The sequence below is a fragment of the Seriola lalandi genome, unplaced genomic scaffold (assembly GCF_002814215.2).
Source record: "Seriola lalandi dorsalis isolate HSWRI2012SDOR001 ecotype SW California unplaced genomic scaffold, Sedor1 jcf7180002054256, whole genome shotgun sequence".
Lineage (NCBI taxonomy): Eukaryota > Metazoa > Chordata > Actinopteri > Carangiformes > Carangidae > Seriola > Seriola lalandi.
The window spans coordinates 1,666,871-1,788,932 of record NW_019524809.1 but is presented as its reverse complement, the minus strand read 5'-3'; the positions used below and the strand labels follow the sequence as shown (position 1 = coordinate 1,788,932).

At 39.7% G+C, this 122,062-nt stretch overlaps 14 protein-coding genes across 31 annotated transcripts; 5 read left to right on the top strand and 9 right to left on the bottom strand.

The window, feature by feature from the left end:
• Positions 1-1,178: 1,178 nt before the first annotated feature.
• On the bottom strand, positions 1,179-20,890 carry rb1 (retinoblastoma 1). Its single transcript, XM_023404780.2, has 27 exons — positions 20,617-20,890; positions 20,122-20,242; positions 19,096-19,199; positions 18,650-18,784; positions 18,517-18,555; positions 18,316-18,365; positions 17,976-18,086; positions 17,482-17,627; positions 17,295-17,372; positions 16,074-16,183; positions 15,899-15,976; positions 15,619-15,706; positions 15,407-15,523; positions 15,242-15,298; positions 14,849-14,880; positions 14,591-14,667; positions 14,208-14,428; positions 5,464-5,579; positions 4,924-5,078; positions 4,399-4,544; positions 4,179-4,283; positions 3,936-4,049; positions 3,675-3,823; positions 3,463-3,493; positions 3,200-3,342; positions 2,911-2,957; positions 1,179-2,770 (listed from the first exon to the last, which is right to left on the bottom strand). Exons 1-27 carry the CDS (start codon positions 20,724-20,726, stop codon positions 2,706-2,708), a joined length of 2,745 nt encoding a protein of 914 aa, XP_023260548.1. The 5' UTR covers positions 20,727-20,890; the 3' UTR covers positions 1,179-2,705.
• Positions 7,269-10,677, top strand: LOC111653980 (lysophosphatidic acid receptor 6-like). The gene has a single exon (XM_023404781.2). The coding sequence runs from the start codon at positions 7,793-7,795 to the stop codon at positions 8,897-8,899; it is 1,107 nt and encodes a 368-aa protein (XP_023260549.1). The 5' UTR covers positions 7,269-7,792; the 3' UTR covers positions 8,900-10,677.
• Positions 12,592-13,584, top strand: LOC147819191 (lysophosphatidic acid receptor 6). The gene has a single exon (XM_087173582.1). The coding sequence runs from the start codon at positions 12,592-12,594 to the stop codon at positions 13,582-13,584; it is 993 nt and encodes a 330-aa protein (XP_087029708.1).
• A 1,090-nt stretch (positions 20,891-21,980) lies between the features above and the next one.
• On the bottom strand, positions 21,981-32,462 carry slc6a7 (solute carrier family 6 member 7). Its single transcript, XM_023404897.2, has 14 exons — positions 32,225-32,462; positions 30,558-30,795; positions 29,921-30,052; positions 28,988-29,192; positions 27,371-27,509; positions 27,124-27,258; positions 26,882-26,985; positions 26,668-26,792; positions 26,323-26,435; positions 26,088-26,225; positions 25,886-25,985; positions 25,467-25,585; positions 24,012-24,185; positions 21,981-23,855 (listed from the first exon to the last, which is right to left on the bottom strand). The coding sequence occupies exons 1-14, from the start codon at positions 32,288-32,290 to the stop codon at positions 23,685-23,687; spliced, it is 1,959 nt and encodes a 652-aa protein (XP_023260665.1). The 5' UTR covers positions 32,291-32,462; the 3' UTR covers positions 21,981-23,684.
• A 717-nt stretch (positions 32,463-33,179) lies between these two features.
• LOC111653947 (SLAIN motif-containing protein-like) lies at positions 33,180-38,223 on the top strand. Its single transcript, XM_023404701.2, has 7 exons — positions 33,180-34,567; positions 34,831-34,967; positions 35,095-35,208; positions 35,337-35,435; positions 35,524-35,820; positions 36,333-36,461; positions 36,610-38,223. Exons 1-7 carry the CDS (start codon positions 34,158-34,160, stop codon positions 36,870-36,872), a joined length of 1,449 nt encoding a protein of 482 aa, XP_023260469.1. The 5' UTR covers positions 33,180-34,157; the 3' UTR covers positions 36,873-38,223.
• Positions 38,224-38,630: 407 nt separating this feature from the next.
• On the bottom strand, positions 38,631-54,461 carry taf1 (TAF1 RNA polymerase II, TATA box binding protein (TBP)-associated factor). Of its 10 annotated transcripts, XM_087173581.1 has the most exons (42): positions 54,164-54,461; positions 51,707-51,821; positions 51,358-51,481; positions 51,165-51,281; positions 50,827-50,949; positions 50,278-50,519; positions 49,944-50,159; positions 49,599-49,841; positions 49,273-49,516; positions 49,039-49,146; positions 48,761-48,928; positions 48,490-48,617; positions 48,070-48,177; positions 47,769-47,942; positions 47,488-47,661; positions 47,228-47,332; positions 46,939-47,139; positions 46,715-46,856; positions 46,476-46,532; positions 46,165-46,295; positions 45,986-46,066; positions 45,733-45,882; positions 45,522-45,641; positions 45,086-45,261; positions 44,764-44,996; positions 44,447-44,654; positions 43,918-44,089; positions 43,511-43,722; positions 43,235-43,343; positions 43,051-43,149; positions 42,777-42,954; positions 42,580-42,647; positions 42,352-42,474; positions 42,114-42,206; positions 41,902-41,986; positions 41,713-41,780; positions 41,316-41,432; positions 40,848-40,955; positions 40,536-40,631; positions 39,938-40,160; positions 39,547-39,718; positions 38,631-39,366 (listed from the first exon to the last, which is right to left on the bottom strand). In XM_087173581.1, exons 2-42 carry the CDS (start codon positions 51,818-51,820, stop codon positions 39,144-39,146), a joined length of 6,033 nt encoding a protein of 2,010 aa, XP_087029707.1. In that variant the 5' UTR covers position 51,821; positions 54,164-54,461; the 3' UTR covers positions 38,631-39,143. The 10 variants fall into 10 exon arrangements, with proteins under 10 accessions (XP_087029707.1, XP_023260507.1, XP_023260510.1 ...); XM_023404739.2 differs by lacking the exon at positions 46,476-46,532 and having other exon boundaries at positions 49,015-49,146; positions 50,278-50,522; XM_023404742.2 differs by lacking the exon at positions 46,476-46,532 and having other exon boundaries at positions 43,924-44,089; positions 49,015-49,146; positions 50,278-50,522.
• Positions 54,462-55,569: 1,108 nt separating this feature from the next.
• Positions 55,570-60,606, bottom strand: fam76b (family with sequence similarity 76 member B). Of its 2 annotated transcripts, none has more exons than XM_023404882.2 (10): positions 60,088-60,606; positions 59,065-59,129; positions 58,921-58,975; positions 58,610-58,765; positions 58,345-58,529; positions 58,144-58,194; positions 57,967-58,044; positions 57,699-57,831; positions 57,489-57,590; positions 55,570-56,707 (listed from the first exon to the last, which is right to left on the bottom strand). In XM_023404882.2, the coding sequence occupies exons 1-10, from the start codon at positions 60,172-60,174 to the stop codon at positions 56,618-56,620; spliced, it is 1,002 nt and encodes a 333-aa protein (XP_023260650.1). In that variant the 5' UTR covers positions 60,175-60,606; the 3' UTR covers positions 55,570-56,617. The 2 variants fall into 2 exon arrangements, with proteins under 2 accessions (XP_023260650.1, XP_023260649.1); XM_023404881.2 differs by having other exon boundaries at positions 57,699-57,834; positions 60,088-60,605.
• Positions 60,607-62,087: 1,481 nt separating this feature from the next.
• mtmr2 (myotubularin related protein 2) lies at positions 62,088-67,553 on the bottom strand. The gene is made up of 16 exons (XM_023404880.2): positions 67,317-67,553; positions 66,781-66,883; positions 66,667-66,690; positions 66,465-66,531; positions 66,211-66,305; positions 66,023-66,127; positions 65,638-65,742; positions 65,469-65,552; positions 65,240-65,389; positions 64,960-65,148; positions 64,568-64,753; positions 64,286-64,492; positions 64,087-64,179; positions 63,888-64,001; positions 63,593-63,769; positions 62,088-63,480 (listed from the first exon to the last, which is right to left on the bottom strand). The coding sequence occupies exons 1-16, from the start codon at positions 67,394-67,396 to the stop codon at positions 63,316-63,318; spliced, it is 1,944 nt and encodes a 647-aa protein (XP_023260648.1). The 5' UTR covers positions 67,397-67,553; the 3' UTR covers positions 62,088-63,315.
• A 1,168-nt stretch (positions 67,554-68,721) lies between these two features.
• cwc15 (CWC15 spliceosome associated protein) lies at positions 68,722-71,988 on the bottom strand. The gene is made up of 7 exons (XM_023404667.2): positions 71,902-71,988; positions 70,651-70,795; positions 70,337-70,449; positions 70,101-70,201; positions 69,902-70,012; positions 69,582-69,745; positions 68,722-69,113 (listed from the first exon to the last, which is right to left on the bottom strand). Exons 2-7 carry the CDS (start codon positions 70,779-70,781, stop codon positions 68,984-68,986), a joined length of 750 nt encoding a protein of 249 aa, XP_023260435.1. The 5' UTR covers positions 70,782-70,795; positions 71,902-71,988; the 3' UTR covers positions 68,722-68,983.
• A 2,457-nt stretch (positions 71,989-74,445) lies between these two features.
• LOC111653967 (uncharacterized) lies at positions 74,446-84,740 on the top strand. 2 transcript variants are annotated; one of them, XM_087173577.1, is made up of 11 exons: positions 74,447-74,580; positions 75,272-75,309; positions 75,415-75,526; positions 75,804-75,881; positions 82,300-82,359; positions 82,552-82,644; positions 82,757-82,797; positions 83,146-83,773; positions 83,892-83,963; positions 84,132-84,234; positions 84,334-84,740. In XM_087173577.1, exons 1-11 carry the CDS (start codon positions 74,465-74,467, stop codon positions 84,436-84,438), a joined length of 1,446 nt encoding a protein of 481 aa, XP_087029703.1. In that variant the 5' UTR covers positions 74,447-74,464; the 3' UTR covers positions 84,439-84,740. The 2 variants fall into 2 exon arrangements, with proteins under 2 accessions (XP_023260528.1, XP_087029703.1); XM_023404760.2 differs by having other exon boundaries at positions 74,446-74,580; positions 82,757-83,773.
• On the bottom strand, positions 78,207-81,151 carry LOC111653968 (uncharacterized). Of its 5 annotated transcripts, XM_087173578.1 has the most exons (3): positions 80,857-81,151; positions 80,174-80,291; positions 78,207-79,765 (listed from the first exon to the last, which is right to left on the bottom strand). In XM_087173578.1, the coding sequence occupies exon 3, from the start codon at positions 79,758-79,760 to the stop codon at positions 78,462-78,464; it is 1,299 nt and encodes a 432-aa protein (XP_087029704.1). In that variant the 5' UTR covers positions 79,761-79,765; positions 80,174-80,291; positions 80,857-81,151; the 3' UTR covers positions 78,207-78,461. The 5 variants fall into 5 exon arrangements, with proteins under 5 accessions (XP_087029704.1, XP_023260533.1, XP_023260531.1 ...); XM_023404765.2 differs by having other exon boundaries at positions 80,174-81,151; XM_023404763.2 differs by lacking the exon at positions 80,174-80,291 and having other exon boundaries at positions 80,849-81,151.
• Positions 84,729-89,810, bottom strand: plp1b (proteolipid protein 1b). Of its 2 annotated transcripts, none has more exons than XM_023404767.2 (7): positions 89,704-89,810; positions 87,547-87,733; positions 87,288-87,444; positions 86,855-87,032; positions 86,511-86,584; positions 86,243-86,308; positions 84,729-85,629 (listed from the first exon to the last, which is right to left on the bottom strand). In XM_023404767.2, the coding sequence occupies exons 1-7, from the start codon at positions 89,705-89,707 to the stop codon at positions 85,558-85,560; spliced, it is 738 nt and encodes a 245-aa protein (XP_023260535.1). In that variant the 5' UTR covers positions 89,708-89,810; the 3' UTR covers positions 84,729-85,557. The 2 variants fall into 2 exon arrangements, with proteins under 2 accessions (XP_023260535.1, XP_023260534.1); XM_023404766.2 differs by lacking the exon at positions 89,704-89,810 and adding an exon at positions 88,107-88,312.
• Positions 89,811-93,833: 4,023 nt separating this feature from the next.
• On the bottom strand, positions 93,834-108,906 carry nlgn3b (neuroligin 3b). 2 transcript variants are annotated; one of them, XM_023404883.2, is made up of 7 exons: positions 108,687-108,906; positions 104,686-105,357; positions 102,688-102,747; positions 101,641-101,790; positions 100,586-100,771; positions 97,767-98,556; positions 93,834-95,603 (listed from the first exon to the last, which is right to left on the bottom strand). In XM_023404883.2, exons 2-7 carry the CDS (start codon positions 105,164-105,166, stop codon positions 94,805-94,807), a joined length of 2,466 nt encoding a protein of 821 aa, XP_023260651.1. In that variant the 5' UTR covers positions 105,167-105,357; positions 108,687-108,906; the 3' UTR covers positions 93,834-94,804. The 2 variants fall into 2 exon arrangements, with proteins under 2 accessions (XP_023260651.1, XP_023260652.1); XM_023404884.2 differs by lacking the exon at positions 102,688-102,747.
• A 3,947-nt stretch (positions 108,907-112,853) lies between these two features.
• Positions 112,854-121,116, top strand: cchcr1 (coiled-coil alpha-helical rod protein 1). Its single transcript, XM_023404656.2, has 19 exons — positions 112,854-113,218; positions 113,516-113,810; positions 113,902-114,069; positions 114,207-114,324; positions 114,546-114,740; positions 115,018-115,181; positions 115,282-115,396; positions 115,566-115,676; positions 116,325-116,468; positions 116,547-116,657; positions 116,915-117,021; positions 117,124-117,236; positions 117,342-117,414; positions 118,275-118,393; positions 118,500-118,688; positions 119,711-119,812; positions 119,977-120,119; positions 120,210-120,351; positions 120,465-121,116. The coding sequence occupies exons 1-19, from the start codon at positions 113,149-113,151 to the stop codon at positions 120,593-120,595; spliced, it is 2,610 nt and encodes an 869-aa protein (XP_023260424.1). The 5' UTR covers positions 112,854-113,148; the 3' UTR covers positions 120,596-121,116.
• The last annotated feature ends 946 nt before the right edge of the window (positions 121,117-122,062 follow it).

The window sequence follows — 122,062 nt, the reverse complement described above, 5'->3', positions numbered from 1 at the left end:
GAAACAGCACCATGGTACAATTAAAGTAGCTGTTACCGAACAGGCAGCAGCTGTCACCACTTTCCCCCAGAGGACCTGTGAGTTCACAGCAGTGGGAAAAACAAGGAGCTGCAAGTAAAGGATTTACCGATTATTTTCACCCGCTTTTTTCATGCTGTTTGCTTTGTGGAAGCATTCCGGTCTAGTTACTAAAATTAGTTTTATTTTTGTCTTTTGTGCTTTCATCTTGTCTTGAATATTTCAGACACTGAGTTTAACCCTTAGTCTGGATTACTTGCTTTTCTGATATATTTATTGGCTCCTTATCAGTGTAGAATGAGTCACATGTCATTTCAGCTGTACTGTCTAACTGCACTGATGGATTTGGGACAAATTCCTATTGACACCACACAACTTATATTTACTTCACCACAGAAAGAGTCATCATCACTTGTAAGTTGTGAATTACAAACGTATATCTTTCAGTGTTGAATGCATGCCTACGAGACACCTGATGATACCAGACCAACTAAATTAATGGCCAAATACATTTTTACTAATTTACTGTACTCAAGAATGAATCCATGAATCAATGAACCCATTCAATCATCAGTCATCTTACTGAGCTGCCATCTTGTTTAGTAGTGAACCCTGACTGGCTGCTGCTTCTTGTGAACATAATGTTGCACAGCAGAGGGAGGGAAAGGACCGCTGTGGACCTAAAGATCAGGTCTTGGTTGTCACTACAATTCTTTTGGCGCCATGGGAGGTAATAAAATACGACACTTTAAAATCAATTCCAAAGTCTATTTTCTGCAAAAGTCCTGTTCCTTTATTGGTTTCTAATCACTGCTGAAATACTTGATGATGAAAAATATAATTGTTCTGGTTTTAAAAACAATGAGGAGCTGGTCTAAACTGTCATTTATTTGGCTTCAGTTTCCTGGTAATGGATGATTCTAAAGGTCAAAGTACTGGTGTCTTAAGTTAGGGTTCCTGAGATGGATGTTACATACATTTTAGCTGTGGTGTGGTTTTGTGAAATGGGGTCCTGGACAATAAAACTTGACAACAAGGAGTGACAGATGTGGCAGAGTTCATCCTATTTTCTCCAGTTTCTTTTTCATAGCTGACACTCAAATGGTCTTTTCTCAAAGGTTAGCCAACACAAGAGGAAAAAAAAACATCAAAACAGAGGATGTAGAACAAAGCTTTAAAATGTGTCCTTTGAGAAACTGGAAAGAAATTTACAAGACTTTCTGACAGACAATAAACAGAGGAAACTAACAACACTGTCAGTGTATCAATAGAAAAACACAAACCAAAAAAAAGAAAAAAGAAAAGATCTTTCACCCCAAACAGGTTTCAGCTACTGTTGGCTGCAGTTAATCAACACTGGAGTCATGGCAACTGATTAGCAAAAAAGAAAATACCTGCATGTAATGAATTCTACAGAAGCGTAATGCATTCATTCAAAAAAAGAAAATCTGCTCTGTTTTTCTGAATTAATGAGATTATTATCACAAATTCTGAGATATGACCTTTAAACTCAGAAAAACAGAGTGGATTTTCTTTCTTAAGTGAATACATCGCTTCCGTATACCTCAATGCAAAGAAGTACAAAAACCAAATTATATTTTTAGAAGAAATATTTACTGTGTAAAGGAACTACTTCAATAAAGTACAATATAAACACATTTTAATTTAAAAACTCTGGTAATTGACATTTCTAGCAATATTTTACTGTGGTATACAGAGTCCACATTGCTATATGTGGAATATATTCATCGTTGTAATGTTTTTCTCCTCCTTCTCAAAATCCTCCTACTCCAAAAATTAGAATGAACCTACTGATGTGTAGAAAACTGAGTGCAAACATAAAAAAAATATTCCTTTAATTGAAACACATTAGGTTTGCATTGGATGTATGATGTAGTTTTACAAAGCAAAAGTAAAGCAAGTTACTATAAAACTATATGTTACAAAGAGAGACATTACCTGTAACCACATCCTTTGAAACTATTCTATAATAATGAATTTTGGTTGAGTGCAAATTATGTATGATTTCCCTTTAAGTGATATTTGATTGTTTTAAAGTTCTCACTTTATGATACAAACTATACTTTCCCAAGTTGGAGTAAAATATCACATTAAAAGTAAAACTGCAGCAGGGAAAGACGTACTGATACTGACACTTACTCCTTTTTTGCGGAGATTAATCATGATTTAACACTTGAAATGTTGCATCATGATTGAAACATTTGAAATATAAAAATTTGAAATTTGTCAAAAAGAAAAAGGTCAGACTCAACCAATTATTTAACAACTAGAAAACCAGCAATGTGTCCTTTATAACGCTCTTGACAACTGAGAACACTCAGTTCTCACTCAGTGAAAACAATGATTTCTAATACCATCCACAAATTAATACCACTCTTACAAGCAAACACACTTCATCTCCAACAAGTCAAATTCAAATTAAATTCAATGATGTCAATCATTATTCAGTTAAAACAGTTCAGTTAAAGCATCAACAACAACAACAACAAAAAAAAGAGAGGAGAATGTCCCCTATATTCACATATCACTCCTCAAACACAAAGTTAAATACTAAAACTAAAATTCATTACTAAATGTACAGGAACTCATGTTTCACTTTAAGTGTGAACTAAAGGTAGTGTTCACGTTGTGACAAACAGTGCAGGTCAGTTCAGTAGGTTTTAGAGTTACTCCTTCCTTGCTTCTGCGTCCTCCTTCATCTTCTGCTCCTGCATGCGACTCCGAGTGGAGCCTGGAAGAAGAAGATGGTCAACAGAGGAACATACATCCATAAGCTGTACAACTGACAAAAAAAAACACATGAAGAAGAGGAACTGAAAATATCAAAAGAAAAAAATGGAACTGAATATTTAAGAAACAGTTTTCACTTACTCATCTCTGCAAGCTTCTGTATCAGTGTAGAATCTCCTCCAGATTTGCTGTAAATTGAAATATATAAAGTGCTTAATTGAAAAAAAAGGTAGAATACATTTTTATTACTTTATTCACCAAATTAATATAATAATTCAGATAACCTGTAATAAGATGAATGTAATTTCTATGTATAATGTAATATTTCTTTATACTTTTACATTGCCAGTACTTAAACTGTTTTAATGTGTTGAATGACTTTGATGTAAAATTTGTAAATCTGGCGAATATAACTCCATTTGTGACCAACCTGCCATCGGCTTCATCCTGTCCGTCCACATCGAACCGTAACCTCTTCAGAGGCTTTGGAGCAGAGCCGAGATCCAGAGTCCTCTTAAAGGACCGATCGCTGCTGTTGACCATCTGGTTGATCTTTTGGAAGCGACTGGACAGCTGCAGATGAAAACAAAACGGAAACAACAGGGCCGGTGAGGAAAAGATCATTAACCACTGCAGCTGTTAGATTGAGATTTTCCTTCAATATTCTACAGAGCAAACAAAACAGGCACATACCCCAAAAGATTCACCGATCGATACCAACATTCTGCAAAAGGTAAAAAAAACAAACATGAGAAAAATCATGTGCAAAGAATTTTTTTTTCAAAATAATTTTTAAGGATAATGCTAATTCACAAGTGTAGTTGAATGGCCTTTTCTCTTTTTACCAAAAATCCTTCAAGTTGACTTAAGAGAACATCAAACTTCCGTGAATGTAAAGAACTGACCTGGAGCGAGGAGTCATGATACCCGGGGACATGCGTGGGCTTTTCAGAGGGGAGATGTACACATTATTGCTGCCAGGCACACGCAGAGGTGAATTTGGAAACTTGTAGGGGCTGCGTGGTATTTGTGGGATTGGAGAGAGGGTAGGCGGCTAGAAAGAAAAAAAGAGAGCAACAATGAGAGGGTATAGTAAGTATATACATTCATCTGATTGAACATGTATTAAAATCAAACTATAGCCCCTGACAGGGAAGGTGTCTCACCCGGGTAGAAGCATACTGCAGGATGTTGGTTTTCAGCTTCTGCATGAACACTTGATTGTAAAAGACAATTATGGAGTCATAGTGGCCTTCAGTGATTAACACATGCTTAAAAGTCTGCAACACACAGAGTGACATGAAGAGAAACAAAGTTAAAAAACATTTTATATCATAATTCAACATGATGTTTGAAAGCAAAGAAACAGCCTGAAGGATAACAAAGTTATTAATGAAAGGTCAGGTCACCTCTTGGTTGGTGTTGGCCATGTTCTTGTATGCCGTGACGATGGTCTTGAAGCGCAGATCAACACTCTTCACTTTACATATGGCATACATGGCTGACATCATCAACTATGCCAAGAGAACAAGAGAATAAGAGACTGAGTCAAAGTGAGTAAAAAAGACAAAGAGCAAGAGAAATGATACAAAGAAGAGAAAAAGAGGAAGCAGCATCTTGTCAGGTTACCTGGTCGAGGTGACGGTCTCTCATCAGCTCATACTCGTACTGCAGTGTGTGCTGGAATAGTGTCCATATGATGGGCTCCAGTTCAGGGTGGGAGGACAACAGGTAGGAGCAGAGTATCTTTAGTCTTGTATAAGCCAGGCGATACACTACAGAGAGAGGAAATCACAGACGCAGTTGGACACAAACAGCAACAGCAGTACACTGTAACATAAATGGAGAAAAAACCTGAGGGATAACTGTACTGAACAAAACAAACAGAAAAAAAATATTTGTTGTAATTTTCTAATACTTTCTTCAGTCTTATGATTTCCAGTTTATTATAGAGAAATCCATCACTGAGAAAAAAGTGGCGATGACTGAATCTTTGTGAAATTGAAGGAGGCCGTGTCTAGATTCTGTTTGTCTTCATTATATAGAATTTACCCGAGAGAGCCAGAGACACTTAATGTGTTGTGGGAAATATAACTTAAAAAGGAATCTGCGCTCATCAAAAACAAGTGAGGGAGAGCTTGAACCTCATCTTACACTTTTTATAGAAGAGGCTGAGAGAGTTGGACTTTGGGTGTCGTGGAGTCTGACCAGCGGGCTGGGTCAGAACCTGAGAGGAAGCTTGAGAGCTGGCAGTGGCTGGGGACTCAGGAGGTAAGGCACGATGGCCCGGGCGCATGGGGGACAGATATCTGTAAGATCAATGGAAAAACCAATGGGCCCAGTCAGTTACACCATCAATACTAAAGAAAATATTCAATTAAAATTTTCATTAAATGTAAACCACAATTCACAGATAATTAGAGGGTTCAGAATAAGGTAGTAGAGGCTAAAAGCTACAAATAGGAAGACTCATGGTGAGTATAAGTCATGAAATTTAACAGATATGTTTTTTTTTTTTTAAATACCATGATACTTATCTATGACTTAAAGGTGAAAAACTGTTGTACTTATGACTTACAGTGGTTTTACAACAGCTAAAAGGGTTTGCTGGTATGCAGCAGCTGCAAGACCTCCCTAGACCAGCATGCATACCAGCAGCTGAAAAACAGAGTGATTGTGGTGTAAGAGACTCACAGGTCTGCTGCGGTGTGGTTGTGCTGCAGTGGTTGGCTGAAACTGGCTGGGGTCTCAACCTGCTCTGCTGCTCCGCCCTCATGCTCCTGTTTCAGCAGCTCAAACAGCGGGGAGGCCTGCGGAGACACAAACATGATAATGATTGATACATATTACCACATGTGCATCTAAATCATGTTAAAAAATTACTGCATATCGTTTACCAGAAAACAGAATTCAAGAAGTAAAATTTGGACAAAAGAGAAAAACCTACTGAAAGCCAACGTGAGGGGAGTTTTTCAACCTCTGTCAAGACTAATTAAGCACACATCAACTTTTACTGATGCAAATTACAACTTCACCTACAGTACGCCTGAGAAATTAATACCTCAAAGCTTTGCAAATAAACACCAAAGCAGAATTCGAATGAGCTTTGGCTACTCTAAATCACATTTAACATTTTATATGACTTGGAAAAAAAGATACAATCACACTGTTATCTTAATCACAACACTACCCCTGGTGTCACAGCTTATGTTTTCTATATTTCAATTCTTTTCTCAATTAATAAAATTGTCGCTTTGTCTGTAAAATGTCAGGATATGATGAAAAATGCCCATCACAGTTTCCATGACAACATCTTTTAATGTTTGACCAACAGTCAAAAACCCTAAAAAGTCCAATTTACAGTGATAGAAAACAAAGACAAACAGCAAATCCTCACAATGGGGGAGCTGAGACAAGTGAAAGTACAGCATTTTCACTTGAAAAGTGACCCAAACTATTATCAACTAATTGGTAATACACACAATTGATACAATTAATTGGTATCAGCTCTAGCAGTCTCTGTGACATGAGGAAACCACAGAAAGAGAATCAGGGATGTTAACCTACTGACATGGAATTAAGATAATATCAAATATGAATTATCATTGATATTGATCAATTATCAAAAATAGTAATGGACTGATAATATATCTGTTCCTCAATTTTATCTTGATCTGAGGACACTCCCTATAGTGCCCTATCTGGTTTTAGTGTTAGATGGAAATCCCTACAAAATTAACCCAAACAATCGTTCTATTTAAAACAATGTTTGAATTTCATCTTAGAAATATATATAAATATATATAGACTGAAGGACATGTAGGCAAGTGGTGAATGTGAATATTGATATATCATACACTGAGAAGAAATCAGAGATTAAATCATACAGAGAAGTGGGTGTGGTAATAACTCAGCAACTTACACTATGACTTCAGGTACAGACCTGCTATTACTACATTCTTCATGTCATACTCGCCACGCCCGGCTGACGACACTGTCACATTTCAAAAGAACAGTTGGTATCTCATTGCTTAAACAGCATTCAGTGACGTATAGCGGATACAACACTGCAACATTTTTTTAGGTTGAAATCATTGCACTAATAAGAGTCTTGTGTTCTTTGTCTAATGTAGACTTGTGATTAAAGTCTCTACTTTTACCTGATTATTTGTTTGAAAATTGAAAGTGAAATACCAAAAGTCATAGTCATAAAGTCATAAAGTGTTAGTGGGCAGACAGTAAAATCGCCTGGTGACAAAATCATGTGATATTTTCAGTGGCTGATTTAAAAGAAGAAAGAAGAATCACCTAATTTAAGTTTGTAATTAAAAAGGAAATTGTGTGAATCATGAACCACAACCATTTCTGACAGATTCTCGGTACTCAAATTTCAGGTGAATGCATAAACAAAGAAGAGATGGGAGGACTTTGTCCCCAGTGGAGGCTCCTCCCTCTTTGTTTCAACAGCCCACTGTGTTTTTTGTGTTAGAGCCTCTGACTTGCAGCCTGCTATGAGGTTGCTGATATATGGTAAGGCAGGAGCAGAGTAACAATCAGCATGTCCCCTGCCCCAGGGCTACTACAGGAACAGACAGGAGAGGAAGAGAAGAACAACTCGACTGTTCACAGAGTTGAGGAGAGACACATGATTGTTCTCTCAAAGGGGATAAACATTTCAACTGCGGAAGACAACTGAAAAGACCGGAAACTCCAATTAAATGAGGAATATTGGACGTGCAGGACAGCTTTCAAATAAGGAAAACTGATGTAAAGAACTGTGGATACCAATACAGGTATTTTGTGGAGTCGCTCTATGCTTTCCTTCTAAGTATTTCATAACATAAAACCACACAAACTGAGCATTCTTCAGTAATTCAGGACTGTTTTTCTATACAAATGAAATTTTTCCTGCCTGTTGCACATGGATGGATTAACAAGGTGAACTTGGATTTTTATGGACACACAAACACACGACTGACAAGTTTTCACTCGGTAAATACAAATTTACCAGCCTGGTCTAAAGATGTATAACAACACCCTTCAGACTCTCAACACCACTGCACTGGGTGTCACTCAAAATTACATGAACTGCAATAAGAGTGATGACTTCAAATACCCTCTGTACAGCTCGGTTTTCAGCCTGGTGTTTGTGGTTGGACTTTTCTTCAACATGGTGGCTGTTTACATTTTTGGCTGTACACTGAAGCTGCGAAATGAGACCACGACATACATGATGAACCTTGTTGTCTCCGACTCTCTCTTTGTTCTCAGCTTGCCTTTTCGGATTGTTTACTTCATTAAACGTGACTGGCTATTTGGAAGTGTGCTCTGCAAGATCTCTGTGGCGCTTTTCTACACCAACATGTACGGCAGCATCCTCTTCCTCACCTGCATCAGCGTCGACCGTTTCCTGGCCATTGTGTACCCGTTTCGTTCCCAGAATATTCGTACTAGGAGGAATGCCAAACTGGCCTGCTGTACAGTGTGGGTGATGGTTCTTTCAGGAAGTATACCCACAGGGTTTCTCTTGGACACCACTTCACCCAGAAATGCCAACTCCTCCTCAAACTTCTGCTTTGAAAACTACTCCAAAAAACAGTGGAAGTCTGAGCTGTCCAAGGTGGTGGTGTTTATTGAGACTGTGGGCTTCATCATCCCGTTATTGGTCAATGTGTTCTGCTCGGTCACGGTTCTACGGACACTGAGGAAACCACAAACCATTAGCCGTGGAGGGAACCTCAACAAGGTAAAAATCTTGAGGATGATCCTTGTGCATCTGCTCATCTTCTGCTTCTGTTTTATTCCCTACAATGTCAATCTCATCTTCTACGCCCTGGTCCGCTCCAACGTCCTGAAGGGATGCTACGCAGAATATGTGGTCAGAACCATCTACCCCATTGCTCTGTGCATAGCAGTAACCAACTGTTGCTTTGATCCAGTCATTTACTACTTCACGTCAGAGGCCATTCAGAGCTCCATCAAACGCAAGTCCACAGTATGGCACAATGGTGCCAAGCTATTCGACAGACTTAATATGGACAGCACACAAAGTAGTCCAAATACAACACCAAAAAGCCTGACCCTGAGGTCTCTGAGATCCAAAATGTTTGTCAATGAGTCAACAGTCTAATAACAACTCTATTGTGACTCTATTATGTGACATGATAATTCAGTGTGTATTGCTGGTGAAACTCCATTTGGATCTGGCGGCAGCAGCGTGGTCTAGAGGATCATAACAACACATAAGCACAATGGTTGCTAAGGAGTTACTCTCTCAGTGTCTACTGGACACAACAGACAGTTTGGACTGGGACTTATGACACTGATCTCTAGTCAGTCAATAAACGAGTGTAGCAACTTTGAAAATAATAAAGTGTGTTGCAGCATAAATACCCTTTATCAAAGTGACAATTCACAATGCGCAAGTTGGAAAACTCTATTAAAGAATGAGTTATGAGTTCATAATGTGCATTAGTGGAAATGACAGGTGTGTGTGCCTAGTCGTGGATGGTGCTGCAAGTTTTAGCTTTTGCACATGACATTTAATTATAGTGTTATTCCTCAGCACAGATTCTCCTATAGGAAAGTTCTTCTTTAGCAACTGTGAACCAGTATTACAGTTTTTTTATGTACTGTGCAGTTTCTAAGTATTTGTGGCCTCAGTAAGGCTTTTAAGCACTTTATAGAGCAGCATGTTCTATAACTGTATTCACCCCTTATACTGAAAACAAATACATTTTTTTTTAATTTTAATTTCACTACTGGTTTGACAGAGTGGCGTGTTGTGAAATGTTTGACGTTATCAGGGTATCAATTGTCTCTGTGGGTGCCACCAAATCATTTGTCTAGACTGATGAGTCATACAGTTAGTAGCAACACAGGTACAGGTGCTGTGGTTGGCCAATGCCATGAATGCACAATGACTCAATAAATTTCAAATACAGATTAAAGGTTTGGTCAATAATTGAAAGCTGAACGAGGCAACACTGCATTTCCACTGCCAATGGCCTTGTCTACATTACTGGTCACTTCTGTAGAAAATAGCGAGGGTCAAAACATAAAGACATGAAAACATGTCAAAAATTCAGAATCTGCTCTGCTGAAATTCTGCATTAAGAACAAAACTGGAGTATATTGAAATTAAATTCAATGCGAGTTACAACATGAGGAATTTTCAATCAATTCTTTTTCACTGTCATGATTTTGCTAGTTTACGAAGAAGTAAATGTGAAAACACAGCGCACAGTGCAAATGGAATATGGCGCAGCTTGAATGCATGTGAAATATTTGTCCCTTCTTGTAAAAGCTGTGTGCTGCAAGACCGAGCACTGCTGCATTCCTGTTGAGAGGCGTTGCCTGAGGGTCTGCACTGACTAGGGTAGCCTCATCATCACCATGCACGGATGAAAGATTGCGAAACTGAAGCAGGCGAGCGACAACATGCCTCCTAAGGGAGAAGAACATTTACAAAGTAGAAGACAGGCCACAATGATCCAGTGAATCCAGATTCTGTGAATATTGCAGAACGTAAACTTAAACTGGCGTCTGAGATAAACAGAATAGGCAATTTCTGAAGACTTATTTTTCCATGTTTGGACTCCTGACATTACTACATCCACACCTTCACCCAGCACAACTGAAATATTTGTACTGGATAAATGGTTTTGTGTGGAAAAAGTCCGTCTAACTCAAGGTTGACATGATAAATCACACAGACTTGTGATGCTCTGATAATAGTATATTATAAAAAGAAGTAATTATAATGATGATTGATACATTTTACTGTATGTGAAGAGTTTTTGTGGAATTGAATAGTAAAAACACACCATCCCATTTCTGTTTGTATTGATAATTGTAACATGAAGGTAAGGTTTACTTTTTGTGCACAGAATAAATCTTAACCAGTTATTTTGGAGTTGTGTCTGTCATTTGTTTTATATATTTTGAATTCAGATCTATGTAAAAAGGGTGTGTAGCTAAGTCATCATCTGTGCCATAGTAGCCTAATATTCTACAAATTAAGATTATTTAAACAGAGACTTTTTTAGTTCAACGCTGCTTCATTTACATCCCAATTTAACTGGTGAAGTAAATTTGTATAGTTTGCACCTATTACCTACATCAGATTCTTCAATACACAAACACTCAAATTTTGAGTCACAAGAGTTCTGACTAATTAAGACATATATGGCATCAAACTATTTGTCTCTGGTTCTCTTTGGCTCTACTAACCATGGACACAGATCTTCTCTGAGTTCTTCTTCAATTGTCTGAAAGGTGATTGTAGTTAACAGTTAATGATTAACTCCTTTTATACAAGCAGCCATAAACATGACTGTAATGAAACTATGCGTGCTTAATTGTATGGCTTATCACAAAACTCAGTTCTATGAGAAAACTAGTTAATATCTGTCAATTCTCAATCCAAACTAGTGATAAAGTTCAAATCTCTCTAACCAATTTGACCTAAAAAAACAGAATAAACCACGTGTGTGGGAGAGGAGAGAGGGGGAGATAAAGTGAGATAAAGTGAGAGAGAGATCCTGGCCTGCGTGTGGGTGTCGGCGTGAACTGCTCCAATCAGAAGCATCATGGCAAGTTATCCTGCTGCTGTTATCCTTATCACACTGTCACTGCACTGATGAGACCCTGATACTGGTGAGTGATGAAGTTTTATTGGTTTCATCTGAATTCTCCTCAGTGAGGTTTATATGCAAAATATATAATGGATTAAGATGTGTTTTTTTTTTAATAAAAAGAAGACAGAAAGTTAACTGAATCAGCTTATTAGGGTTGAGTAGAAACTTTAAATGAAGGAGGTCCACAAAGCTTAAGATAAGAATCTATTTTTTCTATGTGATATTCTATCATTTCTATGGTTTTTACAGTGACAGGAGGGTGACAAGAGTCACAAAACAGCTACATGATTTGCAATTCTTGGTCACATTAAGCTTACTTTGTAAGGGTGATAACAGTTACGGTAAAATAATTCAGTTTAAAATTTTAAAAACTATGAATGTCTTATCAAATAATGTTGAAAAATATATAAAAAATGTCAATTGCAATGCTGCATGAAAGCTGACTGATAGATATAATTAATGAATTGATCTGTATAAAAAAAATTATTTAACAATTACATTTTTGAAATCAGCATTCAGATATAATGAATCATGGTATAATTAGGGTTAAGATAATAGTGGGAGCTCCCTTGTGTCCTCGGTCAGTGGTATTGATTTAACTCAATGGTCATTTGATGACTGGAGTGTGTGGAGTTGTTCAATAGCCTAAATTTCTGGTAATTTCCTAACAAAAAAGCAAAAGAGAGAAAAGATTTAACTAATGCATTAGTAAAGTGCACTTACAATCAAACCGTCCCAATCTTGACTGACAGATGCATAACTGGATACTTGCTTATACACTAAAACCTACAGCCTAAATTAACACCTCTGACGATCAACTTTATGAGCGTCACTAAATGTTTATTTACAGCAGGGAAGCAGTATTACATGAGCCATTTCTTTTTTCCCCACTCTGCCTGTAATCAAACCAAATGTTTGCTTGTTTTACAGGTGCAGTTAAAACTTTATTGACAGAATCCTTCCAACCGTCGTTGTGCATATCAAACATTAATTCAGGTGTGCCAGCTGCAGTAGTGTATTTACCTCAGCAAATTTACATTCCATAAAACAGGAGACATTTTGAGTTTATTAAGTCTTTAGTTGCCACAGGTTTAACTGCTCTAGCAGAAGCTACTTAACCGTCCTTCAGATATGAGAGTGACACAGTGATTTTAAGTGTTGGAGCAGCAAATCATTTTGGGACATGGAGCTGTGGAATATGACTGACGAACCAGCGAAGCCATTCTCACCTCTGTCTAACTGCACTGTGGACACCAGCTACCGCTTTACTTTTTATCAAGTGTCTTACAGTGTCATCTTCCTGCTGGGTTTGGCCACCAATGGCCTGGCTCTGCACAGACTGTGTCGGTTTCCTTACACTGTTAACAGTACAGCCATCTACATGGTCAGCCTGTCAGCTGCTGACTTGTTTTTTGTGATCTCCCTTCCTCTGAGAATCTACTACTACAACCAAAAGGCTCAAGCCTTGTCCTCCAACACAGGAGAGCCGTCCAGTTGGACTCCTGGGGTGGCTTACTGCCACCTCACTTTCACACTCAAATACATCAGCCTGTATGGGGGCATCTTTTTCCTGGTGTGCATCGCTGTGGACCGTTATTTTGCTGTTGTGCACCCACTGGCATCAACGCTCCGCAGGCTGCGTGTTGCACAGCTGGTAAGTGGGGTGATCTGGTTCCTGGTGTTGGGGCTGAGTGTGGGTCTGCCTCTGCTGCGCTCTGCAGCCGCTCGCCAACACCAGCCCTGTCTGTTGGACCCGTCCTTGCAACGCCATCGAACCATCATACTGGCAACCCTGGGCTTAGTGCTGGGGTCATTTCTGTTGCCCACTGTGCTACTTCTCTACAGTTACTGCAGAGTGCTGAGTGTGCTTCGCCAGCCTAGACATCGCTCTCGCAGCCAGCTCCGCAGCCGCCAGCACACTCTCACAGTCATTTACTGGGTGCTGGGCATCTTCCTATTGTGCTTCCTCCCTTATCACATCAACCTGCTGGGATACACCCTCACACATGTGGGACTGCTGCCCCATTGTGGCCTAGCCAAGATGACCAAGGCTGTACACCCCGTGGTGCTGTCACTCGCCAGCTCCAATTGCTGCCTGAACCCACTCCTTTACTATTTCTCCAGCAGCCTGGTGCACAGGGAGGCACCTGGTGGTGGAGGCAGTGGCAGCCAGTGACACAAATCATCCCCTACAACTACGGAAAACAACCCGTTTTTTAAGAGCACTATTATAATCACTACTGCTTTAGTGATTATACAATTAACCAGGACTTTTTCTATTCACATACAGTATTCAGTAACCTATACTGTGTGCACTGCTTTGTACGTGGTACTGCAGGTAACTCTGTATGTGTTAAATATGTAATCTGCATTTTAGGTTTAACTGGTTTTGTGAGTGTTCACTTTACTGCAGAGTTGTGTCTCTGGAGTAGTTTGAGGTTCAGTGTCATGTTAACAAGCACTTTGCCAGCTATGGTTGGCTTGGTTATTTGGTTCAGTGCAACTATATGTTTGTGAGATAGGGACATGCAATGAGATTTTTCATATGCAGTGAATACGTGGAAATGCTGCTCCAACATTATGGAGCAGTTTACACAGAATGTTGATCTTATATGTAATTTATGTTATTCCTAAAGTGTTGTAATTTTTTTCAAATGTGCAGTTTGAGAATTGACTGATTGTATAAGGTGGCCATATTAGCAGTAGCTATGTTTTAATGTTGTGTTATTTGTGAATCTTATCAAAATACTGTGACATTATTAAATGTATACTGCAGTCGTAATGAGACATAAAACTGACCGTCCTCCATGCAATCCTCTCCATGATGAGGTTCTCACACGTCTCCAAATGTTTGACGATATCTTTGCTCAGTGTAGGGTCAGCCTTGATGAAGCTCTCGATGACTTTGTAGAAGTCAAAGGCGGAGAGTTTGAACACATCCAGTATCCAGGGGAAACACACATCTGTATCAGCTTGGTCACCACCTCCATGGTTGTATCCTCCAGTCTTAAAACTGCTCTCTAATCATAAGGAGCAAGCAATATAATTATAACGTGTCACACATGTAGAAGAAGTTTAAACATTGATCGGTATTATTGAACCGTAAGATACAACACAGTTATTTAAGAGGTGGTATGCAATGGCATCTGTTGTTAATTTTTTAAGCAAATTACGTGACACACCTCCATATGTTGCCATGACTACCTCCAAAGCGCAGGCCAAGAGTGATGTGTGGAATGTGGAGTCATTGAGGAGTTTACTGAAATGGAAATCATATGACTCAGCTCAAGTCAAATAATGCTTCATTACACATCAAAACAACAAAAATCTTCAATGCATTTCCAAAGTTCAGCTAAAGGTTAAGTGAATAGCCACTTACACTAACTGGCTTCATAATTCTCTAGTGATTTGATAAAAAAAATAAAAAAATAAAAACATACCTGAAATTTTGCACAGACAGTCGCTTCTCTTCCTACAAAGTGAAAAAGTATGAATGAGTATGAACAATATGAATGCAAGTTATTTCAGACACTGAAGTATGTTGAGTCAAAAAGTGTGGGAACCTCTGCTGTATAGTCTACACTTCCAGTGAGTTGCTTCCTGTTGACAGACTTAATTTGCTCTCCACTATGTTGCTATGAAAACAGAAGTCATAAGGGCATAGACAGGTAGATTGAGCTTTTCTGAGATACTTTTTTGGGTAAACCTGAAAATTGCTAAATTTGAATTCACCTGAGCCTCTGAATAAATAGATAAATAATAAAAATACAAAATTGTTGAATAAAACAGTTGAAAAAATAAATTAATGACATAAATTCAAACGAGTCACTCACCGATTTCAGCATTTCCTCCATGACTTTGTAATACAGTCTGACTCCGAGGGTAAATCTCTGAAGGACAACACAAACATGTACTGTAAGTTGGACATTTCAGTAATTTCAGAATGACATGTCTTGCCACTTTTTGTCATTTTTTTTTTTTTGACTGTTAGTTCATACCTGCTTGCCAAGTATGACACAGCGCGGACCGACTGCCTGACCAAATCTTTGGCTGAACGCCTGTTCAAGTGTCTCCAAACGCTTCAGCACGTCCTGCGTCGGGTCCACAGTGCAATTCTGACCAGGCAATAAGAAAACAGGAAATATCTCAAATTAAAGTGGCAAGATGCAGATTCATCGGACATTTAGTGGCAACACTACTAGGGACCCACTTTGAAATATGTATCCAGGTTAGTTGATGGTTGGTCCCCACTGGAGATGAGATCACCCCTCAACTGCTGAATGGAGGTCATGGCAGCTCTGATGAGACAAAACCAAAATCAGACGATCATGACGGACAAACTCAAAACATTTTGTACAATGAAATATGTCCAATAAATTCCACACAGTATAATTAATCCCTTACTAATCTCGAAAGTTTGGTTTTCCATTCGGTCCACTGGGTGAACAATAAACACAATGAAGAACAGGAGAGTGACTACAACTGCTTACCTGATTGGAGTCTGTGGAGGGATGAGTACAGCATCTTCATCTTGCAGGTTCTTCTTTGGCGTTCTCTCCCCCTGTAATCTGAATGCAGGAGGAGATTATTCAACACTTTTCTCTACATTATATTAGCTGATCTACAAGAAAATTAAAACACTGAATAGTGAAGATAACTAATTACATTTCGACTTTAGGCACAAGAACAGTCTCATCTCCATCAAAAAACAGCCGTCCATCAATGTCTCTACTTTTGAGGTAGTGTTCTTCATATTGTTGGTCGAGGTCATTCACCTAGGATGACAATTAAATGTTGAGGTTACTTGCACTTAAATGGTTCCACACATACAAAGATAAACACCATCACTGTGTCCCAGTTGTGCTCAACAGTTTGAATTTTCTCAGTCAAATCCTTTGTTTTCAATTGACCCTAATGCAAATGTGTTAAATGCTAACATGTACAAAAGTATCAAAAATGTAAGTGGTTCCATTTAACTAGTTAAATAATTGTTGCATTGTAGTCTTTTAGATTACCAGCACAAAATAATATGTAATTACACCCTTGACCTACTGTGTAAGAATTATTTCACTGTTGTAAGGAGGTTAACTGCTAATTATCTTGAGCTCTAACAATGCATCAAATTTCATTAGTTAAATGCATATTTTAGATGAAAGATTGTGTTCTGTTAACTACCTCTGCAATCAAAGATATCAGAAAATGATAAGGAATCAGACACTAAAGAATTAACAGGGGTTTCTCAACACATGTACAAGACTTGTCTAGAGATTGTACAATTACAACCATGCCAGAATCTATCTGTATCTGATCAGATCTCATAAAACATCTCTGAAATAAGGCAAGTACTCGACTTGTCTGCACAGTCACAGACACATCTGTGAAATAAAATAATCTGGGCCAAAATCACACTTCATTCTTCAAATTTCATGTTTTTTTCCAATTTATGCAAGCCCCTCATAGGCCAGATCAACATGGTCAGACCTACACATTATTTATATAAGACACTTGTGTAAATAATATGCACCACTCGTTCGTTACTGGGGTAACGTAACAGCAAAAAAAATATGTCCAGTACCCGTTTTCAGAAGAGTTTCAGTGTCAGCAAACAGTAGCATCCTGTCTCTGTTGTTGTCATACCTGCCTTTGCAATATAACACCTACACACAATGAAGGATCCCCTGCTTGAGTACACATTTTCCTGACACCATGTATGTGAAAACAAACATGTAAGAGCAGCAAAGAGAACAACCAACAGCTGTCAGACACTCAAACATTCAACAATGGCAACAGCAAGCAGGAAAAGGTAACTAATGGAAACACTAAGTGCAGAGGAGACAAGGTGAAATCAAACAGTGGAGCAGGTGTTGTGACAATCACAACCCTTACCTGAGGAAAATCTGGGGATCTTGAAAGATCTAGTGAGTCCAGGAAAGCAGAGAAACTGGTCTGGTATACATTCTTCACCTGCAAAAAGAATTGGTATAAAGGACAAATGAGGCCAAAAACACATGGATGGCATAGAAATGTGTTTAGATGATGACTGTAAGAACTATAACAAGAGAAGTGCTCAGACCTCTTCTGCATTGCATTCATTCTCTTTGCACAAGGTTTCGAGAAGCTGCACATCCATCTCTGGCTCTGGAGGTCGGGATTTGGCTTTGCTCTGGTTTCGTCGAGATGTTCGTGTTGGGGGGCTCTGGACTTTACTGATGGATGATTCTGAGAGAAAAACATTTAAGAAGTTAGAAAATCTGTGGGAGGCATGAACTATAGATCTTTTCATGACACAGAATCTCTGATGTTGTGATTACATTTTACATTTTTCATGGCTGGGAAGATCTACTATTATACAACATAAACACAATACTGTGCATATGCTTTTTAAGCAAATAACGTGAAATCACATTAGGTCTAAATGTGCAGTTATGCCTACATCAAAATGTTTCTCTAGTCGCTTTTAAATAAATTCTTCAACTTTTCAGACTTTCAAATTTAGTTGTTCAGTAAGAGGCCATAAAAGTTTATCAAATAAAGACAGATGTCTCAGTAAATGACCCTGAAGCTTACTGTAAAGAGGCTGCAGAAGGTCTGGAGGGCAGCGCTTGATGAATAACTCCAGCGTACAAAGCAGCAGCTGGAATGATATGACCAGGTCATCATCCATCTGTAAGACCCTTCCTGCAGACAGCAAAGATGTAACACATGAGAAGCACCATCACAATACTACTGCTGCAGGCTACAGAGAACAGAACTTTCCAATTCATTTGAGCTCTACAGCTGAGAACAGAGAAGGAAGGAAGGATGGAAAGAAGAAGATGGAGCAACATGAAAACTATTCCATCACGTGTGTTAACAGCTTGATCCTACTTGTTTTTGTTGTTGGTAATGTGTTAAAGGCTAAACCTACCTTTGGCCAAAAGAAACATTGTCCAGCAGCTCCGCATGGTCTCTCTCTCCCTTGAAAATGAGACACTGAACTATTAACCTAGCAACTGGCATCACATCTTTATAACAAACATGCAATTATCAAGCACAAGGCAATAAAGATACTAAAAAATGAGTATGACAAATACATTTCACTCATGTGACAGATAAGTCTCCAACTTACTTGCCATCAGCAACCAAAGCAAAGATCTTCTTGCAAGTCCTGAAGCAAAACAAATATTAAGTTCAGTTACAATTTTGCCACAATTAGTTCTCTATGAATCAAGCACCTGTACTGTACTAATGTGCTCACTCACTTCTCAAACCTCTGGTACAGAGCCAGTGTCACATCATACTTCTTCTCCAGTCGTGTCAGTGCTGAATTCACCTTGGTGCTAATTGTATCCAAGTTCACATCCAACTTCCTCACCAGAGACATAAACTGCTTTACACTACAAAAGTAAGGATGAATGTAGGTGAGAGGACACTTCATTTGAATGAAAACTCAACAAGCAAACTGAAAGAATAAAACTTTAAAACCAGCCCATAAATGCAGGCCGAATTTAAAATTATACTAATAAAATTTTTAAGACTGGTACAGTAATTGTCAAAATGACAAATGCTCCTCAACAGGAATATTCTTCATATTACATCACAGTAATGTGAAGAATATTAAGAGGTAGATTTTTACTTGAAGCTAAAAACAGCAATTCAGCAGCATATGCTATAAATTCAAGCACTGTGAAAGCTGCTGATTACTTACTTTAGACTGACTGCTTTCAGAACCTGAGTTAAAGTGAAACAGGCAACATCCATGTCTGTCACAGTCACAAAGAGACAAGCACCCCACAGCCTTTTCTGATTGTCCTGAAATAAAATGTAAAAAGAGAAATGTTTAAAAAAGTGAGGTATTTTTCTAATCACTGACATCAATGAATATGAAGACCTGGTGGAGAATGTTGAGTAGGACTGAAACATAAATATAATAGATCTGTTACAACAAAGCAATATAATACAAATACATATTTTATCAAAGACATGTTAGTCCACCTTTGTTATAAGATGTTAAAATTTCCTTTAACAGATTAGCAAAAGGTTAACCTTTCATCAACACTTCAGAAAAACCACCTCAACATGACAAGAGCATCACACATAGACACTGTGCCACACTGTCGGATTAGATTGATATGTAGGGTACAATTTAAGGTGACACTAATGTCAAACTTTACACCTAATCTCACAGATAATACCCACATAAGACCTGTGACAGTGTGATATGAGACACATGCCTGCTCATTACGTGCAGTGCATCCTCGTCTGCGATCCTTTAACCAGCAGTGAAAAGGTTACCATTCGGTTGATATTTGTGCAGCTTTTACATGTACTTGCACTACTTGAATGCCATCCAAAATCAGTGACTATGTTTTCCTGTGAGTCAATTTCTGATACTGTACTGTTAGACTGACAAAAACTACAAAGCTGTCTACAGTTTTTGTGTTGTGCTACAATTACTGCAGGAGGATAATCCTTGTAGGGCAAATTGGAGAAAGCTGTTTGAAAAGCTTTGGAGGGGGTTTGGTTGTTAAGCCATGTTCATTTGAATTGTTAGGGTCTGGATGCCTTAGTGGCCATTTAATTCTGACCAAACTGTATAAACAGTAAGTGAGCTGTCTCCAAATGGGATTCTTGTGTTCTATTATAGGGTGGCTTTGAAACAGACTAATACAATTTCCAGGCAGGATCACAACATTGCAGATCTACTGTCACATTACTGCATATAAATACATACAGCGACTTCATCCATGGACTCTTGAATGGTTTTCCACAGGGTCCAGGCACGGTCACAAACCAGGTCTGTGACGTGAAGGCTCTTGCACAGGGTCACAAACTCGGCATCCTTGTCTCTGTGTCTAGTGGATGAAGACCATAAACCAACGTTATGGAGTTTCGGGACATCAAAACAAGCCTCCCGGCACAGGTGTATTTATGTGTTATAACAGCGCCACATCACATGCTATATATGATACTGAATATTAACACCCTGTGGTGAGTTGTGCAGGACTGAGAGACGTTAAAACTCATAGGTTTTACCTCTAAATACAGGCCTGGCTTCGTTTAAAGTAGCTAGCTAGTCAGCTTCACGGTTAGTCACAGCTAACAAGAGTGAAATACCAGCACAAACTAACGTTAGCTAAACATTTAGGCTACGGTGTAAATACATTTTACAGAGGAGCTAAGTAATTCTCTGCTGAGACCTGGATGAGGCACAAAAAACGTCTCTTACTTTTTAAGAGATAACTCTGGACTCTCCCTCTTGTCTGGAGAGGCACTTTCAGCACTGGGCTTCAGCCCCTTGCTCTGTGTCGTCCCAGAGTTGCGCTTTTTAGGTGGCATCTTGGTTTACGGTTAGCTAACAGACAAATATAAAACTTAGAAATAGAAATGTGATTTGAAGTCGACAAATAATGTTTACTAAGTTTAAATCCCACTGCACGAGTTCCGTAGCAACAATACAACAAAACCTCACTGACTTCCTGAAAGCGTGTGTGCTCGATTTGTAACACGGAAGTGCGCTGCGGGTTCCGGTGTCGCCGGTGTCTCAGCAGCTGTTAGCCGCCCTCCACGCTAAGTGCTCAAAATCCCGTGTATATTAACGTCTTCGCTGAGTTTAGTGGTCGTTTATCTCTATTTAAACCCAGTACTGCCGACAGTACCATTAAATGTAGTAGTATATACATATAATGTAGTCTTAGGCTCTCTGTGATGATAAACAGAGAGCAGTGTGCGTTCCCAGGGATCACGTGACCAAACGAAATCGAACTAACCCAAACCCACGAGATGAAAACGCGGGAAAATATATACGCAACATCCGCTCATTTGCATGTATCCCGCCATCCAAACGAGTCACAAAGGATTTCAGGGTTTTTCTACTGCACTGGACAGCTGGTAGAAAAGTAGACGACTCATCATTTCAGCCGATGTGATGTAATTATATAGTTATTACGGTGATGTAGATCGTGCATATGTTCACTTTGTTCACCTTGTTTCACAAATTACTACGCACTGACGTCTTTACCTTTTAACCTACCAGAGAAACACGCATTTCACTATAGTTATAAAAGCTATAATCTATTCTCTTTGGTCACTAAAAGTTTCTTTAATACGTTTTATTATGTGATCATGGATTAAATATGCGTAACCAGCACCCTTTTATATGTGCAACCATTGCCCTCTTGAGGTAAGATTCACGTACTGTCATTTAAAATTAGTAGAAAGCTTGAGGAAACTTTGGGTCATGGTCAGATATTTAGAGAACAACCCTTCTGTTGCCTCCATTAAACTATTTAAAATGCAATGTCATATTTTTTGTGTGTATTGGATGAGTTTAACCTCACTGAGGCTACTCACAGACTGACTGCCACATCAATGACAACTATGGTCAACAGAAGTTCATTTTACAAAACTAATTTTCCAGAGGAAACTCTTCAAACAAGTAGTTACTGTAAATAAAACGGATGGCTTGGCTGTATATACTCACCCGCAGTTTTAATTGTTTTCCAAAAGATATCTTTGAAAGAAAAATCACCAATAAATGTAATCGCAAATAATAATAATGATCACAACAAAAGCAATGAATAGATAAAGATGTGAAGACATTGATAATATTTAATCATTATGCACAGCAATACATAAGAGAATGGCAACAAGGTTTACAAAGGCAAAAAAGATGAGGTTTATGACATGACATACACTCCTAAAACAAACGATAATAAAATGTTTTTACTCAATGGTTTCAAAGTGATCCTACTTGAAAGATGCTTTGAGCACCCCTCAATATTAAAACACAAAATGTAATGTTTCATGTGACTGAAAGGATTTAACAATTCAAACACTGCAGATTTGGTAGATCTCCAATTTACATATTTGCAACATGTACTCAAGAGTGAGCACATATGCCCTTGAAAACGATGGGGAATTTTTATCAGTTACTCCAAATTAAATCTTTGGGAATAGATGACAGTATCAAAACTTCAGGCCTCTGTGAGAGAAGTGCAACTAGTCTTATTAACAAATATTATTAATCTGGGACAGTCTATCTCACACAGCTCTAACACATTAAACAGTGACCGGTGTGTCCAGGTGAACTGTCTCATCTGTGGGAGAAATTTTTGTAATTCTTTTATGTTCCAGGTTTAATACCATTGAAATGATCTTACAAAGGGTCTTTTAAAAATGTATTGATCTTATTGTCACAAATTAAGCAGTGTGGCCAATTCACTAATAACTAATATCTTATCACACCGATTTTGATGTTTTCTTTAAGCAGGCCCATAAAATCAGAGTAACGAGAAATGCTAGGAAGATTGATTTGATAATAATCATGTCCTCAAGCGGACAATACCTTTAACTGATAAGACCTTACATTTAACCAATGATATATAATGACTTAAGGAGGGATTTCTGCAATTAAATAGCAGGGTGGAAACTTGACATTGAAGGACTGGAAAAGCAAAGTTCCAGTAAACATACAAAACTAGAAACCTACCTGTGTGTAGATACCCACTGATTCCTGTCTATTTTTTTTCTAAAAACAAGAAATGTTAGTCAGAAACATATACATCCCACGTTAAAGCCTGTCTACGACATTAATGTGGAATGTAGTTGTAAATGTGACATTACCAGTGTGAGCAACAAAGGAGTGAATTGATCGCTACATTTTTCGCAGATATCTGCAGGAACTGTTCATTTGACATGTAGACAATCACACATTAAATCTTAGACATGGACAGTACCTTGAAAAATCGTTCATTTGGCAAGCTATTTTTAAATGTATTTATTTATTCTCGCAATAATTATTTTTTTCCCGCAAACATTCATGTTAAAAAGTAAAATGAATTAAAAGTATTCCTGACTCTGTGAGGCTGTGTCATCAGCACCTTGTACACTGGTGGGCTGATGAATCGTGGTCACCTCTCCAGGTCAGTGGTGTGGTGCGGAACAGTTAAGAGTCAAGACATAAACAAAATGTAGTGCCCCAGCCGCTGTTGACCGCTGGAAGAGGAAAATTCATTGTTCTGCACTACTATGACAGTAAATATCATCAGAATTACGCTCATCCAAAAGTAAGACGAGGATAATCCAAACTTTCCTTATATTCTACATAATGTAAAAAAAAGTTAAAAAACACTATTCAATCATACATAATAGTATAAATAAAGCAATTCATCCACACTGCCCTGCAGGACACACAGACACGGCCACCAGAGCCTAGCTGGGGCAAATAACATAATGATAAATTCCTCTTTCTCTTGACAACATATCACTGTGCGTTCATCACTGCTCTCCATGCTGTCACGCCTGGCTTCCCGCCTCCCACGTCATTGCAGTGAAGTCCATGTCTGTGAGCGTGACAGTGAACGGAGCCTCCACTCTCTCCGGCTCCACGCGCTCCTGTACTCTCCCCGTGCTGTTCAAATTGTTCACTCTCCAGGAATTCAGAGGTCGAATCGCTTTCTGAAAGCGCTGCGAAAAAGAAGCAAGAGACAGTCATAAAGCTTCCAACAGATATCTAAACAGGCGCAGCAGTGACAGTCGGTTGGAGCTATACTATTTAGTGTGACAGCGGCAGAGGTGTAACCAGACCTCACAGTGACAAAATGACAAAGTGGTGGTACTGACGTCTTTCAGTGTTCCAGTTTCCTTGCAGATGGCCACAATGGCCCAGATGAGAATCTGCAGACAGCAGGTCGCACCCATGCACACGCCCAGCGCTTTACCCCACCGTGGGTACACATAGGACCCGTAGTGGAGCGATGTGTTGTACATCTCGATGAAGATGTACGTCAGGATGAACTACAGCAGCAAGAGGAGAGGCGAAGAGTGAACAGAGGAATGTTTCATCTTCACAAAAAGCCACAGTTGCAACAGAAAGAGAGAGACTGAGAAGGCCAGCAGAGACATGCTGCAGGGGGAACTCAGATTGAATGTCAGTTTCTCCTTTTGAATTATTCACTGCTGTTGTGAACATTTTTTCAGCACAGCAGGCTACATTTCAAATGAATGATGTTATTTTAGTTTCTTTGACCTTTTTGTAACAGTTGGTAATTTGATTGATCATACTTTCGTCTCCTTCCATTTCTGATAAACTATTCAGCCATTTACGGGGGTATTTTTATCTCTCTGGGACAGCTCAATGTCTCACCCCTCATCAAATTACCCTTTGAAAGTACAACAATACATGACAATAAACACACCATCGACCTTATTGTAGATGGTAATTCTGCTTAAGGCAACATACAGAAAAGAGTGGCAGAAATAAGAGAGGAAGTGGTGTAACATGGATTGTGCAATATATGCATAATATTATATGTAGTGTATATGATATGTGCTTTAGTTAACGGTGCTGGTAGAGAAGGTCATAGCTGGACATTATGTACTTAGTAATAGTGATAATTCTTAATTTGTCAAAATAATCTTAATAAAAAAAATCTATATTTTGTTTCTAACATAACATAATAAATTATTGATAAATTAATCTCAAAATAAATGTTCCTTATCCCCTCCTAAGCAAACAAGCTCAGTAGTTTTTTTTGCGATGCTTCATAGAGGCTGTACTGATTTGTATCCAGTACTCACATCATGTGATGTGAGGCAGTTTGAAATATTAAAAGAATCAGTAACATAATGGATCAAATAAGTGTGAGAATTGCTAAGAACCAAAAGGAGGGGATTTGCCATTAACCAGTGACCGCTTAAGGAATTTCAGCCACAGCAACAGATGAACCAAACTGTCAGACCATATTAAAATCTACACTTGACAAAATATGCTGTCCTACTCTTTCATTGTGGCAACAAAGTAAAAATTTTCATTGCTTCTGTGTAAGGTGCTATAAGAGAAGACAAACCCATTTTTTTTCACTTTTTAAATGGCTCTAACGGCCAACAGCGTCCACCAGGTGCCTTATTTCACCACCATAAAACCTATAAATGTCAGTGCATTTACACTTTAGAAAAGATCAACTAACACGATAGGCCAGTTAATTCAGATAATACTAATAACAGATGACCGATGCTGATGTCAGATTGTAGCTGCATCTACCAGTAACAGATGTCAAAACTACCATGTCTACTCACCAGCAGAAGAAACGGAGTGAAGAAAACCCAGCACGCTTTGAAGTAGAGCAGAACTTTGCTGCACCAGGGAGGGCAGTGGCGGATCATATCAATAATGTCTTGACAAAACTGGTTGACCCCTAATAAGAAAGGTTCATTAAGAGATGCATTTTAGTAACCCTGGAAAAGATACTGGGACAGGATAACATAACAGAAAATGTGTTCAATTTATCATTAAGAACATAATGGAGACATGATGTGAAATACAGCAGCTAAAAAAACTGCTTGATGTCAGTGCAGTTTTAAAATAGAAACTGGATTTGCTTTGTAGCCTTCACAACACAGCAAGTCAAGTTTCTCCTCTTTCACAACTAAACATCATGTGTCCTGGATGACTCAGACTCATATAGAGGAGTGATGTTGTGTTAGAGATGGGCTACCATAGAAGAAGGAGATGCCAATGCACATGAAGAGGGTGATGATGATGAGGCCGAAACTAGTGCTGAAGGAGTCAATGAGAGTGAACCAGTAAATCCCTCCCTATGAAGACATAGACAGCATGGGAAATGTGAGTCTGATGACAGAGAAGATGCATTTGCTACACTTTTTCACTTACTACAGTTCAATCAAAAACGCACTCACATCACTCACTAACAAGAGACCCAAAAGGTAGAAGCAAAAACACAGCGTGCCCAGGAACAAGGACTTGTGCAGCGTGTTTTGTCTGAGCTGTGGAAACTCGTCCAGCACAGCAGTGGTGATGCCCTCCATGTTTCCAAACTGTGAGGCAGCAGAGCAGAAGATGTACTGTACATGCAGAGGGGGATTGTATTTTTGTCAGTATCAAACATACAGTTGATAAAGTCTGCAGCCTTACCAGTGTATCAATCCCCAGCATAAAGAGCATGAGGAAGAACAGGATGGACCAGAACACTGAGCCTGGCAGTAGAGCAAGGGCTTCTGGGTAAGCAACAAAGGCCAAACCAGGACCTGAAGCAAAAAAAAAAAAAAAGAAATACATGTAGGTCACTTAGTATAACATGCAAGTTTAAAGTTTAGTAGTAGTAGTAGTCAGTGAGAAAGACTAGAATAAATTCAGATGTGAATATTTTTATAAAGAAGTACACAAAAATACACACATAAGCCATAATACACAAATGAAATGAAATGACAACTACACACAAGTGAGATTTTTATTGTATTAATTGGTCAAAGTAACTACCTGTATCTGCCACCTCTCCAACAGGCACTCCCTTCCTCCATGCCATGTGACCCAGGATTGAGAATATAGCAAATCCTGAAAAGAAGCTGGTGCTGCAGTTTCCTGTTGTGATAATCAGAGTGTCCCTGAAATCAAAAGAGCCACGATTAAGAGACTGAAGCTATCATGACTGCAGCAAGAGAGCAAACGTTGGAGCACAGTTCCCCAAACTCACCTGATCACGTTGTTGTCAAACTTATTGTAAGAGGCCATAGAAAGCAGCCCTCCAACTCCAATGCCTAAGGAGTAGAAGATCTGTGAGGCTGCGTCATTCCACACCTGCAATGTTCAGACAGAAATATGCTTTAAACAATGACAATACCTGCTGTTATTTATATATATTTATATAGCAGCAACAAAGCATTGAGTTCACACACTCCTCAACCTTATATGTGCTAGTCTACCATCAAGAAGTACCTGTGCATTAGCTAATCGGTTCCAGTCTGGTGTGAGGTAGAAAGCAACACCTTGAAGAGAGCCCTCCAGTGTAGCACCTCTGATGATCAGAACGATGAGCACAAAATATGGGAAGGTGGCTGTGACATAAACCACCTGAAGACCCAGACAACATAGACAAGTTTTAGGCCGGCAAGTTATGGCAGCAAAGGGCAGGATTGTATGTGCGTGTATGTGAGTTGACAATAAGAACATTGTGTTGATTCACCTTGCCAGAGCTGCGGATGCCCTTGAGCATACACAGGAATATGATGATCCAGGAGGCCAGGAGGCACAGGGCCAGGGGCCACCGGACACGGCCCGGGTCATGAAGGCCCTCACTGTTTACTACCCCCAGCACTCGCTCACTGCAAGAAAACACAAGTCAAAAACAAACATATATTACAGCACACCTATTACCACACCTATTGCCGCACTTAATACACATTCACTGACACAAAATAAACAGAGTGCAGTTGTTAGGCTGGATTAATAAGTGGCTATGAAGACATTTGTCTGAGGAAGGAGACCATTATTCATACTGTTGAGTTCAAATAAGTTTCTTCAATGTTTACCAGCAATAAAAATCATTGTAGTCCAGTGCTATAAGTGCTCTGAGAGAATAGCACTAAAGAAGGAGAATAATCTAAGTAATATTTTCTTATTTTATCCTTATCTATAAATATTCACACATTATGTGCTGTGACACAAGGATAATCAGAGCTGCTAAAAGCCTTCATAATGTATAATTATAATATAAGGTATAATGTAATATACAATGTATTACCAATCAAAGGGCATTACCAATATGATTATAATACTTCGCAATATAAAAAAAATGGCCAATGCTAATAGCTTTATCCATTTTTAGGCTGTAAAGTCTTATGAACATTGTGCTCTCTGTAATCATAACAGTTAAAGAGTGTGGTTGTCACGTGCCCTAACATCACAGCTCACTTTCTTCCTTAAGGCAACGGTGTAGTGGCAGCCACAGTGTGTTGTTTTGGATCAGCACTTACACCATTTTCACTGATGTAACACTTTATCATCTAGACATGAAGCTTGGTATTTATGCCATTATAAGCATTAATCTGTGTTGGTCCTGAAGTCCCAATATTTTCAGTAGGAATGTTCTTACCAAAATGTTTTTTTCTCTTTTTTTTTATTCTCTTTGTATTTCTTCTCTTCTAAAAGCCCACCATGCCTTTTTTGAAAGTAGGCTCTGGTAATAGGGTCAACAAACAGTCTGACTTACAGGTGATATCTGGCCTCAGACCGTACCTTTTGGTTTGTTTGCTGTACATAAATAAACCCCTGCTTTCACTCGAAGCAGACAGTAAGCTGTCATCATGGCACTATGGCTGACCATGACAACTCTTTCACCATGTTCACAGCACCATACAATCTTTCATGCAAGATGTATTCTGAGAAGTGAGGAATAACTGTGATACTTTACTTATTAAGTATTATAACCATCATGCCTTACAACTGCTGTTATAAAACATCATAATGGTTGATATTTGCAAGTTTAAAGTCTTATATATTGTGCAGGTGTTATACAGAATAATATATCATATTTACAGGAATCAACAGTAAGGTGTGGCCATAAAGTTCCTGGTCTTGTTATCTGAAAAGGTGACAGTTTAAGTCCAGTAAACAATACTGGTGCTTGTTGGAAAAAGTCGCAAAATGTATTTACACAACGTTTGTGTTTACTGCCAGAGTCTAAAGAAGCCTAAGGTAATAAAACAGCCTGTATACATTGGCAAAGCAGGTTTGATTTCTTCAAATATGAGAGGTGGTGAGTGATTGTGTAAAAAGAAAAACAAACAAAAAAATCACTTACTTCCAGAAGATTTCTGTGGGGCTGAGGGTTTTACCAGTGGAGCTATTCCCAGTGCTGTTACAGATACCTGCATTAGCTATAGCATCACAGGACCAGGGCAGAGGGCTCTGGAAGGAGCTGCCCAGGTAGTAAAACGTCCACGCTATGATGACGTTATAGTAGAGACACACCAGCGTGGACACACAGAGCATCCCAATGCCAATACCTACAAGAAATTACAAAAGAAAGGCCTTGAGTATCTCAGAAAAACAAACTATTGTGTTGGGCATTGTATATAAGTTGGATTCATTTAATGTAGATGTAGCTATGAACCTCCTTGTTCTACTTGCAGAAACAATCATTGAATATACCTCGGAGTGTATCGTCCAAATTACAGCATTCAAGACATCCGACATTGCAGACCTTATAAATTTTCTTTTGTCACACTTGGAAGCGTCTCTCTTAATTCAACCTGCCAGGTTGCTGATCATTTCAAATTCAAAATACAAAGCTCACTATTTTTGGGCTTGAAGAAAGTTCCTGCAGGTCTCTTTCTCTGATGTTTATATTTAGCAGCTGTGTTGTTTAGGATTGGCCTCATGACGCACAGTATAGTGATGAGGTGGCAATCTGATGTGAGTCAGCAAGTTATTTTCCTGGACTATTAGTCTGGATTGACTGGTAATACTGCCAGTTTGAGATCTGTTCATGCAAATCATTACATTGTGGTTCAGACTGGATGCTCAAGATTCCTAGAAAATTAAGACAGTGCTGTGATCAGATATCGTTACAATACTTAACATTTTCTGGCTAATTAGAATTGAGTATAAACTAACAATAAATTACCACACTGCCATGATCATCTCTAAAAGTTTCCAAGATTGTGACACTGGCTCACAATGTATGTGAGTGTGTAGTTACTGGGGTAAGAAGCCTGAGAGAACAGGTCATTACCTTTGAGTAGAGGGCAGCATTTCCACACAGTGATGGGGCCAGCCGCTCCATACTGGCCTAAACTCAGCTCCATGAGAAACAGTGGAACACCCGTAACAAAGAGCATGATGAAGTAGGGGATGAGAAACACACCTGTGAATATTAGAAATAGGTCAGTGTGAGGAAAGGGTGGTGCTGGGAGAGACATCCGAGGTATTGATTTGGTTTGTTCAGCTTGAAGCAGACAGCCTGTAGAGGCGGGTTAGCGTCTGTCTACTGTAGGTGGCAGCTTCACGGACATTATTCTGCTTTACTGCTCCAACATGTTTGATTTCAGATGAAGACGCACAGTATTTAAGGCTGGGTTAAACAGGCAGACCACATGTCTGGTGTGCAATCAAGGAAGAAAACACTGTCTCTACTTATAGGATTAGTAAACGCTTTGTGTTTTAGCTCCAAGTACCAAGGCTGCCATGGAGAGCTCTGGGCTGAGTGTGCAAATCAAGCCAGCACAATTAGCAGGACAGCACACACCCAAGGGCAGGGCACAGAGTGTCTCTTGCCCAAATGAGTGTAACAAATTATTACAGACATACCACCTGGCATTTAAAGCATTCGATACTTGACAGGGAAATGGACATGCACACAAACTGCTCACCTCCTCCATTGCGGTAACAAAGATAGGGGAACCGCCACACGTTCCCCAGTCCCACACAGTATCCAATACAGGAGAGCAGGAACTCATACTTCCCTCCCCACTGCTCCCTCGGGACAGCTGGGGTTGGAGTGGGTGCAGGACTTGGAGGTCTGGATTCAATCTGTGACTGCAGCACAGGTGTAGCTGTCGGGTTGTAGCCATTTTGAGAAACGGTATGTCCGTTCAAATGTCCTGAACTCTAGAAAAAAAAAAGGACATTGTTAACGCAGTGAAATCAGAGAGGCAATATTCAGTAATACAGATATCGGTGCAAATCTGTAATTTTTTTTTCATGATAAGGTTGTCTAAAATGTTTCTACATACTGCAAAAATGATACGATCTAGTTACAGCTCAGATGTGCTGGAGGTGATCTTTTATTTCAACTGTAAAACAAGCTTTGTGTGAGGTCTACCCTGTCGGTTGATCTAACTCATGAGATGTTCAAAACTATCAACTGGACTATTCATTCTTTCTTCTCTTCTGCAGGCAATCCATTTCTAGACAAGAGAGGAACTGTTTTCTCATGTCAGGTTACAGGGAGGAAGTCTGATTAAGATAACAGCTTCTGCTTTATGTGCTGTTACTGTCATTGTTATATGTTTAAACGTTAATAATCTATCAGTGACGCAAATACAATTAACATACATTCATCAAATTTATGTTGATGTTTTAAGCCATCCAAAATATATTGTCTCTGAGATTTCTTACACCAGGTTTCATATACACAAGAAAGGTGTCTCTATGTCTCTATGCCTGTTAACATGTTAACAGGCTTAGAGACATTGATGTAGGAACTAAGAAGTTGAGGTACTGCACAATGTAACTCTTTTGACAAGAGAAGTAACAGAGGAGTGTGTACAACCAATTGCAGTGCCTGAAGTAAACCAACAGAAGAGGGCTGAATAAGACTCAATGAATGGCATTAAAGGCCGTCCTAAAAGAAGAGTGTTTAATCATCAGCTTCATCATCTCCATCATCATTTAGAAATGCAGTACATCTCTACTAACTTATGAGCTGAGACATAGCAGGGGCTGGTAATGTTGCTATTATTGTTTGAAAAATTACTCAGTTATGAAGTATAAAGCTATTAATCAATTATAAAAGTAGTTAACTAATACTTCTCTATCATTTCACAAATCCATTTATCAACTAATTATTTGTTAAAAATCTAAAAAAAACAAACAAACTTACATTTACTCAAGACTTTTTATGTTTGCACCATATATTACATAAATAAGGCATTGCATAATTATATGGCACAAACCTACAATTCAAATGACATGTTGAATAATTCCCCTCAGTCTGTTTTCTGTGGTGTAAAACCCTGAGAAAAGTTTGGACAAACACATCTGTCGAGTGACTCAGGCTCTGCTGTCCACAGTGCGTCTGCTCTGCTGCGGCTGAAGACAAACCTGGGAGCTCAGAGCAATGTGGACGGACAGGTTAGACTGCTTCACCCCAACAACTTTTATCTTTCCCTTTAACTTTCTTTTCCCGGTAGGTGAAATTAAATCGCCCGTAAAGGGCTTCCACGTTGGTTAGAGAGACAAACCTACTTCTTAAACCCACACAGAGATATGGCTGTTGTGGTTTCAGCGGTAAAGAGCCCAAAACCTCCGCTCATACCTGCGATGTGTTTGTACTGGCTACAGCGGGGCTCCCGGGTGCTGCTTTGCCGCTGTCGTCCTGCATTTCCCCGCGGCAGAGGTGGCGCTTCACTATTTGATTTATCGCTCGGTGGTCCACATTTTAGAAGGAAAAGTCCTCTCGGAAAGTTCAGCACTTTGGTGTAGTTTTAGCAGCCGGTAAAGAGCAGCCGTCGGTCGGCGTTAAAGGAGAGTGACACCGCAGGGAGGCATCAGCGATGACGATAAGGAAACAGGCCGGTGAAGCGCAGGGAGGCAGGGCGCAGGTGCGGCAGAGACACGGCGGAGGACAAGACACCTCCTCCTAACCTGCAGTTTTTTTTTTTTTTTCAGATGAAGTCAGGGTTGATTCAAGGATGTTTTGAGAGGGGCAATTCAAGGGCAGCTAACTGGGGTGGGCAACTTGATCATTTCTTATCAAGAAAAAAAGCTTTTTTTAAAGGGGCTGTAGCAAAACTATTCACGTTAATGTGAAAAGAATATGTGAGGGGGAGTTTTGCTATCCTGTCTCTGTCCAGTGTTAAATATACCATCACTTCTAAAGCTACTGTCTGGTCTTTGTGACCCCTTACATACACAGAGATGTAAAAATAACAGTTTGTGGTTTTGTCAGAGTGGTTACACACTGGACTTTTTCTTGACAAACAACACCTTTGTGCAGTGCCTCCACTGATGACATGCTCTTTCCAAACCTGACCGCACCCGGCTGTAATCATGGGTATGATCAGAGATTCAACACACTTTTTACCTGTCAACCCCTAGAGGTCATTAAAAGCAATTCTTACCTTCTACACAATGTGTCTATTGGAGTATAGTCACTCTTTAGAAAAACTAAAATTGTACTCATTGTTTTCTCTTTGAGAAATTTGACTAATTTCCCTCTGTCTATGCATGATATTCTGTGAAGTCTGTAAAATTTGGACAGTACAAATTTAAATGAATTATTAAAAAGATCTCTAAAGAAAAAGACAATATCTGTCTGTATGTAAAAGATCAGACCTGGTGTGATGACATGAACTTTAGTAAATGCACATTTCTTTTTCTAACAGTTAGATTGTGTCATTGACAGGTAAAGTTAAAAAACAAAGTGTCTTCGTGTGAGAAGAACGTAGAAGAAATGAGGTTTCACTTGGAGAAGCTACAAATCTTGTGTTAATCTGCCTGTGTGTGACAGAGAGAGGGGGAAGGACAGACAGAGAGAGAAGCAGCATCTGACCACACTTGTCAATGCAACTTCCTGGGGTGTGATGAGTGAGACAGAGCTACATTTGAAAGTAATCAACCACAGGCATTCAGCAATAGCATTCAGTATGACAACTAAAGAAGCAGCTGCACAGCATAGACTAGCTCCCATTATCAATACCAAAGGAACATAAACATGTTATGGATTGATCAACACTTCAGATAGAGCAGTTCCTCCTTGGTGCATTGAATGTAAAGAGTTTAATGTCCTTGACAGCTAAACAGAAACATGACATACTCTGTGACTAAACCAAGAAAGCAAACAAATACTTGTAACAGCTTTTACCTTCACTAGCCTATAGGTATTGTCCACATTAGTCTTGATGGTGTGATGTTGGGTGTCTATTTTTCTTTCTTAGTAGCCACTCACAAACTCTTTAATCCACATAAGCTCATGATGCTTCTCTAAATCCATCCAATCTGTTGGGTGTCTATACTTAACAGCACTACTCAACAAATCTAGGTCAATATATGGCACAGTGAAGCTACACAGTTGCTGCTTGTGCAGACCAATAATGGCCACAACTGGACCTTTAAAGAATCATATTATTTTAAAATAAAGATTTAGTCAGATGTAGCTAACATCTTCATAACAGCACACTGAGGCGGAATAAACCAAAACTGGATGAGAGATTGATGAAGTGAGAAGTATTGAGGATTTCACCAGGAAAATGGAAGTCCAAGACCAACTGAAGAGCGACTGGAGCCGGTATTTTTGCAATCAGTCACCAATGGAGATCGATACAAGTGCAAACTACTGTCTTCTCTGCAGTGATCTGAGAAGCAACTCTGTAAAGCTGGAGAGCAGTTCAGATCCATACAGCAGCACCTGGACCGACACTGAGCCAGCAAGGTTTAAGAGTTGCAACAGTCGGTCGTTTGCCATGGATGCAAGGATAAGACTAGACCATTTGAAGTCAGGGTGTAAGTCCCCCTCACCTTGCTGTGCCATGGATGGGCCATTGTACAACTATAACTGTCAAAAAGACATCTTGGACACTGAGCCAAAAGAAGAAGAGTCTGCTCTGGACTTGGTAGAGCTCCTTGATGTAGACGATGATGAGCAGGATGAAGAGAGCTGGTTAGTAGCATCAGACCATCAATGATATTCTTTTGAGAGTGTGGTAAAAAAAAAAAATGTGTTTCATTTTTCTGTCTTCACTGTGGTCAGACTTTAGTTAGGGACAATGTCTAATGTAAAAATGAAAGGAAGCTAGGTTTGATCTATTGTCCAAGTCACTACACAATTGAAAAGATATGTAAAGGAGCTAGAATGGTGGAGCTTTGAAAACTGTTCAGTTTCTTTTCTACCTGTGAGTGAATGTCGTCTCTTATTCCTCACAGGTTATATGAGTCTCCAAAGAAGCAGGTGACTGTGGAGAAAACAGAGTCTGCTCTCACATGGTGTCGACATGTCCTAGACAACCCCAGTCCTGAGATGGAGGCAGCATGTCGTCTGCTGATAAATAGGCTTGATGAAAGTAAGCAAGCAGCACCTAGGCTCCATCAAATCAATCAAATTGTTTTGATTAAAAAAAAAAAAGATTTTTCTGAGGGGCGATCATCCTGGTCACAGGTTTACTTTATGCTCACTTTCTGTATTGTCAGGATCAAGCAGTCACTTCTACAGACGTCCTGCAGTTTTTCATCATACTGACACTGTTTGCTCTTTTATGGACAAATCATCTGTCAACACGACACGGCACACCTCTGACAGTTTAGGTAATATAGTGATTACAGCTTCAGGATTCTCAACTTCTTTTTATACAAATAACCTGAGATATTCTTTATAATTCATCAACATTGATCAGTATTTTAGTTGAATATTTTGCATTTATTAATCTTCACAGATAACAGTGATCTGAGCAACTCCCATGACTCCATCAACACAAACTACAGACTGGATGACATCACAGATGTCCACATTATGGCTCGTATACAGGAGGCCAGTGGGTGTAGAGGAATCTTTTTGATTATTTAGTGTATACTGTATACTCACTGAACGTTGGGTAGAGATAACTTGAGTCTGTCTTCCAGGTTTACGACAAGACTATGTTTCTACGCCTGCTGCTGCTTCACCTTGGAGAAGCCCTGAGTCACCAGCGATGCTTCCGTGTTATTTTAACACCACATTAGAAAATGTTGATGACTTCACTCCAGGAAATAAAACTGAGGTTTCATCTTCCTCTCGCTGGCAGCCTGCTCGGTTGTCACTGAGCTCTTCCTCTTCCTCACCAACATCAGCTGCTGAGCAGAACTGCCAAAGCCCAAACCTGGCCAGACTTCACCAGCAAGTCACCCAGTTCAAGCTGCTTAAACTCGCTCAGAATCAAGGTAAACAGAACAGGCACAGTCTGACATCTACAGACACTCTCTATTCTGTTTTTAATTACACCCTGCTATATTATCAGATCATCAGATCATCATATTATCAGACACCACGTTAGATTGGTGTAAGGCGTTATCATTATTGATTGATTGTGATTGAATAATCTCAGCTTTCGTGTGTGGTGGGTGAGGTCTCAGCCAAACAAAAAGCCTGTTTGTGGCTTTAATGAGATTTTCATGATCCCTAGATCAAATAGTTTTTTAGTAATAGGACTTTTTAAAGAAGTACTTCATTAATTTCAGTTTTTAGGTAGACAGTGAGGCAGAAGAAATAGAGATACTGAATCACTTTGGAACAGGATAATAATGAGATGATATCCAATTAATACATTTTTTTTGTATAAAAGTTACTCCTATGATAAAGTTCATAATAAAAACATTTTCCAGTTTGGTAAAACCCTAGAGAAACTGCACCTACAAACACAATGTTTTGGAAAAAACCCTGATGTGTTTTGCAGCAACATCACCAGGCAGGACCAGGTCGCCTGCACGGACCAGCCTCCGCTCCCTCCAGGCTGTTAGGAACAGCCGAAGTTTAGACACAGACAGCTGCCACCCTGCTGATGAAATAGTTCATCCTCCATCAGGTTTGGATCTCTTTCCTCACATTTCAAAAAAACAAATGAAAAAAGGTCCAAATTGGTCTGATTCGGTAAAGTTACATGAGAGCTGAAACAGAGACACGTAGCACAGTTACAACAATTTCAGAAAAAAAACCTCTGATTGTTTTCCTAGGTGTATCATCTACCAGAATGGGGTCAAGTCACTGGTCTCCATCACTTTCTGCAGCATCCATGAACTCCAGTATTTTGTTGCAATCGGTGAGAGACTCCTCAGTCCGGGTCCCAGCCATGAAGAGACTGCAGAGGTCTCAGTCTCTCAGCCCCTGCAGGATTCCTCACCCTGCTAAAGGATACCTGTCTGTACATGGACGTGTTTTTGCCTCACCTGAGAGGTCGACCGTTGTAGCTTGGGCCAGAAATGCACCATCCACTTAACGGTGAAAGAAGTCAACAGTGAATCCCTGAGACGTATTATGATGAAGTATAATTAAAACATAAAGAAGTCCATGTAATATTTTGTAATAATTGTATGGTTGTTGAGTCTGCATAATCATATACATATCTTTACACTGTGAAGGAATTAGAGTCTGCATTACAATCTTTTATTTCATGGCATGTTGCTTTTGGGGGAAGATATTGTATATACGACATTTGTGTGAACTTTCCATGCCAGAGTGTGAAGCTGAAAGTGTTGCATCCTGGAGGGGTGGATTTTATATAACTAAGACCTCTGTTGTGTTGTCTGAACAAAAACCTAAATAATGTGAACTATTATAAGAGTGTGAAGTCAGAAGAATGTAGAAATGTCAGCAACCTTGTTCTGCTGATAAACTGACCCGTCTGAGATGCCCTTGAATCAATGACAGTGAAGACTAACGTTCCTTTCTGTGCTGCAGGACTCAGTACTGTATGTTCTGTACTATCAGTCATTTTTCGAGCATGCTGCACTCAAGCTCAAATAATTCTTAGGACGGATCATATAATGCGTCAACAGACGTAGTAGCACAATGTGATGAATTGAAAGTTTATCAGTGTAGGTCACAAACTGATTTGCTTAGATGTTGATTTGAATGTGGAAGTGCAGTTATACTTTGCTTTAGATTGCAGAATGGGCTGTTTTCTGCAGAGCTGTTGCAACAGGAAGTGGGCCGCTTGCTGTCACGTAAGAGACACTAAACAGGTAACCTATGCATAATAGGAAACTAGCTTGTTGCCAGGAAACAGAGGTACAGCTTCTTCTGAATATGTACTCAGTGTCATTCACTTCTTCAGTGGAGGCTACAATTTGCTGATAATTTGTGCTGAAAACATGATGTGGTTCAACACAACCAATGGATTTTCAGTTCAACTGTTTTCCAGATCTTTTTTAAAATTTAAAACTACCTGAATCCTTCCAGAAGAGCATTTTTAGCACTTGACATTGAATGAAGTGACTATTAAATGGGAAATGCCTTTAGATGTTTGTATACAGCACAGGTTTAGTACATGGTATAATTTGTCTCAGGGAAGCTACATTTCTCTCATGTTGCTACATGTCATGTAAGGTCCAATACCGTGTTTACATTGCTGTGGTTTTCAGCCTTTTCAGTCTTTTATTCATAGCAAATCTATCAGTCTGTTCAGTCTCTTTGATACCTTGTCATCTTTTTGTGCCTGAGTGGGATCCAATGAGCCGTACATAGTGAACAAATAAAGTGCTTAAGGAATGACCTCTATGTTCAGATGTTTATCATAATGAACTGGTGAAGAAATGAGTGGATTAAAGTAGCTGAGATGACACATTTGACGAAGAGGTTTTGCTCTTGTGTTTGCACTTTTGGGAGCCTGCTTATTACCCTTCATTACACAAAAATATCAAAATGAAGTCAGTTGGTCCAAAATAATTTGAAACCGAGACATTTCATAGTGTGTATACTGGAGGTACAGAGTGGTGCTGGAGTACCCTCTGCTGTTCAATGTGAGCTTTGTTTATGAATTCAGAAATAGCTAAAAAAACAAACAAAAAAAAGGGTTAGGGTATTTGTTAATGCTGATAAATAATATTGATTATATGATACACTTCAACACTTCAAATTTTTTAATCATTATCGGTAACATCCTATAACACAACTCAGTCATGTTTTATTCTTTCGTTGAGATATTATAAGCCTTGTGTTTTGTCACACCTGCACAAAATGCACTTTGAGCACAAAACCTGTTGCACTTTCGTCGCTTTTATGACAAAATAACCTGAGCTCGTCACAAGTGCTGTGCATCTTTCATCCCAATGTAGACAGATTAGAGGAATATGTAGACATATACAAATAGATTTTTCTTTAAAAATCTGAGAAAAAGAGATGGTGCCTGTAATTCAGTTTATTCTATTTTTTAAATTGGCAGTGGGGAGAACCAACAGAGTTGCTAAGCTTTTTATGAGCGCAGGATATGAATGTGTTAAAGCAGTACAAAACAACTAAACACAAACTGCCATGTCAAAATACATCATGATGCACATATAAAAGGCAAATTGAAATTTAGAATGTGTTGTGCTGTACCCTAGAGGCACAACAGAGCTAACAGTACATAAGAAAGCTATAAACATAAACCATCATTTACAAAATTAGAAAAATGTACAATATTTACCTGAGAAATCTGAATTTCTCGATTTTAAAACAATGTTTCCTTGATACTGTGTATAGAAAACAAAAAGAACAACAAAAAAGTTCACTAGTTGTCAGAGTCCATGTCGCTGTCTCCCCCGATAGATCTGAACTCTTCGCTCTCCTCGTCTTCACTTAGTTGGACCTGGGAGAGCACAGCTGGTCCTCTCCTCCGTGCTTCATCTTCTTCATCTTCCTCCTCCTCCTCACTGATGCCGTATTCTTCTCCATTTCCCATGCTAGAAGGCTGCATCTGACTGCGGCTCTCTGTCTCCTCATAGCTGCCGTAACTGATACAGGAGACAGAGAAAGTCAGAAAGAAGTGTTAAAGACTTACATCAGCATATAGCAATGCATGTGACAACATTTTAAAATTTGATTCAGAAAGGAAGCGTCCACTAATATAATATAATTTATCTATTCTTAAGCATTAGAGTAGTTAGTAGTATTCACTCCGGGGCCTGTTGTACCTGACGTTGCTGTCTTCCATGTGAGGCTCATCAGGTCCATCACCATCGTATGACATCATGCTCTCATCCTGCTCCATACCCATGCGTGCTGTCTCTTGAGCTCTCCGTGGAGGTGGAGGTCGCACATCCACCTCTCTGTCAGAGTCGCTGCCGCTCTCCGACAGGTGAATGGCTGGAGGGGACACACAACGCATCAGCATAAATGTCAAACACAAAGCACATAGACTTCACATATGAATGATTAATGATCGTTTATGCCATGTTTATGCCATTAAGAGAACATTTCACTTAATTTTTCCATATTCATCTCCATAAGATCTTGTGTTTCTTTACTTTAGCTGTGAACATGTCCTGCTTTAAAAGACCCCATTTCCACCTCAGGTGGACTTACAGGAGAAAGGGTTGTCGCCCTCCTCTTCACTGGCGTCATCCTCTCCATCAGACATGAGCAGGTCCTGGTACAGCACGCTGGCTTGGGCAGGGCGGTTCGATCTTCCTTCATCATCTTCTTCCTCCTCCTCTTCTTCCTCCTGGTCGTGCACCCGTCTGCGAGGTGGCAGTAACATCTCCTCTTCATCATCTTCGTCCTCAAGATCTCCTTCTGCATCCTCTGCCTACAGACATGGATCAGACAAACGAGAAGCAATTAAGAAAGCCATAAGCAAATTAATTATGTAGATAAAATTCAATCAAAGAATAATGATTAGTTAAAACATATCTACACATTTCCTAAGACTGTGCAAGAATTAAACCCATTTCCTGAATTTGTTAATAAAGCATCGCCCCAATACAATCAGTTGCTTCGGGGTGAGGATGTATGTGTCTACTTTGTTGCAGTGGAATGACTATAGAGGGAGGGGATTCTGATATAGTACTATATATATATATACTTATATAAATATGCAAGGTGCATTTTCATTCATTTATACATGTACGTCAGTGGTGACCTCATAAGAACTCAATGACTTTTCATAAAATCAATGTCCTACAGGAGCAGGAGTCTTGGGTTTGCCATCATCTTCCTCCTCAAAGCCTTCAATGTCCACATCTGACTCTTCCTCCCCAGGTCTTCTGCTGTGGCGTCCCTGAGAAATAGGACCATAAAAGTCTGAGAACGCCCTTGCCAAATGACGAAGGCAAGAAGCAAAATAACAATTCTCATCAGTTATCTGTAATGTTCTTTATAAGAAAGAGCTTGTACATAAGGTACAACAAAGTGTGTAAACAGGCCTGGTGCTCTGAGGATAGTTTGAGGAGAGGTGGCATGTGGTTGCAAGCCTTATTTCTGTCTCTCTCCATACCTGCCCCCCTCTCTTCTCTGGAGCAACCACTAGAGGTCCCTCAGAGAAAAGGCTGCTGGGCTCTCTGGGCAGACTCCCTGAAGCCCCGCTGTCAAACAGATCAGCAGGCTGGCCAACCCCACACAGAGTGGCACACACAAATGGAGAGACAGGACAAGACGGTGGGATTGAAGGAGAAAAACAGGTTGGGAGAAAGAAGACACTACAGTGAAGAAAGTACATTGTAGAGAGGAAACATGAAAGTCTAGAAAGGAGAGTTAGTGCAGAGAACGAGAAAAAAAATACTAGGGGAGGAAGAACACTGCAGGGTGTGGCAAGGATACTACTGTACGCAGAAAAGCTTTGACTACCTGGTGTGGCACATAAACAGCTAGAGGCCTTAAGTCTATTGTCAATGTGGAAAGATACCCTGGAAACCACCAATTGCCAAGCTAGTAAATAAAAACAGAGTCCTCGCTGCTCTCCTACCTGTGGTGTGTATGGCCCTGGAGTCATTGGGTCCAGACTCTCCAAGTCTGCTGCATCCAGAGCTGCCTCTTTAGCAGTCGAGATGTCCTTCTCCAACTGGGTCAAGTGCTCATCGTACTGGAAACACAAAAACAGGCAATTCATACACTGATCAGTGTTTTTCCTGCTCATGAAAATACTGCTGGTATATATTTGCTGTTGTAATTTTCCAAATTTGACCCAAAAGAGATATACAGTGTTAAAGAACAACAGATTTTCACTTTTAAAATCCCTTTGCACTGTTCCCAGCTTTGCTTTGCAGGTGTTCTGATAATATGTTAAATCCCAGCCCAGTGTAATTCACTGCATAAATAGTCATGACTCTTCCCCTTAACCCACAGAATCAGACTCAACATACCTCCGCCAAGGTCTGCTTGCACACATTGACAATATCCAGGGCTGTCTTGGTGTAAGGACTGTCTGGGCCTGTGAAAGACAAGTATTTGTTACTGAACTTCAGAAATCTGTTTGATGTTACTCACACAGTTTTTAAGGGACGCTGACTGCAGAGGTTTGGTTTGGTTAACAGTGATGTTAATTTATTTACCATTGTACTTGATGCTGTTGGTGTGGATAAGACTGACATCTGAAAGGAAGGCATCTCGGTTCTGGTATTTGTGTTTTGAGATGTTCTGTTGATCCATGAAATACAAAGAGACAAAGAAGAACATTTTCTGTTAAATTTCTTTGCATTGCTGATTTAAAAAATTATCAAATGAGGATATTTGTTTCAATGTTTACACCTTGTATGACCCTCACCTTGCGGATGGATTCCAGATCCATGGGGTTTACAATCACCTTATAATAATCAGGCACAAACTTTTTGTTGACAGGATGATGGAATGGCCATGACTACAGAGAGGGGAGGGATTGAGAATGAGCTGCAAATCATTACTTTTATTTAATGCAACCTGTTCAGGTATTAAAAAAATATCTAACCTGATCAAAAAATAAATCAGTGACTGTGGTAAAGAAATGCTAAGAAGAGGTGACTCACATCAGGAACCACCATCATTTTCTGGGTCACTATGTTGTCCAGGATGAAGGAGAAGGCCACCTGATCATCATCATCCAACAGTGGGTTGATGGCTTTCTCCAGCCTCACCAGCCTGTCCTCCTTCTGGACACACACACATACATACATACAGAGGTTTCAGAGTAAATGAAAATAAACAATATGACGAGAAGTGGTGAAATAAGACAAAACAGTTGTATTCACACTCACCTCCTTCAGTTTAGCATCGCACAGGTCCAGCATGGACTGTGCTACCTGTGTTATCGGATGCTTTGCCCCTGGTGAAACAAAAACAGAAAGCCATCTTGACACGCTGCTACAGGCTTAAAATAAAAGTCTTACTGAAGACTCAGTACGACATGACTCACTTTTTGAGCCTTTTGTTAAATATGTTGTTTTAACTGTACCATTGTAGGTGGCGCTGTTTTTGACGATAACCTCCACTGCTTCACGGAACTCCTCCCTCGACGGGTACATCCGTTTGCGTACATTCTCCCTCAGTGTCTGCAGGTCCATGGGTCTAGTGATGATCTTATAATAGTCCTTTACAACCTTGGCGTTGACTGGTGTGTGGAATGGATATGTCTACGTAGAAGAGGTGAAGGTAGTAAAAGACCGCAGAGCTTTGTATGGGAACAATGAAATGTTGGGGTGAATGAGTGTTTTCATCACTGATCTTACATTGGGGTGATCGCGCATGTCGTTGATGATGCTCTCTAGCACAGAAGACAAGGTCACCATGGGGTCAGTGCGTCTGCGGTGGATGGCCTTATGTGGTTTCTGTGAACAGAAACAATGGAAAACAACAGCTAAAGGTACTGAGTTCAAAAAGTGTTAAAACAAGCTGTATACCGTCATTGCTTACATTGAGATAGTCACAGTGCACAGCACTGCCTACACGTCTTTTCTTCTTTGGTGGGAGCTGTTGCTTGGGGAACTTGAGCACTAAAGACTTCCTGCGGACCTCATCAGCACTGTAAGAGAAAAAAATTGTTACAAACTGTAGGGAATAGTTTTGACTCAGAATCTCTGAAATACTTTTGAGGGATTGTTGCTGTCCATAGATCCCGTTTAGAAAAGTCTGCACTTCTGATAGGTAAAGAAAATGATAAAGGCAGGAAGAACAAGGACAATCCACTACCTCTCAATGAGCTGTTTGCCAAGTACAATCTTGGTGCCCTCCACTTTGATCAGTTCCTCATTGTCGTTGTGGATGACGGTCTTTTCCAGCTCCTCCTCCTGCTCCTCTGTCATGGCAACTGGGTTAGAAGGCGGGGCATTGGTCTGATAGTACAGTGGGCAGAACTTGTTGGTCCTCATGTGTCCTATGGCTCCACATGCGCCGCACTTTAGCTAGGGAAAAGAGGCAAACATTAAGGAACACGACAAATAACGTACTTGTGCTATATGATGACAATGCTGAAAGAACAACACTACAAAATGACCAAAAGAAAGCTAATTGGCCCGAGGTTTTCATTTAGCTGGGCATTAAAAAGCTAATGAAGAAAAAAGGGAGAGAGGAGTATAGTATTGAATCAGCAAGCTTACTTTTACCTTGAGGTCTGGTCTCTCTTTGACCTTCTTGGCCTTCTTCTCTGGGGGTCCCTTGATCTTGTCCTTCTCTTGGTTTCTCTTCAGTCTCCTCAACTGCTCCTGAATACGTCTGCGCTCCTTCCTCATCTCCTCTCTGTGTTGCTCATCGAAGAGGGCGAACTTTCGTCTGCAGCCACAAATATAAACATCACTGGCTGGTTAACATCCACTGGTTCATTTGTGGTGATTGAACGCACCTAATCTAGAGGCATTTCTACGACATAAGGTTCTGGCTTTCTGCTTAATGAGCTCCATTAATCTCAATTAGAGAATCCAACATTATGCTGACCTGCTGGTTAACATTAGATGGTACACAATTACAACTAACACTTAAGTATGTATTTGCCAACTACTTTAATGTAAATACATGATATAACAAATGTTTGTTTTCAAACATATGTTGCTCTATTGCATCAATGAGACACAGCTAGGATCAAATACAACTGTAAAGATAAAAAAGCTTCAAGTTTGATTAGAGACTTACATGAATTCGTCATCCTTGGTGGTTCTGATCCTGGTGTAGGCATCAATGACTGATGCCTTGCGTACTGTCTCACAGCGGACATATTCCTTGCCGTCCTCATCCCTGAAGGTGCGATAGATCTTCAGCCGTCGTCCTGTGGCCGAAGAGTTTAGGCTTGTGACAGAGGACGTATCGTCGTCCTTGTGTGAGCTGGTGGACAAGGAACTGGCTACAGAGTGAAGGAAAATAATGTTTACAGTGAGAGACATGAGATTTTTCAACTTTACACAGTTAACACGTGTTGTCAGTGAATGGAGAGAAGTTAGGATGAGAAGTACACAAGCCTTTGCGCCGCTCCTTGCGTCCTTTGTTGTCACGGTCACTCTCCTCGCCCATTAGCATCCTCTGCAGCTCCTTCCTCTCCTGCTCCTCTCTCTCACGGGAAAGCTGGGAGCTGGTCTTCTTGTTCTGCAGCATGTTCTCAATGTTCTTCCCCATCTCTTCAAAGTCACTGTCCTCTGCTGAGCTGCTGTCTGTGTCCGTGGAGAGCACCTCTGTCGATTCTAACACCCTGTGGAGGGAGTGCAACAAGGACAATGACTCCGAGTGTGCTCAGACAGAATTTCTAATAACAAATATAGCTCTAAATAAGAGTCTCACTTGTTCTGCAGGTCAAAGATCCTCTGACACTCTTCCTTGTAGCGCTCCTGGTGTTCAGCAACAGAGAAACGAGACCCTCTGGCAAACTTGCTCATGGGTCCCTCACCTGAACGTGCCTGCTCTGTAGACATGGTCCTGACCACGTCAATCACCTCCCAGCGAGAGAGCTTCTTGATCTAACACACATACAAACACACAATCATTTTTAAAAACCATAACATACCATACCAGAAGAGTCACATGCTTTTCTTACATACATATTGTAATGAGAATGATTAAAAAAAAACAAAAAAAAACAGGAGAATGGACAAGTTTAAGTTATCCATTGTTGTGATTAGTGGTTGTCATGGTTATTGCAGATCAAACATGGGATTCTCTAGTCTCACTAGACTTTTCTACATCAATTTCATGTTTTTGCATATCACCATGCTCTTACTTCTTCCTCTGGAACACCAAACTTGCGCAGCAGCTGCTTGGCATTCTTCAGTGAGAGTCTCCTCAGGTCAGCGTCTGTCCCAGTCACCGTCTTCTTGGCAGGTTGTGGCTCTTTGTCATCCTGAAACACCACACAGGACCAAAGTTTTCACCCTTTGTACCTACACAAAGCAGAACATGGAGTGGCAGAATTTTGCTTTAACCAGTCAGACCTTCTGCTGAGTTGGCTTGTTGGGCACTTTGACATAGGAGAAACCCTCTCCACAGCCTGTAGGATCAGCCACTCCTGTAACCTCCAACAGGCATTTCCCCTTCATGGCAGAGATGAAGGCTCTTGTTGTGTTCCATGGAGCTGTGCGCACCTATGATGTGAGACAGGATCAGCGTGGTGTAAGTCTTTTTGCTTTTTGTTAACTCAAGTCCAGAACACTTAACTTCATAATTGGGAAGCACTTGGATCAATACCTCATCGTCAATCTTCATTTGAAAGTCCTCTTCGTTCTCTTCTTCCGGAGCAAAGAAGGATTTCTCACCATATCCAGCATCCTAAAGGAGTTAAATAACTTATAGTGAAGCTGTGGACACAAAACTCACTTATCTTAATCATCTGAATCAAGTTATTTAGTGTGAAACATGGTTGTTACCTTGAGTCTCTGCTCGGCCACCAGCATGCTATAGTAAGCGCAGCATTGCTCTGGAGACACCATGGCTCTGATCTCTTCTTCTGTAGGTAATCTGAAGTCAGGCTTCAGCACCCACCAGTTCGAGTCCATCCCTGGCATGTGGACAAGGAAATGTTCTCTTACCTGCCATCTTACTCTTGATCACAGAATGCAGTAGAATAAGCAAAACCAAATCTTGTTCTCCATGTTTCCAAACCCTTGCTTGATTTGCTTATGTAAATACTGAACATTTGTATCCCGTGTCCACATACTGTCCTTAGACTACGTCTTACCTTCAGGATAAAATCCATAGTAGGCGTAAAAATCTCTGTCCCTGCTCAGATTCCTATCTGTCAAGTCAAGGTGCACACACACTGCTGAGCTCATGCAGCTTCAAACAGCACAGTATCTCTTTATAACCTCAACATTGCCCTGATACAAAACAACGAGGTTAGGTTTTTGTCCAACAACATTGATGATCACTGAATGGTGAAAATACAGGGTGCAGACTTAATGAATGAGCAAGAGCTACCTGTACGTTTGAAGTCAGCACAGAGTTTTAGTCGTTTTCTGATGCTGCTCTCCGAGTGTGAAGGAAATGCTTTCTTTATATCCTCCATGCGGATCCTCCGGGGCCGATCCTTGCTCTTCCAGAACAAGCGGTAAATGAACACCTACAGAATACAGACATGACAGTTCAGCATTTGCAACAGCAACAGCTAAAGTTTGTGGAAGAAGTCAGTAAATTAAACATACCTGAAGGAAGTCCCTGATGTGGGTATTGGCTCGTTTGGAGTTGGGACCAGGAACCTCAAACAAGGGGCACTCCTGACCAACCACAATAATGTCCACAATCTCTCTGATGTAGTAGCCATGTCGTGTTCGGAGAACCAAGAAATCAGTCTCTGGCATCTTGTGCAGGTAGATTGGAGCACGGAAAAGGTTGTTTTCAAACGCCTAAGAAAAAAATAATACATGTCACATATTTGCCATGATAACATACGAGCGATGAGAAATACCTAATCTGAATATTGACGGTGCTGACCTGGAGCAGCTGTCCAGGATGCAGAGAACCGAGGAAAGGGGATGTGTGGCAGTACACAGTCTCTCCATATTTACAGTCAGGTGCTCCAGGATCTTTTCCAGGTTTCTGAAGAATACAGTAACAACACCATGATGTAGTCTAACAACTCTTGTTAGTTTTCTTGTAAGTTTCTAAAACTTCTAAAATGCTATTTACAGCATTCTAAGATTTTTAAAGGCCTATGCAAAGTTGTGAGATTGAGAAACAAAAACCAGACTAACCCTTTTGTAGTAGTTTTTGATCTTAGTGGCCATGCCGACCTGCATGATCAGAGGGGCGTATTCCTCACTGTACTCTGCCAGGATCAGATCTCCATCTTTGCCTGTCAAGTCCTGTGGTGTTCGCATGAAGAACATGTCTCCTCCACCTGATGCCTGCCGTTCCTGCTCTCGCATCTATACAAAAAATATTAACATATACACCGCTGACATTGATCCAGAAATGGAAGAAAAGCAGCTGTGTGTTCAAAGAATAATAATGCTTGTGCTGAGCAGGGCTCCACCTTGGCCTTCTTCTTGATGTGTTTAAGCAGCGGCTGGACAGCATGAGGACCTGGCTGAGCCAATGCTCCAAATGAGTACTTCTTCAGAGTTGGCCGATGAAACTGGCGAAGCTTCATGGGCCCCATGTGAGTGGGGAAGAAGGGTTGCCTCAGCTCCAGTGCCGGGATGGAGTGCTGTTAAAAACACAAAAGTCAATCAAATTACATGACATTCTACATTTCACAGGTCATGGCACTGTGTGTCCACTCTATATTATTTGTCACAATTCCATCACAATGTTTATTTTCAGGGGCTGCTGACCTGAATGATGTTTCCGCCGAAGGTCCCCCTCAGGCCCTGCTGTTTGGGATAGTAGAACTCGTCATTGGAAAGGTTCCAGGGGTCCTTCACTTCGGGCTGGGACATGTTCTGAATTGAGAGAAAGGAATGTGATGCCATTCAAACCTTTTCTATTTTCAACTGCAATGCTTAACTACAATTTTGAGTCCAAAATGTCATAGCTGTTGCTGACACATTATGGTGGTTAAACGGAACTAAAATTTAGTGTTTAAAAACATATTTGCTGCTTCATTATGTAGCCTTGACCTTCCTTATTAGACACATATTTTACCACTTCTGATTTTCAAATGCCCCATATTTCCATTGAAGAAGCACTACTTTTTATCTGCCATTTCTCATCATCAAACATGTTTATTCCCCTGCCCTGATAAAGCATTATACCTGCTGTGGCTCATCTTTTATCACCCCAGTCTTTCCCAATAGGATGCGGCTCTTTTTGATTGCATTTTCCTTTTTATTTTCTTTTGATGGGGAATGTGACGTTGTTTCCTCCTTTTCATCAGGAATTTCTACAAGAAACAGTTTCGGAGGTGTCACAATAAAAGAAAAAAAACAGATGTGGGTTAGCAGGTGTAAGGTGCCAATTTTGAATAAAGCAGAACAAAAGTGAACATGCAGCCTAACGACATGATTTTTTTTTTTTTTTATATACCTAGAATGATATTCTCATCATTGGGATCCAGTGTGAGAACAGGTGGTATGAGCATGTGATCCATCTCCTGGTCATCCCAAATAATGTTGTCTTCCCAGCGTCCGTAAACTAACTCTTCATTGTCAATGGGAAAAATGGAGAACCAAGGACAGTCTTCTTCCTGAGAGGCTGCGGAAGAAAAAACACAAATGAAAACAATACAAACAATGAGAAATTAGCTCAAGGTGAAAAGGTCTGGTGAACCGATTACTTACATTTTGACCCAAAAATAAATTCACCTTGATTATCATGGTTGTTTTTTTCCCGCTTTGAGCCAGAGATTGAAGAAATTTTGGGCATGGGTGGAGGTGTAGGTGGCACCAATTGCGAATTACTTCTTGACAGCCCTGTAAGATTAAAAAGCTTATTACATTTCCTTTACCCACATGAAATATTACAGCATGCTGCTTCACCATCAGTTACCATTGTACACTAACAATTTTAGAATTGTGTATTTTTTCCTGGCATCTTACCCTGCTGAGCATTGTAAGCATTGGCGTTGCGTGTCATACTAGAAGGTAGCCATCCTGCCAGGCTGGCTCGCTGAGTCTTTGTACCCTTGTGTTTTACGTCCTCCCCATTCCAGATAATATCATCCTCCCATTGCAGTTGAGTAACCATCAGGAAGAGCTCGTTCTCAAGGGCAGCTCTGTCCTCATCTCCATCATCATTATCATGATTATCACCATCATCATTGCTGTCGTCCTGCCTCTGAAACTACAGATATATCACACACAATATCAGTAACACAATCAGTATAATTTCACTGTGATGGCTACAGGTGTTCATGTCTGCGTACCTCCTGAACAGTCTCGGTTATTTCTTTAGGTGTTTCCTGAATCTGAGGCTCACTGGACTGCTCATCTTTTAGCTTGAAGCCATAGTTGAAACTGCTTCCATCCTCTGGGACGCCTAGCATATCGTACCAGAGCTGGGCTGGACCATATCTCCATTCTGCTACTTTAGGTCGAGACTCGGTCTCCTTGTCCCCATCGCCACAAGTTTGTGAGAACTTAGATTCTACTGGAGCCATCATGGTTATCTGGATAATGCAGAAAAGCATGTAAAGTATTGAATACCAGTTATTTAAGTAGCAGGTGATATTATGAGAGCTTGATATAGCATGTAACATACAAAGATTTACCTCATCATCAGAGAGACATTGCTCTGGTGGTGGAGGAGTTGCATACTCATAAATCCATCCAGACTTCTTCTCCTGGTTTTGCTCTGTGGGCTCTCCTTCTGGAGGAGGTGTGCCAGGCTGAGCGTCCCGGTGCTTCCGTTTCTTCTTCCTACGGGCACTCCTCCAGACTGATGGCATGCTCTTTCCAGGACCAAACAGCCTTAAGAACCTAAGCACCTAGCAGTACAGCAGAGAGAACGGGTGTCAGTGCACTCCATGATTTTAAAATAATGATGATAAAATAAACCTTTGGTATGCCTAATGATAAAGTTCAGTGCCTGTGAAGATGCTTTACCTTTCCAGGCCTAAACTCTGGGAAAAGCTCTGTGACACTTGGCAGTGCTTTGGCAGCATCCTTCTGCATGATGCCAGCAAGAGGGAGGTTGAGCCTGTCTGGGGATCCTCCGACCCCGGAGCCCTGGCCGGGACGGTCCGTTTCTGACTCAGAGTCAGAGGAGCTGCTGAAGTCAACCTTATCAGCCGTAGAGGATGGTGCAATAATTGAGGGCAAGATGATGCCATCGCCCTCTTCCCCGACTACTAGGATGACAGATCACAGCAGCAGTAGAGACAATCAAACTTAGTCATTAGATATTTGTGATTTACAATACTTGAACCAAGTCTGATCTGCTATTGAATTTACTTCATAATAAAGTGTAAAATCTGTTTTTCAGAGGCTATCTAAACCTTTGACAATAACATTGCCCCTCATGAAGTACCCTTGGCAAATTCACTTTCTTACAGACTCCTAAGTTACAGCTCAGTAAACAGCAAACATCTGTGGAAGGGGTGAGCCAAACACAATTCCTCCCCAGGGACTAATTATGAGTAAGCATGTATTTACCAGTTGTGGTCTGAGAGGAGGATTCATCTTTCTTAGCAGATGTAGGGAGACTTGGTGGTGGTGGAGGTGGCATAAGCTTAGAATCTATATCCTCACAGTCAGCATCATAGTCATCCTCATCATCTAGGATTAAGGAATATCAAAAGGTTTACATTAAACAAAAGAATAAAAATGAATTTAAAAAGTATGTAACATTTGTAAAATCCTTTTTAATTTCTCTAAAGGTAAAAATATTTTTAATTTTAAAAATCAAATAAGTTTTATAAAACATAAGACAAAATAATGTAAGCAAGAAAAACTAAAATAAATATGACTCTTGGGAGCTATAAAATGATCACCTGTTTTCCTGCTGGGCTTCAAAGACCCCATGGCCTGACGGTACTTCTTTGTCTCATCCTCAGCAACCTCACTGATGTCAGAATAATCAACTGCATCCTCAGTGCTTTTCACCCAACCTGAATGAGGCAAAATATTACTCCATCCTGTTTCTGGCTACATTAATGCAAGGTTCCATGATATATTTGCCCTTACCTTCAGCATCCACACTACTAGAGTCTCTGTTTTCCTCCTGATCACCATCTTCATTAGCAGTAATCTCTGTAATGAGTGAGCCCAGACCCAGAGTACCCAAACCAGCCAGATGCTTTTTGGACTCCTGGGGTGAGGAAAAAGGGTAGAAACAAAACAGAACATTTCAATGAGCAGGTTTGAGGAGTTAATCATCAAAAATTGCATCCTACATTGTACATATTGTACATTGGATATGATGCATAATAATTTCCAATAGAAAATTATGATCTTATTTTAAATGCAATGCAAAATAACACTGATTAAAATTACTCTTAAATGTTGTGGTAGAAACTATCTTTAAAACACCTACATTGTCCAGAACACTGTCATCCTCTAGCTGCCCATCTTCGTTGATGTTTCCGAAGAGGAAGCCCGTTAGAGAGAATGGGCGATCTTGATCCTCGTCACTGTCAGAGTCTGACATCCTGAAGGGTCATGAGACATAACATTGACAGTATTGGCATTTGGTTCATCTTCTTATCCTAAGTGACTTTCAACATTAGTGAGACATCACTGTGTTCCCTGAATGATCATGCATGAGTGATGCATCCATACTGCATCCATACATACTGTTTATGTATCAACTGGTGTGGCTAAATCAAGGTTCAAATCTCTGCTCGGAAAACTTATTACTATACCAAATATAAGTTGTCTTGTGTTTATCTCATACAAGATGAGAGAGATTTTGGCATGTACAGAGCAGACTTTAAGTATTTGTAGTTACACAAGTTTTGTTCTCCAGGTTCTGTGCTTTAACTTTCAATTTGAAATAAAATAATGGATACTACATTAAAGTTTCAGCTTTTATTTGAGTAGGTTTACATCAAAATACAAAGAACTATGTGTAACACACAGCCCTGAACACATAGTGCCTAAATTCAAAGGGTTCAGAAGTAACTAGACACTTAGACCTGGGGTGACTGTGCTGTCTAGTCAACAGCTCCCAAGCTTTGGAATAGTCTCCCACCAAATCAGAGATCCTTGGACTCTGTGGACTCTTTTAGAAAGCAACTGAAAACCCATCTATTCAGACAGGCTTTAAGAAAATGTGTTATTTTATGCTTTTAACCAGTGTCCTAAATGTGTTTTTCATATGTTTATTTTTGTTTTTTATTTGATGAATTTGATTTTAATTCTTTGATTTGATTTAATTAATTTTGATTGTGAAGCACTTTGTGACTAGTGCTTGGGAAAAGTGCTATACAAATAAACTTTACTTGCTTGCTTGCTGAACTACAGAATGTTACTTGAGGAGTTGTGTGTCGTTTCAACCTTAGCTTATGCACAAAAGAGCTCACACATGGCTCTGAGCTGATTGAGAGTTTCTAGTTAGATTAAGGTGGAGTTGTTGAAGTTATATCAAAGGTTATTGTTGTGACAAAATCAATAGATGGGTACTTTCTAGAAAAGCAGGTGGGTGCGCATAGTTTCCTATGTGAAAAAATGACAAACAACCTGGTAAACTGAGGAGCATAACTCTTGACCACAAAATCATGTAGGGTTACATATTTCCTTACAAACAATCAAGACAAGACTTCAGGACCATAACATCTAAGGATTTAGTTGCAGATGCAGTTTTAAGTTCACATACAAAAAGAAAGTGGCAGAGTACTTGAACAAAGTTCTATAGATTGATGAAATAAAAGTCAACCTCTATCAAAATGATTGAAAGAGGAAAGTCTGGCGAAAAAAGGAACAGCTCATGACCAAAAGGCACCACCTGAATTGTCAAACACAGTAGTGGTTATCATGTGGCTATGATTTAACCGCTGATGGAAGCAACATGAGGTATACAGAGGTATACAGGAGCATTCTGTGCTCAGATTCAGCCATATGCATCAAAACTCATTGGACAACTATTCATCATTCAGCAGTACAATAATCCTAAACCTACAGCCAAAGCAACCAAAGAGCAGGGTAAGGAAGTGTAAAATCCTCGAGTTTAGACCGAATTAATCACCTGATTTCAATTTGATTGAGCTGCATTCACTTGCTAAAGACCAGACTAAAGGCTGACAGACCCACAACCAGTAAGAACTGAAGGTGACTGCAGTGAAGGCTTGGGAGAGCAACACCAGGGAAGATACAAAGCATCTGAACTTTTTATGTAGCATCCATTACTTTATTTCTAATTGAGTGTGCTGAAGCACAGATCCTGAAGAAGAAATAAATACCTTTGGTCTGGACTGTATGAGTATGTATTTGTAAACACAAATATGTCTTTAAACAGTGCAACTTCTGTGATTTGATGTTGTACCTAGAAATGGCCATGAATTTTTCTCTTTTGTGGGTGTATGATAATCCTGCTCTTGTCTTGGTTTCCTCTCACATAGATGTTCTGATCTTAATTTCTGACTGGAAAATCAGACATCTGGACTGGCCTTACTTAAAGTTGCCCCTGAATTGTTGTCAGTATTTTCCCACCGTTGATTTAGTGTTTATTTCTGCATCATAATAATGGGCAATCATTGTAGCTAACACTGTAAATTTTGTTAGTTGTTTGTTGTGTACGTACCGTCACATCGTTATTCAATCTCAATCTCAATTATTAGTGAATTAGTTCATTGTGAACTAATTCATTGTGAACTAATTCACTGATAATTTTGACCTGAAGATTTATAACATATAACCCTGATAACGTTAACATTAGCTATGCTGCACAGAAATATGGCGCTACTTACGTTGGCTAAAGTTGGCTAACTAACTACCTACCGTTATATAGTGAAAACCAAATATCAGAAATTGCATAAATGCAACATGCACTTACCTTGCGTGACTCCTATTCAGATTCGTAAGCTTTGGTTTTATCCAGCTTGATATATCTACTGAATGCTAACCCTACTCAAAGTAAGTTAGCTCAATGTTAGCTACAAAAAATAACTTATAATACGTTAACTAAAATCTATTTTGTAAACATATTTCCCCCGGTCCGTCGGTCTGCTTTGTGAGGCCAATAGAAAAACCCCACAAATGTATTTTTGGTTTCAGCATAAACCTTGTTTTTATTTATGTGTGTCACACACTGCAAAAGATCACTGACTGGTGCTAGCTAGCGGAAACTCCAAGTGACCCGGATGGACAACGTGACGTGTTCAGGTACTCCTCTGACGTAGTAAACTGTCGAATTTGCTACAGTGAAGCGAATTATTCAGTATCCAGACATCATTTTTGGCAACATGTATTATACACAGCCGAGGGCCGCAGTCTTTCAAAGGAATATATGCTATATTAAATTTTAGATTAGTTTTGTTTCTTATCACTCCATAAAATGTTTATATAGGCTAAACAATAATAACAATCTTTATTTGTAGATCAGCGTTCAGGTTGTGTTTTGTCATTCTAACTATAACTTTTTACCTGCGCTTTAGTGGCCTTTTCAAACTACTAAGTGCAGCCATCACTCCCAATGGAAGTTTAGCTATATATATATGCTAAATAAACATCTAATGAATGTGGTTACTGACTGAGGGCACCCTCAGGTGAAGCTGGATAGTGAAAACCTTTTGACTTCTGAAGAAAGACCGTCTGCAGATGTTGTTAATCTCACAACAGCAGCGCTGTTTCCTGAAATCAAGTGTCATTCAGGATGACATTTTCTTTACATAGAACATAAACTCACAAAAAATAATTATTCCTAAAGACTTTATATTCATGTAAAGATGTTAACTTTTAGATTTTAAATATATTGTGGTTTATTTATGTAGTATATATTAGACATTTCAAATATTTAATACTACTTATTTAATTAATCTAGACTGAAGAATGGGCCCCTTCATTGGCACTATATGAACAGATAGTAAGAGAGAGAGTATATAGTGTGTTTGAAACTGATAAAATTTCCAGACTTTTACAAGCCGCCCACTGTATTCATGTTTTAGTGCATGCTTGATCCTATTCACCCTAGTTTCCCTTGGTCAACGGGCTTCAGAATGAATCCCAAAATCTGACTTATAGGGTGGATTTTTACTTAAGTGCAGTCTTTGAGCAAACATCTTCACATTCACATGACAGGAAGTATTGTAAAATTAAACAAATCAAGTTCAGTAAATGGTGGTAATCCTTAAGAGGTGAAAATGTATTTACTGGAAGCACCATATTTCTACCATCTTTCTACTACTACTTTCTATCAAAAAGTCAAAGAGCTATACAGTCAATAAAAACAAGATGTACATGAACAGTTTAGCCAGTTTTAATAGTTTTAAAACACTTGGTTTGGAAAAAAGTACAAAAGTGATCCTGGACGCCACGGTATGAAACCAGCCCAATAATGCATGAAAGGTGTGTTCCTTTAAAAAGCATCTTCTACAGACATGTTAATTTCAACTGGCCTTACCATACACATACTGTACTCACTAAAACAGATACAAGCAATAGTTTAAATACAATGGCTGACCCCAGTAATACATTTACAAGTGATTCTTAAAAAACTAATTAAAAGGAGGGGGGGGAAAGAAGTCTGACCACAATGCCATCCGGTATCTGGCAGTAAAATCATGCAGTATTACAATCGTTCCACTAAAGAGAAACAGCAAAGCACTACAGCTGTCACACAGTGAGAAAGAGGGCAGCCAAGAGGTGTCTCTCTATCAGACAGCCTTTCAAAGTGTTCATTGGTTGTTTTATGAATTGTTATTGAGCGAGAGCTCTACTGTTGAGCAGCAGCTCAGTGGTCACCTTTCTCTCATTTGCATACATTGTAAAGTTGCGCAGGGTCTCCATTAAGGAGAACTTGTCTTCCACAATCGCATCCATTTAGAAAAATATAACTAATTGCTATTGAAGAAAACCCCAAAATGTGGGATATTCTCCTAGTATGTTGTGAGGAAATAAAAAAGCTAAGAAATACAGTTGAATAAATAAATTGCATGACATCCATAAAAATTAAGTGGATACAGAGTCGACAGAATGCTATCCACATATGCACACCATGCTTTTTGTTTTGGCCCGGCAGTGTTAAAAACGAGGGCTCCATCCTCCACCCCATCCAAAGTCACATCCTATGATCCAGTGGAAAAGTTGCCATAAAATATCTAAAATATGTTGACATTTAGAGAAAGGTTTCTTTGATTCAACAATTGATTTCCATGTACAACATGGTCTCTGGCTTTACCAATTAAGAAGTAATCGATGTTGATGGCAATGAGGAAACACAGGAGGGAGACTTTCACAGTGTTACAACAATGAAGCCGCTCTGTGTTGTTACCCACTGGCCAGCCTATTGTTAGGGCAACAGCAGTGAACTTCCTGTCCGGTCAAACTTTTTTCCTTTAGAGAGAGCAGCCACTTGTTTCATCAACTCCCTGTTCTTGGCCTGTGAAGACAAATGATTAACTGTGTTAGAAATTAGATGCCTGGTCACAATTTTTAATACCTTAGTGGAAGCATTTGTAAAAATCACAATGCACAATGTACATTACAAGTTTCCTGAAATTTTGATTGTGTTTTAAATTGCAGCAAACACACTAGTAGTTTTAGGAAATCAGTTTCAAAGCATTTTTTTCATCGTTGATCCAACCTTACAAATTAAAGGGTTATCTCCCCACATGGGCTACCTTCAACTGCATAGACTGTACTGATGAAAACATGTCTGGTGCATCAAATGAATATGGAGCACATCAGTCACAGATTCACACTTACAAAACCACCACCATAATAAAAAGGTTAATACCACAGCGTTTGACAGGAAATGGCTCAACCGATGCACCCATACTATCCATAACAACAGACTGCAAACTTATGCAACAAGTGAATCATCCATCATATTGGCTACATATCTAAACTGTTATACAGATCTATATACTGTTAACAATTTTCAGCAATTCTTTCCTAAAAGAGGTAAATGATTAAACCTGGTATACCATGTCAGAAGACTATTGTGATATTAACTGTTCCTCACCAAAATAACAGAAAGGGAAATCTACTCCCATGCATTGTCCTATACTGTCAGATGCATGGAAGTTACTGAGTTACTAGTGACTAATTTTACTTTAGGTTATGTTAACTAGGCAGAGTGATGGACAGAAATTTAATGAAAAGATATATACTTTAGTAATGATTATATTATCCCTCCCCCTAAGTGTGTAGTTTCCTACCTGCTGTTGCTCCATGGACTCTTTGTGTGATTTCTCCATTTGGTTCATCTTCACTCTCATGTTGGATTCCTGATACTGAAAATCTGCTTTGAGCTCTGTAAGCTGGAGGAGAGTTTTATAATCAATAACTCAAACAAATCCAAGCAACCAACAACAACGATGCAGCTTTGACTCATTTGAGCTGGAAGTCAGGTCAGGCTGATGACCTACCTTTCGGTCCTTCTCTAGGATGGTCTGATCCCTTTGCTGTAGAAGTCTCTTCAGTGACATCACTTCCTCTTTCAGCTGGCTGATGAGAATGAAGTTGTCTGTTCCTCCAGAATCCATTGACTGGGTGATGGAACTACTGATGGGAGAAAGGAAAGAGCATGATGGGTAGTCAACAAGTGGGAGCATAAGGAATTACTATTTTTATGAGCGCAACAATGTAAGTAAAGTAATTTCATATTTTCTCAAACAGTTACAACACCTATCATACCTGTCCCCATTGGATGGCTTCATCTCCAGTTTTGGTTTCTTCTTTGGAGTCTCCTTCTGGATTGAAGACGATTTATGGCTGCAAAGAAAATCAGATGGCAATATACAGTCTGGGCCTAAAAACGCTATCAGTTCTCTCAGGTACATTAAGTGGGTTTAATGAAAGGGAACATTTTACCTCTGCTTCCACAGTCCCTGGTCCTGCTCAGGACTCAAGCTCCCACTCAATCTACGAAAGACAGGTAAACTTAGCAAATAACAGCACACAACAGACACACAAAGTCATTGAGTTTTAGCACTATTCTGTGCTAAAACTCGACGACTGAGCAGCCTAGGGATGGAACTGCAGGAGGGAGAAGTGACACAACAGAGGACATACTTGTGGTGAGAGCTGCTGTGTCTGTGTTGGTGGTGGTGGTGGTGATGGTGAGGTCTGGAGTGGTGGTCTTTCTCGTTCAGGGATGAGGAGTTGGAAGAGCCGAAGCCCTTCCTCTGCTCCTTGGTCTTCTGCAGGACACGGCGGTAGGACAGAGTGCAGAGCCAGCACAGCAGTTTCCCATCCACCTGTAAGGAGACGGTAACTCATAAGACTCACTGTTACACATTCACTTCATAATTAGACTGCACGTGTGTCTGGTTTATACCTTTCTCCTGCCTTCCTCTTTGCGGTCAAAGGCGCATTGCTGTTTGCACTGCTCACAGGTCTGTGGAGGTCCATATTTCTTCTCTGAGTTAGTACAACGCTGGCACTTTGTCCCAATAAAAGCTGCAATGATGTTACAGTACTGGCAGGGTTTGGGCTGTAAAGGCAGACAAAAGACAAAGTTAAAAGTTAAAAGTGTACTTACACATGATGCGACTTTAAACAAATATACCCTAAGTGCAACTGGAATCAGTGAATTCAAGACGAGTTAAAACTGTGTGAATTAAAATAGAGGACAAACTTGTTACTCACGGTTCCAAACTGTTTGACATTCTGGGCACATTTCTTGCAGATTGTATTGGTTTTACTGTAAGGAAAAAATAAAATGGTATAAAATGCAAAGAAAGCCATTATATCAGCATAAATAAAATTCATCATTAGATGCACATGTCTCACCTTTCCTGCTGAAATTCAGATCTGCAGTACGTGCACTTCACTATGGGGTGTGCAATGCGACACTCCTATGGTAAGAAAACAAATAAATGTTCATGAGTGTCTGTTGGCAAACACTGACAAATTGTATTACATAATATCCAGTAACAAAAAGAAACAAGGCCGCCCTTTAAGTTGTTTGTTGTGTAACAACTCTTGGCTACAACATCTGTGGAAATACCAGCGCCTGGCAATTTGGGTGTATACAAGAAGTAAAGACTGCCATGTACTGTAACTGCTTTTGTTCAGTCAAGGCCACACATTATTACAGGGGGGCTCGGCAATGTGGTAAAAATAAGCACATAAAAAAAACTTTAGCTGGCATTTGTGAATATTTAAAAATCCTTGAAGGAGAAATCTAACTGACTGCATAAAAGTGTTCATTGGCTGACTGTGCTTTAACTATCCAGTGCAAAGAAAAGTTCTCTGCATATTCAGGGAGAAAATAGTAAAATGCTGGGGGCTGTTCACAGAATAATAACAGTGTACATTTTTTCAGCTTTTATTAAAATATGAATCAGTGCAGACTGACTGTTGTAATAATGGTGGGAACACAAGGCTCCAAGGTTGACTTCCTTCGTTACAACACTTCTCTCTTACGGAACAAAAATGTCTGTTCCTCAGCTGCACACCGCAGTTCTACTTGTGAAGCTCTACAAGAGCAACAAGTTGGCAAATATGTACATCTATACAATTTTAAAAGAATACTTGTGCCCCACGGATAAATATCCAGCTGTTAATTATATAGTATGAATGTGTCATTGTTCTTTAATAAACAGCGTGGTCGTGTGGAATAATAATAAACAAGGTTTCAGTGACTGTATTAGCATGTCCGGGCTGGAAATTTTAAAGCTGTTACATAATCCGAGCCTTGCTAACTTGCTGCCTGTCCTAACACCATCACACCCAGACGGCAAAAATACCCGCACACTTCCACAGTCTCTAAAAGCAGTGTTGTTTGTGTTTTGTTTAGAGTCACTCCCAAACCTTGCACAGCTGCTGGCCCTGCGACAGCTCCTCGAAAGGATACCGCTGGTTACACTTCGTACAGGCGTACAGAGCCGATGTTGCCATTCTCACCCAACTAATGTCACCGAGCTAGATGAAGGGTTAGCGGAGTCCAGCTGCAAACTGAACGGATTACCGGAGCCGTTTCCTTTCTAGCCGCTCGCTAATTGAGACCTAAGGAGCACACACTGTGTTGGCATCCAGCGTTAGCTAACGTTAGCTGGCTGTGCTAGGCAGCGTAGGGCAGCACAGAAATAGCTTAGTTAGCTGGAGGGAGCAGACGAAGAACAATAAACTCCAAATATCTTTGAGCTTTCACTGCTCATACGTTATCCAGACGGACTACCTTGAGATCTACCGTTAGTTATGTCGCCACATAAACAATGCGTTAGCGTAGATCGGGCTATTTATATTAAGTTTCCACTGCTCTCGGCAAGAAAGGTATTTTCCTGTTTTCCTTCTATCTTTTTGTATCAACGCCGTCGTCGTCATGTAACCGGAAGTGGCCGACGGCTTCAGAAGAAGAAAGAAAACCTATCGCGACACAACATCCGTCCGCGGGATTCACAGTTTAAAATGGTCCGAGCCAATCACCTGTCTGTGTTCACTCAGCACAGCCCCTCAGCCGGTCAACTGTTTTAACTAGTATGATAGCTAATTGACACTTTAATCATACAGTAATGTGAACAGTGGTGTTAGTATTCCGACCTGTCAAGGCCTGTTATGAGAGGGTCAGTGATGTCAGGTTACATTTTTCAAATGGAAATCATTCATGTTCATCTGAAGTCTGCAAATTCTTAAAGTGAAAAAAAATTCTTTATAAATTGTTGGAACCCATCAGCTGTTTGTACAACTTGTGAGACAGACAGGTTATGATGCTGAACATTTTCAGTTTCAATGAGATGTCTGATTAAATACAGATTAAATCAATCAATCAAAATCATTCTATGCTGGATACGTGTACTGTTGACTAATAATTCGTTTTAATGATATTATATTTTATTTTATAGTCCTTGTATGGCAGAGCTTTTGTAAATATCTTATATATATATATAATATATAATTGCTTTTTGGCCCTGTTGTTTTGCGTAGTGTATCCAGTGAGGGGGCTCCTGGTTAACCTGGTTTCTGGTTTATAGCACCTATAAACTTCTTTGTGTTAAAACCAAAGATTTCTAAGATCAAAATCAGCTTTTAACATTTGGTGTGACATCAGAAGCATCTTAATTGCTACATATGCATGAGAATTGAGGAAATTTGACTTTTTATATGACTTTCTGTAAATACTTCGAATCAGTTGCTTGTTAATTAACTAAAAGGATTAATTTCTCAAAAAGCCTTGGACACACTGAAACCAACATATGCACATATGCAATTAGTGTTTCCCCTTAAACCTCTTTTACAAACATTCAAAAAAACAAAAAAACACACTCAAATTCACAAAAACTTGACTACATAGTATCAGCACTTTTATTAATTTATCATTTTAATACAATTTGACATTGCTGTTGCCTGAAAAACAAGTTTTGAATTAATGGAGTACATACAGCATTGCAGCCTCACCTAAACTGTGTGGAAAAATAGTCATACTTTAATAGCTCTAGAATTCAATACAAGTGACAATACAAATGTATTTCAAGTGATAGGCATCCATTAAATCAGTAGAATAATAAGTCTTTTAATGGGAAAAGCATAACTTAAATTCAAGTTATGGCAAGTCATCTAATATTTAGGTATGAGAGTGAAAAAGATTGAATATGGTCAAGCTAATATTTTCAGAGCCACTGCAGTCTCAAGATTTACACATTTATAATTTGTCATTTATAATAAAAGGCACTCTTTATCTTATGATTTATGGCAAGATCAATCATAAGAAGAGATAATTATTGCTAATGTCATTGGAGCTCTGCTATCATTTCAAAAGCGTGTTGTATTCACACCATGCTAATGTAACAACAAACCATAATGACTCCTTGTGGTCGAGTCCTGTGTTTATTGCAAATATTCACATACACAGTGGAAATGTTAACTAACACTGTATTTAGCGTTTAACCTTGACAATTAAACCTTGCACTCTATTCTTTTGTTATTTTCTCAATCATCCAGAGCAAGGCACAGATATTCATTCAGATTTATTCAACTAAAAACCCACCTAAGGCTAATTATTAGTAGCTACACTTTCTGATGCCTATAAAAATTAGCTGATACTAGCTTTAAAAAGCATCTGCAAGTAATGCTCACACATAGACATTTTGAGTGAATGACTGTTAACTGGGACTAATGAAATATTGCATATTCTGTGCAGCTTATTAACATTGCATGGGAACATCTTTTATGAACTTATGACATGAGACAGAGTGTGTTTGTGAGCCATAAATACAAGTCTGGACTAATGGATAATAAATAACGTTGACTAGTTACAAAACTTAAATCACTCAATGACAGGAATGTAATATTACACTATTATTTATATATTAAAAAAAAAAAAAAAAAAACAAACCCCAACAGATATTTGGTCACAACAATCTAAAAGCACTGACTTGCGAGGAAAATCCGCCAACTTTTTTAATGCACTGTATGACTATTTTTTTAACATAAGAAGAAGCTAATATTAGAGCCCTTTTGCTACATTTTTAAATCAGTATTTAACAACTCCCAAGCTCTTTTGGTGTTAGACTGTTAAACTAGAGTTTTGACCTCAGAACATTATTTGCAGCATCGTAAATCTTCACAATTGTTTTAGCTCAACAAATCATTATCTAACAAATGTTTGCAGTGTAGAGAAATGAAGTGAGTGTCCCATGATATGTATAAGGCATACATATTTAACCCGAGTGATATTTTAATGTACTTCAAATACAATAAACACTGATTGTAGGTAGGTCGATATGCTAAACAGTCCCCACTATTCTGGTTACATGTCCCTTCGACCCTGGAGGGAGAGTACAATATGGCTGTAGTCAAGCAGTCTGTGACAGATGTGCTTCTGTTGCAAGCAGATTCTATATGACCTGTGAGAGATGCAAATGCAGTAATCTGCTCAATCAGACTTTTGGTGGTAGTGTATTAACATGGTGTGTCACCCAAAGAGGCAGTTTGGTACACAGGTCCTTCATGGCGCCAGCTGCAGCCTACTCATTACAACTGTATGGCACCTTCTCACAGGTAGGACTCAGCTTCTGAAACCTTAATGAGGACCAAGTTGTGTCACACAAAAGTCTGCACTGGAGTGATGGAGCGTGTGGGGGAGCCCGCCCTTTCAGAGGATGAGGAAGCTGAGCGATTGGTCACCTCACGCTGTAGCTCATCCACTCTCTTCTGCAGCTCAGCGCGCTTTGCCAAGAGCTCCTTGTAGCGCTGATGAACCGGTTCCTGGAAAAAGAAAAAGGCAATGTGTGAAGCTCAAGCTGAAACACCAAAGTGGAGTTAATGTTCTTTTAAAAATATTGAATTCAAGAACAAGACGCGGGCTTCCTTGACATGCCTGAGGTCTCATGCGAGGGTTCCAGCGGATGTAGTAGCCAACCCAAAGCTCCAGGTGGCGTAGGCTGACTACAGGGAACAGCACATGGTTGGAGTAGTTCACATAAAGAGGACTCGTAAACTCCTCCAGCTGGCTGTTAATATAAGACCACAACGACACTGTCCTCTTGGGAATCTCCTGTAAAATAAAGATCTAGCTGTCAGAACACTGATTTTCCAACATCTTATTTTAAAACATCTCATTTTGCAGCAGCAACCACAATATCAAAATGCTCAGAGTAACAAAATGCTCTTACTTCCTTCAACCTCTGCTGTTCACTGTTACACAAGAATGTCCCAAACAGGCAGCTGTACAAGTGGTCCAGGATGGTAACCAGGAAGTATTCGTTAAACTCAAAGGCTGCAGGAAACTTAGACAAAAACCGTTTCATTATTATCCTTCAAAGACCAAGTTATTCTGAAGATTCTTTTTCACATTTCGGTAACATTTATTACCTGACGAGTCAGCTGCCACACGCAGTCAATGAACTGAATAAAAACAGGTGAACGGTCTGCGTCTGTGTGGTTCTTATCGCCATGACCGATTCGCTTAAAGTAAAAAGTAGAAAGAGAAAAGGACAAATTAATGATGCAACTGGAAAGGCCACCACACATTATGCTTGAATATCCTCAAAGCGTATGAAAGATTGTTTACCAGCTGGAAGCGGTGACCGAAGCTCAGCCACTCTTTCTCGAGCAGCACCTCGAAGCCACGGATTGTGCGGTAGTAACCGTCCAGCATGAGCATGGCCAGGGAGGTGAGCTGAGCTGTGCGGTCCCAACCGTCGCTACAGTGGACTACCACTGATGTTTTCCCAGACTCCACCTTGTCTGCAATCCGCAGCGCTCCTGCCAGGATCAGCTAGAAACAAACACAACTTAGTCAAGAGCCTGGGAGCCTCATTCCTCTCCCCAGTGAAGCATCATTATTGCTCACCTTGATGTGCTCGAGCCAGTGAGTGGACTCCAGATTGGAAAGCCAGTGGGAGTCCTCGATGTTGGGGTAGACCACATCCTTCAGCTTGCGGAGAGACTCCCTCATCACGTGGATATTGTGAATATCCAAGAACACCAGCTCTGCATTTTGATAAGCATCCTCACTTTCATATCCACCTCCTTTCATCTAGGAAAAACAAACAGATGGGTTATTAAGATACACTGGGCAGAGATCAGCAAAATCTAAATCCCTACCACCTCCAGTTTGTCATCCTACAAATGAGTGTGACCTCCATGTACAGGGGGCAATGGCGTGACATTTCCTTAAAATACTATTATGATAGTTCTCCTCCTCATAAATATTACTTTTGAAATCAGATTTAGAAAATAAACCTTGTTGGCAGCAGCATTGACACTGGGCCTGGCATCGAAAATGAAGAGTTTATGGGACTGAGCATTAGCATCCATGATTGCCTGGAGATATTTCTCATCCTCTTTGCTGCGCTTTCCATTTACACCAACCATGGGCTGACTGCAGCGCGTCACTGTGGCTTGGCTTTCTGGATGGATCCATGATAAAACCTACACAGGGAGTATAACAGAATATTACCAGACTGTCCATTGAAACCAGCTGCACAGGATAATTACACTCGTGCTGAAGGGGGGCACTCACAGGTATCCTGCCCTTTGCTCGGAAGGCAGCTACCCTCTTCAGCTCTTCGTCTGGTATATTAACAGGCACTGCCAGAGTTGATGGGTAGGTATCACACATCTCGTAGTGGTCATTTATTTTCGTTATTCTCCAGCTTTCATTGGGTATGCCCTACCAAGAAACACAAGAACAACCGATGTAATAAGCTTCCTATTAACATTTAGCTTAGGAGTCAGTCACCTTCAAATACCTGTCTTTTGTACTCTGAGACAGCATCATACACCTTCCATCCGTTTTCAGGAAAGACTTGCCCATATTCAAAGGCGAAGATTTGCTGTGGAGAGTAGGAGAGATATCTGTCAGTTGGAAGACAGTGCAGAGCTACTGTGTCAGAGACAGTGTGGCTGAGAATCACTCACCAGCCCGTTGGAAACAGGAAACGCAAATTTTATCAGCACTTCGAAAATGGACTTCCTAAGCGTGTCCTCCATCTGTTTGTGTGCAAATCGTAGATTACGCATATCCTGCAGAAAGACAGAGCAGCAGGTCATGGTCAAGTTCAGGGGTCAACAGCAGCATGTACATGAGTTTCATTGGTGTAAAGCCACTACATGCAGTAACAGTTATTTCCTATTATGCTATCGTCGACATATTATGATGACATTGTTTCAGATGGTGCTGTTTACACAGCTGGGATGACAAGAGGTCCGTCCTCTGTGACTTAGCACTGTATTGCATTTATAACCAGTAAACATCTGAACTGCCATTTAAAATAAGTGCAGTTATTATTATTATCTTACTCACCTTGCAAACCAGCCCATAGGACACATCACCACGGCTTGATGCACTTCCGATCTTTTCCACGCGACTCACCACCCCAAGGGGCAGGTCCAGCACAAATGCTGGCTCCTAGAAAACAACTACACATTAACAAAAACAAAATGACTCCTCTACGTTTCCATGAAGTCATTCTAAAAATTCACAAAATATACCCTGTCCATGCATTTGAAGAACAGTCTGTAGTTTGTAACTGTCACTGTTCCCCTCAGTGCTCCAGTGAAAGGACAGAAGTAGGTGACATCTTGGGCTGTGGAAGAAAACAAAGGGAAAATAAATGTCGATTAGCCAAATATGTGGAATACATTACAACTTGCTTTAATGTGGAAATATGAGAAATGCTGCTTTGCTTTTAATGCATGCAAGCTATTTTGATAAGAGTTGTGATTGCAGCCAAGAGCAAACCTACCCATGTCCTGCACGGTTTCATTTGGAAGTAACTGTGGTTCCTCTTTGTCTGAATCTCTAAGCACCGGCTGGAAACATTAGATATAAATTAGACTGAATGTGGAGCAGTATGTTGTACTGAACCATGAAACTTGTGAAGGTAACTATCATATGGTATTAGTCAATTATTTGTTGGGTCGTATGTAATTCATGAGATAAGATACCTTGGTAGCAGTTTTGGGTTTGACCTGAAAGGAACAGAAAGAAGAAGAGTCATGCTTCAGTCATTATCAGCAGATGCTTTAATGAAGCAGCAGGAACATGTGCGCTCTACTAACCCTGAGCTCTGGGGAAAATTCTGCAGAGGGGGACACAGAGTCAGAGGACATTGTAGAGGGTGGTTTAGTCTGGGCAGACCGGTCAGAGCGAGAGGTGGATGTACTGTTGAAAGATGTGGTGACAAATGGAAAAAAGGAAATGAAGTCATTTGTCATCCCATTTCATCCATGTTTTTCCCTGTCTCCGCAGTGGTGTTAAAACCATTATTTGATTAAACAATTAGTCGACTAACAAAGATTAATATCATGTCGTCGTTTAAATGAATATCCGATTAATGGTTTCAACATGGATTATAACTAATGATGACAACATCCACTACACTATGCCCTCATTTACTGTCAAAGTCAGTGGTGGTTTCAGGGCACTTTTTGACCGGATTACATTATATGTGGTTTAGCAGTCACCTCTGAAGGCTTATAAATAGTGCTTTAGGATTACAGGTTAAATCTAGTTCTAAAATCTTAGTAAGTAACCTCCTGTTAGTTTCAAAACTTTGCTAGCTTATTAAGCGACGTATCGTGCTGGGTTTAGCTACCTGGACAATGAATCAACACTTGGCTGCCGTGAAGAGGAGCGCTTCGAGCCCAAACTGTCGATGCTCCCGCTCTTCTCCATGTTCTCCCGGCTGAGGTGTTTGGACAACTGGTGGCGTGAACCCGGAGTGAGCGACGGGAACCCGTGTGATTACGGAGGAAAGTCTTTAGAGACCCTCCTGGAGTACAGTAAATCCGCACAAACAAAAGGAAGCTGCCATCTTTTCCCAGCAGCCTCCCGATCCCTGTCACAAGGATTTTGAGATAGCGCCCCCTGTTGGCTCTCTCCACTGTCGACTGGTCGCATGCTGCGTTCATTGCTATTCCTACGTGTTTATATTTCTCTATTGTGCTTCTACAGAAATTGTTTTGTCAGCTAATAATCAAAAAAGAAACCACAATGTGCTACACACTAAAAAGTGGACAATATCATTTTGTCCACTTTTGAAGTTATTTTTATGAACACATTATACGGTCACATACATTACTTTGGACAGCTATACACGTTTCCAAGTTGCCATAAAAGTCCTACACCTTTATAACATCTTTGTTTTAGTTGCTTTATCAACTCGCTGCTGGAATATGAAATAAATAAATGAAAAAAATGATTTCACTATTCTGTCAGGTTACACTAGTAATCACATATTCATAAAGGATATTACACAATAGATTTGTGTTTAGGGAGATGCAGAAAACAGAAACAAGTTATTTTTTGGAATATATAGCTGTGTGGGGAAATGCAGCAAATGCAAAAGATTGTGTTGAAATTGTTCAAACTATTCTGGATACTAAAATATAATGCGTAGCATATTATTGATTCAAATAATCTTAATAATAACCCTAATGCACTTCCAAATTGCAAAAAAAAACAAAACATGTGACTCTTATGCTATAATGTGGCTTGCAGAGGAACCAAACTCAGTATGTGATTTCTACATAAATCTCAACAGTGGCAGGGTCACTTCAAAGAACTCATTCATCATATAAATGTTTTGATTTTAATGTTTGATGCCAGTATTGTATTATCTCTGACAGTCCATTTAATATTTTGGTTATAGAAAACCTGAAATACAAAATTACATGAACATAATGTCCTTATAATTTGTTGGATATGCAATGTAATTAATATTCACTAAAAATGGTTACAAAACTATGATTCTGAATTAAGTTCTTCATTATCATTCTATCACCAGCTCAAGTAACTTAATTTTCCAAGGTTCAGAGCAGTTTGTATTTATATGATCATATCTAACCAATTTCATCAAAAAAACTTATATTTATCTAAGATATTGCTCACTAATGGACCATGAATAAATTCAGTACCTAGACAAGAAAAAAAATTAAGCAAAAGGTAGAATAAATACTTGAAAATCAGATCATTCTCCATATCAATCCTTCTCACAGAAATTCTTGAAACCCAAGCCATTCTTTATTCAAATTAGTAAAAAAAAAAAAAAAGGTAAAAGAAAAGAAATCCACCTTGTTTTGAGCTTTGTTCAAAGGATGTAACTCATCAACTCATTTATATACAACATTTTACCTGTTGACTGTACAGAGACTGATGCATTTAATTTTTAAATGCTAAAAAACAAATGGAAGTAGGAGATCAAAGAAATGAGATAAAAAAAAAAAAAAAAAGAAACAGTCAAATCAACACACACCAAGTACTTTACTTTACATATTTCTCCATAAATTTCTTGTGGAACTCCGAGCGCAGTGTATCATTGACGAAGCGTTTCTCTTTTCGTGCCTCGTCCACTCCTTTAGCACAGTTTTTGAACACAACATCATCATCCCACCTAGAAAGATATTAACAAATTCATTGTTGATGATTGGTGATAAATGAGGATAACATATTTCCCTCAAATACAAAACTCATATTATGCATACACTACAGGTCAAACGTTTTATAAGACCTAAAAAAAGACTAATTTTTTATTAATATTTCAGAAGCTCAAGTTCAGTGAATAAATATAAAAACAGGCCTTTTTTCTGGGATTAAGAAACAGTTTAACTTACATCTTCCCTGCAGCAATGGAAGTAAACTAAGCTGTGAACATTAATTCAAATTTAGGATTTAAGATTCCTTTTCTAAAAAAAAAAAAATCTATGATCTATTTGTCCTTTGTTTTAATTTCAAACTACAAATAGCTTACTAAATTTCAGTAACAGTAATGGAAAAATGCTGGTAATCTAAACCTTTTAACCCAAAGTCTACATGCATGTGTCAGTGTGTGTGTGTGTGTGTGTATGTGTATGTGAGGTACCTTCTCTTGACCCTGAATGTATTCTGACTCTGGTTCATCTGTTGCTGCTGTTGTTGTTGTTGTTGTTGTTGTTGCTGTTGTTGCCCCGCCAAATTAATCAATGGATTGCCACTCAAGATATTCTCCATGCGAATCCTCTCCTCCTCCGCCTTTTGCTCCCGCTCCTAAGATGGGAAAAGATATAAATTCACAAAACAAAATGGGGTAACATTTGCCTCCTCTCAAACACACATTTCATGTTTTAACTTGCTGACGTTTTTGTCAGCCCTGCTCTCGTCAGACAGCAGGTTCAAACACATCAGTCTGAAATGACACTTTACTTTGCGCTCTTGCTCTTCAGCCCGCTCCTTCTTGATCTTCTCCAGTTCTGCCAGAAGAGCTGCAGTGTCATCGTCATCACTGTCCTCCTCAGAGTCCTCGTCCTCATCATCCTATGAACAAACAAACAAACATTGGTGAGGGAGCCCAGTGAGCATTACTCAGTAAGTGTCCACTAAGTCTTAAACTGCAAGCACTTACATCAGTGAGAGGGTCATCCGCATCAAGGTTGGCTGCTGGGATCTGATCCAGTCTGGGCCTCTTTGAAGATGATGACGAAGATGATGATGATGTGGTGTGCTCTGCAAAATTACGGTCAGTGCAGCATATTAAGTAGTTGTTTCCATGGGTATAAACTTAATATAAAGTTAGTCAGAAATAGACACTAAAATAATTTTTTTATAATCAGTAAGTGTAATATCTGCAGAGACACCAACCTCTTGGTCCCCTCTCTCTGGTCTTATCACGTGCAGCTACACGCTCCCTCTCTTCCAGCTCCCTGCGGAAGTCACGGGCACGCACCTCCTCAGGGGCATCCTGGGTAGGTTGCCTGAGGTTTGGAAAACATTAGGAGGGGGAAAAAAACTGAATAAAAGAACAAATATTTTGTTTCCAGTGTATAGCCACCTTTAAAGTGAACAGTAGGTTCATAAGGTATCTTACTTATTGTAAATCAGTGCCTGGCTCCAGCAGTGCACTCAGTGACACACTGATTACAACCCACAGCTCAATTCATGTTTGATTTACTGACCTGTACTTGATCTTAGTGTGACCCGGAAGATCTCGGCTGGAATACTGCTTGGAGAGAGCACTCAGATCACCTTCTCCTTTACCTCTCCCTCCTCTCGCAGGCTCAAATGTTGGTCTTGCAGCTGTAGTCATCTTGGATGGTTGTCCTATGGCAAACACATGAAAGGAGAACAAAAAATAGCTGCAAATCAAGTACATTCCAAACAGTAGATACCAAGATCTGAGAACTCTTTTCCGCATTGATGATGACAAAGGTATCAACTTCTATTTTGATTATTGTATAATTGTATTTTTTAATAAAACATTCAAGTATTTGCTGTTTATCACTTCTCAAATATAAGGATTTGATGTTTTTCTTTATCAACTTCGACAGTAACCCAAGTAGCTTTGGATTTTTGGACTGTTGATCAGACAAAACATCTGAAGATGTAATTTTGGTTGGAGGGAAATTACAACTGGCTCGTCTCGCTATTTACTGTCATTTGATAGACGGTGTTTATCTTAAATGTCATTTGATAGACGAAACTATTAATTGAAACTATTAATTGTTAAAAATAATCAGCAGATTAATTGATAATGAAAATAACTGTTAGTTGCAGGCCCTGACACATGTGCCAAGTCAACCTCTCCATAATGAAGCAGCAATGTCCTCATTTAAACTTATTTTATGTTCCTCCTTTAAGTTTACGAAGAAAAAAAACCCATCCTGCTAACTAAAAATCAACCATGCACAATTTGTCTGCAGGAGTAGGGGAACGTTCCTTATCATTTTCAGATGATCTGATTGAGTAGTAATGTAGACGCAATTGAGCGTTATTCTGATAAAAAAAAGCTAATAAAAAACTAAATTATTATGCATGTAAGTTGTCAGACAGAAAAACATTCACTAGCAAGCTAAGCAATAAAAATTACGTAAGTAAATACTTTTAGCGGACCACAGAATAATCAGGCTATCTTCTTGCTAACCTATCGTTGGGCGACATGTAACCTACATTTTTAAACAAATTAAGCTGATAATTAATTGAATAATCGAGTGTAAAACACAAGCTAGCCTGCTAGCCGGTACAGCTACAGAGCTGTTAGCAGGCTAACCAGGTTTAACAACGGAAAACAAAGCTATTTTGCCTCTCCGACAGACTGTATACCGTGAAAGTTCAATATGAGTTGTTTAAAGAAGGTTATATTTTAAAATAAAAATAGAATCCAAATAAACCATATTTTAGAAAAATTAATTTAGAGCAATAACACTTACGAAGCTGCTACCACACGACAAAAGACCCGACACAACGCTGTACGTCACTTCCTGTAGAAAAGGTGCGTTCCAAAACACTCGGAACTGAGAAAACTTCTAAATATACTTATATATATATACTATATGCATACATATTTAGATGGTTGTTCGTTATTTAGATGTTAGTCTAATCAATTTTCAATATATGTTGCTCTGATCAGGGCATAGAATAAAAAAGAAAAAATCTACAGCTTATATATTTTTTTTCTCCTTTGCTAGCGAGAACAAGTAAAGTGTCTTCACAATAATGTGCAGTGCTGTAGTGAGGAAGGTAGGGGGCACATAGGGGTGATAAAGAAAAATCAGCCAAGCCCTGTACCTGATGCCTGTGTCCTGTTCCAAGAGGTACTCTCAGGTCCTACATGTGATGTTTCCCTTTCATCATAGAGCACAGTGTGTTAAAAGCTGGTATGCTGCCATCGTTAGCTTAGTAGAACATACAGTACTTAGACTTTTCGGTGTTATATGTATTACATGTTCATAACAGGAGTTCATAATTGGTTGCGTTGTAAATTTAATTGCATAGTTTGCACACATAATATGCAAGCCATGCAATGCAGATGCAGTACACGTGTGAGCAATAGTGAATAGATCAGGGGCAAAGTACAGGATATTTTAAAAGATTTTGAGTGGAACATACTTATATTGTTTCTGTTTATTGCATTCTCAGGCTGGTTTAAGTGTCTTAACATGAGATCTTGATCTCTTATCAAATCTTCTAGGCCAGTTTTAAAAACTTACATGGAAATAAATGTCAGTGTAAATAGCCAAACCAAAACGGCCACAGAAATTCAAGGCTGTAATGCTGTCATTAACTTCCAACTTTATTGTCCCCTAGAGGAAATTGGTCTTCAACCAGGTGAAACGTGAAACACATGAATACTTAAATATAAGATAAATAAATCATGATTAAAACACCTGAAAGAAAAACAGAAAAAAAGATGAAAGTTAATCAAAACAAAGCACATACAATCTGTAAGAACTAATATCTAGATTTTCATTCTGCTGTGAAGTCACAACACTGGTGACAATCTCAGATTTGATCAAATCAGATAGAAAATGTTTTAAATTTCACCTTGGCACATGTTAATGTTTACACCATGCATTTCAATGATACAGAAACACGGTTAAAATTTACTGTTTCTTTGCGACAGTTTTTATTGAGTAACACACCTGCTCCCATTCCACTGTGTCACTTCTATTTTCTACTCTATGTGATTTATCATGTTGATGATCTCGTTTTGTTTTGATGCTCTACTGTAGGAATACTAAGAATTTTTATTGAAGATGTTGGCTGGAGTTCAAGGAAGCAAAGGATGAGGTTCTGCTTCCACACAACATTCATATATATATATATATATATATATATATATATATGTGTAAAGTTTTATATATAGATATATAGAGGTTTTATTTTACTTGTCAAGTGTAAATGTTCTACATGACGATAAAGCCCAGAGAAGTGATGACAATGCAAAGTTCCTGCCAAAGAACAGTTTCTGGTATTTTAAGTGTGAATAGGATTTCCTGCAAACTGAACGGTGGCCTCTTTGTTTGATGTGATCTTATGTATAATCTGTGCGTGAGTGAGTGAGTGAAAGAGCAACAGAATGTGTGCTATTGCCTTCTTAAATATGTCCTTTTCAGAATAGGCTATATTTAAAGGGTCAGTTCACTCAAATTACTTAAAAAAAACATATAGTTGTATCAAACCATGTAGACAGATTTGGTTTTTGGCCTGTCTCTTAAGATTTTTCCCACCATTCTGATACAATGGAAGTGAATAGGTTGTGGTGCTCACAGCAACATTTAAAAATCAGTAGTAATGTTTCTTTCTTTGTTTTATAGTGACAATGTCCCTGATACTGCACAGACAAAACTGTAAACATTTCAGTTAGTGTGTGCGCGTGTATGTGTGTGTTCGTGTGTGTTTCATTGGAGAAGATGCACACTTTGTTTGGATGCATTTCAGCGTAAATGACAATGAAAGGTTCTGATGAAGCACTAGATTAAATTCCGGGTAGTTAAAAAGCAGGTCTCTCTTGATTCCTGGCATCATCCCTACTGGAACAGCATCTTTGTGAAGAAATATTTGTCTTTGGAGAAAAGGAAAACAACACTAAAAGGTTTCTTATGAAATGTCTTCAGTTAATGAACTGCAGGGTTTCACTTCTAGGCACATTTGAAGTATAGTAAGTGTAGTGTACAAGACTAAAGTCAGTGAGAAAAAAAACACCAGTAAGTACTAAATTACAGGGTTGGTTTAATGGTGTATGCTGTCGCACATTCAAAAAGCAGAAAGAATAATGCTTCAAAGAGCTTTTCATTTCATTATTTATTTCAGTAAAGTGTGATTGTGAAATCTTGCTGGAGAACAACTTTGGAATGTATCATTCCACACATTAACTATAAAACAATGGCATCCATGATTGTCATGTAGAGCAACCCACCCACTCACCTGATCAACCTGCATGGTAGCATCCAGGTGCAGCATTTCAGACTGGATGGAATGGGTGGAAACTAAATGACAGGGGTGCTCAGGTTGAAAAAGCTCTACCTACCTGCTTGTGTGAGACAGAGATCCAGAGGAGGTTCGACACCACTCCGCTCTGACAGCGCCAACACAGCTGACTTTAACAGGTGAGGACGCAATATGGTTCAGGAAATGATTCAACTCTACTTCTGATTTCATGTTCATTGACTATGCAAGCTAAGGGCTCATTACAAAGTAATTCTGACTTCTGACTTTGTCATTCTGAATTCTGATTTTGCTTTCATTTTCTATGCATAATGAATTTGACCTGGTTAATTGGTGCTGGCGCATCTTCAGAAAGATTGATCATAAGAGATTAAAACACTGAGTGCAGGTCAAAATGTTAAGAGGAGCACGGTGGGACGGGGAATGACACTGTAAACAGAGTGAGATCACATTCAGAGTGAAAGTGTGGACGGTGAATATGCAGTCTATGTGCAGGAACAATGTTACATAACAGGATGAAATGATCCTGTTTCAATGTTTATCTGTGCTCGTAATTCTGATCCAACCGAACATACAGTAGTTGTTCAGAGGGGTTGGTGACAGGCGATAAATACTTTTTTGTCACTTGTCCCTTTTACATTCCGAGTGAGCTATTTCCGAGCAGAATGCAGTTTTACGGGTTGTGTATTAGATGCAGGGTTATTAAACAAGTCTGTAGTCACTGGTGGAGACAGAGACAGAAAAATACTCAGACAGGACGTAAACACAGGACATAACAGTTCTGTACACAGTGATTACTGTTCTATTTGCATTGATGTTTAGAATAACCTCATCCTCAAATCATTTCATCAGGTTGAACGTCGAAGAAAATATTAGCATCATGTCAAAAGGTGAGTCACACTCAAAACCAATATTTCATCCTTTTAGTAGATTAAAAATGTCATACAAGCGTTCCTGGTATCCCAGAATATCCTGACACGGTGTGTGTGTTGTAGATGTTGACAGAAACCAGGTGTTTAGAACCACCAGGGTGCGGACTGCACTGAAGAATGATGGCAGCTGGATCCAAAAATCTAGTCAGGAAAATGATGAGCAAGATGAAGCACGGTATGCTCAGCAGTTATGGTGCAACATCAAAAACAGAGTGTTGATTTAAAGCGGTAACTGAAGCTGTCATGTCTTCCTGCATCTAACTGATGTGCTGTGGTGTAGCAAGGCGTCACTCCTACTGTATCCTCAGAAAACAACATGACAGCTCTGGGGTCTGTCTTAGTTTTGTCTAGTTTTTCTAATAGTCCTACCTCACCAGCAGCACTGTTTTTTGGAGAAAGAAATGGTGCAACGATCATGTTACACATTTATAACACCTTTCTCTGTCTTGCAGGACAGACCATGCTGTGGAGACCAAACCAGCTCCAGTCAGGAAGAAATCATATGTCCTCTCCACAGCCATGAAATATGAGTGAGTACAAATGTACAGATGTGAACATTTATTAAAAAGACTAATTATCCATTGAGAAGTAAATGGACACCAAGATTCTTACCATATTATGCAGTAAACATGTGTGATCTGATTAGGTAATATTTGGTAAACATAATTTTAACAGCTGTGTCTGAAGCAGATGCTACTAAATGTATCATTCTATCAAGTCTGACATACATATCTCTATTGTTTATAAAATGTGCGGAGACCCCATGTTGATATGAGAAACAATGTGGTGGCAGTTCTGCAAGTCAAACTTAAACTGTTCTTTGACTCTGTTGTGTCAGTGAATAATAACTCAAAATGTTTAAAGCATCAGGCACAAATCACCATCTGTGATATTAACATAAATAAACATTAACTTAACTCTGGGGCAGCTCTGCTGCATCCATAAAGACCTATAGCCTGGAGAACAATTGTTAATTTTTATACAAACCTTAACCTTTCACCTCGAGGCACAGAAACACACGACTGCTTTAACAGCTCCCTTTCTTGTGTTTCCTGTTTCCTAGTGACCATTATAAAAATGTGAATCCTCAGTTTGAACTGTACAAATATTTTACCAGCCTTAAATTTTTTGTGATCATGACAAGGTTGTGTTAAATACTAATCTCAGTGTTTTGCTGAGCATAAAACATCTGTAATGGTATTCAGCAATTATAAATGAATACAGCCATATTCAGAATTATCTACTTTATATTTAAATAGACCGTAAAGATGTTCTGAAACAGTTATTGACTGTTCCCACAGTAATTATGATTAATAACACATATAGTGTTGTTCCCTGCCAGGGTAATGTTTTTAGTTGTACCTTTTGCATTGATATTACATCACCTGACTTTAATGCGTACATGACACACACACATGCACAAGTACTAGTAAATTATTAAAGGTAAGGACACATTTGTGCTGCAAAATATTTTTTAAAAATCCTTTATTCTGGATTTTCAACCTGAGGTCACACTGTGGGCTTCCTTCTACTGAGAGCATAGAAAACAGTACATATTTGAACAAGCCTATGTATTTAGACACCCCAGGGTGCGACTTTCCTCAATAGTTCTCAAATATTTTACACAATATATTCCATTTATAGCTGTCACCAAGCACATTTTGAATACTCAAGCCAAGAAATAAAAGATTCACATCTGAAGTGAGTGAGTGGTTTCAAAGACGTTATCACTTCTCTTCCCATGTTTACCCCTCTGTTCTGTCAGTCTAGTTCACAGCAAGCTTGAATACCAAAAAGAAGCATCACTTAGCAACAAGTTTTATTAATGGATGTTGTTTTTGGAAATCCTCTGGATATTGGACCATAATAAATCTTGCCAGATTTCAACATGTGACTACATTTTTTACTTGCAATTGTGAAGTGTATCAAGATATAGATAACACTTAATGTGGCTGATTTTTGAATCTGTCCTTTTATCTCTGTTAACATTATAAGAACAACAATTCTTTTCTCTAGATCAAATCTGTAATTCAATAAATACACAGTGAATGAGTACTTGTTTGATCAGATTGAACAGAATTAGAAAGCACGCTCGGGGCACATAACTTGTAGACTTGCCCGCCGCTTGCTGTCAAGGAGCCACGAATATATAAAATCAAGCACAACACTGTCTGTATTTATACTGTTTGATGTAACTTATCGAGCTTGCTCACCGCCAATCTCATCCAAGAAAAGTGTCAGAGCTGAAGTTAAATTTGTGATACAGCAGTAGTTCCCAAATTTTTTGACTTGTGATCCCCTAAAATGAAGCAATGTCTACTTCTGGCCCCTCCTCACAGGTTATGGCTCAGTCTCTGCTCCACTAGCCCCTGTAACTCAATGCTGCCTCTCGCTCCGCCTTTCTTTCACCGGTCTTTGTGATGAAATGAAGCGTGTTCCTGGGGTTTACTTTCCATATTCTAAGACAAATCAGACTCGTCACCTGTGTTGAGACATGACATTTAGCTCACGAATGTCTAGTGATTATGGGAAATGGTGTTAAAAGCAGGTAGAAACAAAAATATTGAATAAACAACGATATTAGTAGTCACCCAAACACATGAAACCAGCCACATGACATGCTGTTGAGAAAAGCTCTGTCCCCAGCTGTATTTTACAGCTACATAGTTACAAATGTCAATGGGATTTTGAATGAGGTTCTCTTGTTTCACTTCAGTTCTCTACGCGATGAGTTGTGAACAGCTCAAAGTAAATGTGTTTTTTCCTTCCCAGATGGTTTAATTTGAAGGAGTTTGAGGTCTGAACAATAAAACAATATTCAAATAAAGAAAACATAATGCTGTACAGCAGAAACATATCCCAGAATTCTCTTTAATATTCTTTTAAAAATGTTTTGACAGTTTTACCTTGGGGCACCAGCAGGCTGTGAAACAGTATTGTGCAGCATTCAAATATTATTACTCAATTACTAAATCTGAGCACAACTTTGACGAGTAATTAATATCAACACACCCCTTTCTTCTTTGCCAACTGACAAACAGAGCACTCTGCAGGCAGGCTCTTTCCTCAGAGGTACTGATGGCTGACTGAAAGTCTTGGGTAGTAATGAGCTACAAGGAGGGTCCGGCAGCTGTGAGGTCTCCTACAGTGTGCACCCCCTGTGCTGATGTGGATAATGTGGATCCAGCCGCTGGGCCCATGCTGTGTGATGGCATTAAATGACCCTCGTTGATGACAAAGGGGTTCAGTGGGTAGATACCACATTTCCTAAAGCCTTCCTTGACAATCCTGACACCCTCGTCTTCCTTAGCTACCTGATACGTCCCTTTAAATACACCTGAGAACTCCTTCTTGCTTATTGCAAAGTGAGTATCAGTGGCACACCCATCACCTATGAGTGATGCAAAATGCTGCCTCAGGAGCACAAAGAGACCCGCGTCTAGTGGCTGCAGGACGTGAGAGCAATGAGGCGGAAGGCACAGAAGGATGACGTCCTCCTTGCGAGCTGCCTCCACCACCTCAAGGTTCACTGGCGACTTGTGGCCATCAAAAATCAGCAGCAACGGACGCTCCTTCGGTGCATGCACAAGAAAATGTTTGAGGAACCATTTCTTAAAGAGGTCAGAGTTGATACACCCCAAGTCTGACCATCCATAGAGGGCATTTGGTGGCCCTTGTGTCTTGTAGCATACTCCTCCGGGATAGGCCTTTGAGTAGATAATAAATGGGGGAATGTCCTCTCCAGCTGCGCTAAAGCAAGCCAGGACGGAGATGTGGTCCCTCGAGCTTGGCATTGGCTTGTAGCCCAGACTGGCAGGTTTGGGGAGAATCACCCTCTTCCTGCCCAGCTGAAAGCCTGTCTCATTGCAGTTGAAGATTTGGTGAGGCTTGTCTCTGAGTCCGTGAGTGTCTATGACAGTGCTCAGTAAATTAAAAAACTGATCCACCGCTTCTTTTCTCACACATACTGTCCTCCCACGGACAACATTGTCTGCTGGCTGAATGGTAATATTCTTTTCTTGCCGTTTTCTAAAATTGAGCCACCAGGTCTGGCCCAGTTTGGAAAATGCCACCCTCCGATGCTGCCGTTTATAAATGGATGAGGCAAAGGACACCAGCTGCTGCTTAGTAAGTGGGAATCCATGCTTGGACATGTACAAGGAGAACTCCACTAACAGCTCCTCATCTGCAGAGGTTATAAGCTGAGCTGGCCCGCTGCGACTCCCTGGTGTCACCCGTCCACTGACTCTGTCCCCCAGTGAAGATTTAGGGACTCCAAATTCTTTGGCAGCCTGTCTCACCGTGCACCTCCCCGACTTCACCTCGATCAGTGCACGTTCCATGGCCTCCTCTGTCCACTTCTTCTTCTTCTTCCTCCCGATTTTGTCAAGATGATTTCTCGACGGCATTTTTTCTAGGATGGCACAGGAAATGCAGGCATGAATCATGTATTAAACCAATACGATAGCAACAAATGAATATTTATTATTAAAATCACAAAACCAGATATAACCAATAATAGCTAAACACTTGTCCACACTTTCACCTTGCCAAAAATGAGCCACGCATACAGCTCTATCTGGCCCTTTTCCTGTCTTGCAAAGGGATCATGTCACTGCTTCCTTCTGATCTAAGTTTTGTTAACAAAAAGGCTGTCCTATATGTTGTGTCTTACTGATGCAATGCTTAAGAACCAGAGCAACAGGACCTCCTGCATACAGCATTTATTTTCACTGCATACTGGATGGATGCACAAGGCTGACATTGGCATATGATTTGCTAGTTTAAGTGGAATTTAAATAAAACTAAAAATATATCTCACCTGATTCTCTGTTGCTACACCACTCAAAGGCATTAAAAACCCAAGTCCCCCTTTCGGATGAACTTCTAATCAATTTATGAAGACAGAAAGAGCAGTCATTGTGCCAATTTTAGTCCATCTAGAACACACGAACCAACTCTAGATCAAAAACTGCCATTCACGGACTTATTAAATCAGTTTCACGCCAATAAAACGTTAATTTTATTAGAGAGGACAGAAATAAATGCTGCATTTTCTTCGTCCATGCCACAGATATCCACACCTAGATGTAAAATACCTGCAACAGTGCAGACTAGTCAACCCTGAAATGGATTACACACGGATTGTATGAACACTGTTAAAGATCCTGCTCAGATCTGTCTGACTTTCATTGCAAATTATCAAAACAAAACAAGGAGACTTCACTGACAAGTTTTTAAAACTGACTCCATATTAATCTTGTCCAGGTTTACCTGAATTTTGACTTGATTGTTGCCTAAATGCAGAAAAACAGTGACAGTGCTAGTAATAATAGTTGGTAAATAATCTAAAATCATCTAGATACTCATACTAATTTAACCTCAGGTTCGTGATGAAGGCACCCGTTAATTAAGCTACTAAAAATGATACTGTAGATGCACTTTCTGTCACAGACAAAGCTGTCTTTATCCGTAGAGAAACTCTTAAAAGACTCACTGACTTACTGGTCTTGAGGTCGTCGTACTAAGTTTTAAAGGGGGACAGAAAACAACTCGTCCTGTGTTGGTTGTTGTGACGCCGCGGACCGCAACGCTTCTGTTTGGAAATTAACGTTACAACAATGTGAAGTCTGGTGGTTTTTTGAAACAAAATTACGATTAAAAACACAAACCATGTGGCAATGTTTGTTGTGCAGTCGTTTCTACATGTCTGCCAGTTGCACAAAGTTGAAATTACGCGGTTACACTTTACGTTGACCATGCATTTTCATGCCTAGCATGTTATGCTGCTTCCCAAGTCAGTAGACAGCGGAACAGGACCGGAAGTTCAGTGAAGCGGTCTTCAAAATAAAATATGAAAGTTCCCGTTACCAAAATAAGTGTCCGACTCTACAGATACACAGATAAATTCAATAAATCGCATCACAATGCTCAAATGCACGTGAAAACCATTGCTACAAAAGGGATAATGTGGAAATTTTAAGAAATGAATAAAAGTAAAATAAAACATTTAATGCAAAGGTTTTCCCTAAATATATATATCCATTCCATTTTTAATTTTTAGTGTTATTTAACACTATCTTACCTAGTTATATATAGAGTATTTGATCATTTATGTACTATTCTGTGTTTTTGATTAATAGGCATAAAACTCATTGACCTATTAAGGTACTCATTTGTATACACCGCCGTCAGTCGTTCATTTTAGTAAATAATGAGTGAAGCACTTGACATACTTTCAGTGTTTAAGCTTCAAGTGGATAAATACCTTTCAATCAGCTGTAAAAATGCAGACAAATCAAGAGTTACATCAGTATCATAATTGATGCATAATTGACTTGAGTCCAAGTTTATGTGCCTCTAGTGTATTACCAAGAATTGTAATGAACAAGAGACACAAACTGGGACTAAATTGAATACATGTAACTGGATCACATTCCTTGTTCAACAAAACAACTCGGTGATAGTTACATTGTTAATATTGTATTGTTATGTAACATTGTGTTGACATTTAAGGGTCTATTTGTCAGCCTTGCTTCATCAATTAAAGTAGCTTTTATTTTACCACTCGGCTCATATGCTGGTGTCCTATAAAAGTACAGTGTAATAAGTTATGCTCACCTTCTACTGCAGGTCACTGTTTTTCAAATTTAACACTTTTTGGTGGAGGCCGTAGATGAATCTCTCACATATATAAAACTAGAAATAGTGTCATATTTTGTAATATTGTAAATTTACTTTATCCATTGCCCAACCCTTGACATCAGATCTGAGATCCATCCTTGAAGTTGAAACATATGGAACATTTGGCTTTGATAGCAATTATAAGATAAAGAATTTTTAGGCTGATGAAGCTGATGTTAATTGGTAATTAATAATTTGCATCTGTTTTGTATTTTGCTACAAGTTTATAAATGCCCAGGTGTGTTTCTTATTCTTACCCTGTAGATCAGTAGATTCTCCACTGAGCCCTCCTCTCGAAAAGACACAGCTCTCTCCATCTGAAGGGTCTGTATATGCTGAATTTTAATTGATAGTAAACCATGAACAACTACACCGTACTCCTCTACAAATCCACTTGTATCAAAGTTTGCATTATTAATCTCAGTTGAGCCTGAACCTTTAAATCAAATTATGAAATGCTGGTGATGGTAGATGTATTTATATTGCAAATTCATTATTTTTTGTTCTTTGCTTTAGTGATTCAGCTAATCAGGCAAATGCTGATGTTATTCCTCTCCAAAATGATGCTCAGCCTGAGGGGTCAACAGTGGAGACCGCAGACTATACAAAGTTAGTATATGAGAGCATCTCTCCACTGACTGTAAATACAAGTATGACATTTAAAGATGCTAAAGATCTTTTTTTTAATCATATAATTAGTAATAAATGACTTCCATTACAGGCCCCAAGCAGCCACAGAAGAACTTATCCAAAATGGTAAAGTACAAATAGAAAAAATTGTTGCCAACACAGCTGCAGAAATCTCTGACGTGGCTGGTACAGGGGAGAGTAAAGACCCTGCAGAGGTCCCTGCTGCTCTTGCAGTGGAACTGAAAGCTCAAGAGGAACCTTCAGTTGAAACAGACCCAGCAAATGAGGCACATTTGGAGGATGCAGGAGTAGAATCAACTGAACCATCTGCAGAGGGGAGTTCTAACAAATGTCCTCCAGAACATGCTGCAGAAGATATTTTTAAAGCCGTAGCTGTGGTTGTGGTGGAGTCATCACCTGATACGATTGATGTGATTCATACAACACCAGGAGAAGAGGCTGCTCTCCAAAACCACGTGGAAGCAGACCCTGACTTACCGGTTCAATCTGTATCCGAATCACCCACTCACTGTGCTACAGAAACTGCTGCAGAGGGGAGTTGTGAGAGATGTCCTCCAGAACAAAGTACAGAAGAAATTGTTGAAGCTGTAGCTGAGGTTGTGGTGGAGTCATCACCAGAGACCCCTGCTGTAAATAATGCAACACCAAGAGACAAGGCTGCTCTACAAGGCACTGTGGAACCAATCCTTGATGCTGTATCTGAATCACCCACTCAGTCTGCTGCCGAAACTACAGTCAACCGTGTAGAGTCTGAAGTTGAGTCTGCAGCTCCAACAGAACCGGATTTAAAGGTCAGCTCTGAAGAGGTAATTGAGTGTGAAATCCAGCCTGTTAATAACACTGTTGTCGAACAAAGTGCTGAGCCAGCATCTGAGAATTCAGCAGTTGGTGTGATGGAGTTGAGCATCGAGGATGCTCTTGAACCTGCTTCAGACACTGGAGCAGATAAGTTATGTGACAGAGCCATTGAACTGACAGATGAATTAGATGTTGAGCCGCCCACAGCTGAAGCTGTTCCTACACCTGTGGAAGATCCAAAACAATCCCACTCAGAGGAGTCAAAAGTGAACCAGTCCGATACCGACACGTTAGTAAGCTCTTATTAAACCAGACAATCACACCCACTGTTTTCCATATAATATTCACATGTTTTTGTTTGTGCTATGAAATGCATCTTATTGTTTGCTGATGACTTACTTCTGTAGCGCTGAAATGTTTCAAAAGCCCAGGGAGGAGCTACCATCCAAACACACTCTGAAGGACACCAGGTACACCAGGTAACATCTCACTGTAAAGACCACAAAATTGGAATTTCAAACCTTATTTTAGTTATACAAAGTGAACACTTTAGTAGTAGTGCAACACATTTTCATGGAACAGACCCAAAATTCATACAAGAAGATTAAATTGGCTGATAATCTTTTCTCACTTTCTCTCTACTGCAGTGATGGCAGAGCTATTTGTTCATTCTGTGACCAAGTAATTGATGGAAACATCAAGATCTCACTCAATGAGCCTCTGGTGACCTGCCACCCTGACTGTCTGCAGGTTTGTCCTTTCAGTTAGGAAAGATACTGTTCTTACCGTATGTATATTGATTGACACACTCCTGTCATTGCATAATGTTAATGTTGATATGTTTTGCAGTGTGGAGTGTGTGCTAAGGTCCTGGGAGATCTGCTGACCCCAATGTTCCTGCATGACCAAGTGATCCACTGTGGTGGCTGCTTTGCAAAAGCTTTCAAGGCCTGAAACCTAACTGGGACAAACATGTTGTTGGAAGACTCAAAGCATACCGTGATTAATGTGTTGTACGGGCTGAGAACCTCACCACTGTTGCCTTAACTCAGTTTTCTGTCTTTTGACCCAATTTTCCTACAAAAGGTTTTTTAGGACATAAGAACTCTGCAAAAAGGTTTGGCTGCAGCAAATTATTTATTACTTTAACTGCCAAAATGCTTGAATGAAATACTTTGCGGACAACAAGAGTGCTTTTATTGCAAGATGCTGTATAAGGTTAAAATAAAATCCCAGTTCAATGCTTCAGATTTAAATGGTTTAATAAGCCTTAATTTCAAATGAGCACAAACACTAAGTAGCAGGGCTACACATCAAACACTTGGAGGCAAGTTATTAAAGCATCAACACCTCAGTGACATAAAAACAGCTTATTTTAAGCAGTAACTGAAAAACCTCCATGAAATGCATACAAATATTGTTTCCCCCCCTACACATTGGGATTTAAACAAAGCAAAAATGCATTATGAGGGAATGCAAAGTGCATCTATTGTAAGCGAAAGCAAACAGGGAGATGGGAGGACACATTTAACCTTTGCAGAGAACTTTGGTACGTTCAGCTTCACTTGCTTTAGTTCACACAATGTTGATACACAAGATGGTAATAATGAGGCACCAACAAAATCATATTCAGAACCTATGTATGCATCAGTAAGCACTGAATGGTGTACAGGCAGTTATGATTTGCGAGGCAAGCTGTCATTACTCTTAATTATTCATGAAACATCATACATCACAATCTGACAACAGCATCGGCACCAATGAAGCCTCAGAGGAAGGAAAAATGAGAGAAACAACCTGCAAGATGAAAATGAACAACAAAGCGAAGAGAATCATCTGAGAGAACGTTTTGAGGAGAAGATCAGAGCTCACTGCTGGGGGTGAATCATCTTCATCTCTCTGTCTGTTGTTCATACAAAACAGTGATGAGAAACACTTGTCTGTTATTGGACAGGTCTAAAGAAATAGTAGCAGGTGATCCAGGTTTGAAAGTTGCTGTTCCCAAGAGAATGAATGGAAATCAAGCGTTCTTAAAGCCAGAAGATTGGGCTGACTGGGATGGAGATGTTGTACTTAGCGGATTCCTTTCCTGCCCAGAAACCGCAAGACTGCATAGTTGTAGGTTGTAGGAACCAGATACAGAAACTGCAAAGAAGACAACGCAAAAAACGATGAAAAATGTGGTTTGCACATACGTGCTGGGATAATATTAAAAAGCATGGACAGGCAAACTGGTAACATTCATTTGGCTCCACTACAAAGGTTAAAAAAAAAATCATCTTTTTAAAGGGTCAGTTCATCCAAATGATAAAAAAAAAAATAGTGGTGTCTAGCTGTACAGGAAGTTTGGGTTTCAGATAGGGTTTGCGGTGATCACAATGGGAACTAAGACAACATCCCTGTTGTCAGATAATCCACATACTTTGCTGAGACCCCTGTTCATAGGAACTATTTGCTCAGTAGAAAGTTGTGTTAAAACTCTCCAGAGCAAGGCCTGTGGATCATAGACATGGACATTGTTTTTGGAGAGAGGTGTTGAGTTATTTTTTAAAGCTACTTAAAACACCATAAACTAAATTTCTTACATTGTCTTTGGGTGACAGCCAAAATCTCAGAGATAGACATTATGAAATGTGACCAAATAAAACCAAAACTATCTGGATTGCTAAATACCACAAAATATCTCTTTGTTATAATTTGGGTGAGCTGATGCTTTAAATGTTGCTGGTATTATCCTGACCAGAAAAGTATTGCTCACCAGTGCTAAAAGAGTGACTCCAGCACCAGCAAATGCAGCTATGAACAAGTCATAGGTGACGTAGAACTGTAAGATATAAGAAACACAGGTCTGTTTAATATATATTCAGAGAATTGAACCAGTCCCTTGTTTGTTTGCATCATTCCTTTGTACAAAATACTCACACACGCATTAATAATTTAGAATTGATTGTACGTTGCAGACTAATTTTACTGTGAAGATGCTGACATAAAATACTGAATATTGGATATTGGATTCTTCTACTCACTTCGCTGGTTTTGCAAATAGATGCCAAGGTCATTCCACAAGCCTTGCCAGGCATCGCATTCCAGGGAAGAAGACCTTAAATGAAGACATGACGTAAGTGATGTATCTCTTACTATTGCTGAATGATGATGAGTTGTGAAGCATTTAAGTTCCTGCTTGTACACAACACATCACAGAACCACAAGTAACAAAATAAACATAAAGGCATAGTTATCTTAATTATTTCATAACTAATTCAACAAGCAGTTTTGCATCCGCTCCCCAATGATTAATTCATTGCTTTCAAGGACACATTAACATTCTCATCAGGTGGACATGTGGTCACTCATTATAAGAACAACGCACCATACTGCCTGGCGTCCATGCAAATCCAGCCATGTTGATTAATGCTGGGGGTTGTTTCAGCCAGGATGTTGATGTTGTGGCAGGTCTGCTCCATGTTGAACAAGAAGAAGACTGGGATAGCAGTGAAGGCAAACACTGCCAGCCAGATGAAGGCCAAGATGTACGTCACTATGATAAACTGTTGAGAAAATAAGTGCAGCACATAAGGTCAGAGAAATGTGGCGTGGAAACTCAAGTCTCAGTATGATAAATGTGCTGTCATTAAATCAGCTATCAACCATAATTCACGGTTCTGTGTAGAAATGGTAGAAACACAGAGCATTTCATTGAGGTTAGGAGCTAAAACAAACCAGAATTCAGAATTTTAGTAATGGCCTGATGTCATATTTCCACTCCCCCTTTATCTCCTCCCCCACTCTCCCTCCCCCATTACCGTCAGGCTGAGGCAGCGGCCACATTGGGTGCTCCTGAATTCACCGAAGGTCTGCTTAACAGCGCTTGTGGTGTAGAAGCCCTCAGCGAGCAGCAGGATGCCGTAGAGGAAGAAAAATGATGCCAGGCCATAGATCACATACTGGAAATATTTGATACTGAGATAGTCACAGGGAGAAATCAGTCAGACAGTTGAAATGAAGACATTCTTGAGAGGTCAGAAATCACAATTTTAGAGAATTTAATGCAGTATCACTCACAAGGAGGCCATGACCTCATAGTCCTGAATGTTGCGGGCGAAGTAAGTCGAGACGAGGACTTCGGTCTGGGCCAAAGCTTCGTGCCCACAGCCACAAAATAACGCCATGCCAGCATAGCACAGCAAGGTGGCCACCAGGGATGGGTAGGGCACTGCCCCAATGCACCGGATACAGCAATCATAACAACCTGAGGGGGCATAATATATCAGCACACAGGCGGCACACACCGCACATATTACCACACAACACATCTATGCCACGGTGGGGAACCCTTTCACCCTGTCAGGGAGTTATGAAAAAGGCCTTGCTCTGTCTGCAAATCCATGAGCACACACCAAGCTCCACCAACAGGCAAAAAAGCAACAGAAAAAAAATTAGACAGCAGGGATAAACAAGAGTTCAAGCAGCGATTCCCAATAAAGCGTCCAAACAAAACAGTCACCACTGACTTCACGACAATATCATGCACTTCTTCAAGTGTAAGCTGTGCTGTTGAAGCAGGTAGCAAATATCCAGAGTGTTAATAAATGCATTGGCAGAAATGGGATAGAGGAAAGCACCTAAGGCTTTGCAAAGCCAAGGCTGCCTGACCGGAAACATTTGCTGCTTCTGATCGTGTACTCCACAACAAGAAAGATCCCAGTGCCAACCAGTGATGTACAATGCTGCCTACAAGGTATTGCTACTGTAAAATAAGCCTCTCTGCGCTGATTTCATCCGTATGTGAAAGCTCCTCTGCTCGTACCAGCACCTCACAGCTGAACCCCTACTAACTCAGGTCCAGCCCTCTTTCTCCAGAGGTTACTGGCGTCACCAGGCGAGCGAGAGATGGTGGTGAAACACTGGCTTCAGGGCCCTGAGGAAAGAGCTTCTCTTTGTGGCTGCAAATACAATATCCTTTGTCTTTGCCACGATTAGGGGGGGAACAAAGGGCAGCGATGTCAAACAAACAAAGACCATAGTGCCACAATACACACATACACAGTAGTATGTGCTGACAGGGGGGTCACCAGGATCGTCTTAACACCACTGGCAATGTCACTACTCAGGCCATCCTCCATCCACAGCTGGCTGAGACTGGTACCATGGCACTGAGTGTCAATGCCGGCGGGGGCTGAGTTCAAGTGTTCAAAGAGTGGGTGGAAGCATAATGAACGAGAGGGGCAATTTGAATATCTTCACAACAACAACAACAACAACAACAACAACAACAACAACAACAAAACAACCCCACTCAAAACTACGATTACACATTGTGAAATTCTTAAGTGCCTTAGGTGATTATATCAGTGTGACAAATCATTTCTGAAAATCACAAATGATAGGATTTTAGTTGGAGGAACACAGGCTGTGAGTTAAACAAACTGCCACTAAAGTATAAATAGCAACAGCAGGAAGACTGAGTCCCAAAAATGATAGTGCCTGCAGACGCCCACGCTTCAGCTGTGCCCTGCTGCAACAGTGATGCAGTGATAGAGTGATACAGGCCATCATAACCTCTATCTCAAGTCAGTGCAAAAGGTATCTGAGCATTTCACAGTAGATACCAGATAATCAACCATGATGGCAAAGCTGTTTAAAAATGTATGAAAGTTAAAGTACAAGTTGTTTGTCAGTGAGAAACAAATGTTGGCACAAGTTGTTTGGGTCCGCAGTTCTCATGGAAAGTTGCTAATTTATGCCAGTGGCACATGTGGGAGTTTCTGACCTCTTTCACATGAGTGACCTGGCATGACCTTGGCATGATGAGAGTCTCTATCCATCTTTGTCAGCCACTCAGATTCCAGTCTAGTTTATGGTTAAAAGGGTCAGGGGAGGTAATCTTCTGAAATTACCTCCTTCTTCTGAAATCCTCATTAAGTCTTAAACTATGTTGTATATTAAGAACAAGGGCAAACAGTGAATCAGTGATGGTCAATAATCCATTCAATCCATATAAAATGATCAATAATCCATATGTGGATTTCAAAATACTTTTAATAAATGAAAACACAGGGTTAATTTGCAGCAAATCTTGCCCACAGTGCATGAGGTCAACATGATGTCAAAAGACAGAAAGGACATATTAAAAGCAACGTTAGTAAGTTATTGAAATTCACATTTTCAAATCACATTAATAATAGATGATAAGAGTTATTAAAAATTCTATGCACTCACCCATGTCCAGAAAGAAGTGTGGGGTTATTGAAGTTTTGCTGGGTGGCTTTGTGACTGTGATATGAGGATATGAGAAGTTATTCCCCGCCACTCCTATATGAATCTGACTCGCGCTTTTGTCTCATCAACAATAGATAGACCACATCTCCCCGAGTCACATCTTAAAGTCACAAAGTCCCATTTCAGCTGCCAGTCATTATTTATGGAGCAATGGGTTCAGGAGTGGGGACAGAGAGTGGGTCATAAATTCTAACATGAACTTTTTTTCTTTGTATTCGGTGAATTTTAATGTAGTTTAACTGTTCTCACTAATACTTGTGAATACCTTTGATTATACTATATCTATTTTTTGGGTAATTTAGTGGGAATGTGAGTTTTTGCATACAGTATATCAGCCACAAAGTATATGAATTTAATTCATATACAAATCTAAAGTAATTTTCATTTCATTTTTACAGATGAAAGATGAAAGTGTTCTGTTTTCTTTAATTTAATTTACACAATGCAAATTAACTTACACTAGTATCCACTAATTTTAATGTTCTCACCACAGAATTCTTAAATTGTTGTGCACATTCATTTGTAGGGATCACGGTGTTTCATTAACATTCAATAGTTCATCTGTTTATCACCAACATGCACGTGTTGTTTATCTACACACACACGCTACATGTCAGCACGACACAATAAACATCTCTGAGGGTCCTCGGAGCAGCATCTTTAGAAACGCACACAGATAAGAGGTATGCACAGACAAAAGAGCGAAATAAATCGGAGCGCCAGTGACTGACATTGATGAAGTTGACTAACAAGGGTGACATTGACGGTCGGGTCCAGCTGCTGCCCTCCTTCCCTCCCTCCCTCAAGTTTGACCCAGTTGATGTCAAAGCTGGGTTCAGCACAAAGGAGCCAGTGTGGAGCAGGAGAAAACACCACTTTTATTTGGAGAAGCCCTCATCCTATTTTTGCTTACCATTTTACACCCATGACAAACAACTGCACATGAAAAGAGACATTAATAATAATATCATTATATTACATTGTATTACTTTATAGATTTAAATTAAATGCTAACAATATTTGTAACAGACTCTTTGTAAGTTACCATCACAAACCCTGAGTTTATTTTGGGAGCAATAGAAACACTGCCATTTTATCAACTGGGCTAAAGATAATCATTCATGTGATAATCATCAGGTCTCTTCAAACATGACAACATCTGAGGGACTGATCTATTGTTGAACATAAATTCACTCCTTTTTAGATGGTGGGTTAAAAAAATAATAGCTTTGTGTTGTTGTAAATTGTTTGGTTTGAGTTCCAGTCTTCCTGAGCTATCCTGAGCAATAACAGATCAAGTAATTAGTATGTAGAAAGGATTAATGACACTGGCTTTGTTAAGCTGAAAGTGAAGAGTGCAGAGGAATCATGCCTTTGAAATCTCTGGTAAAACCAAGAGAGAGTGAGAGAGAGTGAAAGAGATGAGAGGCATTAATTAACCTTTGTACTATATGTGAATGTGTATAATGGCTGTCAGCTCTACTTGTGAGATGTGAATAAGAAATAATGTTGACAATCAAAGGGCAGGATGAAGTAGGAGGATAAGTTTTAGAGGCTCGCTTGCTTGGGTGACATAAAAAGAGAACTTATAAATAAACTATATTCCACAAAAAGAGATGCAGATGGTGGTCAGGGATGTGAGCTGCTCGGATGATGAATTATTGGGTAATACTTAATAAGACTGCCAAACAGTCATTAGATAATGTATGAACTGATTGCACATTATTCTACAAGCTTTCAGCTAAGTAGCAATTGCTATCAGGATGCATATATCAAAGTATATTTTGCATAATCAATAGAAAATTGTGCCTATATCATGGTCAGCACCATGGACAGCAGTGGCAGCATTGTGAGGGTACTATATATCAATGCATTGTATGTGACTGTGTTTGCAGTATACGTATGTGATAGGGCACAGTGATCTGTCTGTGAGTCATTTTGTTAATTGTTTGCTGTGTGGTCGATACACTCGCCAATATTTACGCACTAAACATGGTAATATGCATATGTTGATACAAGGGTGGAGGAAGCCCTGTAAAAATATTTGCACCATCTCCTATCTCTGTTATGATATCGTGTGTTATGTTATCTTGTGGCAAAAGAACAAACAGCCATCAAACAAACAAACAACTACTTGGAGGGCAAAAACATGTCAGGCTCAGTCAGAAATGTATTCAATGGCAATGACCTCCCGAGGTGTATGCCTAAATTATTTGTTTTACCGCATGATTAAATAAGTATCGAGCTCTTCTCCACCAGGGTGTTTACTTGCTTGCGTGTGTTGATTGTCTTTTATGATAATCTCAGACTCTGTTGGCTGTGTGTTTGAAACCTGGAAATCTGCAACCAGTCATGGGTTTCAGTGTTTTCAAAGATAAAACCCAAAACAGCAGGGGGAGCACAGCAATAGCAGTTAGAAGAAGATTAAGGGAAGATGGAAAAAGAGGACTGTGGTGTTGCTGGAGGTAGGTGCACATAAAATTATAAGTGACGAGCAAGTAAGATGGAGAAACACAGCGGGGTTTGGAAAGTGAAGTCACCATGACCATACAATAATTTGACCAATAGTGTACGTTCATCAGTGTCAGTGGCTGCTTGGTGCACGTCTGTCTGATAGCCATATGTAGGATTCAGACAACAAAATATCACTCCAATAATGGCCCTGACCTGACAGATGTAAGGAAGTGAAAATGGGCATTGTTTTATCTTGAGTCTTGTATCAAAGTGGACAAAAACCAACACCAACCATCTGGGATGCCTCAGAATATCTGTCAGTTACACAGCGTTATCCTTTGAAAAGTTTGCTAATGTTAGCAAACCTAAGCCACCATAAGATGCTGGTCATACCAGACCAAGCAAGACTGTAGTGGTAAAACCTTTGAAAGTATGAAGGGTTCCCTACATTTCTTATGAATTCTATTTATTATTTTAGTAAAAGGAAGAATGTGTAATTTCTTTTTCAAAAATGAATCAGTCTTGCTTTAAAGGAGCTGAGAGCGTATTTTAACCTCTTGTCTTATAAATGCAACGATGGCTGAAGCTCTAGACTGGTAAGTAAACAGCTGTTAATGCCATTGGCTACATAGCGTTAACAGAACTTACAAATAGCTCCTTTAATGCCAACACTAAACTAAACCTGAACCAACTCAATTTCATTCCCAAAATAAACCCAACCTGATTCTGTTAAACTAAAAGAGTACTCCACCAATTTAGAATTACACTCATTGCTGGACTCACAATAGACATGTCAAAATTGATGCAGCAGAACCAGGGATTGCATATTTTTTTATGCAACATAACCACTGACGGCTTGATTGGACATTCGAGTGTGTTATGCTAGTAGTGGCTGATGTAGCCTTGAGCTGCTAGCCTCAGGCAGAGATGAGGAGGTCTGGTACAAAGGTCTGGTAGGCTCACTTCTTTCTAATTTTTTCGTTTTCAGACTTAGTCTTCAGTCCCAACCAATTTATATTCTATGCAGCTTCCTCTAGAGCCACAAAAAAAGCTTTATAAAACTTCTTCCTCTATAAAACTTTTTTTCACATTTGCAGTAGTACTTCCAAAGACCTGCAAACAGAGCACGATGTGTTAAATTGGTGGAGTTCCCCTTTAACCCAAACTCTCAGGTTAACCCTGACCCAGACACTGAATAGCTGAGGACTACATTTCACACAATTTTTGATTATCACTTGAAACGGTAGACTTTAAGGACACATTACAGACACTTATTATGCCTGCATTACCCATGTAAATGCTGATCAAATCCCACCTTTTGACAAGACTCATCTTTAGTTCGAAAAATCTTTTAATAGTTGTCTCATTTAGATTAAACAACATTATGATAGGTTCAAAGGAATCAAATCTTAAAGCTTGATGTCCATCGTTTCCATTCAGTAAAGGATGACCCCTGGATATAACTTGGTATGCATGGGGTCCAAACCACAATCTGTAAGTTTCAGAAAACTCCTCTTTAAATGTGAATAATTGAATTGATATACATACAGTTACAATGTAATTACAGTTATCTTTCTGAAGACCTTACAGTTTTCATAAACAAACGACAAATAAAATGTTGGTCTAAGTTTATTCTGTACAAACAAGCCAAGCCAAAAGAACCATGAGTAGGAAAACACATCTCAAGCGATTCTCTTTTGAACGTGAAGCATTAGTTATAGTCCTACAATGTATTAAGCAAAATTTATGGACACGTGAAAAAAAAAAAATATAGCAAGGATACTCAAATAGACTACAATAGTTTACACAGCACTACATATGCAAAACTGAATTGTTTACTTCAAATATTGCCTAATTTACATTTTTGTAGCGTACTTGTCACCCACACCCACACACACACACACACACACACACACACACACACACACACACACACACACACACACACACAGGGGTGCTATATTTTGCACTACCGGGTAGAAATATGTTGGACATTTTTACCACGTGTGACCAGTATCCGAGTAACATTTCAATCCACTGTTGATATGATTCCACAGTAATTTCTTATGTGAGCGAGTTACAAGGCATTTTAAAGTAATTGCAGTAAAAATACATTTTCATAATAAGCAATGTACCATGAGAAATATGTATAAAATAGCTCGATAATAGTAATAATAATACTGCTTTCGGCTTTTCCCAGATCTCATCTCTGTCCACCACGAGTTGTAATGTCACTTCGTTCCTCGAGATCAAAATAGATATCACAGAGTAAGAAAAAGCTTTCCATACAAATCCAACTGTATAAACATTATATTAAGTTCTTGCTAGGTAAAGTTCCAAAAAAGCCAAAGTGGAAAATGAAATGCACTTTTTTCTTTTTAACTGCCTTTTAAAATGAGTATTATAAAATGACTCTGCAGTTAGACTTCCTATTATGAGAGAGCAAAGGCAGGATGTTGGCGGTTGTACACCTTTGGAAAAGACAGAACAAACATAATCAATCCTATTTTACCTACACATCCTAAATACAGCTTTACATTTCCATGTTTTACGTACGTCACATTTCTAATCTCCATCTCCTGCCAGGTTATACCCGTGTGGTAGAGTGGGTGCTGGGCAGGCCTGCAGAGCTGTAACCAGCCGGGAAGGTGCTGTACGGACTCATGTTGGAGAGGCCCATCAGGGAGTTGGGGATCATGGTGATGTTGTTGGGGGTCATCAGAGGGATGTCATCAGGGGAGCGGCGCTGGGTAAGTGAGTAGTCTAAGCTGGGTGAGACGTGAAGAGGATTGTGAAGGGCCTCACACTGGTTCCTTTGCTGGGATGACAGGGTCTCGTCTACAGTGGTGGTGTGGCTCACGTTGTTGCCTTTGCTGTCTCGCTGGGGACTGGGCTGCTGCGACGTGTCCTGACGACTGCGCTTGTCCTTTCGGTAGTACAGAGCAGCGAAGGCCAGGACGTTGAGAAAGAGCAATGATGCCCCTACAGCAATAGTGACGCTGAGCTCTGTGGAGTAATCTCTCGGGTTCGGCATGATTAGAGGACCCATCTCCCTCCCCCCTTCCCCGTCACTGTGAGCAGTGGATACAGGAGGACGCCCTGTGCTGCCAGACTTTTTGCCATTGGATTGGGTGGGATCCAGCGGGGTGACCTTGGTGGTGGTAGAGGAGTAATGGAACATGTCGTGGAGGTTGTAGAGATGGGGCACCAGGTGTTTCCAGAAGGCCACCTTGGTGGCGCGGTAGTGATCGCGGATACGAGGCTTTAGGCCAATGTGCAAGTACAGCTGGTCATAGGGGTCGTACTTAGACCAGGCCACCTCCTCAAAGCGGTTGGCCTTGGTGTGGATGAACTTGGTGTCCTGTGGCACTGGCTTGTTAGGATCCCTACAGACACATCATAGAAAACTTGGGTCACAAAAAATAACTGTGTTGAAAGAAAACTTTGTCTTATGGTTTGTTGATAAATCAATACATATATCCACTTTCAGCAGAATCATATTGCGATGAAATGATCTTATCGAGTTATCAATGTAGAAATTTTGTTGTCCAAATGAATGATCCAGAACAAGCTAACAAGATTCTACACACAGTGGTACACAGTTCCATGCACGGAACATTAGTTAGCTGGATGCTGCGATTTTGCTTATGTTTGCCATACCATATTGCTATCAGAAAACATCTACATTAATGATTTCAACCACATTGCCCAGACATACTATAAATGCAATTTTGCCATTGGAAATACATATGGAAACAGAAGAATTTCATCAATATAAGGGCAAAAAAGGAGGTCAACACAATGTAATATCACCATCTCTCCTCAAGGGCTCAGCATTCCCTCATTCCTACACTGACACTACACAGCAGCCTACAGTGACCTGTGCTGTCTTTCTGACTGCCAGGGTCATCATGAACAAAGAGTCATTGCGGCTGTGCATTCAGTATGCAGGTAAACTGAGTGAGCTAACAACGAAGTCGTCACTACAGTGCAACTCACGTATAATACGTATTGCTTATTCTCAAAAACGCACAGCAAATCTTTGTTGCTCTATGATAAATGGTAAAAGAAGGTGTCAGATGGAGAGCTGTTGAGTTTTACTCTGTTGTTACTTTCAACAGGATGCTTTTTCAGCGCTGGGTCAGTGTACGTGTAATATAAGGTCAACATCTTGAATAACACTCAATAACTCTCATTTACTGAAAACTGGAAAACGTGATCAAGCTGGAAAAGTGTTTCGTTTCTTAGAATACTTTAAAATGTCACTGCTTCTAATTATTATCCAAAATACATACTGTATATCACATGTATCTAAAAGAAACCTATAGTTAGATACATAGAAGATGCTGTAGATACATAGATGGATACATTTTTGTGCTACAAATAAATGCTAGACCAGCCAGAAGGAAAGAAATCTCCACAGTCAAGAGTTCATCTCTGACCAGTGACTTGAATACTTCATACTCAAATCTATACAGTACCTTCAATGAAGACACTATTATTTGGTACCAGTGTATGAATATTATGTATTCCAAGCAAACATGGATATACAGTATATACATTATATATTTCTGTGCTGATTATTTGTACAAAACCTACTTGAAATCACAACTCAGAGTAATGTCGGGCAAGGTTTATGGAGTATATCTGAACTGCGTCTTCAAACTTTCTCTATAACGTAACCTTTCTGCTAAACAGTGAAGAACTGCTTTAAACATTTATGTGAATTAAGCTGTAAATTTTAAGATCCATCACCTTTAGGAAGTATGCCAAAAGTGAGGAAAATTTGAGGGACAGCCACTTTTCAATCTCAGCACTACTGGAAAATTTGTGTATAAAAATGTGTATAAAGAGACATTTCACAGAAGCCTAAACACAACACTGGCTCTTTAAAAAAGAGACAACTTGGCATTTAAAAAGACACAGCTTTCATTACATTGCGTGTGCAGAATTGTGTGTAGTCGGCAGTTTTCTCAGTAAATGTAACTAGACAGTGGAGCATAACCTGTTTTTTTAGCATTTGGCATTGGATACTTATTTTTGTCAAAAGTATGGGGGGAAAATTAAGCTGTTTTTCACACACATAGTTTCGTCAAACCAGTTAGAGCAAGTGGAAGCACACATAACATACAGTTAGACATGACAATTTATAGACGTTCGATGTTTGTTAAGGAATTGATATTAATTGGCAAAAGCTGAAGCACCACTTTTCATGTGCAAGTTCTTATGGACTAACAAAGGAGAAAAGGCTAGAAGACGTGGCAGTGGGAGTTCAGGCTGCACTTAATTAGGAGGAACTACTTAAGGCTGAATCCTACAGTACTTTAATCAGGGTGATAAAAGAAGGGTAAATGTAGACAGAAGTTTAACATCTCAACACAAATCAGCTCTGCACAAGTAAGGCCAGTTATGTTATACCCCCACACTCTGACCATCTCTAAGCCACGACTAGAATGCAAAATGAGATGCTGCACGAGATTCTAATGCATGGTAACTGTGTATCTAAGGCATATTCATGTACTTTGTACTTTGGATTTGCTGTTACTCACCCACTTTTGGCAAAGTTGGTCCAATAAGTCATAACCACAGCGCTGAGCATGATGTCATTCCTAGAGAAGTTACAGGGGAAAAGATCCGTTGGGCCCACCATGGGGATGCCGAACACATAAGGCACCTCATCTCCGTGCGCTGAGTCTGACCACACAGGCTTCATGAGGCTCTGGCAGTGGTGGTAGAAGGCGTAGAAGTACGTGGGAGAGCCGTAGCGGGCATGTAGGTCAGCCGTCACCACTGAGGGCTCCACCCATTGGTGGTCGGTGAATAGAGCCACCAGGGTCTTCCTCCTTGTTTCTGGGTTGTCCTTGTCAGCCCAGTCTGTGTACATGAATTTAATCGTCTCCCTCAGTGTGTCTTTCCCTTCTGGGTAGCCGTACAAACTGTCCACAAAGTCTGACACAGCAAAGTCAAAGTCGCTGCCGGACACACCGTCCTCCAGGTCCATCACATTCTCCACAAAGCGCAATCCCTCTCCTTGGTTAACCCCCAGCATTATGTCATAGTTAAGGAACTCGCCCTGCTCCATCAGGATCTCGGGGTCGTCTGGGATGACGTCACCGTCAATGACAGGGCCAAAAGCCACGCGGTATCGCGCAGCCTGGATGTCTTGCTCCACCAGCTCCTTAGCACTCTTCTTCTGCAGGCAGGAGACCATGTCCACGGTATCCAGCACGTTGCAGCCAACCCTTTCGGCCAGCATTCGAGTGTACTTGACTGGCTGGTAGTTGACAGCCCAGCTGGACAGAGCTGAACCGCTCTGGATGATGGCTCTGTGGAATAAACCTTGGGACACAAAATTCAGAACAAAAAGACGAAGGACAAAGGTCCAAAGAATAGCAGTTAGTATTTAACCCCACAAAATCATTACAATTAATAGCATTATGAACTACCCTAAGCAAATTCTATTAAGAATTGAATAGTTTGTTGCCACACAAAATTTAAGTAGACAAAAGCAAACAAGCCTACATGTGATGCACTTGGCATACTAGCCGGGGATATAAAGCAGTACAGAGAGTGTACAGGCCAGATAGTTGAACCTTGCTGATGAGAAGCTGCTCAGTGAAGCAGCTGGGAGAAGGAATGAACTGGTATCCTATTACCAGTTCATTTCAATAATGTCTACTTGGTCCCATCTATTGTTGTTATAATGATGAAAAAAACTTGCTTTTCTCTGTTGATCCTCTTATTTGTTTCATGTGGTGGCATTGCTATATGCAGATGAGGGTGAATACATGTCAAATTAATGATCAATTTGCTGCATTGTTTCTGTGCAGAGGTGGAGAGGTAGGTTACTCTACACTAGTTACTGGCAGACGTACAGTAATGGTAGAATCGTTAAAACTGTGTGTCTAACAAGCTGCATAGCATACACATAGACTGCTGATGCCAACTGTGCAGTGGAGGGTCTGTGCAGAGAGCTGAATATGCAGTAACTCTGATCCTTCAATGTTGATACAGTCAACACGCTGCTCTGTTGAATTGTTTATATGCAGTGCGTCACCTCTGTCTCTAGGGAGTTTGTATCTAAAACTAAAAATGACAAGTGATATGTATCAACTCAAAAAATACTCTGCTGAGGTTAAGGCATTGCAGTCTCTGGAAAAAGAGTGCAAGGACAGTGTCACTTTCTCCCTCCTTTGCTGTCATTTATTTCAATTTTTTTTAGGGCAGCAGCTAGCTAGTCTACTTCAAAGACAGCCGGAGATCTTTGTGCATTTGCTGCAGCCCGGCTAGGGCATCAAAGACAAACCTCACAAAGGACAGTTGCCGCAGCCTCCCTGGCATTGATAAAAACACACAATTTCTGCCCTTCCTGTGATTCTGTCCAGCATCAATGGGATGACCAGAGCAATAATACCACAAAGATAAGAGGTTAAATTCCCAGTGGGCCACCCCTATTGAAATACACATCTTTGATTCTTACAAGGAGCATTGGATAGGTGTTCAAATGGCATGTTTTAATGTTACCTATTTTATTTTTCAGTGGATATCAGCTACCAGTTGCCTGTGGATTTTGTATATATATTTGTATATAATTAAAAATACCTTGATTTATGTTGTCATTTTAAAATAATCTTACAGCAGTTGATGATATGAGAATATCCCATTTTCAATTAAGACACCTTCTACACATATTTGTGGGGAAAAAACAACGTATCACTTTAGGATCCTGCTTCATCTGCACACAAAGCTAGTCTTTGGTGAAACAATGCATTCACTCAAGATTTTACAATAGCGGAAGACCAATACACCAAAATCAATGGTAATCTTGATATTTTTTCCGCACCGTGCAGGTAGGTAAACAAGGGTAAAAATAATGACACTGAGAGACTGAAATATTAATCAGTCGAAAAAACTGACAGAATAGGTGAACGTGATGACATGCTGAAAACTTTATAATGCCAGTAGGTTTCTTTAAGAGTTTCACATTTTAAGAGGCAAAGCTTTTAGGCTGATTAGATTGAGTAGAGGGGAACAAAAGCAATCACTTACTTAACAAATACCCCCTTTACCCCATTCCCATATCATAACACTTCATCTCTTGGAAAGACCATTTAGAGCTGCACTTGAAACAACATTCCAGAATGAGAACAACATTCCAGAATGATTAAAAAAGATTGTTCCAAAAGTAACACTGACATCTTTAAGATAAGAAATTAATTTGATTGAGAATTTTTTTTTTATCTTGTATGTAAAAGTTTGTGGATTTTGACACTGATTTTACATTGCTGTATTTTCCTGTGCATTAATTACTAAATGCATTAATTATTGATGCCAGCGATAAGTTAGATTACAAATAGCAGATTTTTACCCTCTGAGTGGTGGGACAATGTTAGCAGACTGACGCAGGATGCGCCGATCCCAGATCCAAAGACTGTGATCCGGCCCGGGTCTCCTCCAAAGTAACCGATGTTCTTACTGATCCAACGAAGAGCTTGAATCTGGTCCAGGAGTCCATAGTTTCCTTTTGCTGCTTGGTCACCGGTACTGAGGAAGCCTGAAATATACAGAGAGACATCAGAGCCAGTACTGAAATAGAGATCTACAATGTGTGTCACAGCTTTGATCTAAAGTTGTAGCCCAGCAGGGCATCTGAATAAACTGACACCGTTTCCCCTCAGGTGCAAATATGCCTTTGCTCTCTCCCACAGTGTCTTGACTGCTTTAGTCGACTGCTTGTGATAGTCTCTAAGCCGCAGTGGCCCTCAGGAAGTGAACGGGGCTCTGCTCATCAAATCTGAATGCACTTCTCGCAAAAGTGACTTCATAACATTCAGCATGGATAAAGAAATAAATCTTTCACCTGTGGCTATTTCTTTAAATTAATTACATAAAACCACACAGAGGTCACTGGTGCTCTTACAATTGATGCTATTACTTATTGCCTTGTCTAGTCTCATCTAAACAACATAGTGTTTTGAATGTTAAACATGAAAAACTCTTGACTTTGTGAATGCTTGTGAATGCTGCACCCCCTCCATACTGTATCTAAATCATTTCTTCTTTTAAGAACAGCAAAGTCTGATAATCTTGTACAGATCAGATAAATCCATCTATAGGAAGATAAATTGCATTTTCAGAATGGCTATAAAACAGCTTGTGTGCAACAAGGACAAGGCATGATAAGTATTTACCTCGCTTTTCCCCCCGAGGACAACATTTGTATACAAATCAAGCTATGCCATGCTACCAAGATATCCTTTACCTATATTTTCTCATACTGTTTCACATTTTTCTGTCATATGTCTGCTTCTTTTTAAAGGTCGATAACGGTAACATAAGTGGAAATCAATGACCATTATTACGGTTTATTCTCTCAGATTAAACAGGGATAGAAGAGTTACCACACACAGATGTTGAAATCACCTAATATTCCAATTCTGTAGTTGAGCGTGACCACAACAACATTCCCATAACTGGCCAGCACGCTGCCGTCCATCATGTTCCCAGTGCCCTCCATATAGGAGCCTCCATGGATGTAGACCATCACAGGTCGGGCTTCAGAGTCCCTTATATCTGCAAAGTCAACACACACACACATGCTGAGCAAACAACTGCAGAGGCAACAGTAATGAAATGGAAAATTGATGGAGCACTGCTTCTAAAACTTTAGATCCCAACTGTTCAGTATGAGGTATGGGTAAAGACTGCTTAGAAAAGATGCTTAGAAGCAGTGGTAGGCCTGTGGTTTGGAAGCTGTAATGACATTCAGAAAATGTATGGTAAATACAATCTGACACAGGGTATATGAATAAAATGGTCAAATATAATTAACAACAGTTTTAGAGTGCATTTAAGCCCTACACCAAGAATATTTGTGCTCTGTACCATATTTGAGCTTCTTTGCATTCGAGATTGAAAGAGAAAAAAACCTATTGATCTGACTTGTGGTTTGATCTCAGTTGAGGAGGAAATTCTGTAATAGGTTTTACAGTTCAACATATAATGCATGCACAGGCATAAAAAAACAAGCTTTACATTTGTAGACTTGAACTGAAAAGTAACCAATCGAGCTGTTGTTATTTATCAGCATGACCTAATATAGAAACTGTGTTATTTTTCCTATAGAAATAGTTGTTTACAAACCAATCTGTTACACAGACTAATGACTGGCTTTAAAAGGGACAATAAGACAGATAAGTAGATCATGCAATCTCTGGATCAATGTGTGTGCCAGCAGAGATGTAGCACTTACAGAAAAGATTGCAAAATAGCTCAATGAAGACACAAGGTGCAGTAACAGCAAACTCATGTAATCAGAAATCAGATAAGAACATTTTTCTTAATCCACTCTAAACAAAAGAGCCCCCCATGGTTCTTCAAGAAAGTAAAAACGAACAATTTTAAGATCTTCATCCACCAAACTCAAACTAAAAGAATCCATGCAGCAAGACTTTGAGCTCTTAAAAATACCTTCAGATATATGAGTCTCAGCATGTGAGAAAGCCGCCCCCTTTTTCTTGTGTTGGCTCCCTGGGATTCACATACGGAAAAAAAAAAAAAAAGAAAAAAAAAAGAAATACAGAATTCAAAATAGCATGGTTGACTGTGTTTCTTATTTAATGTAAGGTCCAATCAAACTGACAGAATCTGGAGAAAAAGGATCCATGAATGAATGGCAAGAAGAAGATTACCCCATTTACATGCAGTATGTTGCACTTTTCCCTGTAGTTGCTTTTTGATAAGATGTAGATGACATTATGTAAAATCTTTAGAGACGTATGACACGATTAAACATAATTATAAAATGAGTTAGAGTTACAAAACAAAAAGTACTGTAATTCTGGTTTAGTCAAGTAAACAAATTCTTGTTCCTTTTTATATTTGTAGGAAATGGCACACTGTGCATGTGTGCATGCATATATGCAAATACACACACTGTTACCTCTGAATGGTTGGTTATTTCAATTATCATTACTCAGCTTTGACTGGAGCAATACATCTTTCTTGGTTCATTTTATCTCTCTATACAACTATATATACACAAAATGTCACACTGATTCTTCAAGTAAACCACTGCAAGATAATTACTGAAGATATGAGGTGTATGGTTTATCAATGCATAATCAATAAACTCAGACTTGAGTGTGGCATCAGGCCACATAAATAAATATTAAATAGTGTAAGTTTTAGAAACCCTCTCTTTAATTTGACATGGCAAAAAGAATACTGGCAAAGGTTTCAGATCAGTGAAACAAATAATAAAGTGACAGAATGCCCGGGGTGTATTTTAAATAAACAATGGCAAAGTCTGAAGAAATAAAAATGTGTTGAACCAATGGGTTAATTTATGTGTTTTGAAATATGAATGCAAATGTAAAAATTTAATTAACCTGTTTGTGTGCCGGGTGACGCGGCTTTTAGGCAGCACTCAGACCAGGGGCTTTATGAAACGTGGGCTGCACCATTTTGGACAGCTACCTCTCAACTAGGCTGTTTATCTGTTGTTGCTACGCTACCATAGAAAAACCAGTCAAAGTGTGGCATGTTACACACACAAGCTGAACACGGTTAAACTGTGGATGCTGAGTGTTTTGTATTATACTGAATGCCTGAGAGGGAGACAATATATTCTCAGGGACCCTGTTCAACTGGCGGATTGAAGTAACCTGAACTAGAGAAAGATGTTGTTAACACCGGGTTTAGAGAACATACAGCATTGCTGTGGTATCACATTGTTCTGCTAATCCACAGATTCACCACAGACACACAAAATATCCCCTTGCTGGTTCATTTCACAGATCTATTAGATAAGAAAATAGGAAAGGATTCAGCCAGCGATAGACAGTTGACTCCTATACTCACTAATTGGCCCCCAACAGACACACTGTCTGAACAAAGCAGTGATTCAGTAAAAAAATATAAAGAAATTATCATTTTTAACAAACATGGACAGCTAGCTTTACTCGATCACCTAAGTAATTCTTCATGATTACCTTTGATGTCGTGTCCTGTCAGCCAAATATGCAAGACTCATCGTTTTAACAGCTGAAAATTATTGCTTGGTTTAGGTGGACCAATACTTGAACATCACCTTACCTCAGCAATATTTTACTAAATGTCTATTAGTGAGAGAGCAAGCACATACCCCAGTACATTTATGTTCACTTACACCTCTCTATGTGCATCTATAAACCCTCAGTGGAATCAGGGCAATGTCTTCATCAAAATATGAGTAAGTTCCCGCTAATCAATGGGACCATGATTGTTCTTTCAAATGGAATATGATTGCAACATGTGGGTCCATGGTGACATTGCTTCGGATGGTAAATCAGCCCTTGGTGGCAGCAATGACATGAGCAGTGGTCACACACATGCTATGTGATTATCACAGGACGACATCAGGGCCACAATAACAGTGATCGATGGACATGGAAAGTCATTGCTGTCCGTTTTACCACACCAACTCACCATCCTCTGTTGGAGCGTAGATGTTTAGATATAAACAGTCCTCACTCTGATCCTGAATGTATGTGGCTACAGTATCCAGGTTATAGGTGAACCATATGGGCATCATGATCTCTGGCACGGTGTTGTGGATGTTCTGAGGGCACACAGGCATGAAGTGGGTAGCATTCTTAATACCTGACCAAGAGGAGGGCTGGTCTGGGGGCATGAAACGCTTCTCACCCACTGGTGGGGCAGCATAGGGGACACCTAGATACTGATCAACGGGCCTCAGCACCTCGCTGGGCACAGGAACCCTGAGGCCTCGAAGTTTCCCAAACTGGGTGGTGACTGTCGGGTAGAATTTCTGGCTCGTTGCCTTGGTGAATGACCAGCAGGAACATAATATCCACCAAAGAAGAGCACAGTGGGTGATGGTTACAGTCCCTTGCTGATGTAGCAGGTGTGCAGGCAACAGATGGTCTCTAAATGTAGCCAGCCACATGGTCTGGGCAAGACAGTGCCCTTTGCACAACACAAATGCACACTGTAGTGTCTGTTCAGTCCTGCTGTCCTGACTCTGTCAAACAGACATCACTCACTGCACCTTTGACTCCGATGGTTATCAAATCCAGATACACCTCAGCCAAGTATGGACCACCTCCACTTCCACTTTTCATTGCAGGGCACACAGATCTGGAAATGACACGATTAGAAAAATGATCATCAATGAAACTTCAAAACTATTGAAGTTCGATTTAAAAAAATATATATTATTTTTATATCAACTTAATATCAGTATAGCACATCCACTGTAACACTTTGATGCTAATAACATTTTGGGACAAATTTCTGGCTTAAAAGAGCAAATGTATGCTTTTACATCTAGAAATCACTGAATACTGATCTCTGTGTATCAGTGGAGGAGGCGATGGAGGGAATCTGAAAAACCCATCTGCTGAGATGTTGAAGTGACACTGTGAAAGCATCTCAAGATAAAAGGTGTTAAGCACCTCTTATGTATAAGCAACTAAGTGAACAGCAGCAGAAAAAATCGTTAATACGTACTCATTAGGGATTAAAAAGACACACTTGGAGAGAAATTTTCGATTTCATTGTGATATTTCAGTGTTCAATATATTTCAAAAACACCAAATATAGGGAATGTTTTTGTGTCTTACATATAAGCATCACTGTCAGCAGCTGACTTGAAAGGCCACAGAGCAAACATGTCTGATGGGACCACACTAGCACCAAACCCTCCTCATAAAGCAGAGTAATTGCAGGTTAAGTGAAAGACTTGAGGCAGGCTTAGAGACAGCAATAGACCATTAGAGTTCAGAGAAAAATGATTCTTCGACACTTCTTTTTAAGAGTCAGATTTGTTGCAGTCTACATCTTTCACTTCTTTCAGCAAATACGTACAGATAGGAAGTGAAATGAATGTGGAAGTTGAGTTTTTTCTCTTTCAGCTTTTATGATCAGAAGGAATCTGATTTCATTTTTCACAGTGTTAGGAAATACTGCTGTTTACAAATCAGATATAATAGAAGCCATAAAAGAAGTCCTGTTGATCCACATATATATCTTATTTCTAAGTGGAAGAATTCCTTGATCTTGGATCTGTTAGTCATCCCATTAATGTTGGACTGCTTGATGCAAACACATGATATGTTTGAACCCAACTGCAGTCACCAGAGCTTCTGTGACTTGATGACAAGTGATAACTAGTTACTTAGTTCATCAGTGTGCACGCTTCAGTAAACAGGAGAATACACATTCACCCTACAGTGAACAAACTGAGCTGTGCTTCTTCTAATTAACTACTTTGTAATCCAAAATATATCCAGTCTCCATCCTTACAGTCTAGGATAGCAGTAAGTATAATATCATTAACACAAGATCCTCACTGGCTCCACAGTGAACAAAGCACAAACAACCTTGTTAAATTAATCAAATTTATTGACGAGTGCTACCTCAAGCATTGACACACTGCAGCGAGACAGCTCTCGTTCAATCTGATGAACCTTTCTGTTTAAGACGGGGGACAATTTCTTCCTTGGAATTTGAGAAACTAATTAACCTCAGATGTGGCGCATTGGCTTTTCTCTTTGCCTGCAACATTTTGTTTACCCTAACAGGAACATAAACACAAATAAAGGCACAGCTCATTCTCAGTTTCACATATGCAGCACATTACCTGCTATGAACATCATTGCAGTTTGTCAGTTTTTTATGCAGCGAACCAAATCAGATACATTTAGTCTCAAATAGTAGTATCACAGAGGTTCATTGTAGAAATATTGTACATCTCTGCCGTGAGCCAGCTTTGCCCGTATTAATTAACACTTGCCCATAGCCAAAAAAAGGACAAGACTTCTCCATCTGCTACGTGACAATGATGTACGGCTCCTAAGACATTAAAATGGAAAAGACAAAGAACCTGATTTTTTTTTTCTTGTAGAATGGAGCACATCTTCTGGTTTGGAATTGACACTGATAATAAATGATTTGAATTTCCATTTGGAGGCAATAATCCTCTGTTCCCAAAATCTGCTGTGAAATGGTTATCACTTATCAAATTAGCAGTAACATGCTGTACAGTGGGCATCACCAGTCAGACTTGGTTAAGAAGCAGCCCTGGCAGTAAAAAAAAAAAAGACACCTCTGGGGCTGCTGTAGATCAAAGCGATAATATGAATTCTTAAAATGAGCGGCATTTCCTTTTAAATTACACATGTATTCATGACATGAGCATCAATACATCAACATATTCTTCCTATTTGACATCAAATCAAACAACTAATTTTATTCACTGGTGCAATGCTGAGGTAGCTTTTTAATGCCTTTAGAGTATTTCATTTTGTTTTACTGATAGTAGCTACTGCAGACAGTCAAAGAAGCTGAATAGTGCCTTCAACTGGGCTGCAGACTATTCTCCCAACTTATGGTCTGCGATGGGACAGATGTGGATAAAAGCTTTATGGCTTACACCAAATGGGCCATGTAATAAAAGTGAGCCATCACTCAGCCAAGTTTGATATACTGCAAGTTTTTAGGCAATCTAGACTGGCAGCACACCTGGCAACAGGAGAGGAATAAAAAAAACATGGGTAAAATATTTCTTGCCAATTAAATGCCTGCAATAACTCAACAACTGAGTGTTCAAATGTTCAAAAATAAAAATGTTTTATAACCATAACATATCATTCGATTAGACCATTTTGCACCAGTCAGAGGTTTATGCATCACAGTGGTGGTCTGGGTCAAAAGACCTGGGTCTCCTGGGTTTCCTGGACCCAAACACTTCAGTTCTCATTTGACTGACTTGATCCCAGTTACAGACCTATTAGAATGATTGCTATAATCGTGTTTCACTTCCACCATTACTATCTCTACACCTACATCATTGACAGGCACACAATTCAACACCAATTCACCACTAATAAAAATCTCTGGGACAACATTATCGATTAGGTTCTGGTAGCCTGGGGGCCCTTTACATGAAAGCATTTGAGAAGAAGCCTAGTGTGTCAGACATACTGGGTTCCCAATGCCCTTGTAATTCGACTGGTGTGGATCAAAACCGTTTTAGTGGATTCCCCAAATCCCCCCAATTTAGCAGTGCAAAGAAAGAGGGGGTGAGATTGATGCAGATAAGACTGCCTCATAGAAAACATGCAGGTAGCACTCAACATAATGATCAGTGCTTTATAAATTAATGCAAGGATCTAGACCCACAGAGGAAACCAAGCCACAGCCCAGATAGCATCGACAAACTGCTGTAGTGTGTGTGCGCTGCCTCACGTTGTGACTGGGAAGCTTGTTTAATCTAGGTCTAGGACGGTGTAATACTGGATAAAATGGGAAAAAATACTGGCGAGCCAACAAATGTTCAAACATGGTCTATCGCTCAGCAATCGCTTTAAATATAGCAATTCTCCCAGATGTCAGTGATGAATCTGAACAAAGATTCGTCCCTTCTCTCGAAAAAAAAACCCCCCAGAATCATTAGGTTAACTCACCTGCTTTTACAGAAGCTGATACGCGCTCCATCTCGAGATTTCCTCCATACCATTCCAGACAGTTTCGTTATAAGACAATGGGCTGTGTGTGAAATATTTCTCCGGTTCCAGTATCAAACACACGGATCTTTACTCTTATCTCCTGCTTTGCACAGTCTGTGTGCTTTGCGCATTCACGACGCCAAGGTCAGGAGCGCCAACGGTTTTAATGGAGCGCCCACCATAGAGATCTCTCTACGGCGCCCACTGCCAGCGCGTTACTAGGCAACCGCCGGGATACGCCAGTGCATTAAATTCACCCTCCAACAACCGACAAAATCCCAATTTAGAAACCATTAACTAACCACCTTAACATCAGACAGCACTCCTTACACTCACACGCTTTGTGCTCTGGCAAAACCCAGCTGACCAAATGAACAATAAGTGGCTATTCAAGAGGTGTGCAGGCCTGCATGGAGAGAAGATGTGCATTTCCAGAACCAACATTACATTTAACTGGGGTGCTTAAGTATTTTAGCAAATTGTGACAACCATGGTAAAATAAGGTGGAACAAGAAAACGCCAGAAAAATTGCTTTGTAATACATTTTAAATTTGATTCCTAATAAGCTGATCTCCTTGCAGCAAAGTCCATGCAATGTGGATTTACTGTATTAAAACCTCTGTTGTCACAACACTATAAGGATTATTATTTTTTAAATGAATAAATAAATAGATAAATAAATAAATAGCAGTGCTGAAGAGCCCTGCAGTGACAGCCCTTAAACATCAGGCCCACGTTTAAGAGGCAGAATGGATGGACAACGCTGTGCGGCAAAATGACCACAGGTGGCAGGAAATCAGTCCAGGAAAGGAAAGTGAAAGTTGCTTCTTTTTTAAAATAATTCAAATACTACCAATCACTGGAATGATTTTTCTACATGTGTTTATTATAAGCATCCTTCATTTAGGGATTTGAGATTATTCAGCTGTTGGACTGTTTGCTAAACTTTCTTTAAATGAAAATATGAATCTGCTTTAACCATACACTGTAATATATACAGTATGAAGCAATATCCAGACAGTTGCTGACAGCGCAAACATTTTCCCCACATATGCCCTTCTTTTTTTGAAAATGCCTACTGGCCATAGCTGTGATGCTGTGCTTTGTGTATATATAGAGCAGAGGGATTGTCTTTGCAGCTCTTCAGAGAGATACTGCTTAGTGATGTCTGTTTCAAGCTTGGTTACCTAAGCAGGGAGAGCTTTTTACAGAAAAAAATGTCCTTCATAATGTCACTCAAGCAGGGCACAATCTTTGTTTTTGCTCAGACGCAAATGGAGGGTGAATATCAGATGCAGGTAGTTGATGCATTCCAGGTCATCAGTGGTTTTAGATGGGTGCTATGGATCTACAAATATTAAGTTGGACCTAAGTGGACCAGTATTACCCTTGTCGCATGTAAAGAGTCCAACAAGTTCATTTAAGGAAAACATTTTAATTAAAGACACAATTTCCAGTTCAGATATTTGCACCATGGACAGTTTCTCCACATAAGTCCTAAGTGTGGTCTGAATCAGTGTGACTAGGGACAAAGAAAAAACTGCTTCTGTGGCCATGGCCACGATATCTATTGTCCTTTGGTCAGTGTAATGAAATGATTCATAACCAGGGTTGAATTGACATGGGTTGAGTATAGCAGCACTTCTACTCAAGAGGGCTGTTGCCATGGTGCCACAAGCCTCAAAAACAAATTCATGTCAATCTGTCAAGCAGCATTTATTTTATTTTGTCATGTTTACAGAATTTGATCTATATGTGCCAAATGCAAGTAGGCGGGGATCAATCTGCCAGGGTCCCCACTTTCTCCTAATGGCCCCTAATGTATCATAACCTTAACCTGTCCTGATTAGTGACTGAATGCTGTTTTATCAAGTTGTAGCTGCCTGGGCCCCATGATTGTAGGCCTGGGTTACCAGACTTTCTCCTACGAGTTCCTCTGCAGGGGGAGGGACTCAGTTTGGTGAGGCCATTGAGAAGTTGTCCTTTCAGTTGTCCTCATAGAAATTCAAGAAAACTGTCAGATGTGTCAGGAGGGGAAATAAGGTCAAGCCGGCGCTGTTTCCAGCAGGGGTACAGAAATGCTGACTATCATGACTATAATCCTGTGGTGGAGGGAGAACTTTATGGGAAAAACTGATAAATCTAACTTACAACTGGCCTCTGTGATTGCAAGTGTGTGGGAAAGATTAAGATCACAGTCACAAGTAAAAGCAGGATGACCTCAGACATCTGAAAAGTGCTCAAAGTAGAGCTGCGTCTTCCTAAAATTGAAAGGAACCAGTTGAGATGTGGTGGGCATTTGATAAAAAATCCCTCCCATGTGGAGGTATTTCTGGCATGTCCAACTGGGAGGAGATCCTGGGGCAACACAATGAAGAGAGATTACATATCCCACCCGGCTTGCTAACTGCTTGGGATCCTTCAGGAGGAGTCAGAAGATACAGGGGTGGACAGGGATGGGATGCCTGTGCTACCTTGCTGTTGTTGCTGCAACCTGTATCCAGAGTCATTTTGCAATATTAAACATTTCTGGTAACAATTCACAAACCTGTCTCAATCTGCTATATTTGTTTTTCAAAATGCTCTTTTTAGCTGTCATGCACATGTTTCAAAGACTATAGGCAGTGAATTTGATTGGCTCTCTCAGAGAAACAGAGCTGCATCTTAATTCTGACCCCTTTCTTTAATAAGGGTCAGCATTGTCTTTGTTTACTGGATTCCCGATGGCCCTTTCCGATCCCTCTTTTACCCTGCTTTGCTCTTCAGGACCTACTGCAGTGTATGCCATGTGCTAAAAGGATACAATACCAGCATGCCCAAATAATGAACAGCACTCCCATTTTTCTGCCCAAACAACTACAATATGAATATGATTCAAGGTCCACAGTCTTTGATGCTTCACTGGCATTCATTGTTTTCCTTGGAACTGCAATATATATTTTTTGTCATTTATTGTGGTACTTATGTAGCCAATACCTCTATCAATTTATTTATGTTATTTTATTGTCAGGTGGTATTGATATTTGTGATCATTCATGTAAATGAATCAAACAAATTTCTACTTTGTTCCTTGAATACACCATCATAGATTAGATTATATGAAACTTTAATGAACCCCAGGGGGAAAGTGGGTCATGTAGCTGTAGAGAGGAGGATATACTGTAGCTAAGAGCAAACAGAAACAACTGCTGAAGATACGAGAGGAAAGTAACACAACAGGATATATGAAAATATAGTGGCTATAGTGAATATAGCCTACTGAATACTGAATATACTGCCAATTGTATATCAAGCAATAGATGCAGTCTTTCATTTCTGCAGGTGAGTCCATGTTAGTTTATGGATTACCAGCACAAATGCAGAGGAAAGTAAACACACACAAACCTGTCAAAAATATGCAAATAAATTATTCACATGCTAATAATTCTACAATTGGGGACAACATATTTATGGATGCACCTAAATCCCATAATTCAGTTACATAAGACAATTTTCAACAATTACCATTCAAACCTACACTTAGTTGGTGCACTGAAAGTATGCTCTATGCTCTTTTCTACAAGACAAGAGCTATTCTGCAGAAACAGTGTTGTTTTCAGACAACCTTGAGGGTTTTTGTGGTCAGGCAGTCCCAGGCAAAGAACATGCATTAGTGATCCTTTTCCACTAATCACAATAATGTCTGAATAAAAAGCATCATTGAACCACTTTCAGGGGAATAAAATAGTATTGCCTATTCCTCATAATTAATTCCACGTATAACAATATGTTGTGTGAATGTCAATTATCTGTGGAGTCTACAACACTAAAGGGCAGGTAGGCAGATCAGGTAAGCAGTACTAATTTCATGTGGTATGTTTTGGTCTCTCCACTGTGATATCCATTCTAGTGTGTATTGTTCATTGTCAGCATCTAGCAACAAAAAATGTTTTGTAATTTCCCCTGTCCTGAAGTACAGCCCATTTAATAGGCAACACTCTGCATCAACGGATATAAGTGGCTATGGCCAACGCAGGATTCTTGCGAGATTTTAAGGCAGAAGGGGCGGGGGCGTCCTGCAAGACAACACTCGGGGAAAAGGACCGACCATGTACTTGGATGTTCCTTCCATTTTCCCGTGATGCACTGCGTGGCTGTAATATATGGCGGCTGTGTTGGACAAATCATTTCAGTTTAATTAAGTTCCTAAACATACAAATTCTCTGGGATAGTGCAGGCATTTGTGATTTTACTGACTTGTAATTTAAGCGTTTATAGATTGGCTAGCGAAAATAGCCCAAGCGAGCTCCGGAGGTTACCGTTGGGAGCCGTAACTAAGGCAACGACAAATGATGTGACTCGCGGGAGAGTAAACGTTAAAAGAGAAGCCAAACTATCCCCTGAGTTTTTATGCTGAAGTTCAAAATTTCCGCTGTGGAGTATGGAGAAACATAACCTGGGAAAAGAAAGACTCATAGTACCCACTGATTTCACCTCATCAGCGGTTTCAAGTAAGTTATTTCTCCTGGTTGCTTTTTAATATTTGCTAGTAACTTCGAGCAAATGTGGAGTTCAAGATGATGTTAGTTGAAGTTAGCTTCTGCTGTAACCTAGTTAACTTAACGCATTACCTAGCTAGTCTGCAGTTATCAGCTCTAGTATTAACTAATAATTAACAAGAAAGGAGGCTGCATTTAGAGAAGGGAAGTTGTCATCTTGGTAACATTATTGAAAAGGCGCTACTTAGAAGATAGCACACAACTAGTCTAGCTGATGTTCGCACTTAAACATACATTCATGTTATGTAGGAAATGTCCAGGAGGACCTGGTACCCCCATCGCATTTTGCATCGAGTGTCAAGTCTGCTGGAGCACACAGAGGCATTCAAAGCACTGGGACACCGCCACCCATGTCCTGGATAAACCCAGGTGTAACATCAATACCATCAAGGGATCCCAGTCCTGCCAATCCATGGCTCGCCATCACTCAGGCCCAACAGGAAATCTTGGAGCTGAGGATGGAAAATCAGCAGATTATGATGTTACAAGAAAACAGTATAAGAGGAAGGATCCCTGTAGATCATCTGTCAGATCTTAGGGCAAGGTATCCCATTTTATACAGTCAGGAATACCATTATTGTCTGTCAGTTGGGTGAATTATTGAGTACATGAATAGGCCTCTTCCTCAAACACAGATCTGCTGAGAGAAATGAGCAGTGGTCAAGATGGGAGTCAGAGTGGCGTCTGGAGGCAGAGAAACACAAGGCTGAAGCTGAAAGGTTTAAGGGGCAAGTGGAGGCCTTGCAGGAGAGTGCAGGGAGACACAGAGAAGAGCTCAGAGACAGAGACAGCACTGTGAACAGGTAGGAAATATGTTTATATTATTATACAGTCAAGCCCTTTTACAATTAAGTCTGAACTTCTCTGTGTAAGTAAACATTTCAGTTTAATGATGAAGCGTTTTGATCAAGCTTAATGTGGGATAACCTTTTCATGACAGACACAGCCATGAGTTGGAAGCAATTCGTGAGGAACTATATAAGGCAAAGACTGAACTCAGTCAAATCAGAGAAGAGCTCATTCACAGCAGTGTGCAGAAGGAGAGGATAAGCTCACAGGTAATGCTGTTTACCAACAAAATATTTTGTTTCGACACTGATGTTCACATAAGTTAGTGGCGTATTTTAACTAATTTTGGCAGTTTGTAGTCTGATGTTTTTAGTACAGTCTTGTAGTCTTAATAATACCTTTTAGTCACCTGACAGTTTTAATTTTGTTTCTCTCTGATTAGTTTCACTTATAAATATTCCTTTATGTTTAATATTTTTGTTTCTTGCAGCTTGAAAGACTAAAGACAGAGTCTGATGAAGAAATGAAAAGGCTGAGGAGAGATGTAGAGAGGAGGAAAGAGGAAACCCAGGAGCTTGCTCTGAAGGCTGAAATGGGCAGATTACAGGCTGAGGAGGAGGCCAAACAGCAGTCTCTCAGACTGTCAGAACATTTAGAGGAAAAGCAGAGGAAGCAGGAGGTGGAGGTGTGTGCACAATTAAATTTGAACCGTCATAAATCTTGTACATACTGATTTGGGTGACCTTTCTTATGCCCTACGCCCAGCATCCAAGAACCCATGTCAGCAAGCAGCTGCTCTGCGGAAGTATCCCTGGGTTGAAATCTGAGCACGTAGCTCAGTGCTTTTCTGACCTTCCTCAGGAGGGAAACAAGTGAAAGAAGAACTTCTCCTTGGGGATCAATAAGGTATTACATCATTTATTCTTATGTGTCTTAAAATGTCCATTGTTTTCCTCTTTCAGCTGCAACAGTTGAATGCTTCCCACTCTGCAGAGTTGGCTGCAACAAGAAAAACAAACAGTGAACTACAGGACAGACTTCAATCAATGACCTCAGAAGTGCTGCAGCTAAAAGGCACTCTGATGGAGGTATCTACCGAGAGAGATGGGCTGAAAGAACATTTAAGGTGCCACATTCAATCTATAACTGCTAAAGAGCTAAACATCCATCTACATTTATTGTCAGATTCACTGATTCTTTTTTTGGGGATGTTGTTCATTTTTCAGCCAAATGGGACAAGCTTTTGAGACACAATCTGCAACACTGCACAGCCTCAGAAATTACATCGGCCAGCTTGCCCCAGAGAAAAGAGAGAAGGAACAATTAAATGAAGCTGTTGAGGTGGAGACATTATAAACAGTATTGATTGCGAGCAGTCCACTGTAAAGTACTTGCATGGGAAAACACTTTTGAATGTTGTTTTTCAGTGGCGGAAATGAGTATTACATTTCTGAATTAACATGCATATTGTTATAATTCACCCTTTATTCTAATTTTGTACATTTTGTAGAGGCTGAACAAAGAAAAAGCAGCTCTTCAGAAGACCACAGAACTTTTGACAATCAGACTAAACTCTGTGAATGAGATACTTGCCCTCCAGGAAGAGAAAATAGTAAAGAAGGTGGGTGTTCTTCACATAAAGATGCATAATATTAGCCTAAACGATCTCTTAAGTGTCTTAAGAAGTCTTAAGTGTTGATGCATTTGTTGGATCATGAAAGTGCTTATGTTCACCATGTTCAGACCACAGTATGTAAGGCTGATGATGGAACAATTCCAGAAAGGATGACAAAAGCCCTGCAGAAGTAATTCAGTTGATTGAACACTTCAGCTGTGGCTCTCTATTGAGATGTTGTGTATATATATAGTTTAACTAGAGGTGACATATAAACTATTTTTCCACTTTTGAATGCATTTTTATTACTTTTCAAGTGCATGGAGGTTATTTTGCAGATCATCTTTCAGGAACTTCAAAAGGTCGCTTAAGATAGATAAGCAGAACAGAGAACAACTTGTACTCTTAAGTTCTTTGGATGGGGATGTATTTTAGAGCAGAGACTGTTTTGAAAACTGTTCACTGTGGTGTGTTAATATACCTGAGGGAAGAAAGGAAAAAAAAAAAACTATGCATTTTAAGAAGCTTCAGTATGCTTCAGAAAACATCATCGTTAATTTGTAGGCACGAATTATCCATGCCCATATGGAGTATTGGCTAAAGCGGTGAGTCTGTGTCTGTATATGTGTATGACATATGTGTCTGTTTCAATAGACCTCGGCAAACCCACTTGTGAGAAATGGATCTGAAGGCCTTCAATTGATTCAGCTCTGGAGAGAAAAAGTTTTCAAGTTATGCATTCATCTACGCTCAAAGGACATTGAATTAAGAGGAGAAAAGGATGAATTCCTTTCAAAAGTATGATCTGTTAATATACCATGGTACAATTATGTCCAGTGTGTTTGGAACAGTGTTTAAAGTGTGGTACTGTTTTAGTTCAGATTCATGGAGCAGCAGCTCCAGCAGGAGCAGCACCGAGCTAGTGTCCTCCAGCACAGTCTAGATAACAGGATAGCTGAGCTGGACCTGGAGAGAGTGGAAAAGGAGGTTAGTACCAGAGCAAGTGATGTGATTTACGTGGCTGTCTGATTTTTCGATGATGAATTTGGGGCTGCTTAGGAAAGTGATAAACACTTGTACATTTTTACCCAGGCAGAGTATGCTGACTATATGGAAAATTTTGCTAGTTTCCAAGAGCAGTTGTGGTTTTAAGGACAGCAGCTGGCCACGAAGACTTAAAACTGTACATCATCATAGATTTGTGTAAGATACTCTATCATATGGATATATGTTTTTCTAACCAGACATTGAAACAGGACTTGGCCCAGGCTCACAAGGAAAATTCTCAGCTAAAGTCACAGAGGCAGAAATCGGAAGTGGATCTTAAAATCCTGACAGAGGCAGTGCGCAGGTAAAACAAATTAGAAGAAGAGAAGGAAAATGCAAAGCCACTATTTTTGTCAGTGTTGTAAGTTTCATCACAGATAATACACAGTTTGGCTGTGGCTCACAGGTTCAGTCTGGCATTTGAAAACAAGGTGGCAGAGGTGGACAAAGCTCAATCAAGGTTCAACACTTTTACCCAGCGGCTAACTTTTGCTAAAAGACGAGTGGAGACAATCCAAGGTGAGGTCATACCACAGGTTGACGGGATGATTGCAATGTTTCACTTTTAGTTGCATATCTGTATGTCTGGTAAATAATTTACATTAGAATGTTTTTGTTTTACAGGTTTGATCATGAGGAAAGTGGCTCTGCAGAAGGTTCAGCAGACCAGTAAACAGACAAAACAGGCTACTCACAGGTTTCATCATATATTTTCAATTTATTGATCAGACATTTACTCCATAATACCAAAAGTAATACCAAATGATGTCTCTAAAAGTGCTTATTTATTCTGATCAATAGCCTCCAAATTCAAAATGTTCAATTTTTAATATAAAATGAAGAAAGCCAATCACCTCATTTTTTAAGCTGAGAGTAAACAGAGTAGTACTTTAGTTGGTTTGCTGGTTAATTGATTAAATGAAATGAATCATACTGATCAGATTGGAGTGAATTAATTAGGAAAGTTTTTAATCCATTAACCCAATAACTAGGCTAATTCAAGCCTACTAATGCAGTTCACATTGCAATTATATGTATATTTATGTATACACTGTCCGTATGAGGTCATATAAAATATAATTTTATTTTTTCATGGGGCACCCTGGTGGCTCACCTAGTAGAGTGCATACCACGAAGGCTTAGTCCTAGCTGCAGCAGCCTGGGTTAGAATCCAACCCACGGCCCTTTGCTGCATGTCATCCCCCCTCTCCCTCCCCCACTTTCCTGTCTCTCTCTCTCACTGCAACTGTTGAATTAAAGGAAAAAATGCCCCCCAAAAATAATTGATATTTCCAAAGAAATAGGGCATTTGTTTTTAACATGGCTTAAATCAATACTGTGTTATTAATAAGATTTTTTTTGGTATATACAGTATCAATATATCACATTATGACAGTTATGTGTAGTATTACAGTAGTCTATGAATAATAGCAGTTGTTTTCTGGCTGTTCAGAGTTTGGCTTGCTTTGTAATACACTGTGCAGCTGCGTCTCAGTCTCTCTCCTTGACTTTCTGTTCCTTTATTTGCTCTGCCATCTTGTCTGCGTTGCCCTGCAGCATCACAAACCTCCAGACAGAGCTTAGTTTGGTGTGTGAAGAGAGAGACAAGCTCACACAGGAGCTCAAAAGAACCCCGGAGCTCATCGAGAAAGCTTTGGCTGATCTGAAAGAACAATGTGAGCAACCTAACAACTCATGACAACTTATTATAATGAATCATCTGTTGGCTGTCCATGTTTTGGCAATGTATCTGTCTCAGTTCACTTTGTACGTCTTCCTCAGATGAAAGCAAACAGAGGCAGCAACAGCAGGAGCTGGAGCATAGCTGGGTGGAGGTCCGACAGGCTGTTGCTGGCAGAGAGAAGGCCGAGCAGACCCTGCAGCAGATCAAGGCCCAGCTAGAGGAGACCAAGGTCAACCTGGAAAAACTCCGCTCTGAGCTGCTCATCCAGCAGGAACACAGCGAGCAGGGTGAGGCAACAGCTACCTTAAGATGCATTACTGTTTTTCAGCCTTGACTTATCCAGGGAAAGCAGAATGAGCACTCCTGCTCCTTTTCAGAAATGCCCTTCATGACAGTCTCCTCATATTCACGCCTGGGATGAGTCTGCCACTCCCCTCTGCTCGGTAGCTTCACTGGAGCAGCAGGGGATTAAGTGACATGCTCAAGAGCACCTTGACTAGTTGTTCAGGGAGAGTTTGCTCTGAGGGAATATATATGTCTGTTTAGTTGCTAAATGCTCCATTGTTTTCACCAATTAGTTGCTAACTTAGTTTTTTTGCCATTTGGTGCTCGACATGTAGTTTACAGCAGGTGTTTTGGAGCTGTTTTTGCTGAAAACAGCTACCTGCTGTGGCTGAAAACAGTGCTATGAGAGCAGTGTGAGTAAATCAAACCAGTAAAGTTGCAGGTCAGAAAACTAAAATGATGATCCTGAAGTCGCTAGAAAGCTCTGGAGAGGTGATAGGAACTGTAAACTTGGGTGATACTTTTCTGTGTGGGTTTGTCACTATGACTGTCTCCTTTCATATACATGTTCTCATGTGAGCCATTGTTGATTAAAAAGTACTGATAAAACCTACTTTAATGATGCTGACATCCACTCTGTTGGATTTAATTTCCTTTTAAATACCAGGTCTTAGTATGCTCCACTGTACATTCCTCTGCCTTTACTCGAACAAAAGATCAACAAATGTTTGCCTCTAGCTATAATTTAAAAACTAAATAGTCTTTTTTCTGACCTTTAGGCTAATGCCACTTTATTTATTTTCGTTATGCACTACCGTGGTCTCATCGTAATAATTGATAAATCTGGAATTTATTCAATCAGCTCTGTTTGTAGAGGTCTTGCCATCTATGAACATTTGCTGACATGCAATATTGCAATAAGATCCAGTTTATCCCTTGAGATGCATACAAGTGCAGCATTAGACTGTTTTTCGATTTGTGAGATACAGTATTAAGGAATGGTGCATTTGTTGTTCCCCTTCAGCCCGGCAGGAGAGGGTGTCTGAGATTGAGGACCGCTGTGCTGAGAAACTGAGAGAGATGGAGGTTCAAGTCAATATGGCCAGGAGAGAGCACACCAAAGCAGGTAGCAGGATTATCACCATGCTACCTCAGCCCACAGAAGCTTAACACAAGGGACTGAAGTCATATCTGTAACACAGACTGTGATCTAATATGATTGGAGTTGTTTACACAGCATATAGCAACATTTCCCAATGGCTCTTAATCTGTCTGTATTGTCGCTTGCAGTTATGACTTTGCGGCAGTTTGAGAAAGAAGCAGCAAGGAAACATGAGATGAGAGAAACTCAATATTTGGGGAGGGCACACACAAAGAGGGAAGTTGAGAATAAGCAACTGAAGGAGACAGAAGAGGACGAAAACCTGCTGCTGGTAAGACTTTAAAACAAATGGCAGTTGTGAAAAATGTTCTTCCTGTTTTCATTTCTTTTTATGACCTGATATGACCTGAATCTGTTCCAGGCCACTGTTGCTGAACGAGGGCTGATGAGTGGGTATCCAAGAGTTTACACAAGAGCTCCACAAAACTCTGCTGCTCCCAGGGAACAACAACAAAAACCTTTAGAGAGGAGTCGCTCTGTAGGGGCAAAAGCACCTGCAGACGGTAAGAAGTGTCATAACTCTTCATGTGTCAGATGCTTTTTCTTTTCTTTTTTAAGTCTTAACGTTTGTACCGATATAATTGATCTGACCAGTGGCCTGTCTGTGTCCTGCCAGAGAAACTCCTGTCTGTTTTGGAAGAGCTCCACACTCTCAGTGCTGCAGTGGTAAACAGTTCTGAGGACTCAGCGGAGGAGGAGGGACAGACTAACAGCGTGAGACCGTCCACAGGCAGTCTGCACAGCTGATACCTGAAGATGAATCACTGGAGGCAGTGAAAACCCCTTTAATTTGTACAAAAGGTTGGTAGTGTTGATGATTTAGGAGCCATGAAAACAAAGTCAGTGGAAACAGTTTGAGCCAAACATCAGAAAAACATGCATGTTACATTGCTAGTGGGCGTATCAGAAGAATAATAGTGATCTAGTGCAGACACAGTATACATAAATTTAACACAAATGTAAATTCAGGTTCATAAAATACTTTCAATACCTCTTCTGCATCTGTCTGCAGGATGACATTTAATTACAGACAATACTGTAAATACATTAATGGACAAAGAATTTAACTCAATCAACATATTTTATCTGTTTGAGAAATCTCCACAAGCTCTCCTTAACCAAAGTGAAATGAAAGATTTAGATGTTTATGTTCACAATATGGTTTTTCATTCTCTTGCTTGGACTAAATCACCTCACTTATTAGACCACGTTCCACACTTTCACTGTCTTTTAACTATTTTTGAATGATATTAAAAATCATAAACTTGGTCCTAGAGTTGTTTGATTTGTGACCAGTGAATCAATGTTTAAGATAGCACTTCAGCAAACGTGATGTGATACATTCACAAAAGAAACTACTTACACACACACACACACACACACACATATATATATATTTTTTTTTACTGCAGATAAAATGATAGAATTTATATCCATGAAAAAACTGGACAGATGGTGATGAATTAAATGAATTAAATAAATTCAAATGTGTGACAAGATCTGTCACTTTCAGGGGGCTTTTTTACCAGATAGCAAAGAGAAGCCTGCCAGATAAACATAAAGCTGACACAGTGCTTGCGCTTCTAATGCGAATAGAAGTCTGTACTGTTAAAGCTTATGTGACGTCCAAGTATTTCTTTGCTATGCAGAGACTGGTGTCTTACTTTTAAGTACAACCCATGATAAAGTATTTTTATAGTGCAAATTCTGTGGTCTTCAACAATATGGTCTAGGGGGAAATAGTGATTTGATGTAAATCTAATTTCCACTAGTGTTGTCAAAAGCCAAATGAAGAAGAGCAACTTACATATCTGATATCAGAGTTTTACAGTAAGTTAGATTTTTGCAAAAAGAATTTCAAAAGATCTCTAGAGTCAATTGAGAAATTTAATGTGACTGGTGCATCTGCCCTGTTTCTCTCGATAAAACACATGAACAATTGGGAAGACCTATATGATTTCATATTGAAAAAATCAATATTTTCTATTTGAAGTTCCTTTTATAGAGGTCAATCTTAAAATGACTTTGCAGTCATAGGATGGACGATGATAAACATCATGATGAACCAGATAATAGTGCTATTTGTCATGTTGTCATGACTTATAATAAATTTTGCAATAGCTCGAAGTTTTGAGCCTCTAGGTATAAACATTCCACGGAGAACCGAGTGAGAGCAGAGTCAAAATACTAATAAAGTCTAGAGTTTCCTGCTCT

What these genes read in the sequence shown, in the direction of transcription:
- LOC111653980 (XM_023404781.2), top strand. Translation starts at nt 7,793, where the DNA reads ATGTATAACAACACCCTTCAGACTCTCAACACCACTGCACTGGGTGTC.
- LOC147819191 (XM_087173582.1), top strand. Translation starts at nt 12,592, where the DNA reads ATGGAGCTGTGGAATATGACTGACGAACCAGCGAAGCCATTCTCACCT.
- rb1 (XM_023404780.2), bottom strand. Translation starts at nt 20,726, where the DNA reads ATGCCACCTAAAAAGCGCAACTCTGGGACGACACAGAGCAAGGGGCTG. An exon ending in ATGAATGCAATGCAGAAGAG is followed by an intron (nt 17,373 to 17,481) that starts GTCTGAGCACTT and finishes TTCTTTTTGCAG; the next exon opens with GTGAAGAATGTATACCAGAC. An exon ending in TGGCCAACACCAACCAAGAG is followed by an intron (nt 4,050 to 4,178) that starts GTGACCTGACCT and finishes TGTGTGTTGCAG; the next exon opens with ACTTTTAAGCATGTGTTAAT.
- slc6a7 (XM_023404897.2), bottom strand. Translation starts at nt 32,290, where the DNA reads ATGCAGGACGACAGCGGCAAAGCAGCACCCGGGAGCCCCGCTGTAGCC. An exon ending in TTGTTACCGCAATGGAGGAG is followed by an intron (nt 30,053 to 30,557) that starts GTGAGCAGTTTG and finishes TAATATTCACAG; the next exon opens with GTGTGTTTCTCATCCCCTAC. An exon ending in TGCTGGGGATTGATACACTG is followed by an intron (nt 26,226 to 26,322) that starts GTAAGGCTGCAG and finishes GCTGCCTCACAG; the next exon opens with TTTGGAAACATGGAGGGCAT.
- LOC111653947 (XM_023404701.2), top strand. Translation starts at nt 34,158, where the DNA reads ATGGAAGTCCAAGACCAACTGAAGAGCGACTGGAGCCGGTATTTTTGC. An exon ending in GCACACCTCTGACAGTTTAG is followed by an intron (nt 35,209 to 35,336) that starts GTAATATAGTGA and finishes TAATCTTCACAG; the next exon opens with ATAACAGTGATCTGAGCAAC. An exon ending in AATAGTTCATCCTCCATCAG is followed by an intron (nt 36,462 to 36,609) that starts GTTTGGATCTCT and finishes TTGTTTTCCTAG; the next exon opens with GTGTATCATCTACCAGAATG.
- taf1 (XM_087173581.1), bottom strand. Translation starts at nt 51,820, where the DNA reads ATGTCAGACTCTGACAGTGACGAGGATCAAGATCGCCCATTCTCTCTA. An exon ending in TGATGAGAATATCATTCTAG is followed by an intron (nt 48,618 to 48,760) that starts GTATATAAAAAA and finishes TGTTTCTTGTAG; the next exon opens with AAATTCCTGATGAAAAGGAG. An exon ending in GACCAGACCTCAAGGTAAAA is followed by an intron (nt 43,723 to 43,917) that starts GTAAGCTTGCTG and finishes TCTTTTCCCTAG; the next exon opens with CTAAAGTGCGGCGCATGTGG.
- fam76b (XM_023404881.2), bottom strand. Translation starts at nt 60,174, where the DNA reads ATGGCAACATCGGCTCTGTACGCCTGTACGAAGTGTAACCAGCGGTAT. An exon ending in ATGTCAAACAGTTTGGAACC is followed by an intron (nt 58,766 to 58,920) that starts GTGAGTAACAAG and finishes CTGCCTTTACAG; the next exon opens with CCCAAACCCTGCCAGTACTG. An exon ending in AAGAGGAAGGCAGGAGAAAG is followed by an intron (nt 58,530 to 58,609) that starts GTATAAACCAGA and finishes GTCTCCTTACAG; the next exon opens with GTGGATGGGAAACTGCTGTG.
- mtmr2 (XM_023404880.2), bottom strand. Translation starts at nt 67,396, where the DNA reads ATGGAGAAGAGCGGGAGCATCGACAGTTTGGGCTCGAAGCGCTCCTCT. An exon ending in AGTGTTGATTCATTGTCCAG is followed by an intron (nt 66,884 to 67,316) that starts GTAGCTAAACCC and finishes ATCTTTCAACAG; the next exon opens with TACATCCACCTCTCGCTCTG. An exon ending in TCTTCAAATGCATGGACAGG is followed by an intron (nt 66,128 to 66,210) that starts GTATATTTTGTG and finishes GTTGTTTTCTAG; the next exon opens with GAGCCAGCATTTGTGCTGGA.
- cwc15 (XM_023404667.2), bottom strand. Translation starts at nt 70,781, where the DNA reads ATGACTACAGCTGCAAGACCAACATTTGAGCCTGCGAGAGGAGGGAGA. An exon ending in CAGAGAGAGGGGACCAAGAG is followed by an intron (nt 70,202 to 70,336) that starts GTTGGTGTCTCT and finishes GTAATTTTGCAG; the next exon opens with AGCACACCACATCATCATCA. An exon ending in CGGATGACCCTCTCACTGAT is followed by an intron (nt 70,013 to 70,100) that starts GTAAGTGCTTGC and finishes GTTTGTTCATAG; the next exon opens with GATGATGAGGACGAGGACTC.
- LOC111653967 (XM_023404760.2), top strand. Translation starts at nt 74,465, where the DNA reads ATGACAGGGGTGCTCAGGTTGAAAAAGCTCTACCTACCTGCTTGTGTG. An exon ending in AACACAGCTGACTTTAACAG is followed by an intron (nt 74,581 to 75,271) that starts GTGAGGACGCAA and finishes TCATTTCATCAG; the next exon opens with GTTGAACGTCGAAGAAAATA. An exon ending in GATGAGCAAGATGAAGCACG is followed by an intron (nt 75,527 to 75,803) that starts GTATGCTCAGCA and finishes TCTGTCTTGCAG; the next exon opens with GACAGACCATGCTGTGGAGA.
- LOC111653968 (XM_023404765.2), bottom strand. Translation starts at nt 79,760, where the DNA reads ATGCCGTCGAGAAATCATCTTGACAAAATCGGGAGGAAGAAGAAGAAG.
- plp1b (XM_023404766.2), bottom strand. Translation starts at nt 88,146, where the DNA reads ATGTTTCCGGTCAGGCAGCCTTGGCTTTGCAAAGCCTTAG. An exon ending in TTGGCTTTGCAAAGCCTTAG is followed by an intron (nt 87,734 to 88,106) that starts GTGCTTTCCTCT and finishes ATGCCCCCTCAG; the next exon opens with GTTGTTATGATTGCTGTATC. An exon ending in GCCGCTGCCTCAGCCTGACG is followed by an intron (nt 87,033 to 87,287) that starts GTAATGGGGGAG and finishes TTTTCTCAACAG; the next exon opens with TTTATCATAGTGACGTACAT.
- nlgn3b (XM_023404883.2), bottom strand. Translation starts at nt 105,166, where the DNA reads ATGTGGCTGGCTACATTTAGAGACCATCTGTTGCCTGCACACCTGCTA. An exon ending in CTACGCTCCAACAGAGGATG is followed by an intron (nt 102,748 to 104,685) that starts GTGAGTTGGTGT and finishes TGTGAATCCCAG; the next exon opens with GGAGCCAACACAAGAAAAAG. An exon ending in ATTGTCCCACCACTCAGAGG is followed by an intron (nt 98,557 to 100,585) that starts GTAAAAATCTGC and finishes TTGTGTCCCAAG; the next exon opens with GTTTATTCCACAGAGCCATC.
- cchcr1 (XM_023404656.2), top strand. Translation starts at nt 113,149, where the DNA reads ATGGAGAAACATAACCTGGGAAAAGAAAGACTCATAGTACCCACTGAT. An exon ending in TGGAGAGAGTGGAAAAGGAG is followed by an intron (nt 116,658 to 116,914) that starts GTTAGTACCAGA and finishes TTTTCTAACCAG; the next exon opens with ACATTGAAACAGGACTTGGC. An exon ending in GAGAGAGCACACCAAAGCAG is followed by an intron (nt 119,813 to 119,976) that starts GTAGCAGGATTA and finishes TGTCGCTTGCAG; the next exon opens with TTATGACTTTGCGGCAGTTT.